We start from the raw sequence: 121,896 nt of genomic DNA on the forward strand, positions 1-121,896 counted from the left end.
GATCATCATATAGTATTGTTGTTGAAGTATATAATGATCTCCTGGTCCTGCTCATTTCACTCAGCATCAGTTTGTGTAAGTCTCTCCAGGATTTGAACCTTCTTTTAGAAATCACATTTTGCTACCTGCAAAGAAAGATATAGAAAATAACACAAGGAAATGTGGTATTCATTTTAGCCTCAGCATATCTGAATCTCAGTTTTCTTATCTCTAAAATGGAGACAATAATAGCAAAGTTGTTTTAAGGCTCAAATAGAATATTTATGCAAAACACTTTACAAATCTTATATTACTATACATATATTAGCTATTAATATGAACACAATAACTATTTAGTAGCAGGTCCATCTAGTGTCATAGATCTAAGAAGACTGGAAAATTTTAATGAAGTGCCTTGATAGTCAACAGCTAATTGAGGAGTAGTTCCTGTCCATGTTTTTACTGTTTTCATGAAGGAAGATCCAAGTTGCAGTTTTAATTTTGCAAAGCTCTGGGAAACCTCTAGGCTCTCTTTGCAAAATAACAGCAAGTCTGTCTTAACAGAAGTTTTGTGTTCTCAGACAATGAGGACTTGAAGTTTCTTGCTGACTTTTCAAAGATCTATTTATAAAATTCTTTCTGAAATGAACTAAGGCTACTAAGATGTGTGGTGTTAATCCATTCCACTTCAATTCTTTACAAATTGATCCCTAGTTAATTGAAAAGATTAAAGAAATTCAAATAATAATTAATGTAGCACTCATTACATTAACATAGCATTCTATTAGATAATCCTGGGTCAGTGGTACTAGAGGGGTGATTATCTAGATCAATCCACAACTCACAAGCCATTTCCATTCAATCTCCCTGACCAAATATGATATAGTCTTCTTCTCTATAATACCAATGATGTTATATTTGTAACATTTGCATAGAGTGGCTATTATGCACAGGCCTCCATCTTATATGGGCAAGTGAACACAGTTAAATCTAAGTTTTTAGAGACAGATCACCATCGCCTTTCCTTCAAGGTTCTGGGGATAATTCTGTTGTACCTATAATTACCACCTAATTTCTTTTTAAAAAATACCTTATATTGAAAAGAAAATTTAGGACAAATGACAAAAGATAAATTTTTCCTTTCATATGAGCACATTGCCTCATAGATTCCTTCACTATTAGTGATAGAAATAATTCTTATAAACCAGAAACATATTTCCCTGATTGTATCTCAACTGTAATTCAGTGAGATAGGACAGTGGATAGAGCACTGGGTCTATGAGTAATGAAGACCTGAAATCAAATTTTACACCAGACACTTTGTGATTCTAGACAAATTATTTAACCTCTATTTGCCAGTTGGTGAGAAAACATTCTCTCAACTGAAATATTTATTTTCTGACACACTTTTAGTGTTTATTTTGGATAGAGAAACTACTGATGTGGTGAGGACCAAAAAAAGCTATTATTGAGTACCTTCTTCTTAGAGAAATATTTATAACTCTTTTGTGAATCACCACAAGGTCTTAGAATTATTTCACCTACAGCAGGAGCAGAAACCCTTAATTCAAGTCGATTTATTTGTTTGTTTGAACTCACTCACTATTCCCCATCTACTCACCCAATGTAGTCTTCCTAGCCTCACTTGATACTGGGGTTGGACTCAATATATTCTTTCCAATTTCCATCATGTCTCTGACTGCTAACACAGTGGCCATGAAAATTGCCCTTGAATTTCACATAGTGAAGCAAAGGTGGGAGCAAGTGGCATTTGTCATTCCTACATTTGCATTCAATTCTCTGTTTTCCATGAATGTTGAAAACTTTGGGAATATATGGAGGCTAGAAAATATTAAAATGACAGTAGCTATTAATGAATATTTGATCTGCAACATCTAAAAGATAACTTTGATAACCTTGGATATGCTGTTCAGTCACATGCAGTGGCATGGTACATGCAGACACTTGGAATTTTTGTAAAGTAGATAAAATTTGTCTTTAATATTCTCTTACCTTTATTATTTTTGCCCCTTTCCTATTTCTTGGCTCTTATTTTCCTCTGATTTTCAGATGTTCACTGACCTTTGACTCTTTAAGCTCTTCTCATCTTTACTCCATCAAGATCTGCCCCCAAAATACAATTAATTACTCATCTCTTTTCCCCTCTCTACCAAAAAATATTCTTCCCTTAATTTTGAAAAGACAACTAGATGTCAATACTTTATGATTAATTAGCTCACCTGTAAGTACACAGAAGTGACAAGCTATCCTTCCCTAGTGATATCTGCATTTTAAAATCAATGTACAAGTATTTATTTAGAACCTATTATTTGCCAGTCTGAGCAGGTGGCATAGTGGATAGAGTACGTGGCCTGAAGTCAAGAAGACCTGAGTTCAAATTTGGACCCAGACCACTTACCAGGGATTAACTCTGAGCAAGTTTCAATCAACCCTGTTTTGCCTCAGTTTCCTCATCTGGAAAATGAAGCTGGAAAAGGAGATGGCAAACTATTGTAGTATCTTTGCCAAGAAAATTCCAAATGGGGTCATGAAAAGTCAGAATTAATTGAAATAACTAAATAACAAAATGTGCCAGTTGCTGAGAGATACTAAATATACAAAGTTGAAAATTTAAAAAATCTTGATTTATATTTTATTTGAAACTAGAGGTTTGATTATTCAAATCAGATTCAAGTCTTGGAGCAGGACTTTCTTGCTGCTACTCAATTTTCCCTTGTCTCCTCTCACCCCTCTCCCTTAATGCTCCGATAGTACAGTGGTCAGGGAGCAACTTGGCACCCCACTGCCAAATGCTACACTAAGCACTTCATATGAAGCTATTGACTGAGGTAATTTTTATGGCCACGATGTTAGCAGTCAGGGACAAGATAGAAATTGGAAGGAATGCATTAAGTCCAGCCCCTATGTCAAGTGAGGCTAGGAAGTCTACATTGGGTGAATAGGTGGGGAGTAGTGAGTGAGTTCATACAAACAAATAAACAAACTTGAATAAAGGGCTTCTACTGCTATTGTAGATGAAACAATTCTAATAATTCACAAAAGAACTATAACATTCCTCTGAAAAGAAGGTCCAAAGTATCTGAAAAGAAAGAGGGCTTGAATAGCTACAATAAAAGAAAATGAACCTAGATTTACTGAGTTAGCCATAAAATTCTTGAAAGATAATATATAGAATTCTGTGAGTACATCCTGTTCGCACCCCACGTTCTCCATTCTAAATTGACAAAGTCAAAATGAAATGAATATGCATAGGGATGCTCCTGGGCCCCAAATGGAAAATATTCATTGTCTTGATGAAAAGTATTAAATGCTAAATGCAGCTTTTTAAAGGCTTCTTAAAAATTATTTGCACTTAATTCTACAAGTGTTATTAAATCAAAGAAAAGAAAAATAGCTGTAATTTGGATCTATTAAATAAAGATATATAATTTTCTGATGTCATGCAACTCCCTGCTTCTCATTACTTTGCATCAATGTAGCATGCATAGAGTTTTCCCTATAATCAATTGCCTATAATCTTGATTCCACTTTTAGATTGGTTGCCCACCTATGTTACAACAATGACCACAGTGCCATAATACTTTTGGGATTATGCCAAAGCTATAGAAATCTTCCGAAAAGTAAAACATGTCTTTTAAATGTTTACCTTTGTGCAATTTTTTAAGTGATTAAATATGAACAAATCAACTTTTTAAAAGGATGTATGATGTGACTGCCATTGCTAACTTGAAAAAACCTTCATTTTTGCTTTTCCAGTTTCTCAATAGTAAAGCTGTTTATTTTCTCATTCCATACTTTTCTAGGAAATTCTGTGAAACTCTTTAGATTAACTCCAATCAACATAATTTAACTCTTCACTTTACTACTCTACAAATTTCTTACATGTAGTTTAAGTAATTTCATAATAGGTGCCATGATGTTTAATGTATTTTTTCAAAACTAATATAAAATGGGGAGAAATACTCTGATAAGGGAGATTTTAAAAATAACACCTCATTTCACTGATCATAGGAGATAGATTTAATTCACAGTTTATTTCCTCAAAAATGAGTAACTTAATTGACATTGGCACCTAAAATAAAAGGCATCTTTCAGTATATTTTCCATGAGACTAACAAAGAAGGATTTTTTTTTCCTGTTAGTTCACTTTCCTTTTCTTTTTTCTAAGGAATATATTTTCTTTTTCATTTAGTTGATGCCCTTCTATTAGTAGAGTTCATTCATTTTTCTTTCAACCTTTCCCTAGTACAACTGTTTCTTATCCTAGGAATTTAGGCCTAGAAGGGACCATAATGATAATCAGTAAAAGAATCTTAATGTCAGGTTGATAAGACTTCCATCAGTCCCCTCTCCAATATCTCTGGTAAAATGTTCAATAAGTGAGGGGGGGCTTCTTCCATGACAATTTCATTTTTTGACATTTCTAATGGCTAATTTTTCCTTCTATTGATCTAAAATGTGATTTCTTGTCTCCAGTGAAGAAAACTTTCTCCCCATTGTCATTGAATTCCCAAATTTCCTTTTTGTTATGAGCAGGATTTACACAATCACGTTTTCTAACTGGATGTTTTTTGTATATGCCCATAGTTGCCTATGTTCTACATAACTAGAAATTCAAAGAAGATGATTGAAGAGAAAAAGGGAGTTATTAAATCAATTAGTGAACTGAACTGGATAGGAATATGTGAATTTAATTTGAGTGATCATTTTGCTAAAGTGATACACTCAATATGCCAGCAAATTTGGAAAACTCAACAGTAGCTATTAGATTAGAAAAGAATAGTTTATATTCCTATGCTAAAAAGGGAAATGCCAAACAATGTTTAAATTACCAAACAATTGCACTCATTTCACATGGCAGCAACGTTATGCTTAACATTCTGTAAGCTATGGTTCAGCAATATGTAAAGCTAGAATTGCCAAATGAGCAGGTTGTTTTTTTTTTGGTTTTTTTTTTTTTTGAAGAGACAGAGGAACTAAAGACTTAATTGTCAATATCCATTGAATTATGGAGAAAACAACAGGGTACCAGAAAAAAAAATCTACTTCTGCTTCATTGACTACACTAAAACTTCTGGTTGTGAATCACAACAAAATGTGGTCCTTAAAATGTCCTCAAAAACATAGCAGTAGCAGATCATTTTGTCTCCTGATGAACCTGTATATGGTTCAAGAAGCAACAGTTAAAACTGAACATGAAACAACTGATTAGTTTAAGATTGGAAAAGCAATAAGACCAGGCTGTATACTTATTTAATTTATATGCAGAGTACATGATGTTGGATGAATCAAAAGTCAAAATTAATGTTTCTGGGAGAAATATTGATGATCTCAAAGAAGCAGATAATACATTCTGATGGAAGAAAGTAAAAAAGAATTAAAAAGTATAGTGAAAGAAAAGAGTGTAAAGCTAGCTTAAAGCTTAACAATAAAAAAGGTAAACTAAAACAAACTAAGATTATGGCACCTGGTCTCCTTACTTTCTGGAAATAGAAGAAGAAATGGAAGCAATGTCAGATTTTATATTCTTGGGCTCAAACATCATTGAAGACAATGACTACAGCCATGAAATTAAGGTATGTTTGCTTCTTTGAATGAAAGTTATGGCAAATTAGCAGACTAAAAAGCAGAGATATTACCTTGCTGATAAAGATCTGTATAGTCAAAGTCATGGTTTTTTAGTAGCAATGTAAGCTATGAGAGTTGGACTATATAGACACCTGAGCATCACAGAAGTGGTGCTTTTGAATCATAGTCATGGAAAAGACTGTTGAGAGTCCATTGTACATTAAGAGATCTTTACTTTATCAGAACATCAGCTGGAGATTTCCTTCTGCCAAAAATAGAATACCACATGTTAGAAAGGACATTAACAAGCTAAAGAGCATTCAGAGAAGGAGAATCTTATATTTAAAGCTTTTAAAAATTTCTTTTTTGAACTTCATGACATCCTTTTGCGATGTTATTGTTGTCCTCATTCTAAAGATCAGAAAACCTAGAGATCCTTAGAGGGTAAGGGGATTTATCCAGGGTCATTCATTTAATTAAAAAGCTGAAGTAAGATTCAGTTGCATTTCTTTCTGATTCTTAAATCAACATTCTATCCATTGCAGCACACTGCCTCATGACTAAGATGTCAACCAAGGCAAAGAGTCTTGAGTCCATATCTCATGAGGATCTATTGGAACTGGTGTGATCAGCCTAAAATTAGTAAGATTTAGGAAGAAGCAACAGGATAGTTATCATCAAGTCATTAAAGGAAGGGTACATGGAAGTGGGATTAAATATGTTCTGTTTGACTCCAGATGTGAGATCTAGAAACAATGAGTGGGAGTTACGCAGAGAAAAATTCATATTTAATGTAAAAAAAATCTTCTTAATATATAAACCACCCAAAAACTGATGGTCTACCTAAGATGATAACAATTTTTTTTGACTTGAATCTTCAAACTGAAGTTGAATGATGACTGTAAGATGTACAGGATATTCTTTTTTTCTTTCTCTCTCTCTTTTATTCCTTTATTTATTTATATATTTATTTATTTATTTTGGGTGCAGGTTGGACTAGAAAGCCATTGACATCCCAACTATTTCTGAAATTCTGGGACTGAAACTCTTTCTTACTGGATTCATAGAATACTTGATTTTTACTTTTATCTACTTTAATTATTTTCTATTACAACTATTTCAGCAGGTGATCCAAAGGGCAATAGAAAGATACTCTATGAATATTAGTAAGATGCAGCCTATTGTCGGCATCAGAAAATGTCAGATTTGGAAAGAATAAGTACAGAGCCACTAGTCATGAAATGTCAAAAAAAATTGGAGAAAGATCTTTTCTTCTTTTCTAACTTGCCTCTAGCATATACATATAATTAATTACTGAAATACACCTCTTGGCATATCCAATTGCCCCTCTTTCCTACCTAATCTCTCAATGATCAAGTAAGTAACAGAAAATGAAGGGAGAATAAAGTGTTGTTTCTTTGGATCATCCCCCCCAAAAAATAACAACTAAACGCATAATCCACCTGTGGATATTTCAATCATTTGTTGTAATTTTAGTGATTGCTAAATTTTTTTTTTCTTTTTCAGTTCATATCCTCATTTCAATTTTGGGAACCCAATATGTGTGTATTTAATGTCTGCTGTTGCACTGAATTATTCTTGAACTTCGTTAATTTAGCACACACAAATAAACACTTTCACGTACTACTTATTAGTGGCAGATGCTGTCTTTTAGTTTGGTGATGAAAGATGTACTGACTAAAAATTATACCAACAAAAGAAATGCAAATGTAATTATTCATTAACTGCTGAGCAGTCTAATCGGGATAGTAAAAGGTTAGAGATTATATAACCTTTGTTTGAGGATCTTTTGTTAAAAGGTGGAAAAAAACAAAAGTTAACTGGCAAAATTCTTTGGGAAAAAAAGAGGGAACTATTAAAATGGAGGAAAGGGTAATTAAAAAGGAGAATAAAATGGGGAATAATGATGGTGGTGGTGGTAGTGAGGGCTTGGGATCAATATAAGGATAATAAAATGATGATGAAGACTGGAAACCGTACAAATTTAATGAAAGTAATTTTAAATACTTCGCAAATAGAACAAAGAATATTCTGCAAAAGCCCTTTATTTGAGAACCCAGGTTTAGAAAAACAATGAAATTGTTTCCTCATTTTCCTGAATATAGTTCACAAACCTTAAGAACACCTAATTTAATTACTCCTTTTAATTCTGGTCCTTGATTTTTTCTTCCATATAAGCAACTTGGGACATTTTAGTGCCTTTTTTTTTTTTAAAAACAGAGGGCAGAAATTGAACTTCTAGCTCAATCTATTTTTCTATCTGCAATTCTTCTGGATTTCTGCTCCATGGAACAAGATGCCCCCTAGAAATCCCCTCCCCCCTTTCAGTTTTGTTTGTGTGCTCTCTTCCCCAATTATATTGTAAGATCATTAAAAGCATTAATTTTTTTTTCTTCTCAGGGCTCAGCACACAGTCCTTGATATAGAGAAGATTATTTTGCTTGACCCTAGATGTAGAACAAGAACCAATGAGTAAAATATACAGAGATGAGTTTCAGCTCAAAAAAAGAGAAAATTTCCAAACAATTATGTAATGAATTCTATCAAGAGGAATTCAATCTTCCTGCCTTAATTTTCCTTCTCCAATCCATCCTCTACATAGCTGCCAATGTAATATTCTTAAGGCACAAATCTGAATGTTACTCTCTACTTAATAAATTTTCCTATCTATTACCTCTGAGATCAAATAGATGAATAACAAGTTGAAAAAAAAAATTTTATTTTATCCTAGATGAAATAATAGGGAGCCAATGAAGATTTGTTTAAAGTCAAGTGAAATGATCAGACCTAGATTACTGATTATTTGGGGAATTATATAAAGAATGAATCAAAAAAAGGAGAGACTAAAAGAGGGCAATCAAATTAAATCCAATGACCACTATGCCACTTCCTGGACATTTGTACCCCATATCCCCTGGCACACACCTCTTTAACTTCCCCCTTTGTGTATTGTCTTTCTCCATTAAGATATATGTTTCTTGGGGACAGGATCTACCTGATTTGCTTATATTCAAATATCTAGCAGATATCTAGCACTTAACATGGGGCCTGATACATAGTAAGTGTTTAATTGATACTTTTTTTTCCTATTTATTACATTTCATTCAAAAACATAGAAAAAATCCTAAAAGAAAATATATTCAGTGCTTTTACATAAACATGTTCATGGAAAATTAAAAATAATTTAGGGCTTTAAAAATGTTTAAATGAATATTAGGAAACATTTATTTATAAAATATCATCTCTTAGTGTAATAGCCTAGTGATTCATTCTATAAAATTACGAATAGTTCCAAATGAGTTCAGAACAAAAGGGTAAACTAATTTATATGTTTTTATATATATATATGCATATATATATACACACGTGTGTGTATGCATATATCTGTGCATATACATATATGTAAATGTGCATGCATTTATGTATGTCTAATCATATATATGTGTGTATATATATATATACATATATACATATGTATATAAACATATCTATATAGCACAGTGTCAGGAAATCAGCAGGTGCTTAAGAAATATTATTGACTAATAGTCAACTAGAGCACTTCCCAACTCACAAGGTGTCCTTCAGACAAGGATATTCCAGGTTAAAGACCCTATATAAGTTTGAGTTTCCTACATTCAAACTAACAGCTAACTGGCCCTCCGACAACTTATTTATATTTACTGGTCAGCCAGAATACATAATTAGTTTAAAGCAAAAGTATTTCTTGAAATGGCATAGAAAACAAAGAAACAATAATGATTTCTACCATAAATATACCATCAGTGGAAAGAATGGATGTACTTTGTAAATACATCTGATGAAAGACACAGATAGGGAACACATGCACATATGAGGAAAAGTTCATCTCTTTGAAGCTACAGGAATTCTGATGTCTCTTGGTGATAGCTTCATTCTCCTATCACATCCTGCTCCTTGCTGATAGCTATGAAATATTTCTGCTAGATAGTGTCCCTTCTGATAACTGTTATTCTTGTCACATGTCTGCTACCTGATGTAGCTCCACTGAACATGAAATGTGGTGTTCTCTTTCTGCTTCCAGATTTTGCCAACCTTGCAACTAATGGGCTACCATTTTTCTTTTGGTATTGTCTTCCTTTTTTTGGAAGACAATGTTATGTCCTTGAAAGGTTCTGAATCCCCAGTGTTTAGAGATGTTGATTTCTTCATTACTTAAGAATTCAACTTTCTTTTGGTAATGTGTTTATTTTTAATATTGTGGTATTATTTTGCTGCATGAATTCATTTAAGTTTTCCCATTTTCTCAATACTGCTCATTTCATAATTTCTTTTGGCACAATAATATTTCATCAAAGTCACATAGTGTAGTGTTCTCTTCTTTTCTCAAAATATGAGGGTTCTCTGGGAGCAGGTTTCTCGGGGAGGTTTTGGATGTACCTTAGTTTCAGTTCAGATCAATAATCAACTCAAATGCAGTCAGGAGTTAAAATCCAATCTTTTATTGTCTTTTCCAAAATAGCCTGGTAAGCTTTCCTTGGTCCCAACAGCTCTTGTTGCTAGTCCTTTGCCTCTGCTCCTGTCAGCTTCAATCTCTCCTCTTCCAAATACCCAGTTCTGCCCAACTGCAGTCTCTAGCTTCTCAGTCTCCTTCACTGACTCCTCACTCACTCAATCTCTTCAAGTCTCTTGACTGAACCTCTAAGAGCTTCTCACATAGATCTCTTAAAGGTATGAACGCAAAGGTTGACTCCTCCTTTGAGAGAGTGGATTGTGGGAGGTGTGAATTTGGATATCTCATACTGAATCCTGAAATCTCTCAAACTTGTGAACCAATGTGTGAGCTAATGTGTGAACTCTCAAAGGTGTAAACATAAGCATTATTTCTATCCATTCTAGTGACTTAACACCTTGTAAGGATTCTAACAACACAGCATTTTTAAAGTCATTCTCCAGTAGAAGGCAACTGCTTTATTTCTAGATTTTTGATACTATAAATGATAAAAATATTGTTGTACATCAGATCTTTCTTTCTGTCTTTGTATTTGTAAGGCTATATGCCCAGTAGTGGGATTGTCAGGAAAAAGATGAGCAGCTTAGTCACTTTTCAAAATTTAAGCAATTTCCATTTTATATAGAGATATAGATGTATCATATCATTATATATTGTATCATTACACGCACACACATACACATATATTTCTTGTCTGACCTCTCCCTGCTCTGAAGTATTTGTCTTGCTTGTCTTTAGACTCTGACCATACTTAAATCCAAAGAGAGAATATTTGCAAATATTTGCAAAAAGATTTGCAGATGGCAGTCTTCTACTCTATTCCCTATTTCCATTGCCCTTAATGAATATCTAGTTTTACTCATATGAATCATCATTTAAAGGATATCCAAAACTCCATAAGCAGAATGGAAATTGCCAATGAAATTCCTACTGGAGAAATATCCATGTTGTACAAATCTGTCATTACTATTGTTGTCACAGTTGACAGACTTGGCAAACAGGTCAAAAGGCTCAATTGCTATTATGATCCATTCAAGGACTGCTTATGGCATATTAATGGGGGGTAGCATGGGAGACTTACTTTGCTTCTGTGTTAAACAAGATGTTTGGATAAACAAAGGAGAAGCTGTCTGGACAAAATTTTCCACAAGTTGAAAAGATATTGTTAAGCAAAAAGAAGTGCAGAAAGGAAGTAAATATTGGCCATAAGACTGAGAAAAGGAATACAGAAAAAATTTGCCTGAAGGAAGATGATTCAGGGATTACATTGTTGTTGGGCTATTTCAGTGGTGTCTGATTCTGCACCCATTTGGAGTTTTCTTGGCAGAGATACTGGAGTCGTTTGCCATTTTCTACTCCAACTCATTTTATAGATGAGGAAACTGAGACAAAGAGGATTAAGTGATTTGCTTAGGGTTACATAGCTAGCAAGTTACATATATATCTTTTTATTGACAGAACAAGCATGGGTAATTTTGCAACACTGACTCTTACAAACATTTCTGTTCCAAATTTTCCTATCCTTCCCTTCACCTTCTCCCCTGGATGGCAGGCAGTCTCCTACATGTTAAACATGTTAAAGTATATCTGTACATATTTATATAGTTCTCTTGTTGCACAAGAAAAATCAAATTTAAAAATAACCTGAGAAGAAAAACAAAGATGCAAGTAGTCCACACTCATTTCCCAGTGTTCTTTTGCTGGGCATAGCTGGTTCTGTTCATCATTGATAAACTGGAACTAAACTGGATCCTCTCATTGCTGAAGATAGCTGCTTCCATCAGAATTGATCCTCATATAGTATTGTTGTTGAAGTGTATAATGATCTCCTGGTTCTGCTCATTTCATTTAGCATCAGTTCAAGTCTCTCCAGGCCTCCTTGTATTCTTCCTGCTGACCATTTCTAACAGAACAATAATATTCCATAACATTCATATACCACAATTTATTCAGCCATTCTCCAATTATGGGTATCCATTAATTTTCCAGCAGCTAATAAGTTTTTGAGGTCGCACTTGAACTCAGGTCTTCCTGACTCTATACCTGGCACTCTATCCACTATGCCACTTAGCTTCTCCAGGGACTCCAGAAAAAATGTCAATTTTTCCTATTTTATTGAGTACTGTATCTCTTGATTATATGTAAAAGGATCATCAGACAGCAGAGTCCAATCACTCCAATTAATCCATTAAAAATATAAAGCTAAAGGTAATTTTAAAACAGTGCTACTTGGTAGTGGATTATGGTAATGCAATTGTGGTCACTCTAAGCTATAATACAAGGCTTTATTCCTATTACTCTGCACTATTCTTGCTATCCAAAGTTTCTATAATTAGTTTTATTTTTGGGGAGGAAGGATAAATAAAATTATTTTTAAAATTTACACAAAAAGCCCTATAAATTTTTTACATTTTTAATATACAACTTTTAATACATGTCCTGTTGTTAACGGCACATGTTTTATACAATTTGGCATGGAATTGCCAAGATTTTGACAGGTATTCTGTAATTCATCATGAAACTACACTTTTTCACATTAGCTATTAAGTGTGCCTTTGATAAGCAGTCTATTTCTCCAAGTCTAGCTTTGATTCTATCCCATAGGTTTTCAATGGGGTTACAATCAGGTGAGTTCCCACCCAGGTCCTTGAAGCATGTTTATCTCTTATCGCTTGAATAAATTTATTAACCCTTTGATGCTAAACAATATTGCAGAACTCTATCTCCACTTGGGATTTTCTATAATTTCTTTAATTCTGGAATAATTATGGCAGAGAGCCAAAGAGTGACTACATCTGAACAGTGATGGACCTGAGGAGGCCGGGTTTGAGGTGGAAGCAGGGAACCACAGACCCTTTGCATGCTAGATGGAAAGGTATCACGAAACAGATAGTGATGCATCCTCTTGAATGTTGTTTTCACTGATAAAAGTTTATCTGTTTCTGATTTTGAACCACTTGATACTTGAAGAGGCTAGCTTAGGGGACACTGCCTATTCTTGGGCCATCTGTGACAACTGGTCAGTGGTTGATGTGGGCCAGAAAATTGAGCCCCTTCTCTACAGAGATTCAAAATTGATTGAGGGCTAGATTAGGAACAAGATCGGTGGTCTCAGTACCAGTGCTACCTCCAAGGCTCTTGGTTTCTAGTTTCTTTGTTGTGTTTTCAGGGTCTGAAGAAAAGGTGGAGGGAGAACTGGTGGCAGTGGTTTGACTGGATTGATAAATGCTTCATCCTGGTGTCTATCTGATTGCCTGGAGCATTAAGAATTTAAATTACTAGTCTAAAGGCACATAGCCAGATGTGTTTAGAGATAGGGTCTTCTTTGAATACAAGTCTTCTCTGAGGCTGTCTCTCTATCCCCATCATTGCATGCCGACTCCATTCATTGATCAAAGACTACTTATATTTTTTTCCTCCTCTCTTTCATACCACCAGAGATGGCAATTATTAGACATGAATATATGTATTGTAAAATCATTCTATAATACTTGTATTTATCAGTTTTTTTTTTTTTCTGGATGCAGACAGCAACTTTCTTTAAATGTCTTTTGTAATTAATTTTGAGTATAATAGTCAGAATAATTTAATTGCTCAAAGTTGTTCTTAATACTACATTGTTATTACTATATACAATGTTCTCTTGGTTTTTTCATTTTGCTCATTATTTTGTGCAAAGCTATTTTTTAAAAGATTATCATATTCATTATTTCTTATAACACAATATTCCATCACAATCATATAGCACAACTTGTTCACTCATTTCCAAATTGAAAGGCATCCTTGTAAATACACAATAGTAATATTAATATATAATAAAGCTATCTTATAAAAGTTTTCATAATAACTTTTTTTTTTACCTTCTCCTTCTCCTTCACCCACTACCCCAGAGATGGCTACCTAATTAAACACAAATACATATGTTTGTATGTGTGTAGATTTATCAGTTCTTTTTCTGGAAGCATATAGTATTTCCCCCTCATAAGTCCTTTAAAGTTAATTTAAAATTTTTAAATAGTTAAAATTACTTGGCTGCTCAAAATTGTTCCTAAAACAATATTGCCATTACTGTATAAAATGTTCTCTTGGTTCTACTCATTTTACTCTTTATTATTTCATGGAAGTCTTTCCATGTTTTTTTTTTTTTTTCACCTAAAATCATAGAGTTCATTGTTTATTATAATATAGTAGTATTCCATCATGATCATATACCAGAACTTGTTTAGCTATTCTTTAAGAGATGAGCATCCCTGCAATTTTTAGTTCTTTGCCACTGCTGAGAGCTTCTATAAATATGTGTATATATTTGTATGTATTTTTTCAATAGTATTTTATTTTTAACATTCATTTTTGTGACTTTGTGTTCCAGATTTTTCTCTCTCTCTTCTGTAATGCCCTTCTCCCCAAGACAGTAAGCAATCTGATATAGGTTAAATATGTGCAATCATTTTAACATATTTCCATATTTTCCTTATTATGCAAGAAAAATCAGATCAAGAGGGGAAAAAACATAGGGGAAAAAAACAAAAAAGGAAAAAATATTCTGCTTTAATCCATATTCATTCTCCATAGTTCTCTCTCTAGAAATGAATGACATTTTTCATCCAGAGTCTATTGGAATTGCCTTGCATCAGCACACTGTTGAGAAGACCTACATCTATCACAGTTGATCATCACATAATCTTTTTGTTATTATGTACAAAGTTATCTTGTTTCTGCTTACTTCACTCAGCATCAGTTCATGCAAGTCTTTCCAGGCTTTTCTGAAATCAGCCTGCTCAATATTTCTTATAGGACAATAATATTTATTCCATTACATTCATATACCATAACTTATTTAGTCATTCCCCAACAAATGGGCATTTACTGAATTTCCAGTACAAAAAAGGGGTGCTACAAATATTTTTGACATGTGGGTCCTTTACCCTCTTCTATGATCTCCTTGGGATACAGATCAAGTTGTGAGACTGTTGTATCAAAGATTGTACACAGTTTGATAGCCCTTTGGGCATAGCTCCAAATTGCTCTCCAGAATGGTTGGATCACTTCACAACTCGACTAACAATGCATTCCCCAGATCCCCTCCAACATTTATCAATATCTTTTCACTTTCATCAATCTGAGAGATGTGAAGTGGTACCTCAGAATTGTCGTAATTTGCATTTCTCTAATCAATAGTGATTTAGAATATTTTTATGATTAAAATTGCCATAAATATTTTAGAAAATATAGATTTTCCTTTTTTCCCTAACCATTTTTGGAAGCAGACCTAGTATTGGTATTGTTGGGTCAAAGGGGATTGGTAGTTTAATAATTCTTTAAGCATAATTCCAGATTGCTTTCTAAAATAGTTGAATTAGTTCACAATTCCATCAACAATTAATATCCCAGTTTTTCCATATCCCCCCTCACATTTGTCATTTTCATTTTCTATCATTTTAGCCAATCTAAGAGATGTGAGATGATAGCTCAAGGTTATTTTAATCTGCATTTCTCTAATTAATAACGATTTGGGGCATTTTATCATGACTTCTTTTGATTTGTCCACAAACTGCCTTTGATCTTTATATAGTTGAGATAAGACCTTTATTTGAGAAACTATCTGTAAAACTTTCCTATCACTTTTTTTTCCTTTCCTTCTGATTTTGGCTACATTTGTTTTATTTTGTGTAACACTTTTTTAAATATAAATAATTAAAATTACTATTTTTACATCTCTTTCAGCTCTTTATCACATTTATTCACAAATTGTCACCTAGCCAAAAGTCTGATAATATGTACCATGTTCTTCCAAATATTTTGTAATATCTTTTTACATCTAGGTCATATATCCAATTTGATATTATCTTAGTAAATGGTTTAAGATATTGATCTATGCCCAATTCCTGCCATACTGCTTCCTAATTTCCTCAACAGTTTCATTAAATAATAAATTCTTTTCTCAAATTTTTAATCAAATACAAATTATATTTATTTGCAGCTATAAACTGTATGTATATTCTGTTCCACTGATCTAACTTTCTATTTTTTTAGTCAGCATATGAGATAACCACTGCCTTATAGATTTTATAATATGGTACTGCTAACAAAACCAAATTTTTCATTAGTTACTTTGAAAGTCTTGACTATTTTTTTTTCCAGGTGAATTATATTTTTTAATTCAGTAAAATAATTCTTGGTAATTTAATTGGAATGGCATTGAACATATAAATTAAATAAAATTCTTTTTGCCTATCCATGAAAAATTAATATTGTTCCAATTATTAAAATCTAATTACTTTGTAAAAAAAAGTCTCTATAATTACTTACAAATACTAACTTATCCAAGTTCTGTGTCTTCTAGGACATTAAAAAATATTTATAAACATAGTTATGACTACCCCAAAAATGAAGAGTTAGATTATTTCAGGACAAAAAGGTTGTCATCTACCTACCAGTTGCCTAAAATTTCATTTGGCTCAAAATGAATCCCCATAATGTAAACTGTTTTAAGAGAGCAAAGATTATTTTGTGTCTTTGTATCCTTGTCAGTGGTTAAAAAATTTAATAGCTAGCATTTATTTAGCACTTTAATGGTTCACAAAGCACTTTTTAAAAATTCTCTCATTTTATCCTAACAACAATCTTTTGAGGTAGGTGCTTATTACCAATATTTTGCAGATGAGAGAACTTAGACTTGCTCAAGGTTACACAGATAGAACGTGCTGAGAAATTATCTGAACTTAACTTTTTCCCAATTCCAATCCAGGGCTCCATCCACTATATCACGTGACTGCCTGACTTGTACAATGTAATCATGTTGCTGCTTCCTACTCCCACCCCCCAAGTCAGCAATCTGCAATGGCTTCCAATCATCTCCAAGATCAAATACAAAATCTTTTAGCATTCACAGCCATTTATTACTTACATCCCCTTCCTCCAAACATTCTAGTTTTCTTACACTTTAGGATATTCCACATGCTTTTTTAACCCAGTGATACCAACTTCCTGAGTAATCCATAAAGAAAAACACTTCATTTTCTTGACTCATAGCACTTTGACATACTAGTTTTATATATACACACACACACATATATATGTATGCATATATATATGTGTGTGTGTGTGTATATTTATATACACACACAGACACACATATATATTTAGTGTTGATGGCTTAAGTCCTAAGTCATCATGTCAATCATTTCCAGTGGAGAACAGCAATCTATGTCTTTTCTACTATAGATTAAACAATTTCTTGTGAAAAAGAAAAACATAGGGAAAAAAAAAGATATAATATCCATATCTAACAAGGTAAACATCATTCCACAGCAGAAACTCACTTGAGATGGTAGATAGATTTCATTATCTGTTTTCTGAGAGGTGATTTAATAGTTTCTCAATTACACAGCCTGGTTTCTTTTTAGTAGTCTTTTACATTACCTCTGTATTGATTGCTACAGAAATCTCCTTCCTATGAATTTTTCATATTCATGGTTATTTATTGCACAATAATATTCCATTACTCAGCATATACTGCTGGTCATGATGGAAATTGGTCTATTTTTCCTTTGAAAAGGCAACTGGCAACACAGTGAGTCACAAATCTTTTGATATTTTTGATATTTTTGACATTTTCAATATTGGGAATATGTATCAATGAAATAAATCAAGATAAAAAAAATTTTAACAAGCTAACATTCAATGTGTAGAATAGCTAAAAAAAAAAAGTGGAAACAAATTAAGCAGTCTTTAGTTGAGGAACCAAATAAACTGTATAATATCAAGGCAATGGAATCACTACATATCACAATAGAGAATAGAAAAGAAAAATGATAAAAATTATGCAAAATAATGCAAACAGAAGTGAAAATAAATGTATTATTTGAAATTCACATGCAAATATATATACACACACATATATATACATATATATATGTATATATATATATATATATATATAGAGAGAGAGAGAGAGAGAGAGAGAGAGACAGACACTAGAAAGGAGTGCTGTGACACTGATAAATATCCATCAATGTTTATATTTGTTCTTACTGTAAACAAGTTACAATTCATTTAGTATTTGATTTAACAGTGTACAAAGCAAACTGGTAAAGATAAGCTTTTCAAGGGGAAAAAAAAAAATGTGTTTCCTTGTTGCATGGGATTGGGAAGGATTGCCATGTTTTTACCTAAGTACTACAATTATATTTTGAAATTAAATAGTTCCTAAATGTAGAAGATTTAAAAAATAATTGAGAAAACAACAAAGGCAATATCTGAACCTGGTTTGTTCAGAAACTCTACTGATGAAAACTAATTTCTCTTATAGATATATTGTCACAAAAAGGATCAAGCCCAAGAGACTCATTACCTTGGAAACTATTAAAAACTGCATAAGACCATTACTCCTTTATGAATTGTATTTCCCTGAGAAGAGCCTTGTCATATATATTTTCAAAATGACACAACACAAGCCATGTCCACAGTGATGACTCGATTAACACATTCCTTAGGAATAATGTGTCTGAAAATTAACTATGTTAAAAAAAATCCTTTATAATCACAATCTTTCCTAAATCTGAAGTAGAACAGTTGATTTTTCAATAACAATATATAACAGCTATTGGATAAAAAATTTTCTCCAATATCTTTCTGGGTTTATCCATATGAAAGATAAATAGGAAATAAGGAAATTATGAAATCAAATGCTTGTCTTCAGTGTTTCCAAGCCTCATTTTTTGAAATCCTTTTTTTTAGGGATGGGGTTCTTTCTGGTATGTTAAAATGATTCACTTAGTAAGCCTATAAAGAATTTCATAGTTTTCCCTCCTTAGCATAACCAATCAAATCATGTATTGGAATATTTTATAGTCATTAATGTTTAAATACTACTGTGCCTATCTTGATCTTTATATTATGGAGATGGCCCTATTAACCCACCTTGTTTGGGATTTTTACTAAGATTGAATCCTGAAGTCCCCTCTGAAGTCCCAAGATATTTACTGATCAATTTACAAACTTTTATCTGATTTACCTGATACACTGACAACTTTCTGAGATTAGGACAGCACAGCAATTTATAACCAGAGAATTGAGAGGCAAATGACTAGGTCATATGGATATTAAATATATAATTCTGATCTCATGTATATAACGCCCTTATAAACTACTTCAGCTATATGTATTCATACCACTAAGAGCTCATATTTCTATAGGCACTTTGCTTACAAGTCTCTGAGTAGGCTGTATAATTATCATTACCTTTTATACATGAAGAAATTGAGGTGAATGTCAATTTCTTCATGATCACAAGTTTCAGAACCAATAATGAAAGTTGTGTGATTCTAACTTTAGCAGTTTATACTGCATTATCACACACACACACACACACACACACACACACACATGCACGCTACTGACCTTTAATTTTATCTCTATAAATAGGTGTGAATTAAAGAACCAACAAGGATAATATGAAATTCCTCCATAGCTAACAGCAAGACAATTTAGTACAGGATATAAAACAAAATAAACAAGACAAATTAATTATTTACAAAATAAAAAACAAAACAAAACAAAACAAAACAAAAGGACATTTGTATTTATTTTAATTCAATGATTAATAGTTAACAAAGTCAGCCTCACATAATTAAGAATGACTAGAAGTCTGGAACTACAGAATTTACATTGGTTCTTTCAGGATTTCTTCCCTCACATACACACATATATGTATATTATTATACACATGTATATGTAGAGAGAGCAAGAGCTCAAACAAATATGCAGTAAGGACCACAATCTATACACTGTCTTTAGTTTAATGTTAAAATGGATATTTAGGATTGGTAGAAATTGTAGCACACTAACCTCCATTTTTCGTGGCTTTACACACGTTTTTTCTTTCTTGTTCATCTCTTCTATATGAAAATTATTTCACCATAGGTATTTGTTTAATAAAACAATGCTTTACTTCCAGATATCCCATTAAAACCTTTGAAACCTCCTGACATCCACTTTATCTTCAATTTTTTTTATCCTGAAAGAAAAGTACTGATAACTTTCTACTTATATATTGTGGAGGCAAAGACCTCTTTACGTCCTTTATCTATATTTCTTTTCTTTCTTCATTGGTTAGCAGAGAAAGTGGCATGGATGGGAGATTAAGCATGCAGAGAATGGCCTCTTTAAAAACTCATGTCTTTTTCCAATCAAATATGACATTTTTAGATGCTTTATTAACTTGTCCCAAATTTTCTTCTATTATTCATTTGGAAAACTGTATAAATTGGTCCTATTATTAAAAGAGTTCTCACATACTTCTAGGTCATACAGAATTAGCCTGCTTGGAATATAAACTACCCTAATACACAATTCAAAGGGATAATTGCTTTTCACAAACTGTAATTTAAAAAAATTTTTTTTAAGTTGCTAGAAAAGGTTTTGAAATGGACATAAAATAAATTATATTTTAACAAGTTTTATCAGCAATACTTTGTGAAATTCTTCGAGTGTTTTGTGACAAATGTATATAATATAAAGAAAAAGTCATCTGATGTTTCCCTTTATCTGATGCTTCCCTTCTGTTATTTATTTGTTGGTTCATGGCACCAGGAAGCAAAGTGGGAGTAGCAAGTGATGGGCATAATTAGGAAGCTCGGATTTGATTTCTATTTCTATCCTTACTAGTCATGTGACTGAGCCTCAGGTTCCATATCTGGAAATGATCTACCAGTAGTATAGATATTAAGCTAATATATTCCTGTTGTAAAAGTTTTGGCACTTTTTGGTTATTTTTTAAAAATGCATTTTGAATCTTTGTCTTTGTTATACTTAACAATTTTGTCTTTGTAAGCTTACCCTGAGGGGTTTCTTGGCAAAGAAATTAAAGTGGTGTCCTTCTCCAGGGTCCCCATTTTACAGTTGAGAAAACAAAGGTAAATAGATTTAAGGGACTTGTCTAGGGTTACACAGCTTGTTAAGTAATTGAGATGAAATTTGAACTCAGGTCCTCCTAACTCCCAGCCCAGCACTTTATCTACTGTGCCATCTCCCTTTAAGTGTGAGTTATTATTACTTTATGAATACATGAATTTTCTTCAAAAAGTCTAAAATCCAGTTCTAATTTGCCTTAGTGTAGGAGACAAATTTTTACCTTATAAAGCAATATTAACTTCTAGCACTGAAAGAGGAAGAACGAAACAAAATGCTTATTCAGTAAATGAGTTTTCCATGGATTTGAAATATAGTAAAAGAAATATAGCTAGATATGCATCATACAATCACACATATTTCTCTTCACAATTTGATCATTGGTTAATGACCTATTAATTGTATGAGGCAGGTGTCAATACAGTGGATAACTGGATTAAGCAGACAAAACTACTAGCTTTTAATCGTGAATTGACAACTCTTTTTAGTTATTAAACACACATATACGCAAACTTTTTTTAAATCAAAAAAACAAAATGAGGAAGAACAGTTTAAGGTTGAGATGAATAATTTATTATATTATATTTAATTTTAATCATTCATTTAAGAAGCTTGACAATTCATTTTTTCAGGATATTATGCAGATACAAAATTAAGATCATAACTTTTTAATGATTTTTAAACAATTTAATATTTACTGATCTTTTGGTTTTATACCACCTTTCTTCTGATATCCCTTCTCCCTTCACCTCTTCAAAGCCATGCTTTATAATTAAGAATAAAAAAGAGAGGAGGAAAATAAAGCACTTCAAACCAATTAACACATCCACCAAGTCTGAGAGTATATTCATTATACCATGCCCATAAAGAAAGATAAGGAAGAAAGCACATTTCCACATTTCTTTTTTAAGGTGAAGTTTGTCACTATAAGTACATAGCATTTGGTTTCTTTTTCATTTATACTTTTAGTAGTTATTGTGTATACATTGTTTTCCTGGTTCTGTTCAATTCATTTTGAGTTCCTTTAAGTTTTGCCATGCTTCTTTGAATTCTTCATATTCATCACTTCTTATGGTGCAATAATATTCCATTATTTTAATATGCCACAAGTAGTATGGGCTTTATCATTATTTATTTCTTTATTATAGGCTTTCCCATTATTTCCTTATTTTTGCTTTAGCAAAATGAGCATCTACAAATACTTTGGTGTATATGAAAGCTTCTTTTGTGTCTGTGATTCTGCTTAGGGAATGTGAAAAACATAAACACAAAGAGTTGTGCATGTATCCATTTATAGAATCTGTCAAAGGGTATAAACATTTTAGTCACTTCTTTTTTAGCATAATTTTAAACTGCTTTCCAGAATGTTTGGACAAATGCACAGTTCACAATATTGCCTGTTTTTACAGTCTTTCCAACATTGAACTACTCCCATCTTTTGTCAACTCTGACAATTTTCAGGCCATGAGGTAAATTTGAAGTTGCTTGATGAGTATTTTTCTTATTAATGATTAATAGTAATCTTTTATATAATGGTTAATATTTTCAATTCTTTTGAGATGTTTGTTCTTATCCTTTGACCAAGTATCAACTGGAAACAGACTTTCATCTTATATGTTTATTAGTTCTCATATATTTCTTTAACATTAGGTCATCATTGAATTATAATACTATCAAGAAAAAAAGTCATATTAAGAGTCACTATGAATGGGAATAGATACAGGAAAAAGCAATGTGAAATGGAAGACAATTCCTTCTGTCACCACTACTCAATATATTCCAACTACCAGATCAATTAAAAATTTTTCTTGTATTTGCTAGTGTATTTAAAATGAAGTTAATTCTATGGTTTTATGATGGGGATTAAGAGTCAGTGATAGTAATTTTGAAAACACAATAAAGAGAAAGCAGCACTAAATCACTACAATATTTAAAATATCATCAGCAAAATGGGACTGGTTAGTATTCAAAGGGAAACATAGCTATCTTCAGATATTTGTAAAACCATCTAGGGAAAATTTTAGACTCTTCTGAATATTCTGAGGTCAGGAGTAGAAGCAAAAGAAAGGGAGATTTAGGCTGGAAGAACTGATTTCTTAAGCATGTAGTAGAAAAGATTCTTCTTTAGGTGTGTGATTTTAAATTATTCTAAAATATCTTAGATGTTCCTTAAATATTCTGTGGTTCTATATGTATAAGGAAAACAAACACTTCACAGTTGATAAGTTGTTTTTTCCTTAAAACATAATTGGTATGACTGGAAGCTTCAATTGCATTTCAATCAACTTGTTTAAAAAAAAAAAAGTTTCTGTTCTTTTGTAGAAGAAAGACAATTAGGATCTGAAAAAATTATAAATACATATGTACTTAATCCACAAATAAATATATGTGTGATTAATTCATTAAGTATTAAGCTAATATAGCATGTTTCTTACATCTCATAAATACCTATGTAACATGAAGGAAATTATTAACTTAAATGGTCAAAATAATCATTCTGAAAACATTTTTATTTGAATTTTAAAAGATATACAATCAAAATAGTTTAACAACACATATAATGATATTTTACCTGCCTAATATGTAATGTTATAGGTTTTTATGCACAATGAAACATATACTCAAACATATACTTTTCTAAAAATAAAAGGGATAAAAGTAATCTGGGGCAAAACAATTATAAAGGAAAAACCAAAAATTTGTCTTAAGTTCTTTTGTCAATAAGCTAATGATTACCCAGATCCAGTGTTTTCCTTCCCTCATCTTTGCAGATCTATTTATTTATATTTAAACCTTAAAAAAAAAAAAGTAAATGCTTCTATTTCATAACATAGAAAATTGTACCAATATACAAAGAGAATGTAATAAATGTTTTATTGGGTAAATGATGTGTGGTGCAACTGAATACAAAAGATCAGAAATTGGCCTCAAGTTATTTTTTAAAAATAAATCAAAATAATAAATATATCTATGTAGATGCATACATATATATATACACACACACATATATATACATACACATATACATACATATAGTTCACATTCTTGTATTTTCTATAAAGGTCATTTCCCTTAAGTCTGCAACTAACACTGGAACTGAAACAGTTCACACAATTTTCAGAGAATTAAAAACTTACTGAATATGTATAGTGAAAACAACCCTTTAAAAAATAAAACTTCATACAGTACAATTTTTTTTACATTAAAATCAATAGCACTCAGTCTAGCTTTTTTTTTTCTAGATATTCTCAACTTTTCTCAAGTATAGAGAAGCCATCATGTTGGCATTAATTTTCTGTATTTACCTTTATTAAAAAGAGGTTTTTTGTAGTAAGGACAAATAATCTCTCATTTGTAGCTTGAAACCCCAAAATAGGATCGTTGGTTTCCAGGCTGGCTACCTGCTGCTTAGCAACCTGTCCAACTTGCCTTCCTTCCTTTCTGTTATACAGCACAGTGGACATGGCTGTGGGCTGACGATAGATGAACACTCGACGCAGGCACTCACAAAGGGCAGCATAGGAGTAATTGGGAGCACAAGCAAAAAACTTCTTGTCTCTCTTTGATGCTTGGACATAGCCTGCCAAAACCAAATGTAGACAAATGAAAATAAATTCTATGTGTGTTTTGTAATTTTGTTCTCAAATTAAAAACAATGCTGAAATAATGGGCAAAAGGCATAAACACATGATAACTAAACTTTGCTTCACTCCAAAGTAACTGTAGCAAGCTCATCTCCCAAACTCACCCTAAAAACAAAGTTTCACTGCCTCAAACTGGAAGTTTTAACCTACTAAGGCCAGTCAAATACACATTTTAAAACTGAAAATTATTTTAAAACCAGTAGAGACAAAAGTAAAATTGATAGAGCATTACTACTAAACAAAAGTTGTGAGTTACACATACATGAATTATACATATTAAATGACAAGGACATTCTAATCCACTAGACATTAAAATGTATACCTAATATGTTTATATTTGATACAAATGGGTTGCTAATTTTAGTAAGAATCATAATCTTGCTCAAAATCTTACAATCTGTTCATTAATGTAAAATCACTAAGCTACTAGAGGTCCATGTAAATGTAAAATATGTGTAAAATAATAAAAAAAAAAAAGTAAAAGATTTGATGATATAGTAGAAAGAATGATGTATTTGGAGACAAAGAATCAACCTTCTACTTCCTAAATTTTGATGTGAAGTTGGTTCAAGTTATTTCATCTCTTCAGGTCCCAGTTTCTTCATCTACAAAATGTGGATGTAGACCTGGTTGAGTTATAAGATTCCTTCCAGTTCTAATATATGATCTATGATCCCATGTTATCTAAATCCTTTATCTGAAGATATAGATTTGAATGAACAGATTGAGTAATCATAAAATTATATCTCTCCCAAATTTACTCAAATACTTCATATCCCATAATTCCATAAGACCCCAATGAAAAAACAGTGCCAAGAATGTGTGTGTTTATGTGCAAAATACGATTCCCATGTATATAGAAATATGCAGCATACTTTTTTATATGCCTAAAATGATGTTCTGCTTATAACTAAAACCAACATCATTATATAATTTACTGCAAAGCAAAATAATACTAACAAAGTGCTGAGAGCTAATACGTTAATATTTACATTGAACTTTCTAAGGTTTGGAAAATATATTAGCTCATAAAAAAGCCTAATTTAGAGAGAGTGAAATACAATGGAATTATACATATGCAAGAGTTAAAATTAGAAGGTTTCAACCTGAAGCTAAATGTAACACAAAATTCAAAATGTATACATGCTGTGTACCAATTTCCAAATATTCCATATGCTTTCACATCTGAACAAGCTAATTAGATTATAGTCAGAGGATCATATCATATAGGATGACTAAGGCCAAAGAGGTAATAGTTCCACTGCATTATGACCTGGTCGTAGTATATTGTTTAGTTCGAGGTAAATTTTAGGAAAGGCATTGATAATTTAGAGTTCTAAGAGAAGGAGAACCAGAGTGATAAGAGTTTTGAATTATGCCATATGAGGATCAGCTGAAAGAAATGAGGATTTTTCAGCCTATCATTCTTTTTAAGGGGGCTGGAGTTTGGGGGAAAGAGCAAAAGATCTTTTCTTAAGTACCTAAAATGTTAATAGATGGAAGAAGGATCAGACATTCTGGTTATTCTCAGACAAAAGAACTGGGACCATAGATAGAAGTGAGAAAGCTACAGATTTCCACTTGATTTAAGGGAAAATTTCCTAAATAATATATGCTATAGAAAGATGGAATGGGTTGGTTGCCTTTATATAGTGGATTCTCTTTCACTAAGTCTTCAGACCAAGGCTGAATGACCACTTGTTGGGTCTCTTGTAAAGGAGATTCTTTTTCAAGTATGTCTTATAAAGTCTGTGATTCTGTGATAAAACTCTTAAGTGATTTCAACAAAGAAATGTAGGTAATTAACGATAAATTTTCTTTCCCCAAAATGGGGATAGGAAAATGGGATACAGATATTGCAACAAAAAGTTAATTCTCTACCCAAGTTCCTAAAACAATATATTTCATGGTATTTCTAAGTTGTAATTTAAATCCTTAAACTCTAAATTATAGATGAGTTGCTGATCTACAATACTGGAGGAAAATTCTCTTAGGGTCAGCTAGGTGGCACAGTGGATAGAACACCAGCCCGTAAGTCAAAAGGACCTGGGTTCAAATGTGACCTCAGACACTTAACACTTCCTAGCTGTGTGACACTGTGCAAGTCACTTGACTCCAAATGCCTCAGGAGAAAAAAAAAAAAAAAAGAATTCTCCTCAATGAAAACATGACCTTAGAAGTCATGTTAATTATATAATTTCATTGGAATGACTGGAATGATTCATGTGATTAACTAAAATTTCTATTTAAATTTGTCTTCAATATAAGCACAGAGATTATTCCTACTGTTATAACATTAAGAATCACATACCATTTTATAATAAACCACATTATAGTACAAATCAATTGAAATATAATTAGTAGTCCAAGAAAGGTTTAAAAAAAAGAGAAATGATATAAAATAATGTTGATAATTATAATTTCTGATATAATGGAAAATATTAATAAACAGCTCGTTTTATACCTAAAGCATTGAAAGTTGCAATGTGCTCCCACATTTCATCTTGCTGGCTAGAGTGCGGTTGCCAAAGTAGGGCATCTACATCATGACGCAAACAGAAACAAGGCATTTCTTTGGGGTCCACTAAGACTGAAAAAAGGTATTGATTGCTTCCAAGATTCACCTAAAAAAGCAAACAAAGACAAAGGCAATTATTTGCTGTGAAAGCAAACAGTCTAAGAAAGACAACAGTAGCAACATAACTTTCATCAGTACATGATAATCTCTAAAAGAATTTGATGTTTTGTAATCATAACATATATTCTTGAAGTATAACGAATACATATTCTGTGTACTTGGAATACGATCAAGTTTATTTGCCAAAATAATAATTTAATATATGTATATGATTAATATATGATATGTGGTGTCATTAAATTTTAGAGGAATCTAACTACATTAATACTTCTATTTAAAAAATGATTGGCTGTGATTATATACTTTATGAAAAACTTCATTACCAGAAGCAGGACTAAACAGATGGCAGTGATATACACTTGAAAAGAGACAAAATCAGATGTGCTAAGAAATAAAAAAGTTCTATCTAGGTAGAGTTGGAGACACTTTAAAAAAAAGATTGTTCTCTTTGTTAGGGAAATTGAAGGGTGAGTGGGATAAGAAAAGGATCTGAATTAAGAAAGTTTATTTCTAAACCTTTGGGTTCCAAGGATTGGAAAATGTTATTGATCAAAGAAAACATGTAGCTCCTGTGAATAGAACACAAGCAAGATAAGGTGTTGTTTAATTTCTAAGGGTGAGGAAAGTGAGATACAGAAATATAGAACTTGCCTGTTTTGTTCTCTCCCTCCACTTACTATAAAGAGGATGTTCTTAGCCTTTGTATAAGGGATCCTTTTGGCAGTCTGGTAAAAACTATAGAAAACTTAGGTAGAATAATGTTTTAAACACAAAAAGTTATGAAAGAAACCAACCAGTTAGATGGCACAGTGGATAGAGCGCTAGACCTATAGTCAGAAAGAGCTAAGGTCAAATTTAGTCTCTTAAGTTTCCTCAATTATAAAATGCAGGTGCTAAAATCTCTCAAGATTATTTAGAAGATCAAATGAAATAACATTTGCAAAACACTTAGCATAGTGCCTGGTACATAGTAGATACAATCTAAATGCTTGTCCTTCTCTTCCTCTATATTAATTATTTTAAAAAATTTTGTTTTTAAATTCACAGATCCTAATTTAAAAATTCCTGCAACTTCAAGTATTAAGCACTTAAACTTGGAAATGGATGAAAAAAAGTCAATGCTGAAGAGGAGAGAAAGGCACAGAAAAAGAAGCTATGGATCAAGATAGAAAAGTATAAAAACTTCACCATTTTGTTTTGAGCTGTATCTTTTTGCTTCTAAATGGGTGGAGTCAAAATGAAGCCATGCGGCTGGGTGCCAAAGATTACAAAAATGGAGAGACAGCCTGAGGCAAATTGAAGCTGATCTCTGAATGACTCCAGAGAAGTTACCTTATTATGGACTACTCAGTAGTCCAGGCAAGTTTCTGCAAAAGCTTCATTGTTAGAGTATCTTCTATAGGACTACTCTTAATCAATGAAATCACAGGGTCAAAGACAATTCCAATAGACTGAGGTTGGAAAATGCTATATGCATCCAAAAAGAGAACTATGTAGATTGAATGTGGATTTATGCATACTATTTTCCTCTTTAAAAAAATGTTTGCTTTTTTTCTTGTGGTTTTCCCTTTTCCTCTGATTTTTCTTTCATAACACTACTAATGTGGAAATATGTTTAAAATGATTGTATATGTATAACTTATATCAGACTGATTATTGTCTTGTAAGGGGGAAAGATAGAGGAAGGAGGGAGAAAAGAACATATGGAACTCAAAATCTTAGAAAAATGAATGTTGAAAGCTATCTTTACATGTAATTGGAAAAACAAAATTCTACTAAATAAAAAAAAAAAATCACAGTCAGGCCCTATTCCTATCCAATCATTATAAAACCTGTATACTGCATGATTTATGAAATAAAACAAAATAAAAACAAAAACATGTCACAATATCACTGAGTGCTAATGCTATGAAAAGAGGTGATACAACAAATTTAGATAAAATACTTATTTAAAAAGAGATTTAATGAGGAAGATGACATCTAAGACTAAAGACTTTCTTACTAGACATTAAATGTATGTGAACTATTTGGTATTAAAAAGGAAAAATTTGTTATATAGACTGTTAACATTTTTATGCTAATCTCTAGGGCTATTTAACTATTCCTAAGAAGCTGGGGGATTGGTAGAATGACTTCAATTAGCTAGATTTTTTAAGACATGCTAGAATCTGGGTAGAACTTGCTTTTTGTACAGAGATTCATTTTCCTTATCAGGTTTACACATATTTACAGAACAGATATGCAAAATAAATGTATTTGAGTATTAATATTTCACTTACATTTTATCAAAAGGGGGGGAAGCCACAATTTTATTTTATTTATTTTTTTTTCAGTTATTATTCATTCACTCTTTATTTATGTTTGTTTTAATGCAGAGCCAAGTATAATCTCTGGTGTATTCCACTTTTTTTTTTAATTTTTATTTAATAATAACTATATTGACAAAATCCATGCCAGGGTAATTTTTTTACAACATTATCCCTTGCACTCGTTTCTGTTCCGATTTTTCCCCTCCCTCCCTCCAACCCCTTCCCTAGATGGCAAGCAGTCCTATATATGTTGGATATGTTGCAGTATATCCTAGATACAATATATGTTTGCAGAACCAAACAGTTCTCTTGTTGCACAGGGAGAATTGGATTCAGAAGCTTTAATAACCCGGGAAGAAAAACAAAAATGCAGATAGTTCACATTCGTTTCCCAGTGTTCTTTCTTTGGGTGTAGCTGCTTCTGTCCGTCATTTATCAACTGAAACTCAGTTAGGTCTCTTTGTCAAAGAAATCCACTTCCATCAAAATATGTCCTCATACAATATCGTTGTCGAAGTGTATAATGATCTCCTGGTTCTGCTCATTTCACTTAACATCAGTTCATGTAAGTCTCGCCAGTCCTCTCTGTATTCATCCTGATGGTCATTTCTTACAGAACAATAATATTCCATAACATCCATATACCACAATTTACCCAGCCATTCTCCAATTGATGGGCATCCATTCATTTTCCAGTTTCTAGCCACTACAAATAGGGCTGCTACAAACATTTTGGCACATACAGGTCCCTTTCCCTTCTTTAGTATTTCTTTGGGATATAAGCCCAATAGAAACACTGCTGGATCAAAGGGTATGCACAATTTGATAATTTTTTGGGCATAATTCCAGATTGCTCTCCAGAATGGTTGGATTCGTTCACAACTCCACCAACAATGCATTAGTGTCCCAGTTTTCCCGCATCTCCTCCAACATTCATCATTATTTTTTCCCTGTCATCTTAGCCAATCTGACAGGTATGTAGTGGTATCTCAGAGTTGTCTTAATTTGCATTTCTCTGATCAATAATGATTTGGAACACTTTCATATGAGTGGTAATAGTTTCAATTTCATCCTCTGAAAATTGTCTGTTCATATCCTTTGACCATTTATCAATTGGAGAATGGCTTGAATTCTTATAAATTTGAGTCAGTTCTCTAAATATTTTGGAAATGAGGCCTTTATCAGAACCTTTAACTGTGAAGATGTTTTCCCAGTTTGTTGCTTCCCTTCTAATCTTGTTTGCATTCGTTTTATTTGTACAAGGGCTTTTTAATTTGATGTAATCAAAATTTTCTATTTTGTGATCAGTAATGGTCTCTAGTTCATCTTTGGTCACAAATTTCTTTCTCCTCCACAAGTCTGAGAGATAAACTATCCTATGTTCCTCTAATTTATTTATAATCTCGTTCTTTATGCCTAGGTCATGGACCCATTTTGATCTTATCTTGGTATATGGTGTTAAGTGTGGGTCCATGCCCCCAATTTTATTTTTAATGTTAAATTACTATCCTAGAGAGATATTTAAAGAAGATGCTTGTCTTTAAACTTGCTTCAAATATAAATTTGACAAATGTGGTTTTGTTTGCAGTACAATGATTATGCTTCTAAATCACTGATTTATTATTGTCTTTACATATTTGGGGTCAAGACGACTTTATTCTAGATTAAAATAATGACACTTTATCTGACTTGGTTTTTCAAAATCTTAGAGCTACTCTCTAAGATTTTAAATTTGTGAAAAGGCCCCAGGCTGCTTCTGTATACATAGTTTTTTAGTGACAACTACTGATGAAACTATAGGTCCAATCAAAAAAAAAAAAAAAAATAAAAAAAATAAAAAAAAATAGAGAAAAATATTCATAAGAGAGTCCCTTCAGGTCCTTTTCAAACCAAAAAATCTGTATTCTCCATTTTAGACAATTCGGGTGATTTGTCTTTGTTATTTCGCAGCTGACTATAGATAAAAGATAACCAATTAGAAAGGGGACAAATGTTGCATGGAGAAATGGACACTTGTTCTAGCAAGGAAGTAACAAGCTTGGCAAGTAAGGAATAAAGGAAAGGAGAAGGGAAAGGGAGTGTAAGAGGAAAAAGCCTCATGTTTCTAAAAAGGACCTAAGAAAATATTGTTAATGTGCATAAAACTAAACTTTAGTATCAAGAAAAGGTTAAATTTCATTTTGAATATTTGATATAAGAAGAGTAAGATTTCCATCAAAAATAGTTGAAATAGTTTTTGGATTTCAAGGATTAAATTTAAGCAAAGTTCATTTATATTTAATAATAATATCCACTATCAGGTAAACATCTCTGTCTCTGTCCCTCTCTCTTTTAAAACTAAATCTATATTAGTGTTAAAAAAAAAAAAATCTTCCAGTAAAGGACTTCCTTTACAGATGAAAATAGATTCTGTTTCTGTATTTTACAGCCTTGGTTATCTATACCCTGAGAAGTTCACTAACTTGTCTAGAATTGTGGGGAAAGGGAGTTGGATGATGACCTACAGAGATTCCCAATCCCTAAAATGTGTAAGGTATGAGCAAGTATGAATATATTAATCATGCAGAGAAAGATGCTTCTTCCCCCTTCCTAGAAAAGGCTGGAGAGATCACACAGGGAGCATGTGGAACACAAGACAAAAGACTCAAAGTCTAATGGAAGGGCACAGTTTCTCCTTTTCTTTTTTCTCTACACACTAAAGATCAGGCAGGAGACACACCACAGGATAGTAGGTGTAAGGCAGAGAGTAAGGTGTATCTCACCATACCTTTTCACACAAACGTTGGAAATCAGCCAGGTGCAACTGCTGGTAGAAAAGTCACCCAACTGTACTCTGCCTATGCTGTATTCCCTGTACTAATACATTTGATAATAATAATTTTATCAGGGAATTATAAGTAATATAAAAGTTAATCGTCTGAATAAACAGAAGTAGATGAAAGATGCATGTGGCAATGTGGTCTGTGCTAAATGGGAAGCCCACTGTGTTAGTCCATCAGTAATTTTGATTTTAACAAGAAATGGTGGTCTTCAATTTTTAGCTATATTGTATGCTGAGGAAAATATTTTTAAAGATTAAATCTAGCACAAGATAGTCTACTAATTTAGCAAAAGAGACCAGTCTACTCTCAAAAAGGGCTTTAATCTGAGTAAGAGGGGTTTAATTTGGGAAACTACCTAGTCTTTTCAATGATCTTAAATATGGTCTAAATTAAATCTCTAAAACTATTTTATTCATGATACAAAATACCAAAAAACCCAAAACAACAAAAACAAAACACCCCTCTCAAAACAAATCACCATTTTTTGTTAGAATCTCATCTCTTAAAGGAAAAGAGACAAAAGATGAATAGCCTGCTCTATTAATATGTATATGTAGAATGTAACTAGATGTTTTATTTCTTAATTAAGTGCCTTTTAGGTAGAAGGCATTCAATACATACTAAATTGGTTTAATATTAAAAAGGAAGAGAGAAAAGATTCAAGTATGGATATTTATGGAAGGCATGGGTAAGTCACATGGGATGGAGAAAGCAAAGTGGAGTTTATGGCTATCTACAGAACTGGAAGGAGTAATTACACTGATAAAATTATATATCCAAAATATTTAGCAGCTTCAATATTAATAGTGATGCCATTAAAACCAAGCTGGTTTATTTTATGTAGCAACATAGATGAGTTCTAATTCTAGTTAATGATTTTCAAAATTTTCTTCTAAAAAGGTTTAGCTAATTGGTGACTTCCTACCTTTCCTTTAAATACAACATAATTAAATAGGCAAAAATCCTGTCTTTTCCAATTCCAGGAACAATACTGATTTTTAATGATGAACTATAGCTCTTAAGAGTTATATTTTCTTATTTCTATCACTGTTTAGTACTCTCAGGTGAAAACCTGTTTCTGGCAATTTTCTCCCCAGTTGTTCCATCACCTCTATTTCTAATACTGTTTTCTTTGACAGTATATTTAATAAAGCACTTCATATTTTAATGATGCAAATAAATCATTAATTATTCTGTTATTTGCCTTCTCTTTCTTTGGTTGAGCTTTCCACTCCAGTGCTTTGCTAGAAATGACTTTTTAAATTTATTCTATGTTGGAAAAGTCTCTAAGTACTTACTTTTCTACTACATTTTATTTTTCCTTTAATGCTTATCACCCTAAGAGTTCCACTTTTAAAAAGATTATTGACTTTTGGGAATCCTACCATTAGACAAGAATTCCAACCTGATTTCTCTTCTCTTTCTTAGGAAGTATAGCCACTGAAATTTGTTATTATCTAAGTGATGCAAAGTCACTCTCAGTGAATCAAGAAGCTTATATCATGTCAGGAACTATGCTAAGCAATAAAAATACAAAGAAAAGCAAAAACATGATGCCTATTCTTAAGGACTTTATATGCTAAAGATGAAGACAACATGCAAACAACTATGTACACACAGGAAAAATACAACATAAGTTAAAAGCAATCTTAGAAACAAAGTGTTAACAATTGGAGGGGCGAAGGAGGACAGGAAAAACTTTCATTCAGAAAGCAGGATTTGAGCTAAGATTTTAAGTAAGGGGAGCAAGGAATTGGGTCGTAAGCAGGTAAAAATTAAAAGTACGGGAAACAACTAGTACAAAAGCACTGTTAGGACACGAGAGATCATTTATATAAGGAGCAGCAAATAAACTATCCTTACAGATATGAATTTCCTAAGAATTTTTATTCCCTCCATCCCTATCATTTTTAAGTAACTGAGCTTAAGATCATTATATTACTTCAACAACAATACTATATGATGATCAATTCTGATGGATGTGGCCCTCTTCAATAATGAGATGAACCAAATTAGTTCCAATAGAGAAGTAATGAATTGAACCAGCTACCCCCAGTGAAAGAACTCTGGGAGATGACTATGAACCACTACATAGAATTCCCAATCCTTCTATTTTTGCCCACCTGCATTTTTGATTTCCTGCACAGGCTAATTGTACACTATTTCAAAGTCCGATTCTTTTTGCACAGCAAAATAACTGTTTGGACATGTGTACATCTATTGTATTTAACTTATACTTTAACATATTTAACATGTATTGGTCAACCTGTCATCTGGGGGAAGGAGGGGAAAAGTTGGAACAAAAGGTTTTGCAATTGTCAATGCTGAAAAATCATCCATGTATATATCTTGTAAATAAAAGGCTGTAATTAAAAAAAAAAAAAAAAGAAGAAGCTGAGTTTAAAATTTCCTTCATTTCCAATCTCCTCCCCTTTAAAACTTAAGCATAAGAATTTATTCATCCTGCTAATAACAAAATGTCAAGACTATCAATGAATTAAGGGAGAAAAAAAACAAAGGAAGGCCGCCTAGCAATACCAGATCTAAAACTATATTATAGAGCAATAATCATCAAAACTATCTGATACTGGCTAAATGCCAGAAAGGTGGATCAGTGGAACAGATTAGATAAATAAGATACACTAGTTAATGGCAAAAGTGACCTAGTGTTTGACAAATCCTGACAAATCCAAGATGACTCCAACTTTTGAAATTAGATCTCAAAAAAAACTTTGACAAAAACCGCTGGAAAAACTGGAAAATAAGAGGACACAAGCTAGGTATAGACCAGCATCTCACACCGTATATAAAGATAATGTCTAAATGGGTACATGATTTAGACCATAAGCAAATTAGAAGAACAAGGAATAGACTACCTGTCAGATCTATGAGAAGAGGAAAAATTTGTGATCAAACAAGATATACAGAGCATTATAAAATATAAAATAAATACTTTTGAATATATTAAAAATATTTTGTACAAACAAAACCAATATAACCATTAAAAGAAAAGTAGAAAACTGAGAAACAATGTTCATAGCATGTGTCTAGTAAAGCTCCATTTCTCTAACATAGAGAACTAAGCCAAATTTATAAGAAAACAGGCCATTCCCCAATAGATAAATGGTCAGAGGCAGCCAGACAACCCAGTGGAGATATGGCATCAGCCCTGAAGTCTGAAGGACCTGAGTTCAAATGTGGCCTTAGACACAACATCCACTAGCTGTGTGATCCTGGGCAAGTTATTTAATCCCAAATCCAAGACAAGTACAAAGGGTCACACAATAGTAAGTATATAAGGCCAGATTTTAACTAGTTCTTCCTGACTCTAGACGCAGTGCTTTATCTACTGGGCCATCTAGTTGCTTCAAACTCTTTATAGGGAGCACCAAAACTTGTGAACAAATAATATTAATAATGATAATATCATATTTGTATAATTCTTTAAGATTTATAAGATTCAAGAAAATCAGTGAGATAGGTAGTAATATCACTATGGCCATTCCAGAGTTGAGGAAATAAGCTCAGCTCAAAGACATTAAATGTCTCACCCAGGTTCACACAGCTAATCCACCATATGTCTAAAACACAGGTACAAACATGTAACTTTAAGAAATGAATGCTTCAAGTATGAAATAAAAATTTCTCTCTTTGGTAGATAAAGCCTTTCATAATTTAGCTTTAGCCTATCATTCTAATTATACCTTACTCCTCCTCATAAACTTTTCCAAGCAAATGCCTTTTCTCACACATGACATCATATAACTTATTTCTGTGCTTTCACACAACTTCTCTTACATGGCTAGCATGCTTTTCATCTTTGTGTCTTAAGCTAAAATACCAACCTCCTACATGAGGTCTTCTCTGATCTTTTCAAATGCTAACACTGCCCACTAAAAAATTTTATAATTTCTAATTGTTTTCTACAGATACATATTTAATTTGTTAATCTGTATATGTATCTATGTCACTCAAAAGAATGGAAGGTTCCTGAAGGCAAAGAACACTATTTTTGCCTCCTAATCTCCAACATCAACAATGTGTGGCACATAGTAGATGCTTTAATAAATGTTTATTGATTAGTTGATAGGTAGATTGCTAAGCTGCAATCAGACAACACACTAAAATAAGGCATTGTTAAAACATAGCAAGTTCAAAGGTATCCAGAAAATCTAACTTTTTGGTTTAGCAAATATCTCTTAGGCCATCAGACAAAAGTTTGATCAAAATTTGGAAACCACAAAACAAAAACAATCTTTTTACAAATAACACTATAGTTTTTTAAATGAATAAAGCCTGTTTCATATTTGATGAAGTTTTAATAAAAACATTTATTTTAAAATCCAGAGCATCAAGTTAACATATATTTTAAAATAAATTTTATGTTTTGAATTTTTTAAATTTTATCTTTCATGTTTTCAAATCTAATTTCCAATTTTTCTTTACAATTCTAAATGTCCTTATTTTCAGGTGTCAAGGGTACTTAAGAAGTCTTCTGAATTTGTCTTTTTGAGTTGGCATATTTTCCACAAATACTGGACCCAGAGCACATAGGAGGCCCTTAACTTGTCAAGGACAAAGTTCCCCATGAGCTTATGTTGAGGTTGGAAAAGGGACTCCAAAAGTTTGGGATCACAACTGGTGTCGCAAAGTGTCTCAAAAGAGTTTGCAGGCTTGAACCCATTTCCTACTCAAGGAGCAAAGTTTTATTGTAATTGTAACATCAATTGTTATTTGGTGGCCCAGTACAGAGAGAGTCTGGCCTCCCCTAGCTTGATACCTCTTGGTCAAGGTAAGCCTTTCCCATTTTTTCTCCCACAATCCTATAGCAGGACATCCCAAGCCACATAGAGAAGGCTTGTCCGTGCCATCATGAGCTCCATGCTCAGCAAGTTTTCCTTAACCAGGGAATTCTTGCAATTTTTGACCTTGCCACCCTTTCACCTTTTCTGGGATCCCAGAGAAGAAAGAAGTACTATAGGATGGTTTTTGGCAAAATTGTATGGCTTTTGACAAAGATGGGACAGTCCTCTTTCATGTTATTTTATTTGTGAATGCATCTCTGTGCAGAATATCTGTGTCATATTTGTTCTGTGAGCTAGATTTTGTTTGACCTGGAAAGATTTAAAACGCACCCAGAAAAAAAACAAAACAAAACAAAACAAAAAACTGTATGTATGTTATAATTGCCGTAATTGAGAATTTGCTAAGATGTTTTGCTCTCAAAACTTTAAGAATATGTAAAAATGTTATTTTAATTTTAATTAGCTAACTTTCTGTAGTCCCCAGCTTGACCAGAGATGAAGTCTACAGAAAAAGTTAGGCTTTTTAAGAAATCTTTTGGCTTTGGAGTCTGCCTCAGGGACTTCCCACACTCCCAATTTAAAAACAATAATTTGTCTGATTCTGAATAGACCACTCCTCAATTCATTGCTGACTTCTGGCCTAAGGACGGTCCCACAAACCAAACTTTTGAGATAATAGTGATAATCTGTTGGTCAGTGAGAATCAAATGATAGAAGTGATCACTTCTAGGTCCTCCTACCTCTGGGCCACAGAATTAGCATATCAATGGTAGAAAACTAGATAAATGTGTCTCTCTGTTCTTGTTTCTTTGCTAATTTCTTTTGGAACTTAGCCATCTGCAATTGGCATTACAATTACCAAAAAACTTTGCTCCTTAACTAGGAAATGGGTTCAAACCTGCAAATTCTTTTTAGACATCTCATGACATCAATCTATGATCCCAAACTTTTAGGGTCTCCTTCCCAACCTCAATATTTACCATAATTTGTTGTTTGTACCCCAAAATGGATTCCCTGTGTGTCTCTGGGAGGCAAGGCAGGCACCAGTCTGTGAAAAATATTTTTGCCATGGGGGTCCCTTGCAGATAAGCGAACCCACTATCTTCATAATTTATAAATTCCCAAAAGAAAACATTGTAGCTTTTGCTATTTCCCCCTAACTCCTCCCCTGAGGAGGATTTACTGTACCTTTCTCTTCCCATGTTACACCCCTTGCTATTTTCTCCTCTTTCTTTTGTTGTACAGTTTTTAAACCAATTCTTTGAGCTCCTTAGGCACATTCTTATCTTTTGTAATAAATCTAGTTTTCACAAAAGTCTCAGGATGCTTGGATTGCCTCTTGACTTTTAAACTTGCTATAAGGTCTTATTTTAATGTGTTGTGGGACTGAATCATATAAATTTACTTTTGAGAAAAAAATAACAGATTTCTCTCAAACAGGGAAGTGATTTTTATGTGGAAACTCTTTTTCAGCATATATTTATATACTTTTTTTCCCTTTTAAAGAAATGTGATTTTAGCAATATATCAGAGCACAAATCAGATATTATCTTTAGGCTAGAGTCTCTTCAATTGTACATGTGAATTAATAAAATTTATATATCAAGTAAGTAAAGTATTAAAATTTTCCTATATCTTTATTTTAAAACACTTAATAATTAGTCATTTCATACAAATATCCATTTGTCCTTGGTTCATTGTTCTAAAGTGATATCATAATTTAGTAATCAACAAAGTACTGAATCTTTAGCCTTGGCCCAATTAACCATGTGATTATATAGCTTTTTTATGCCTAATCATTTTTATTTTCTGGAAACACAAATAAATATAAATCACTTACCACATGAGTGGTCTTCAAGGTATTGCCATCAAATCTGCATAAACTAGAGCTCTCTTCAAAGAAAATATCACACTCTTCTAATTCTTGAGCATTACATGGTGGTTTTTCCTTATCTGGATCTGGATTCTTAAACCAGAAAAAAATTAAAACTACCATCAGATACCTAATTAATACCATCATATTATAAAGGTATAGCTGAAAAATAATCATTGATTAAATATTAAATTCAATCTATAGTTGTGCTAAAATAGGATTCCTATAAAGACTGCAATTAGTTATTTATTAGATATGTAATTCTATATGAAGATAGATAAAACAAAAACATACTAGAAACAAAAATCTTGGCAAAAAGTGAAATAAAATCTAAACATATACTCCAAAATCAGAAGGATATTTGACATAGATTTTACTATGGATGACCCTGCACTATTTCATACATTAATCAGCAAGCTGGGTAATGGCCATGCTGATATACTTGTTAAACTGGAGTCAAAATACTGCACTGTGAAAGGGTTCACAATCTTGACAGGTTAGACTATTGGGTAGAATCAAATAAGATGAAATATTGTTTTTCAATTGTTTCAATCATGTCCAATTCTTTATCAACTTCATTTGGGGTTTTGTTTGGCAAAGATACCGCAGCAGTTTGCCATTTCTATGGCAGATGAAGATGAAGAAACTGAGGCAAATAGAACTAAGTAATTCCCCCAGGGTCAAACAGTAAGTGAGGCCAAATCTGAATTCAAAAAGATGAATTGGGGAATGGTTGAATGAGCTATAGTATATATTCTGATGAGATACTATTGTACTATAAAAAATGATGAGCGGAACAATTTTAGAAAAACATGTAAAAACTCATGAAATAATGAGCAAAATGAGCAGAACCAAGAGAACACTGGATATATTAAGAAAGTTTTTAAATGAGTAAGTTATTTTAACTATTATAAACATCCAAATTAACTATAATGACATATGAAAAGGCACTATTTGTATCCAAAGAACTCATATAATTATATATATAGAACAATTTTACACACACACACACACACACACACACACACACACACACACACACACAAATCCTATTTGTGTCTAATGGCAGCCATCTCTGCTAGGAGTGGATAGTGTTAAAAAAGAAATTTACATGATAATTTTGTTATACATTTGAAAGGAATACCAAGCTTTGCACAGCAGATTTGGAGTTTCAAGTGCAATCATGTTTTTTATTGCACTATTACAGAAAAACTTGTTTTATTCCATAAATTAAAAATAAAATCTAATACTAAAAAATTAAAAACGCCAATAGTCTTACTTTTAAAAATGTCAATAATATAATAAAGTAGGGGCAAGGGACTGAAAAAAAGGAGGGCAGATTGAAGGAAGTGATAGAAGCACACCACCAGTGAGAAGGAAAGGGGACAAAAAGAAAGAGAAAAATACAACTTGGGAAAAATAGGATGACAAGAAACACAGAGTTAGTCATTTTAACTGTGAATGTGAATGAGATGAACTCTCCCATGAAATGGGGATTAAAAGCCAGAATATATTATTTACATGAAACACAAAACAAAGAGTTGGTTTCATGGGAAAAAAACAAAAAGGGAGAAAGAGAAACCTTTAGTTAATTTGACTAGAAAAAGCAAAGAAAACCAAATTATCAATATCAAAAATGAAAAGGGTGAATTTACCACCAATGAAGAGGAAATTAAAGTAATAATTAGGAGACATTCTGCTCAACTGTATGCCCCAAAATCTGATAATCTAAGTGAAATGGAGGAAGATTTACAAAAATATAGATTGCCCAGATTTACAGAAGGAAAAAATTACTCAAATAGCCCCATTTATTTTTTTTATTAAAGCTTTTTGTTTTCAAAACATATGCATAGATAATTTTCAACATTCACCTTTGCAAAACCTTATACTTCAAATATTTTCCCTCCTTTCCCCTATCACCATCCTAGATGTCAAATAATCCAATATATGTTAAATATGTGCAATTCTTCTATACATATTTCCATAATTATCATGCTGCATAAGAAAATCAAAAAAGGGGAAAAAAAGAAAAACAAAAAGCAATCAAACAAGAATAAAAAGAATGAAAATGCTGTTGTGATCCACCCTCAGTTTCTGTACTCCTCTCTTTGGGTAGATGGCTCTCTTCATCACAAGATCATTGAACTGGCATCAATCATCTCATCTCATTGATGGAAAGAGCCACACCCATTAGAATTGATAATCACATAAACCTTGTTATTGTCATGTACAATGATCTCCTGGTTGTACTCACTCTATTTAGTATCAGTTCATGTAAGTCTTTCCAGGCCTTTCTAAAATCATCCTGCTGGTTGTTTCTTACAGAACAATAATACTCCATAACATCCATATACCATAACTTATTCTGCCACTCTCCAAATTATGGGCATACATTCAGTTTCCAGTTTCTTGCCACTACAAAAAGTTCTTCCACAAACATTTTTGCATATGTGGGTCCCTTTCCCTCCTTTAAGATCTCTTTGGGATATAAGTCCAGGAGAAACACTGCTGGATCAAAGGATTTGCAGGGTTTGATAGCCCGTTGGGGATAGTTTCAAATTGCTTGCCAGAATGGTTAAATCGATTCACAATTCCACCAACAATGTATTAGTGTCCTAATAATTTCCCACATGACCTCCAATAGTTGTCATTTTCCTTTTATCTTATCCAACTTCATCCAAAATGGCCTTATTTCTAAAATATAGAGAACTGACTCAAATATATAGGAATATCAGTCATTCTCCAATTAATAAATGGTCGAAGGATATGAACAATTTTTAGATGAAGAAATGGCTTTTCTAGTCATGAAAAAATGCTCTAAATCACTATTGATTAGAGAAATGCATATTAAGATAACTCTAAGATATCACTTCACACCTCCAAGATTGGCTAAGGTAACAGGAAAAGATAAAGATACGTGTTAAAGGGGATGTGAGAAAAATCAGACACTGATAAATTGTTGATAAAGTTGTTAACTGATCCAATTGGAGATTGATTTGGATATGCCAAATACCCACTCTCTCCTTCTTTCCTGTCATTTTTGACAATGAATGTCCTTCTATATTGTCCCTGTAATCAGAGAAGTGATTACAGTCTCTTATTGTTTTCTCCAAAAGACTACAATCTCAATCATAGCCACTCTATTTCTAATGTTCAAACTATTATCTACAAACATTTGCATGTCTTCGACTTCCTTGTTTATTTCATTATTAAATTTATCTACATCTGTGAAGAATAAATAGAAATCTCCCAAAATTATAGATTTACTATTTCCTCTACTAGTGTACTTTCCGTGGCCTAGCTGTACCAGATCTAAAATTATATTTTAAAGCAGCAGTTACCAAAACCATTTGGTATTGGCTAAGGAATAGATTAGTTGATCAGTGAAATAGGTTAGGTTCAAAGGACAAAACAGTCAATAACTATAGCAATTTAGTGTTTGACAAACCCAAAGACCCCCAGCTTTTGGGATAAGAACTTATTGTTTAACAAAAATTGCTGGGAAAATTGATAACTAGTATGGCAGAAACTAGGCATTGACCCATACTTAACACTGTACACCAAGATAAGGTCAAAATGGGTTCATGACCCAGGCATAAAGAATGAGAATATAAATAAATTAGAGGAACACAGAATAGTTTACCTCTCAGACCTGTGGAAGAGGAAGGAATTTATGACCAAAGAAGAACTAGAGATCACTATTGACCACAACATAGAAAATTTTGATTATATCAAATTGAAAAGTTTTTGTACAAACAAAACCAATGCAGACAAGATTAAAAGGGAAGTAATAAACTGGGAAAATATTTTTATAGTCAAAGGTTCTGATAAAGGACTCATTTCCAAAATATATAGAGAATTGACTCTAATTTATAAGAAATCAAGCCATTTTCCAACTGATAAATGGTCAAAGGATATGACCAGACAATTCTCAGATAAAGAAATTGAAACTATTTCTAGCCATATGAAAAGATGCTCCAAGTCATTATTAATCAGAGAAATGCAAATTAAGACAACTCTGAGATACCACTACACACCTGTCAGACTGGCTAGAATGACAGGGCAAGATAATGCGGAATGTTGGAGGGGATGTGGGAAAACTGGGACACTGATACATTGTTGGTGGGATTGTGAATACATCCAACCATTCAGGAGTACAATATGGAACTATGCTCAAAAAGTTATCAAACTGTGCATACCCTTTGATCCAGCAGTGTTACTACTGGGCTTATATCCCAAAGAGATCATAAAGAAGGGAAAGGGACCTGTATGTACCAAAATGTTTGTGGCAGCCCTGTTTGTAGTGGCTAGAAGCTGGAAACTGAGTAGATGCCCATCAATTGGAGAATAGCTGAATAAATTGTGGTATATGAATATCATGGAATATTATTGTTCGGTAAGAAATGACCAGCAGGATGATTTCAGAAAGGCCTGGAGAGACTTACACAAACTGATACTGAGTGAACCGAGCAGGGCCAGGAGATCATTATATATTTCAACAAAAATACTATATGATGATCAATTCTGATGGACCTGGCCATCTTCAGCAATGAGATGAACCAAATCAGTTCCAATGGAACAGTAATGAACTGAACCAGCTACGCCCAGCAAAAGAACTCTGGGAGATGACTAAGAACCATTACAGTGAATTCCCAATCCTTATATTTTTGCCTGCCAGCATTTTGGATTTCCTTCACAGGCTAATTGTACAATATTTCAGAGTCCGATTCTTTTTGTACAGCAAAATAACGGTTTGGTCATGTATACTTATTGTATATTTAATTTATACTTTAATATATTTAACATCTACTGGTCATCCTGCCATTAGAGGAGGGGGTGGGGGGAAGGAAGGGAAAAATTGGAACAAAAGGTTAGGCAATTGTCAATGCTGTAAAATTACCTATGCATATAACTTGTAAATAAAAAGCTATAAAAAAAGTATCACCTTCCATATACCATGTTTCCCCGATAGTAAGATCTATCCCAAAAATAAGCCCTCCTCTTACTGTGTAAGATTCCTCTAAAATAAGCCCTATTGAGATTGCTACTGTAGTGAAGGTGATCCCCTGCGCTACACGCTACATTATGGTACCCTCTGTACGCACCGTCTTCCTCACTCCCACTCCCCGGGTGAAATGCACGCCGCGCTCTGCATCCAATCAGAGCTGCAGCAGTGAGCACATCATCCTGTTCTTCCCCAGTGATTTGCTTGCTGGTGCCATTGAGAGCAGTGCCGCAGAGGAGAGCTGAGGCAGGACAACATAAAAACCCGGTATGTAAGTGGGAGTGAGGGGGCATGATGGAGGATAAAAGAAGAATTCAAGGGCATGATGGAGGATAAAAGAAGAACTCAGCCAGCACCCATCGCGCTAAAGAATTGAAGAACTTCCTTGCAGAGAGAAGAATAGATCAAATAATGATTCCTGCAGGAATGATTGATGTTGCAATAAACAAGCCATTCAAGGACCATTTGTGCATGGAAGTCAATGACTAAATTGAAAATAGAATGGAAAGAAATCAGCGTGGAAACTTTGTGAAGCCCTGTCTGCAAGAAATCGTGACTTGGGTGAAGAAGTCATAGGATAAAATTACTGACAACTGTGTCGCCAAGGCACTGCAAGCAGGTTATCTGGAGAAGACATGTTCATTTAAAGAGAGCTATATTGCTGGACATGACAGATTGGGTCCACTTCTTCTGAAGGATATATCTGTGCAAGACATCTAGGACGGAATTCAGGGTATGGACACTTATGACGATGTTGTTGAAGAAGATGACATGATCGTTATTGAATAAAGGTACTTTTTTTTGTTCACATTTACCTGTTTATTAAAATTGCTGTCAATGTTCATTAAAATAAGCCCTCCCCTGAAAATAAGCCCTCTGGTGGTTTTCTGTCCAAAAAAAAAAATAATAAGGCAGTGTCTTATTATTGGGGAAACACGGTATGAATGTCAACAATTTAACCTTTTTAAGTTCCTTATGATTTCCTTTTCCTATTTATTATTTTATGTTACTCTTGGATCTTATATTTGAAAAATGTTTTTTCATCAAGAATGCTTAAAAAGTCCTCAATTTCATTGTTTATTTTTTTTCCCTTGAAAGATCACACACACTTTTGCTGGGTATGTGGATTCTTGGTTGTATTCCTAACTCTATTGCTCTTTGAAATATAATCCAAACCCTCTTATTTTTTAATATAGAAGCTGCTAAAGTTTGTGTTATCCTGACTGTGGCTCCACTATATTTGAATTGTTTCTTTCTGGCCACTTGCAATATTTTCTCATTGACTGGGAAGTTAGTTATAATATTCTTGAAGTTTTCATTTGGGGTTGTCTTTCAGGATGTGATAGGTGGATTCTTTCAACTTTTATTTTACTCTCTGGTTCTGGAATACAAGACAGTTTTTTCCTGGATAATTTCTTGAACTATGTCTTTTGATCATAGTTTTCAGGCAATTCTCAAATTATTTCTCAATCTATTTTTCAGCTCAGTTGTTTTTCACTCAATTGTCTTCGATTTTTTTCATTCTTTTTTTTTTTTTTTAACTGTTTATTGTTTTCTCTTAAAGTCACTAGCTTCCATTTGGTCAAATCTAATTTTTTTTTAAACAATTTTCTTCAGGGAGATTTTGTACTAGCCTGTCCATTTGATTCTATTTTTAAAGTTTTTTTTTCTCCCCTTCATCTTTTACCATTTGGCTGAATCTGTGTTTTTTTTTTTTTTAATATTGTATTGTATTTTTATTTATTTTGTTAAACATTTCCAAATTGCATTTTTTTAGATTGTTGTTGTTTGTCCTTTATTCTCTCTCTTTTTAAATTAAAGCTTTTCATTTTTTAAAACGTGCGGACAATTCTTCAACATTAAATGCCCTTGTAAAAGCTTGCGTTCCAATTTTTCCTTCCTTTCCCCATACCCTCCCTTAGATGACAAATAATACAATATATGTTAAACATGGTAGAAATATATGTTAAATCTAATGTATGCATACATAGTTATTGTACTGCACAAGAAAAATCAAACCAGTGGAAAAAAAAAAAGCTAAATAAAATGCAAGCAACAAAAGAGTGAAAATGCTATATTGTAAACCACATTCAGTTCCCACAGTCCTCTCTCTGGGTGTAGATGGCTCTCTTCATCACCGAACAATTGCAACTGACCTGAATCATCTCATTGTTGAAGAGAGCCACATCCATCAGAAATGATCATTATATAATCTTGTTCTTGCCATGTATAATGCTCTCCTGATTCTGCTCATTTCACTTAGCATCAGTTCATGTAGGTCTCTCCAGGTCTCTCTGAAATCATCTTGCAGATCATTTCTTACAGAGCAATAATATTCCATAACATTCATATATCAAAATTTATTCAGCCATTCTCCAATTGATGGGCATCCATTCAGTTTCCACTTTCTTACCACTACAAAAAGGGCTGCCACAAACATTTTTGCATATGTGGGTCCCTTTCCCTGCTTTAAGAACACTTTGGGATATAAACCCAGTAGAAACACTGCTGGATCAAAGGGTATGCACAATTTGATAACTTTTTGAGCATAGTTCCAAATTGCTCTCCAGAATGGTTGGATCTGTTCTCAGTTCCACCAACAATGTATCACACATCCCCTCCAACATTCGTCATTATCTTTTCCTGCCATCTTTGCCAATCTCAGATGTGTGTATCTCAGCACTGTATTAAATTGCATTTCTCTGATCAATAATGATTTAGAGCACCTTTTTATATGACTAGAAATGTTTCAATTTTTTCATCTGAAAATTGTCTGTTCATATCCTTTGACCATTTACCAATTGGAGAATGGCTTGAACTCTTATAAATTTGAGTTAATTCTCTATATATTTTAGAAATGAGGTTTTTCCCAGAACCTTTGAATGTAAACATGTTTTTCCAGTTTACTGCTTCCCTTCTAATCTTGTCTGCATTAGTTTTGTTGTACAAAACCTTTTTAATTTATATAATCAAAATTATTTATTTTGTGTTTAATAATGATCTCTAGTTCTTCTTTGGTCACAAATTACTTCTTCCTCCACAGATCTGAGTGGTAAACTATCCTATGTTCTTCTAATTTGTTTATAATATCATTATGTCTAGCTTATGAACCCATTTTGACCTTATTTTCATATACAGTGTTAGGTGTGGGTTAATGCCTACTTTCTGCCATACTAGTTTCCAATCTTCCCAGCAGTTTTTGTTTAATAGTAAATTCTTATCCCAAAAGCTGGAGAATTTGGGTTTGTCAAACACTAGATTATTATAGTCATTGACTATTTTGTCCTGTGAACCTAACCTATTCAACTGATCAACTACTCTATTTCTTAGCCAGTACCAAATAGTTTTGATGACCGTTGCTTTATAATATAGTTTTAGATCTGGTACAGCTAGACCACCTTCATTTGCTTTTTTTTTTTTCATTAATTCCCTTGAAATTCTTGTTCTTTTAGATGAATTTTGTTATTAATTTTTCTAGGTCAGTAAAATAGTTTCTTGGGAGTTTGATGTAGTACTAAATAAATAGTCTAGGTAATATTGTCATCTTTATTACTGAATCTTATTTTTTAAGATGAAATTTTCATCCACATTTTTATATTATCTGTTCTGATCCTGGCATTTTTCCTGGAGTTGTCAGGCAAAAAAACACCAAGTCAAACTATTCCTTGCACCCTTATGAAGCCATACTGGCTCTTAAGTAGATGGCCATCTTCTAGGGGAAGAATCAGCTTATTAAGGAGGACTCCGGGCAAGAATCTCACCAGTAATGACTGAGAGAGAGAGATGCCTCCTCTTCCAAGACTTCAAACTGAGATAAACAGTCAATAGCTTCAGCATTGATTAATGATGATCTATTGAGAAAAACATGTTAGTGTTCAGTCTACTGTCATGATTATGTCTTTGGCACTAATCAATGTGGCTCCATCAGCACTGAATAGCTGAGATGCACTGTAAGTCTTTGGCCCATAAATTGCCTTCAGGAGCTACTATCTGCACAACACTGAATTTTGTCTTCTTTGTTTGTTCATCATCCAGATAATACTCCCTAAATGCAGATATTTACTAAAGTTCTGTTCTAAGTCTCTTAGTCTTTTCAGTTTATAATCTCTCTCACTATCTTCAGTAGCTCTCATGGTTTTAATAATTACTCTTATCTTGATGATTCTAGTACTAAATCTAGCCCCACTCTCTCCTGAGATTCAAAACCACATTATAAATAGTCTACAGTAAAATTCAAATTGGATACTCTAGTGGCATCTTTTGAAGGCACCATTATTTTTCCAGTCACCAAGGTTTGTAGCCTTGGCATTATCCTGTACTCTTTAATTTATTTTCCCTCATATATCTAATCACTTATCTGTGTACTATTGCTCACATCTGATTCCTCTCTCCTCACAGAGCTACTACCTTAGTTCTAATTATCTTTTGCCTAAATTACTGTACAAGTCTCCTAATTAATCTCCCAACTTAAGATTCTTACCACTTTAGACTGCTGCCCAATGATTTTTCTTAACTAAAAATCTGGCTGTTTCATTTCTTCAAGACCTCCTATGACTTCTAGGATCAAAAGAACTCTTCTACTTCATATCTTTCTAACCTCATTATGGAATACTCTTTGTTTTGTGATCCAATCAAATTCTGTTTCTCACAAAACAAAATTATCACGATTTTTATGACTTTGTACTGTTTGATCACTTTTCTGTGGAATGCATTTCTTCCTCACCTTCTCTTCTTTCAAGATGTAGCTTATAGACCACCTTCCTGATCCTCTCAACTGCTAGTATCTTTCTACTCAAAATGCCTTTTATTTAGTTGCTTTGAATTTATTTCTCTATGTCCTTATCTCTAATTGAATGAAAATTTCTCTGGAAATTGAGTGGATGCTCATCAGTTGGGGAATGGCTGAATAAGTTATGTTATATGAATGTGATGGAATATTATTGACCTATAAGAAATAATGAGCAGGCTAATGTCAGAAAAGCCTGGAAAAATTGATGCTGAATTGATGCCGAGTGAAGTGAGCAAAACTAGGAAAATACTGTAGACAGTAACAAAAAGATTACGTGATAATCAACTGTGATGGACATAGCTCTTTTCAACTGGTTCAAGGCAATCCCAATGGACTTGGGATGGAAAATGTCATCTGCATCCAAAGAGAGAATGATGAAGACTGAATGTGGATCAAAGCATAGTATTTTCACCTTTTTTGTTGATTGTTTTTTTTCTCTCATTTTTTTCATTTTTGATCTGATTTTTCTTCCTCAGCATGACGAATATAGAAAAATGTTTAAAAGAATTGTACATGCTTAACCTATACTAGATTGCTTGCTGTCTTGAGGAAGGGGAAAAGGTGAGAGAGAGAGAAAAATTTTGAACACAACATTTTGCAAAAATGAAATGTTAAGAATTATCTTTGTATGTAGTTGGGAAAATAAAATACTTTTAAAAAATAGAAAAAAAAATAAAAGAATTCAAGTCTTATAGACAAAGATTTTAATCATTGTATTTGTATTCCCAGGACCTAGCACATGGTTTACTGTGTTCTTCAGTTGGTTTAGTTGTATTCATCTCTTTGCGACCCTATTTGAGATTTTCTGGTGTGGTTTGCCATTTCCTTCTCCAATTCATTTTACAGGTAAGAAAACTGAAGCAGGCAGGGTTAAATGATTTGTCCAAATGTCACAAAGTTAGTAAGTCTCTGAAGCCAGAGTTCAGCTCAAAAAATGAGTCTTCCTGACTTCAAGCCTAGTACTATACCCACTGTGGCATTTACTTTTTTCCTTTCCATGAAAGGCTTTCTTAAGTATCAAAGCAACTTCCATAAACTTTTGGAAATATGATTTACAGATCTGTAAGCTAAGTATAATATTTCTATTTTAGCAGTGAAAAATATTTAAGTTTCTGTCTCAATTTGGGAAAAATATGTTTATGGATATCAAATACATATTTGAAGAACAAGTAAAACATAGAGGGTCAACAGTATTTGTATTACTTTACTAAATAATTTGTACTTTAAGAAAAAAAATAAGTTGTTTAATTTGTAAAAATGATGCAACTTTAGAAGTATACCAATACAAGAAAAGCTAGACTTAAAAATTGGATTCCATTAGATACTATTAGACACAATGAATAGATTATAGTAGAAAAAGTATGGGAAGTAGAAATTGAGAAACTAATTTCTAGAAATTGTTCTGTCATTATATATGCGTATGACTTTGAGCTTAAGGCTATATACATGCCTTAAGTATCTTTCCTTTTAACATAATCCCAAACTATTTTCCTCAGAGAGCTTTTGCACCTCTTTTCCCATGTGGCCAATTTTGGTTTTTTAAGGCATTTTTCTCCTCATAAGCTCTTTATATTTCCTTTTGCACCACTCTCAATTTTCTTCCTATTCCCCTCCCCCCACCCCCGCCTCTCTTTTCAAAAATCCTTTCTGAGCTCTTCTAAGGCCTGAGATCAATTGCTATTTTTTTGTGGAGGCTTTGGATGTAGGAGTTTTGACTTTGTTATCTTCTTCTGAGTATGTTTTTTGATCTTATCACCATAGTAACTTTCTATGTTGGGAATCTTTTTCTGTTCTCTGCTCATTTTCCTAGCCTATTACTCTGCTTTTAACTATTTGTCAAAGTAGGGCTCTGTTTCCAAGGTGGAAGGTACACTGTCCCAAGCTTCGGGGATTTTGTGCAGCTGTTTTCAGAGATCTTTCTAGGGACCTAACCACAAGCATTCTTCTGTCCTTGAACTATAAGGAGTATCCCCATCCTATTGTAAATTCTAGTGTGCTAAAGCAACAGAGATTTTTCTCAGTAAGTAAAGTTGTAAGCTGAGATTGTCCACATCCATTCTTGGTATGTTGACTTCCCAAGGCCCTCTCACCCTATTGACAAATCTTTCCTGCTGATCTTTTAAATCATCTTTGGTGTGTCTGAGCTGAAAGGTCTGGAAATCCCCATACTGCTACTGATTCAGAGGTCCCTAAGCCAGTTTCTGCATTGCTGGCACTGGGGCCTGGACTGGGCTGGGACTGAATGCTGGACTCCGACCCTGTTGCCCCAGATCTTTCTTGCTGACTTTCTAAGTTGTCTTTGGCTGGAAAATGGTTCTACTCCATCTTTTTTGTGTATGTTCTGACACTCTAAAATTAGTTTAATGGTCATTATTTAAAAGAATTTGAAGAGGTTTGGGGAAGACCTCAGCAAGTTGCTACCTTTCTTGGCTCTGCCTCTTCTTTCTATTATTTTTCTAAGCAATTTTCTGATTTATCTAGTTTTAAAAGTTGAAGTCCCCCACTGTATGATTTTACTGTTTACTTTCTCCTATAACTTATTAAACTTTTCCTTTAAGAATTTAGATGCTATGATAAATGTGGAAATATGTATAAAAGATTTGCACAAGTTTAATATATATTGGAATACTTGCTGTATAGGGAAGGAGATGGGGAGAAGGGAGGTAGAAAACTATTCAACACAAGGTTTTCCAAGGATGAATGTTGAAGACTATCTTTGTATGTATTTTGAAAATAAAAAGCTATTATTAAAAAAATTTTTTTGGATGCTATTACACTTGATGCATGTATGTTTAGTATTGCTATGACTTCATTGCCTATGGTATCTTCTAACAAAATAGTTTCCCTACTAAATCTATGTGAATTAGATTTGTTTTTGCTTTTGCTTTGTCTGAGATCATTGGTATGCAGAATTTTTTTTTAAACTTCAGTTAAATAGATTCATCTCCAGCCCTTTACTTTTACTTGATGTAATATGTCTCTACTTCAAGTGTATTTCATATAAACAACATATTGTAGAGTTCTGGATTTTAATCTACTCTGTTAACCCCTTTCATTTTATGGGTGAATTCACAGTTATGATTATTGTTTATTTCCCTCTATTTTGCCTTTTGTCCCCTATTTAAATCCTTCTTTCTCTACTTCCACTCTGTCCTTCTCTACTTCCATTTGAGCTGGGACTGTCCTTTTCTCTTACCATGTAACCTCCCATGTTTGCTGTAACCCATAAATTTATTGCCCAAGGCTTTATCTGCCCTGTTTGGGCTCCTTTACGCTTTATAAAGAGTACTTAATGTGCAGTGTCTCTTGTAATAAAATAAACTGCTACTCAAAATCTTTTGGAGTGGTGAACATAAGATGATATTTTGCTTCTCATAATATGTGATCATGTGCTAAGAATGTAAAATGTAATCTATTAAGATTTAATTACTTTTCAAATGCAGAATCATTTTTTTCTTTAATTTAAATTCATTTTTATAGTAATAACTATAATTTTACATGGAAAAAACATTTAATACATGGTAGTTCTTTTTAGAAGTCTATTAAAAATGGTATCTGTGAAATTTATAACAGAGGGCAAACTATTAAAATGTCCACAAAAAGATACAAAAGAATACTAAGGTTAATAACTTGCTCTTCTCTCTTACTGTATACTCTTCAATTACTTGGCTAATTCATCTTCAATTACTTTAAATGAGGTTTCTAAAATACTTTAGTAAAAATATCATTGTTAGAAAAATTTCTCTCCTCTTCCCAACATCTTTATTTCTCCACTACACACATTATTTATTCCACATCTATTAAGTTTTCAAAATCCTCTTTCCCTCTAATCTCAATAATGGTAATACTGGGGAGAAAAAAAGAAAAACAAAGTTTAAAAGTAACAATACCACCACCAACAAAAACATCATTAGTTACAATTATGGAAAGGCTATCCTTATGAAGTTCAGACATCAATCAAGGCCAAAGAACTGGTAGAAGCGGTGTCATATTATTACTGCAGGTTAACGAAAATTGGTTGATTGTTGTCCTTCACTCTTGAAGATGACCAAAATGATATCATTATGTTGGAGTCATGATATAGTATATTCAACTATGACTGAGCAGACAAATACAAGCACAGGTCAAGCACAAATAGCCTATATAAACACTGAGAGTGGAAAAGTCTCAAAATTTGAAAATCTCATATCTTCCCTCAGAGCAGTGAATTCTTTGAGGTGGGTTTGCCATGTTGATCAGTCCTTTGTCAGCATCACACAATTAATTCCAAAGTTTTTCAAAGAGACCTTAATAGTACCTTTGTGTTGCTTCTTTTGACCACTATATAAGGAACTTCATTCTATGAGTTGTTTATAATCTTTTCAATATGTTTGTCATTCAAACATGATCAGCCCATTGGAGCGGCACTCTCTATGGCAGAGTTTGAGTACTTGGTGATTTATTTCAAGAAAGGACCTTAGTGTTTGATACCTTATCTTCTGAAGACAATTCAGATGGAATTCAATTTCCTAGAATGGCACTGGCTTACCGTTCAAGTTTCACAAATACATTACAGTTAAGTCAGCACAATGATCTGTAGATCTTTGATTTGCTAGACAATCTACTACCTCTTCTTTTCCAGATTGTCTTTTGGAATATCCCAAACACTGAGTCAGCTATGATAATGCAAGCAACAACTTTATTATATCTGTGTCCATCCCTAGAAAGTATACTGCTAAGGTAAGTCAAGTTGTGAAAGAATATTGTGGTGCTGGCTGATGTCTGTGTTTTCTTGATGTTAAATTAGCCAAAGAAACAAAAAACTGATCCACACTTTGTTCTATTTAAGTTTCAGAGGTTACATTGTACAATAATCTTTAAACAAAAAAAATCATGCACCAACTATCCCATCTTAATCTTGGCTTGTAGCCTTTTCAAATTAAATAATTTAGCATCAGAGTAATAGCTGATCTTGATACTGTGTCTTCCTCATTGGACAACATTGCTAAAAACATCATGCTAAAAAGCATGGGATCAAGCACACAATCTTGCTTTACTTCACTGATGACTGGGAAAGTGTACGAGCACTGTTCATTATCCAGAATACAAGCAAGCAAGTCATCACGAAATTGTACAATATGTACAATACAATATCTGAACTTCTCCAGGCAACAATATTTTAACAAAAGTAGTATATTTTGGATAATTAAAGAGCCATGATGATCAATTGGCAAGAATCACACAGGATTTTGTCATCTTCTAGACATATACACTGTACTATATTTTTTATAATTCAACAAATAAACAGAACCAAAACATCATCACAGCAACCTGTGTCTACAATTGACCAGGCATAATACTAACATGTTAAAAATTCAAGAGCAACATTATTTTTAAAAGTTGTCATACTGAAAATTCATCATTTCCTGTCTATAAAAAATGGAAGATAACATATAAGAGACCTTGCAAAAGAAACTAAAGCCACAGGTAGTCAGGATGAAATACATATCACTCCTATTATCCTGTCTGCTATCTGAGTTGTTTCAGCCACACTTTCAGTGATTCTACAGATGAATTTACAACTTAATATTTTTACTCAGTTACAAAGAGCAATCATTTAATCTATCTGCACAATAGTACATCAAAATGAAACATAAAAGAATAATGTTAAGATAACAACTTGTCCCTGGATTATTTATAGTTGAATTTCAAAAAAAAAATAAAAGAAGACAATAACAGTAAGATTTCACACGTATCAATTATCTAAAAAGACATGATCAAGTGATGAGAATAACAAAAAAGCCATAATAATATATTAGATTTTTGCTATTCATCCTAAATTTAATGGATGATAAATCCCTATAATACAAATACAAACCTCTGATATTGTCAAAAATTCAGCAGAAATTTTACTGGAATTGAAGCATCATCTTCAAGGAAAAAGCAATTGCCCAGAATCACTCAGGTATTACAGTACTTCATACAAATTTAACAATTTTTATATTTGTTAAATTTAAAATTTAAATAAATTAAATTGATTTAATTTAAATTAAAATTTAACAAATTTTAACAATGTTTTCAACAGATTTTCTATATGGAAAATTTATAGACTCCAACTTATGTGTGATGAAAAGATTTTATAGGTAGACATAGCAGAATAAGCCAAAAGCTTTTTGCAAGGAGATTACCTTTATTTATTTTTTTCACTTCTTTAATGCATTCCTCAGCTCCTAGCAAACACAATGGCTGCCACAGAGTCTGAGCTTAATAAGGACTGGTGCTACGTTGATTGATTGATTGATTCATTTAGGGAACAGAAAATTGGGATGGGGGGAGGGAACTTATTACCACACCTGTCATCCTGTCTGCTTCAGAGTTCTGTCCTTAAAAATCACTACAGAGAATCTTTCAATTCCAGTACTGAATTACATTTCATCCACCTACTCTAGTTTACCAAACTAAGAAAAACCGAATTGCAACTTGTCCTAGGACCATTCTATCTGAGCTCCATGGAGCATTAAATGAGAAGAATAAAATCAACCAGCTGTTCATATACTACTTTAAAGTTTGCAGTGTCAATTCTTCCTTACTCCATCTTACAAATGAGGAAATTGAGGCTTATGAGGGCTAAGGAATTTGCTCATGGTCACACAACTGTCCAGGTTCAAGTACAGATCTCTCTAGATTTCCAGGGCCTGAGTCCAATTCTTATTTTTCTTGGAAGCTTTTGATGTAGGAGCTTTGACTTTGTTTTCTTCTGAGTGTGTGTTTTGATCCTCTTTGTCACCATAATAACTTTCAATGGTCAGAAACTTGTTTTCTAATCGTTTTCCTAGCCTATTACTCAGTTTTTTACTCTGTTAAAATAGGAGTCTGTTTCCAGGGTGGAGGATGCATTGTCCCAAATTTCAGGGATTTTGTGTAGCTGTTTTCAAAAATCCTTCTAGGAATCTTACCATAAGCACTCTTTCCTGTCCTGGAGCATTTAGGTGTGTCCCTCCCCCACTTTAACTGTAAGATCCAGTATGCTGGCCCAGCTGGGACTGCACACCAAACTCTCACCCTCTTGTCACAGACCTCTCCAATGACCTTGCAAGTTCTCTCTGGTATTCCCAAGCTAATAGGTTCAGAATCCTTTAGCACTGCTGCTGATTTAGAAGTCCTGCCTCGCTGATGCTGGGTTCAGGGCCAGAGCTGATTTTGTGCTGGAATTACACACTCAGCTCCACTCTGGTTCCACAGATCTTTTCTGCTGACCTTCCAGGTCCTCTTTAGTGTCTCTGAGCTGAGAGGTCTGGAAACCATCAGCACTGCCACTGATTTCAGATTGGGACTAGTAAGGCCCAACTAAAGAAGGCCAGTAAATGCATTGGACTTCCACCCCAGTAACACAGATTTTTTTCTGCTGAGCTTCCAAGTTGTCTTTGGCTGGAAAATGGTCTACTCCTGTTTTGTGTGTGTGTGTGTGGGGGGGGGGGGGGGGGGAGGGGAGGAGGGGAAGGGTTCTGATGCTCTAAAATTTGTTTAGAGTCATTATTTAAAGGAATTTGGAGCAGTTTGGGGGAGAGTTTGGTCAAGTTTCTGTCTTTACTCTGCCATTGTAGCTCTGTCTCCTCTAGAGTTCCAAGTGAGTGTTCCATATTCCATTCAGACTTTTCATTGAACTATTCTGTAAGAACTGTATCAATCACATTAAAATGAAAATGTAATTTTATTATTAAAATTCTAGAGACTAAAGATTTTTTATATTTCACTTAAACTAATTTTTTGCTACCTCGCCTTTTGTGCCAGTCCTCATTCATCTTCACTTGTCAAGCTTTTTCTTTGGGTTTTCTTGTTTATTGCTAATTTCTTCGATAAGTATAGCTTATTTCTTCCCAATGTCTTCTGCTGGATCATCATTCAGATCCTGGCCCTCTATATGTGAATGTTCCTTAGGGCACTTTCTGAACCCTCTTCTTTTCTTTCTACATTTTTTTTCCTCTCTTGATGAGAGAAAAGGTCAACTCTTCCATGCATACTCTTGATCTCATTCCCTCCTATCCTCATCAAAAGAAACCCAGTATCATCCCAATTTTTTATTTTCCACCAGCTTTTTTACTTAATTGTATTGAAATGGATGAAAGTTCAAAATGCATTTCAGCAAGAAGGGAGACAAGACAGCTAAGGGAAACTAAAGTACAGAATATAAGAGCATTTTTACACACACACACACACACACACACACACACACACACACCCCGCTACAGAGAAAGCAAGGATAAGAATAGACAAAATTACGTTAACTCTCTTAAGTGCCAAATCATTTGCAAATTTGAAAAGAGAAATTTCAGTTGAATAATGAGGATTTAGAAAAGATGAGAAAGTTGAGGCAATGAGTCCAGATAGTTTTTTTTTTATGGATTTTGGCTAAGAAATGGAGGCAAAACAATAGGGGAAAGGATCAGGAAAAATCTCAAGGAAGGAACCACTAGAAAGAGATTGAAGGTTAGAGAGAAGGAAATAATTGATGGGGAACCTTCTATAAAAGATGAAAAAGAATCATTATATGAAGGGTTAGCCTTCGCAAAAAGAAGGTCACTGCATCATCAGAGACTGTGGTAAAGAATGAAATAGTAGGTGATGTCAAGAGATTCTGAGATAAGGAAGAGAAAGCTCATAGCAAAGTAAGAACTTTTAATAATTGATTTTGTTGTCAGAAAAAAATAACATTAAAACTTATTACAACAAAATAACTTTTAAGAAGTTCTTCCAACATTTCTTCTATGCATAAGTTAAAAATTTAATAAGATTCCATAATAGCTATAATAGCAAAAAATTTTGGTTAAATGAGGCGTTAAAATAATATGCTCATCTGAAGTGCTTACTACTGTCAAACAGGATAACTCATAAAAAAGGTCAAAATAAGTAATTCTCTAGAAGGAAGAATTTTGAAAAACAGAGGATTAGTTTGAATCAAATGTGCGAGGGAGGTATATGAAAATTCTGGAAAAAATAAGCTGAAGTCAGAAGCTTGAAAGAGCTTTCAGTGCCCAGTTGAGAACTTTATACTTCATGCTAGAGGCAATAAGGCATTACTGAAGTTGCTTAAACAGGACAGTAAAATGGTCATTCAAAAACTGGGCAGAGGAGGGATCCTGTGGAAGGGAACACAGAAAGAGAGTAAACAACCAGTATAATAATGTGAAATGGCAGTCAAAAAAGCTAAAGCAACCTTATGGCATTAAGGAAGGAACAAGAGGCAGCTCTAGGTAGTTCAGTACATAAGAGCACTGGTCATGGAGTCCAGAAAACCCGAGTTCAAATTTCGATTTCAAAACAACTAGCTGTTTAACCATGAGCAAGTCAGTTAACCTGTGTTTGCCTTATTACACTGGAAAACGCAATGGCAAACCACTGTAACATCTTTGCCATGAAAACCTCAGAGAGAGTTCAGTTCACGGGGGTCAGAAAGAGCTGGAAAGGAATGAATGACTCAATAACATTAACAAGGAAACAATGGTGTCCAGGATAAGGAAGGAGATATACTATGTTGGATCAAACCATATTTGAAATATGTGTTCAATTCTGGGAGATACATTTTAATATAGATCTCAAATGTTGAACAGCATCCAAAAAAAAGGACAAGCAGGATGTTTGTAAAAGGCTTCAAAAGACCAAACCTCAAAAGAATAGTGGTTAGAAATAGAAATTTCAAGAGAAATAAGTGAAAGGAGAGTAAAATAACAGATGTAAAACCTAAGTATTACACTGATATCCAAGGAATATTGGGAGGATGTCTCCCAAACTATTGAAGAGATCTGCATAGAGTTTATAAAAGCACATAGATGTGAATCACAAAGGATATGAATAAAAAGATGGACTGCAAACTGTACCAATGGAAGGAATACCCACATAAATGAGATCAAAGATTCATCAAAATACAGAATTTAACCCAAATTATTCTTTTCAATGTGCAAAATCATTTAATAGCACTGAACTGTCTTTGAATAGTTTACTTTGATAATTGAATATTTAATTATAGATTTGATGTTTCATTTGTCCTATATGTTACAGATGTTAGTTTTGACAGATTGATTATTAAAGTGAATAAATTTGTAAACAAAATGATGAAATCATATTGCTAAATTTCATCTTTATTTTCTTCTCTACTATCAATCAACTTGTTTCTTTCTCTCTTAGAGGTTATCTCACCATAAACATTCTATGTATCTAGAAAGCATTCTGCTCCCTAGGACATCTATCACCATTCAGTGTAATTAAAGAAGTCATTACAGCAATTGACATTACTGGGTTACTGGCATATTTGTAATCACTGTAATTTTGTGGCTATTTGAAAAAAATTAAAATATAATTTTACAAGACACCACTATCAGAATATATAATACAATATTTTAAACTCTATTTTTATAAGGCAAGTATTAAATAAGCTAATACTGTGAACTTTAAACCTAAAAAATCCTGTTTATTCAACACAAATTGTACTATAATCTAGGATTATGTAATTTCCAAATCTGATAGTAGTTTATTAGTAATTTGAACTATGTAAAAAATAAGATATTAGCAATAACCACAAATCATGTCAGCAATCTACTTAATAACAAAAGAAAGCTCAATATGTTTGTATCAGGATTAAAGATAGATTAACACACTCAATTGGGTATAGTAAGCTATTTTACCCTTCATAGAGGGACCAGGAGTATCATACTGAAATTACAAATCACATTCATAATTCAATTAATGACCTAATCAGAAATATTTTCAAAGAAAGAACATTATACCATCAGCAGAAAGCATATAATAGCCCACAGATAAAATTCAGAAGAGCTGTTAAAATTGCTTACCAGTTCTTCAGAAGTCAGATGCATCAAACGTTCAGCTATGGCAGCACACTGGGCTGAATCTCTTAAGAATTCTCCTCGGTCATCACCTAATACTAGCTCTGGCCATGTTAGTCCTTCATCCTTCTTAATCAAAGACACCTCCAGACTAAAATATTAATGGACAAAAAAGTTTTTTACTTGGTCTAGAAATGAATTGTTCATAAAATATGAATATCACAGGAGAAAATCATCTAAAATATCTATTAGAGAAAGAGGATTTTTATTGCTAAAGAATTAGATAAAGAAACTGGTCTAAGTAAAACAGGCAATAAGCAAATACCTATTCTTGAGAAGAATGACTGACTGCCTCCTTCATTCAAGACATTAAGTACTTACCATGTATAAAATACCATGTTTGGTATAAAATATTTTTTCTTTAAGGTACTAACAAATTAGCAAATAGTGTTTGAAAAATATTGTAGCAGCTTTGAGGATGAACTACATATATAAAAAAAAGTAACAAATAAAATAGTTAGAAGATTATCATCAAAGGCCAAGTACAATGTGATATGCAGCAGAACTAGTGATTTGAGTAGGGAAGGAAGAAATCTGTGAAAGGTTACTGAAAAACATCAGTTGCCTCCAATAAAAATTATGCTCATATACCTTACATTTTAAAAGAGGGAAACAAAATATAATATAATGACTGAAATCCTGAAATACAGACCAAAAAGACAATGATACAAACTGTTGTGGTTATTCATCCTTCATTTTTGAAGATCCTCTTCAATGACATCATGAGTATGATAAATTGATTTGTGCATGAAGTGGATCTATGAATGCTTTAAGTGAGACAGAACTGAGCAAAGTTATCAGCCATATTTTCTCCTCCAGAATCACTAAAGTCTAATGACACGATATGGGTCAAGATGACTAGCCCCTCCATGAAGGCTAAGATAGCTTATTATACCCAACTGAATGGTTAATTCCATCTTTGAGCCAAATCTAATGAGAGGTTTAAGCATTGCCTGCTACCTCTGATCTTCCCCTCCAATAAAAGCTCTTCCTTTTGTGCCACACACACACACACACACACACACACACACTCACACACACACACACACACACACACACACACACATTTTAATGATCCCATTATAGTCAACTCATACCTGTGCCTTCTGTCTATGTATATACCTTCTAAATGCCCTAATAATAATAAAGTTTTTAGGAGTATTGGAAATATATCTTCCCTGGTATGAGTCAGAGGCAAGATTAACTCCACAACTTCCTGACTACAAGGCTAGCTCTCCATCAATCACACAATCTATGAGAGCTGGATCTACACTAAGGATAAATAGTACTCTTGCAAATGATCTGAAAAAGTCAAATCCCTTGTCCCTAACTCTTTCAATTAAATAAGTATGGTATTTTAGTATTCATAATACTTGCTAGGAAAAAACCCCTCTTTAGTTATATCTACAAAATCTCACTCATCTGGTCAGGAGATAGCATTCTTAAGCAACTAAAATATTCATGATACTGGAAATAAGAGAAAAAAAAAGTCATTGGGTTCCAGCAGCAGAAAATAAAATGAATGCATAGGCCACAGATGCAGCCATACAACAAAGAAATTATTTAAAGTAGAGACCACACAGAACAAGTTACTCCTCTAAAGGGACTAAGGTGAAAGAATAGAAAAAATATCAATTAAACTATGCAGCAGTGTATGATAATTCTCTTACTTAATGAAAATACTAGACCTATAGACAGAAAATCTTAAAAAGCCCTTTAGATGCCTTTAAGAACAAGTAACTGGTTGTTATGAGACAAACCTTTTGAAAGCAGTAAATTGTTACAAAAATGTGAATTCATTACTACTCATTTTAAGACACCTATTTCACAACAATGTAATGCATTCAATGAAGGAGTAATGCACTTCAATAGCATTCTAATTCAGATTCAGACAATGCCACAATGAAGGTATAATATAGCAATCAATAGTGGAAAATTAAATCATATATATATAGCATATATACAGTACACAAGAACTGAGCCAGAACTGAGCCATACAAATAAAACCAACCTATGACTCATATTCTAAATGTTGTTTAGTGAAACACAAGATGGGAAATGAAGATCTGGACATGACTTGAAAAATAGAGAAATTTTGAGGTGCTACTATATAGTATGAGATTATCTTAAGAGTCATGCAGACCCAACTTAAAACCTTCTGATAAAGAGAATCATAAAAATCCCAAGGCAACCTCCTTGGAACATTTTAACAGGTGGTCATCCAAGTATCAAACTAAAGACCTTCATCAAAGGGGAAGTTAATATTCTTAAGGTTGTTTTTTAGGACACTATAACTATTAGGATGTTTTTCCCCTTACATCAAGCCCAAAATGTGTCTCTACAACTTACATTCTTCACTCTCAATTCTATTCTTGGAGTTTAAGCAACACAATTTGAATCACTTTTCCAAGAGGCAGTGTTAAATACTTTAAGACAGAGAACATGTGTTCTAAGTTCTCTGTTCTCAAAGCCAAACATATCCATTCCTTAAATAATGTTCAACATGGTCTCCATTCTCCTCATTACCCTGATCACACTTCTCTACCTTTATTGATATTCTTCCTAAAATGTAGAGTTCCAAATTGGCCATGATAACTTATATTCAGTTTGACAAGCTATCATTTCCAGAGTTCTGGACACTTTTTTTTTTAAATGTAGTTTTAAGATTACAATGGGTTGGGGGGGGGGGGGAGGAGGTGGTTGTTATATTACTTTACCATAATATAGTTTTCAGTTCATTAAATCCCTCGTCTTTTTCCCATCATTCAATCATTTATTAAATACTTATGATAGGTATCGTGCTAAATATTGGCGATAAAAGACTAAACTGAAACTGTTTTGTAAGGTTCCTAAAGAAACCCATCTGAATATATATAAAAATATAAATTTCAAGTGGACCTGGGGAAGATAGGCATTAGTAGTTGTGAAATTAAGAAAGGTTTCATATAGAAGTAGCACTTGAGCTGAGTTTTGAAGGAAATAAAGGATTCTAAGAGAAGGTGGTAAGGAAGTAAATCCAGGCATGAAGGCAGCCAGTGAAAGGGAAAAGAGATGGGAGATGAAGCAATGTGTGTGAAGAATAGTAATGTGGGGGATAAGATTAGGAAATCCTTCACTCAGAAATTGTCCTTTGACCTGTACTTTGAAAGAAATAAGTAGCAAGGATTTCTACTTAGGTCCATGGAGACTGATCCCCATGTTGTCACTTAGGAGAAAGTCACTGCAGAGCAGAAGTGATATAAGGGAGGGATAGGACTTCTAATGATATAGAGCAGGAAAAGTCAGAATGAATGACTCAAGCCAAAGTTCTGGGGGCTATAATTTCAGGGCTGATAGTTGTTCTCTATGCCTTCATCCACAGGATGGAAGAGGGATGCCTTACTGTGTACTACAGACAGGAACTTTACTTATTAGCGCCAGTAGACCAGACTATGCCATTATGCAACTTTTTTATTACCCTCCATTTCTGTGCAGACAACATTACGAAAACTGATGAAGTTTAAAATGGTCTTATGAAACAAGGTAGGATCATGTCTATATTGACTGAAGAGAAGTTTTAATATGTTCTTTTGTAGTATTTGGTATTGTGAGGCAGTACAGTACAGATTATAAGACTTTAGCCTTCAATAAAATAAACTATGTTTTGCACACATTCTTCAAGAAGTTTGCAATGAACTATTTTATCAGACAGTAAAAAATCTGAAGCAGGCCCTAAAGAAAAATCTGAACATCATTGCCTTGAGTATCACTATACATGTAATATGTTTCAAAACCCAAAATCAAAATTAAGAAATTTTGTAGTAATGGAAGCTGAGAAAATGGAAACGCCTTACAGGTGCACAGAAACAAAAGGTGGTAGAAAAAGAAGCAGAAACAGAGAGAGAAAAGACTATTCTAGAGGCAGAGAAAATAAAGTTTCAGCAGAAGGTGATAAAGAAACTGAGAAATGCATTTCTGAAATTAAAGATGCTATGTTCCTGGCCAAAGAGAAGGCAAGAGCAGATGCAGAATTCTACACTATACATAAACATGCAGTTTCAAACAAACTCAAACTAACCCAGAATATCTGAAATTTAAAAAGTATCAGGTCATTACTGCAAGCTACATCTACTTTGGCAGTAGCACCCTCATCATATTCATGGACTCCTCTTATGCTTTCAAATATCCAGATGCTAGAACTGGGAGAGAAATCTTTCTCCTCTATAAAGAGGCCCCAGAGCCCTTTAAGAATACTAGACTCACTAGACATAAAGCAAGCATAAGCTGATGTGGGGATTGGGGGAGGTGTGGAAGGAAGGAAAGAGAAAGAGTGATAATTAAGACTAGAGTTACAATGATTTTGCAAATTAATTCACAGAAATACTGCTCAGTCTACTCTGCTCTCCTGGGATGGGCCTGGTTTATCCACTGACTGCAGGACACAGCTCCTTAGCAGTCAGGTAATTTTTTTCAAGTTCCCTCTGTGTGTTGCTTTATAAGCTAGGTGTCTGTGAATAAGGAAAAGATTAATGCTAAGGCACTGTCTGCACTAGACTCTTAAGCACAAAATATGTAATGATTTATTGATTTTCTAAGTAGAAATCTGCCAAATCAGACCATGGAAAATGGCTTTACAGGCCAAGAGATCCAGGATTATGTTTAATACAATATAATATGACAGAGTCCCACGGCTCATGATTTTCCCCTTTGAAGTCCAATGTCAGAAATCAGAGAACTGACATCTCCTTTATATAATCCACTAAAGTTCTTCAAGACAGGACCCTCTAATTGAGTGGATTCTGTTGTTTATCAGCCAACTTCATTTCCAGTTGGCCCACAGATATCACCATCCAACTAGGACTCCTGAAAATTTCTTGCTGCTATACCTTAGGTATTTGGAGATTCCATGTACACAGAGAGATTTCATGAGGACAGGGTGCTCCTGCTTCTCAGGTAATGAAATTAATCCTCTACTCTGAACCAAAGTACTAATGTTCCTGATTGACCCTCATTTGGGTAACTGTTGTGCTTTATCTCTGTTCACAGAGTTTATAGCAAGCTGTCTCAAGACAGGTGCTGCTTGTTCTCAGCTTAGCAGCTGCATGATAATGAGGTAGGCTTTGCCACTGACAACATACTGTTATCGTAAAGGAAAGAATCTTTGTTCTGGATTTGGAATACATCTATATGATCCAGGACCTCTACCTAATTGTGAGGCCCAGTCTTACGGCTACTATTTATCAAAAACCCAAATGTAGTTAAGAAGTATTAAAGCATTGTGGATATCCATTATTTCTGTGTCCTTCTCCCTAGCTAGTTGGACTAACAAAATCAAACTCAAACTAACTAAACTGCTAGTTGATAACTTTGATCTTAGGAGGCTAAAGTGGTCAGCTTGTTTCTCCTTTCCAAACTGTCACTGGGAGGACATCATCATCCTGCCAACAGTGCCTGAAAAGGTACCACCTTTTGGGCAGTACCACAGAGAGAAAGATTCTGAAGTAACATGTCCTATTGGTCTGGGAAACATTCCCCAGACCTCTCAAGTTCCTGATATTGACTCTCTCAAAAACAATAGGAACAGAAGCAGGCGGCTTTTGAAGATGTCTCTAGTTGGACAAGGAAACCAGACAAGCTTATTTGTCTACTCATATAGGTAGTGGAAAAAGATGTTCCAAGTAAGAATCCATTGTTTCGAGAGGATAAGGTCCCAATGTGAAATAGAACATTTGTTCTTAAAGATTTCTTTCCTGAGCTGTATACTGTGAAGGTATTGTAATTGTAATTGTATTTTACAAATTCAATTTTGGCCTCCTATATTCATAGATTTTCTTGCTAAACTGATGAAAATAAACTGGGAAGTCCATATGGCAGAAAAGAAGACGAAGAGGAGAATGAGAAAAAAGAGGAGAAAGAGGAGGAAGAACAGAACAACAATGAAGTAGATGACAAAAGAAAGGAAAAAAAATGAATCATTCTGAGGTGGAGATGAAGAAAGAATACATTCTAGATCTTTGGTGCAAAGGCACAGAAAGGGGAGCAGGGATGCCATGTATGTGGGACAGTAACAGGCTAATTTGACACTGGAAACATTGATGCCTAAATGGCAGCTTTATTTTTTAAAGGGGTCATAGTTGTTCAAATATTTTCTATCCTTACAAATTTATATAATTTACCAATTTAAGCAGAAATTAAAGTTTGCTCTGAAGTCTTGTTCTTTCTCTCAAGCAATGCCTTCCTTCTCAAAAAATCTTAAATTTAAGCATTTAGAACCTATTTATTCCCTTTATGTTTATTTTTTATATATTTATACATGGCCTTGTTTTCTCCTCCTTGCTTCACTTATTTTATTTGTATAGCCAATACTGTGTGCTTAGAACATAGAAGGCACTTAATATTTACTGACTGATGTCTAATTAGCATGTTCTAGTATTGATCTATATGACATCAAAACTATGCTTCTTTTGTAAATAAAAAATAAAACACTTCAAATAGTCTATCAGAATGACTAATTTATTAGCCATGTTATTTTGGAGATCCTATCATTCAACCATTCTAAAATTTGTTTTCTAACTTCACAAAAAACATTTTAAAGAAAGCATTTTGAAAACTGTAAAGGACTATAAAGGACTAATACATGTAAAATGATTATAATCGTCAAATCCAAGTATCTACAAATATGATACTTTGCTAAATTTCTCAAAAACAACCATAGCATATCACTACATTTTCCTAATTTACTAGTCTAGTATCCTTGTTAACAAAAACAAACTAAAAAATCCTAAAAAACAAAATTAGTCTATTAGTGAAGCTCATGCCATAGTATAGTGAACATTACTTCCTTTTTTATATATTTATAAACCATTCCTCTATTTTGTAATTTACCTAAATGAATATGAAAATTCAAAGAATAAACAAATATTAAAAAGCATAAAGTTAACTTAAAGGATTTATGTTTCTAGATGACTAGTGACTACTGACAGCAGCTCTTTGAAATACTGATTTGCTTTTTTCTGAACACATTTCTTCTCATCCTGGTGGTTCACTCCACTCTAGATCCTTTCTCAGGCTGATCAATTCCTCCTTGGACCTCCACTTTAGGGAAAGTGTACAAGACAGTCACATTACTCCTTCAATTCCTTCCAGGCCCCTTTCCTGACTCTGATTTCTTTCTCCAACAGGTTCCCACAAGGGTACTTTTTCCCCTTCCCTTCCTCCTTCCTACCTTTCAACTCTCCTTTTATATGTTGTTTCTCTCCCATTAAAATGTAAAACTCCTTGAAGATAAGAATTGTCTTTCTTTTTTTTTGCTTGCATTTGCCCAGTGCTAAGCCAGGGCATAGCACAAAGTAAACACAAAAAAAGCTTGTTGATTTGACTTGATGAGAGAATATAATACCTTGTAAAACATAAAAATGAATACAAAATTTCATATTTTTCCTCAAAGCTATTTCATATATTCATATACCTATTATTAATTTTAGTTCTGTCAATGAAAAACTTCTACAATTCTGGAACTACCTACTATGGACAACAACATGAGCTGGACCCAACCAAAGAAGTATCACTTTAACTACAAAGAAAAGACATATTTTCTTTAAAGGCTTTTTGCCTTTTTGCAACACATCCTTTTATTTTATTTATTTTTGTTATTCTATTTTCTTTACTGAGTAACTTGATTTTGGTAAATCAATCAATCTGAAGATTCATACACTAATTCATATAGGAGATTTACATTACCCTTTAATTCTGTCCACAATACAACAATTCTTTTCATTTCTCCACCAATATACTTTATTTTTTCCACCATAAGTTTATAAATGTAGAGAGAGATGGACGATTTTAGAACTACGACTAACAGGAGGAATATATTCAAAAATGCTGCCTAATCTCTCTACTGTTTGGAAGACCATCTATACCAAGTTGTAAAACTGTGTAGGGATTGTCACAAACTCTGCAACAAAAAATAAAAGGCAAAGTTTATCTAGGTATTTCTCAGAATATATTCTTTTTTTTTTTTGCATTAGTAGTAGTTTTCTAGCTTAAATCATTTTTTCTGTATCTTTTGTATTAATTTTCCTGTATTTTTTTTCTAGCTTTAATCTTTTTTTTTTTTTTCAGGACTACAGAATAAGAATTAGAAGAGACTTCAGTAATCATCCAATCCAACTCCCCTCATTTTTCGGATAAGGAAACTGACTCAGAGTGATGAAATCACTTGTCTGTGATCACAAAACTAGTGTCAGAAGGACATGAATCCAGGTATTCCTAACACCAAGTCCTGAAAACATAGATAGAAACACTAAATTTGAATTCCCACAAAGTACTATGAATTCAACTGACAATTGAATGGATTAATCCACTTTACTAGAGAAAAATATTAACTCACCTCTTCCCCCCAAAAGGTACAAAGTATTCCATGTCACAATAAGAATAACTGACAAGACTGACTTTTTGATAAAACTCTTTCATGGCATAAGATAGTAAGTTAATAAATGGATTTGATTAAATTATCAAGAGAATGCAAAGTAATAACATAAAAATCTGAAATGGCATTGTCCCTTACAATCAAGTAGGAAACAGTAGCAACAATGGACAATAAAAGAAAAAAATTTGTTCTATAAAAATACCTTTTATTCTCTTTAATTATCCAAGTACTACTTTCATGATCAACAGAAGAATAGAGTTTTCCTTCCAAAAATGGTTGCTTTTTTAAGGCAATACTGATATGATCAGGGGAAAACCGTACTTCAATGTCCTCTTTAGAAATGTCTTCTGAAAGCTGTATTATTATTGTCAAATCTTCTTCAGTCTGCTGCCAGTAATACAAAGGTTCTGCTGTAGGAAGAAAACACCCCAAATAAGTAAAATAATATACTCAAATACTGGGGTGGGGGAAAACATGTTCTATAATCATTGCATATTATAATCTCAATCAAGTTTGAATATCACATCATTCCAAATTTGTGAGGGCCTTCAGTAATAGAACTCTGATGAAAGCATTAAACATTTTTCTTTTGCTTAATATTCTGCAGAAGACATTCCCATCTCAGAGAAATGTGAATTCTATCAATTTCCTTTCTTTTTCTTAGTTTCTGTGTGACCAAAGGCAAATTAGTAATCTGTGCCCCTCAAGCTTTCTAAGGCCATAAATTACCATGAGTTGCTAATCTATATCAATGGAGGTAGACTCAATAGCAGATGTTCACGTCAACAAAATCACAGATCCAGAATCTCCCCCTCCCCTTCCCATATCATTTCTCTCTGTTCCTACCGCTCCCAAATTCATCTCAAAGAACTTAAAAGTAAATAAAATAACAAATCATTTATACCAATAATTTGATGTGGCCTCCAGCTAGATAACCTCTATGACTTAAAGGCAAAAAAATAATGGTTACAATTAGGTTGACAGTAGGCTGACAATTCACTCATGCAACCAAATACATGCAACCAAATATTTTTTTTTCCCCTATTCTATAGTTTGTACAAGTTCTTTAGAAAGTTGGACTATTATCAAACCCACCATAATTTAATCCCAGCAACAAAGGAAATATCCACAAAGTCTTACCCTGAGCATTTATAACAGCATAGAGATGTCTAAATACTCAATAACAATGTCAGTAAAAGGCAAAATTTCATCAGATTCTTTCCTGCTGAAAAGGTTTCAAGTACAGTCCAATCTCAGAAAAGGAACCCTCAAAGTCATGGCCTTACTACCACCTCTACCTTTTCCCTTCTCTTTTCCAAGCTAACAAATTTGATTCCTTCAACCAATCTTCATCTAGCTTCATCTTCATTTCTGGATCCTTCCCAATTCTAGGTATCCCACCTCTAGATATTTTTCATCATGTGAATGTTCTTATTAAATGTGGTTCCCATAATTGAAAATAATCCTCCAAATAAGATCTGACCGGGGTGGAGTACAACGGGTCTCATAGTCTGTTTCTAAGGCAGATGAGACAGTTGAAAGAACACTGGGATTGGAAGTGAGAAGAACTATGTTCAAATGCTGGTTCTACCACTTGTATGATCTTGAATAAGTCACTTACTTTCTCTGGGCCATATTCACCTATGATCCTTGTGAAGTGAATGTGAACTAAGTTTCGGTTAATTTTTCTTTTTTTGTAGGGGGATGTTATATTATACTTCAATCATGGTAAATTTGTAGCAAGTCAGTAAAACTCAAATATCCTTTTTAAGTAATAAATCAATCAACAAATATTTATTACATAACTGCTATGTGCCAGTCCCTGGACTGGACAAACTACTCTCTAGCTGGGACCAACTTAGTTAATTAAGGAAAAGCTCCATACCACTATGATGGCCATTAGGGTCATAAACTTTATGTCAATGACAATATATGAAAAACAGACAGAATGAAAAAAAAAATTATCTTGGCTAGTCAATGAAAAAACATAGTTAAGGAAATAAAGTAAATCCCATCAAGCTCAACATTTTCACTGTAAATGAAACAACAAAACAAAAGGAAATTAAAATTAAATAGACAAATGACCTCTAAGTTCTTACTAAAAACTAAAATAGCAAATTCGACTTACTTAATTTTATCATTCACCAAAAAGCAGGTGGAAATACAATTTCATGAATCAGACAAAAAGGGGTTGCAAGTAGAAAAAGTTTAAGAAGCCCTAGTTTGTGAAGTTCTCATCCCTTTATTCAATGATACTATATTCAAAAAGGGAATAGGATGCACAAGACATTTAAAATTTCTTTCATTGGTCATATTTTAACATATAGGAAATGAATGATAATCAACACAAATCATTTCTAGATCAGACAACTGTATATAGTCAGATCTGCAATATATTTTAATAGATAAAATTCAATATTACATTAGAAAAAATAAGGTAAATATATGTAATAAAAAACTCCATGTTTATTTAAACAAACTATGCAAGTAAACAAATAGAAAGCAGATAAAAGAATTGCCAACAATGCCAATTGATCTCTTTTTAAAACATGATAAGTTAGACATATAGCACTGGTGTCTATATAATGTCAAGAGATCTAACAAATGGAAATCTCAACAGTAGATTTCTGGGAAGATTTAATCTAAGACATAAAGAACAATAATGTCATATATGAAGAAATGAAAGGGATAAAATTTGTGCCACTATGGAAAGTACACTGGAAATCTATATATCGAATTAATAAAACATCCAGTTTGCAATAAATATTGAATAAAATGGCAAAAAAGGGGAATTTTAATTCAGAGTACTAAAGCTCAAAGGAATTTATAATCTTGCTAATATGGCAACCAAAAAATTAACATATTAGCAGAACCAAAATGATGAAAGGACTCTGGCAAAATAAAATGAGCAGAAGAAACTAAGATGTTTAGCCTGGAAAAGGAACAATTTAAGAAAAATATGATAAGAGTTATTTAAAAAGGAATAATGGCTTTCATGAGAAATAATGAATTGTAAGATGATCATTTTTGGATGTGCTGTAATGTACAAGCTAAAATGGATAACTTCTATTTCCCTTCTCAACTCTGATATTCTGTGACTGATTATAAAGTACTTTAAAGGTTGCATACAGAAATACAATTAAATTTGTTTTGTGTGGCCTGACAGGATAGGGGTAAGAATGAGAAACACAACCTAAGAGAGAAAATATGACTGTAAAGAAAAATTTCCTCCCAGTTATAGTTATCCAGAACATATTACTTTCATAAGCTGTCAATTTCCTACTACTAGGAAACTAGAAGCGTAGATTATGTTGCCAGAAAAGTTGTACTGGTTGTCCAGGTATTCTTGCTCAGGCCTTTGACACCTGTTTACCTTTGAAGCTATAACTGCATATAGAGCTTATCACTAATGGTTTTTTGACAAAAATAATTGAGATTTTAAAAAGACTAGAGGAATAAATAATCTCCTTTCTTCAATCTGTGGCTATATAGATTCAAATAGGATAAAGAAAAGCTTGAGGTTGAAATCACATATTCTATTTTGGTATTTTATGGTATCTAATCAGAGGCAGAAGCAACTAAGGGTACTGATAAAGTAAGTGAAAGAAAGCAATCTCCAAAATAAAGAGTTTCCTGGTGATGAGTTTAAACTAGGAAGGAGTATACCCCCAATTCCCCAAGAGACAGATGAAGATGATGAGGATGGAATTGAAACTAAGCAGAGCAGCTGGTAGCAAATAAAGAAAAGAGCTGGCAAATGCAGGGTATTTTGATAGAAACAGAGAGGATGTTTTAAATTCTTAATGATACTAGATAGCATAAAGCAGCCCTAGTAATCCTGATGCACTTGGATCTTTCCTCTTCTCTCTCCTTTAAATTTCCTTTAATTCCTTGTATATTCAGCAAAAGATAGCTTTTTTTGTTTAACTATACCAATATGCTTTAATGATTTTGATGGATATATTAAAAATATTTATGTTTCTTTGAATAAGTAAAACAATGTTTACCATATATTGTCTATGTGGACCACTATTCTAGGCATTCAATATAAAGAGTATAGGAATGTAAAAGATGAAAAGACCTTTGTCCTCAAAGAACTAATGCTGAGTTATGGGACTCTGCCGAAAGAGAGTACCGAGGCCACCTCGACCTTTGGTGCATAATAAGTTTTCTGCCATGTTGCAGAAACATCTTTGTTGAGTAAGGAGCACTGATTTGTGATCACAGGAACAGTAAGCTGGAGGGTCATAGCCAATGGCTAATCCCAGAGGTGACAAGCCAAATGATAAATGGATGTTACACATATGGGAAAAACAAGATTCATGCTACAATTGACACCTATTCAGGCTTTGTATCTACATCCATTCAATGAGGGGAAGCTGCTTCACATGTAATAAATCACCTATTTCATTGTTTTGACTCTATGGGTATCCCTCACACCATTAAAACCGATAATGGACCTTCATATACCTCAAAAAGATTAAAACAGTTCTTACAGGCATTTTCCATACATCATATTTTTGGGATTCCTTACAACTCTACAGGATAGGCCATTGTAGAAAGGACTAATCAGACCCTCAAGAAATTTATCAAAAAACAAAAAGAGGAAGATAGTGGTAGGGTCCTTCAGAAAGATAGAGATAAAGCAGTGTATACAATAAATTACTTAAAATTTGATCCAAATGATTTAAGTGCAGCTATGAAATATTCTTTGGTGAACACAGATAGAGAATACTAAAAGATAACACCCCATCTCCATTAAGAAGGCTTCCAAAGAACAAGACCATGGTAATGAAAAAGGGTCCTGAGGGATGGGAGGGGATCCTATAAGGTTCTAATGTGGGGGCCAGGATATGCTTGTATCTCCACAGGAGAAAACTTTCAGCAATGCATTCCCACCAGACATCTCAGAGTTGTCCCCCCTCATAAGGGGACTGAAGAGGAAAAGAAGGAAGAAGAGGCCATTGTACAAAAGGAGAGGACAGCCCCAAGACCACTAGCAAGATGCTTTCTATATATATATGGCTTTGTGTTACATACAAACAGGACTGGCAACAGAGGCCAAAAGGTGGATTATCATGATGGACCCATGGCCTAGGATTGTGTCATAGGGGGAATGCATACCAGATGTAGTGCGAACAGGAAATACATCCCAAATAATTGGGGACGAATTTCACCTTAAGAAATACAATGGAACTATGGCAAAAGTAAAGTACAACTTTGCTGGACTTACGAATTAGGCTTCCTTTGTGCTGGTCATGAAGGAATAGTACCTACTGCACACAAGTAAAGAATGTGACTTTACAAATGCCAATTTCAGGTATGGGGTATCATGTGACCCACATTCTGAGCATGAAGGGGACACCCTGTCATAGTGACACCCTCATCCATGTGGGAGGGTTGCAGCAGTGTATCTACATGAATGGGTCATCAGATTGACTCTTCATATCTGCATGCCATGCCCATACTTGTTCTTGTTATATGATTGCAAACTGAACATTACAATCATGGCATGAGGCTAAAAAGATGACATAAACGACATATGACAGTCTCCCAGTACCTATTTGGGTACTGTAAAAAGGCAACGACTGGAAAGGTTTATGGAAATCACAAACCTCCACAGTACACATTCTTGTCACTCAAGAATTGGGCCGACAGTTTGGCACATCAAAAAACATCTGTTGACAGACATATTAGGATGCTTTTATAGATCTTTCTCCACCATCCTTTCAGAGGTTGCAGCTCAAGAAAGGACTTTTTATCTAAAAGATAAAAAGGGGGAATTGCTGAGTTATGGGACCCTGCTGAGAGGGAGGACTGAGGCTACCTCAAACCTTTGGTGCACAAAAAGTTTTTTGCCACATTGAAAAAACGCCCTCGTTGAGCAAGGAGCAATGATTTGTGATCATGGAAACAGTAAACCAGGGGGTCACAGCCAATGGCTACGTGAACAGGGATGCCTGAACAGAGCCTCTCACCTGTGAGCAAGTTGTTGAATTGCTGGATTGGCTCTCCTCCCAGTAGCAGATACCATGCATACACAAAGCATGCATACACATGAACTGCTTCTCTGAATGGTGAATGGGGATTGCCTACTGTTCAAAGGCTGATCACGCTTGCAAAAATGTACATCAATAAGGCTGGGCAAAATAAAATGGAACTCTTTTCACGCTCTATGCGTCTCCTGACTCATTCATCTCTCCTCTCAGATCAAAGGGCTCATATGCTTTGAGCTCTTAAAGAGGGCCACAACAAACTAATAACCTAATTAATAAGCAGGAAAAGCAAATACAAACAGAATGACACTATTTCCAAAGATATATATAAACAAATACAAAATAGTTCTGCCAAAAATAGTTTAAAAATAACATTACCTTTATTGTTATCTTTCAGATTATCTTCTTTATTTTCTTCACTTTGCTTTTCATCATGAACAAATCTGAAGGATTTGCAGGAGGCAATCATTAGACCATTGCCATCAGGCTCAATAGCAGCATAATGTGGAACTGATTTACCATGAAGTACTTTACGTTCAGTAATTTCATACTTTTGGATCTCTATAGAAAAGGAAAAAAAGTAATTTAAAAATAAATATTAAAAAAAAACTTCCAAAAAAAATTTAAATTTTTTAAAAAATTATTAAATTATGAAATATTTCTAAAACTAGGTTTTAATTGAATGTATGAAAAGAATGAGTTGTTAATTATGATTGTTCACACAACAACAACAAAAGTTTGCTTTGTTTATGTCGATATGCATTTCTTTATAGATATTTGTAAATCAATTTAGGTAGGCTAAATATTTTAACTTTCCTGAAGAAGGAAATGGCAAATCATTCCAGTATCTTTACTAAGAAATGAGGATAATACAGTCCATAGGGTCACAAATAGACATGACTTAACAAAAAACATCTTAAAGGTTTTAAGGCAGAGAAATTCCTAGAGAAATTCTAAAATGAAAATAGCCCTTATCACCCTTCCTAGTCAATTATAATCAAAACTTCGATGTCATCTTCTACTCCTCACTCTCTCACCTCTCCTCCCATATGCAAATAAAGGGATTCTACCTTCACATGCCCCTTTCTCTTTTCTTAAACCGCCACCACCCTGGTATAGACCCTTATCGCCTCACATAAGAGACTACTCCAATAGCCTGCTGACTGGTCTTCCTGCCTCTTCTCTTCCCATTCCATTCCATATTTCACTCAGCTACCACACTGATTTTTCTAAAGTACAGATATGATCATGTCACCACCACAAATTCAATAAACTACAGTGGGTGGCTCTCTACATATTACCTCCAAGAGCAAATATAAAATTTTCCATTTAGTTTTTAAAGATTTTTACAATCTATTCTCCCCAATCTTCTAACACTTTACTCTTCTTCACATATTCCAAATAGTCCATCTTTTTTTTAAAAGAAAACAAAAGCTAAACCTTTAGACTTAAAGATCTTTTCACATTTTACCTTTATTTATCTTACTGATAGTAACCCATTCTAAAGAAACATAGAAGCCACTTCCTTTACGATCTAATTCTTCTTTCTCAACTCGAAGAAGTATGGTAGTTATTGAATGGTCTCCAGATTTAATAATGGAAATACTGTGAAGTATAACAAATGGTTCTCCAAGATCTTCATTAAACACAATCTATAATAAAAATAAAACAAGAAATTAATATGTGTAAGTGATAAATTCTGATATATGGGAAATTTAAACTGTTAAGTTTTGAATAAAATAACTTTTAAAAATAAAGATATAATAATAAGACATAACAATAAAGATAATTCAAAAGAAATAACAAGTATCCTTGAAAAATAAAATAAAATGAAAGCTATGCAACATCTAAATTTTTCCTTGAAAATGGATCATGTTCAAATGACATAGAAATTGAAATCATATTCCTCAATTCAGAGGAATTCTGAATTCCAAAATTCAGAGAAGAAAGTAAGTTGATACCAGGCTCTAGGTATAAATTACCAAATGAAAAGAACTCTGAACTCAGTATGGAAAGTAGAGAGAAATAATATTTCTTAAGGACCCACCCCCTCTTTCTCATTTCTTCCATCTCTCAAACCATTCTTCCTCCTAGGTCCTAAGTTTTTTTTTTTTTTTTTCCCCCTTTGTGCTGTTTTGGTGACTGGTTTTAGAATTATAGAGCTGGTGTATTTACCCATTACTGACATTCTATAACATTTGAAGGCTTGAAAAGCACTTTTTGCATTAGCTCACTGGAATCCCACAATTCTGTGACTTAAATGCCACATCTATTATCATCTCCAATTTAACGAAGAACAAGCTAAAGCTAAGGGTCCTAAAGTGATCTAAAGCAGGATTTAAAGTCAGGCCTTCTTGACTCCAAATCCAAAATTCTCTGACTTACCAGATCCCATTGCTTATTCCAAATAAAGGGCTCAGGTAAAAGAAAACCTCATTAGCTTTCTTCTTTTTATCCACAATAGAAAAAGCAAATGATCAAGTTGTTCTTTGTTCACTGGTAGGCTCTCATTTGAATAATTATTATTACATAAATAGGATACAAAGAATTTATTTTAAAGATTTATTTTGTATACAATTTATTTTATTTTCATGAGACAAAGTAAATTTCCAACGGGTATTTTTGTTCATAGTATCATCACCTATCCAGATATGCAAGTTTGTATCTACAAAGTGATTTCAAACTTTTCCCTCTTTATTATAGTTCATATATATTTAAGATCGAAATATGACAATTCTTCCTCCAATTCAGCACTAGTAGTTGTCCCCTTTTTTCCATTCACATGGCTATAGCACTAACTCAGATATTTATCACTTCTAGTCTGGACTATAGTAATAGTTTCCTAACAGGTTTCCTATCTCCAGTCTTTCCCCCAAATATTGTTCCCCAATGAAATGTCTACTCACATCACCCCTCTACTCACAAATCCACCAATGATACCCAAATACCTCTTAGATAAATTATAAACCCTTCAGTTTATAAAAGGCCTCTAAAATCCCATCTAGTTTAATATACTCCTCTTTTTGGTCCCAGAGCCCAGAATTCCATTTCTTGTCTCTGTACCTAGAATTTATCCTACAAGCCTGAAATATCCATGACCTTCAAGTCTACCTCTCTACATCCTTATATTCCAGGTGCATGCCACCTTCACTATTTTCCCAGTTGTTACAGCTCCCCTTCTCTTCAATTTATTCTTTATTTACTAAATTGTATACATTATTGCCTCTGAGTCTGCTAGAGTGCAACTTTTTGGAAATCAACAACTCTCAATTTTCAAACCTAGCCAATCAAAAGATGTAGATTACTTTAACCTGAACTCTTTCCTCTATTCTTATTTATATACAACTAAATGAATAGAGGAAATCATACAACTGTGTTGAGTGAGTGAATGAGAAATTTTTCTAGCTTTAACTAGAATCTCAGAGTAAGGAAGTTTGTTTCTTCTTCCCTGATTGATTCTTTGTCTTACTTCTTCAACAAAAGCTATGCCAAAGATTCTTTTCTTTCTTAGTCTTCTATAATTCCCATTTATGTTCCCTCTCTCAAATTGATATCTTTTTTATTGAAAAAATTAAGATCTCCTCTCTCTTTATTTGAAAAGATTCTGACATCAGAATTTCCTCCAGACTTAGATAATAAGATGGCCCTTCTTACCAAGGCCATCTACTCTATATGTGTTCTCAATACCAATTCTTTTCGGGTTTTATTCACTCCAACACAAGCATTCTTTTCCCTATCTGATCTTCAACCCCTAGCTAATTACTGGTTCCTTCTTTATTGCCAGAAAAAAAAAAAAAGGAAAAAAGCTCAAGTTGCACCATCTTTAAAAAATCCTCACTATATGATGATCTTTCTTCTTAAGTTATTATATTATACCACTTCACTTTGTCAGTAAAAAAAAAAAAGAAGCCTCCTCTTCTCCTTTCACTCATTCCTAAATCCTTTGCATTCTGATTATGCTCACCTTCCTCACCTCCCTACTATGCCTCAATATATCCCACCAAACTTTCTAGAATATCTTTACCATCTGACCGATTCTCTTTACTCACACAACCTAGGTTCAGGTTCTTAGCACCTCTCACCATTAAAACTGTTGGGATACCCTCCTAAATGGTCTCTCTATCCTAAACAGACTTCCCCAGACTCCAGTCCATCTTCCACATATCTGCCAAAGTGATTTTCTTTAAGTGAGCATATGACTATGTCATTTCTATCCTCAAACTCCAATCATTCCCTATTGCCAGGAAAACAAAATAGAAACAAACACCTACTTTCAAAACCCTGCACAACCTGGGCCCATACTGTCTTTCCAGACATATTTCTTCCCTTTCCATACTCTACAATTTAGGAAAAATGGACTTCTCTCCGAAACTCAATGCATAATAGGCTATCTCCAATCTCTATCCCTTTGTATTAGTTACCACATATCTCTGGAATTTACTCCTTTTCTACCTCAACCTTTTTGAGAGACAATTCAAGCACTCTCTAGTACAGAAAACCTTTACTGATTCCTCCGAATCAAGCCAAGTCAAAAAAGCATTTATTAAAAAATTACCATGTGCTAGCCAGTGAGCTAAACACTGGAGATAAAAAGAAAGACAATCCCTGATTTCAAGAAATCAATCTAATGGGGGAGACAACATGCAAACAACTATGCACAGATAATATATACAAGGTAAATTGGAATTAATCAGAAGGAAGACACTAAAATAAAGGATGGCTGAGAATAACCTCTTATCAAAGGTAAGACTTTATTTGAGATCTGAAGGAAGTCAGAAGATGGGAGACAAGCAAACAAGACTTTCAGGCATGGGAAACAATGAAAAGATATGGATTTGGATGGTGGAGTATCTTGTATAAGGAACAGCAAGGAGGCCAGTGTTACTGGGTCACAGAGTATAAGAGGGATAGGAGAGAGCAAAATATGATTTAAGAAAACTGGGAAAAGACTGCTTTTTTTATTCCTTTAAAGTAAAAAATTAAATAAAAACTTAACTCCTGAACTTAGGTTGAGTGAGTAAAGAGAAAGTCTGGTGAAATATGTGAGACATATTAGGGAATTGAGGATAATCAAATTGCAAAGAATTTAGGAGTGAGTGAAAGGAGAAGAAGAGGGGACAATGAGTTAGAGACAAATTTTTTCTCAGTTTTTTTTTTTTTTTTTTGGATTGACAAAGAATGGAGTGGTATAAGAGGATAATTTCAGATAGCCAAAATAAAAAGGGGCCAGATTATGAAGGATGTTAAAAGACAAAGAGATAATTTTATATTTGATCTTAGAGATGATAGGCAGGCAGTAGCACATATACAGTAAGGAAGTGACATGGTTAGTCCTGCATTTATTATAATTAATATGACAGCTAAGTGTAAGATGTACTGGAGTGTAAAAACATGTAAGACAGAGAAATCAATCAAAAGGCTGCTGGAGAAGTCTAGGCATGAGATGGTTTATTGTAGTATCAAGAAAGAAGTAGACATACTCAAGAGATATTATAAAGGTAAAAATGCCAAACTGATAAATAACAAGAAATGGGGAATGAGAAAGCAAGGAGTCAAGGACGCCATGTAAGTATTGGGCCAGATTAACTGGGGCAACAGAAGTCACTCTGAAGTAGGACAGGAAGAAGGCAGTTTCAGGGGAAAAAATGCTAAGTTCAGTTTTGGACGTTTTTAGATGTCTAAGATGTCTCTAGAGCATCCAATTAATGATATGTAATAAGCAATTGGAGATGTGAGAGAAGTAGTTTGTGGATAAAGTTGTTCAATCATTCCAGACTGAAATGAGGAAGGTAGTTTTATGCTTCCAAAATATTACAAATATTCTTAGAATATTACAAAGTGATTATTCTCAAACTATTAATGGGGCAGGAGGAGGGAAAGAAATACATCAATGAAAAAAATCAATCAACTAATATTTACTAAAAACTATTATGTGCTAGGTACTGTGCTAGGTGAAATAACATGTACTAATGATACCAAATAACCAATCAAATATGTAATAGGTAGCATTTACGCTCAACTTTAAGGTTTTCAAAGTGCTTTTTGCAAAGATTACCTCACTTTATCCTTACAATAACACTAGGAGATAGGTGCTGTTATTATCCCCATTTTATAGTTGAGGAAAATTACCAAATGATTGAACAACTAGCCTAGGGTCATATAGCTAAGTTTTCTGAAGTCAATTTTGAACTCAGGTCTTCTGGCTTCCATTTCCAGTATTCAGTCTAATGCGATAACCTAGCTGCCTCTAGATAAGAGTATATAAAGTCATATAAGAGTAGAGAAAGGAAAAACTTAAGAAATGATTCATTATTTTATGAATGCACTTTGAAAACTTAGTTAACACATTTTGTACACCATTCTTATTAAATTTTAGCTAGATAATTTGTAAACTATAAAAACTTGAAAAGAAATTGTAATAATATATGTATTTCAGTTATGAAGGCAAGAGAATTCTTTCCAGTAAACAAATACAAATAATTGAGAGTAAAAATATAGTTTAGTTCCTTAAACCAAAAAACAAGTTAAAAAAATCCCTCAAGAGAAAAATAAAAACATTTGTGGTATATACAACATAGGAACTCCCAATACACAATGGATAGATGGTTAAGGGATATGAAGAAAATAATTATCAAAGATTACACAATAATAATAATTTAAGTACATGAAAAAATGGTCAATTTAACAAATAATCAGAGATACAATCTGAAACAACTTTTTAAGGTAGCACTTAACATCCATCAAGTAGTAATAAATAAAATAAGTATTGGGATTATAAAAAAAACATATGAATGAATAAATGAGAAAGTATTTAATAAGTATTTATTATGAATCTTAGCAGGGGGCTAAGAGTTGGCCCATCAAGATAGTCTCTGCTCAAAAGGTTACAGAAAATCATCCCCAGGATAATACACCACGACCAAGTAGGATTTATACCAGGAATGCAGGGCTGGTTCAATATTAGGAAAACTATTAGCATAATTGAATATATCAATAACCAAACTAACAAAAACCATATGATCATCTCAATAGATGCAGAAAAAGCATTTGATAAAATTCAACATCCATTCCTAATAAAAACACTTGAGAATATAGGAATAAATGGACTTTTCCTTAAAATAGTCAGGAGCATATATTGAAAACCATCAGTAAGCATCATATGCAATGGGGAAAAACTGGAACGTTTCCCAGTAAGATCTGGAGTGAAGCAAGGTTGCCCACTATCACCGTTATTATTCAATATTGTATTAAAAATGCTAGCCTCTGCAATAAGAGTCAAGAAAGAGATTAAAGGAATTAGAGTAGGCAATGAGGAAACCAAACTATCACTCTTTGCTGATGATATGATGGCATACTCAGAGAACCCCAGAGATTCTACTAAAAAGCTATTAGAAATAATTCATAACTTTAGCTGTTGGAATCCTAGTGTTAACTCAACTTGAAACAAGGTACTAAGTAGAACGAATTGATAACAATGCTTGTGTTCACACCTTTACTCATTGGAGTTCACACGTTTGGGAGATTTCAGGGTTTAGTATGAGATATCTGAATTCACACCTCCCTTGAAGCTCTTAGGGCCAGAGAGCACTCTGGGAAGAAACCCATAATCCCTCTCTCTCGTATCCCACAATTCCTCTCTCTCATATATAAGAAACAGACAGAGGCTCTTAGACAAAATTCAGCTGAATTACATGGAGAGAGGAGCATCAAGTCAGAAGAAGCTACGAGTAGAGAGTTTAGCTGAATTACATTGGAGAGGAGCTCTCTGGGCCAGACACAGAGCACTCTGGAAGAGCCAGAAGCCCTCTCTCGGAGGCAAGAAAGATTTATTACAATTTTTACCTTGGTGCTGGCTGGAGGCAGAGGCAGAAGCAAAGGACAAAGCTGCAAGAGTTCTTGGAACCAAGTAGAGAGATAGGACTCTAAGCTAACCGGGCTATACTGGAGGCAATAAAAGATCTGAACTTTTATCACCTGGCTGCATTTGGGGTAATTATTGATCTGAACTGATACGAAGGCTGCCTCCAGAAAACCTCCCCGAGAAACCTGCTCTCCCCCAGAGAGAACCTTTATATTATTATAAAGAAGAACAAGATCATCACGTTTAGCAAAGTTACAGGATACAAAATAAATCCCCATAAATTCTCAGCATTTTTATACATCACCAAAAAAATCCAATAACTGTAGACAGCATAAAATATTTGGGAATCTATCTACCCAAGGAAAGTCAGGAATTATATGAGCAAAATTACAAAAAACTTTCTGTTGGAATCCTTACAAACTGCTAACTAATTAGAGTTGATCTAATCTTACAAGAAGATGCTTTGGGCAGAACCTGAAACTAAGTAGAACTAATTAATACAAGGCTTGTGTTCACACCTTTACTCATTGGAGTTCACAAGTATGCCAGCTTCGCAAAGTAAACTTTCTAACTTCAAGGGAGTTCACACCTCCCTTAAAGCTCTTTGGGCCAGAGAGCACTATGGGAGAAAACCCATAATCCCATTCTCTCAGAAGATTCACATATTAAGCGAGAGAGCTATTCCAGAATACACTTTTTCCACTTGGCTGGCTGGTCGCAGAAGAGAGTTCAGCTGGACTGGAGAGGAGCGACTAGCTACGAGTGAGAGTTCAGTGGACAACCAGATTCATCTTCATCTCACACCACTGTGGTAGGTAGCTGGGCTCCTGCACGCCCCCCACTGAGACCAAGCTGGTCTGAAAAGACTCACCAGAAAGCTAGCCGAGCCCCAAGAGAAGGAAACAAGAGATTCATTCCATCTCTGTGCTGGTTGGAGGCTGAAGAAAGCAGAGGCAGAGGAAAACGGACAGAACCTTTGGATTTGGAGATATTCGGAGGGCTCTAAGCTAAACCGGCTGTGTTTTGAGAAGAACAAGAACTCCAAAATTTGAACTCACTACAACTTTCCACACAAATAAAGTCAGACTTAAATAATTGGAAAAATATTAAGTGCTCTTGGATAGGCCGAGCAAATATAATAAAGATGACAATACTCCCTAAACTAATCTATTTATTTAGCGCTATTCCAATCAGACTTCCAAGAAAATATTTTAATGATCTAGAAAAAATAACAACAAAATTCATATGGAAGAACAAAAGATAGAGAATCTCAAGGGAATTAATGAAAAAAAAATCAAATGAAGGTGGCCTAGCTGTACCTGATCTAAAACTATATTATAAAGCAGCAGTCACTAAAACCATTTGGTATTGGCTAAGAAATAGATTAGTTGATCAGTGGAATAGGTTAGGTTCACAAGACAAAATAGTCAACGATAGCAAACTAGTGTTTGACAAACCCAAAGATACTAACTTTTGGGATAAGAATTCATTATTTGACAAAAACTGCTGGGATAACTGGAAATTAGTATGGCAGAAATTAGGCATGGATCCACACTTAACACTGTATACCAAGATAAGATCAAAATGGGTCCATGATTTAGGCATAAAGAACAAGATTATAAATAAATTAGAGGAATATAGGATAGTTTATCTCTCAGATTTGTGAAGGAGGAAGAAATTTGTGACCAAAGATGAACTAGAGACCATTATGGATCACAAAATAGAAAATTTTGATTACATCAAATTAAAAAGCCTTTGTACAAATAAAACTAATGCAAACAAGATTAGAAGGGAAGCAACAAACTGGGAAAACATCTTCACAGTTAAAGGTTCTGATAAAGGCTTCATTTCCAAAATATATACAGAATTGACTCTAATTTATAAGAAATCAAGCCATTCTCCAATTGATAAATGGTCAAAGGATATGAACAGACAATTTTCAGATGATGAAATTGAAACTATTACCACTCATATGAAAGAGTGTTCCAAATCACTATTAATCAGAGAAATGCAAATTAAGACAACTCTGAGATACCATTACACACCTGTCAGATTGGCTAAGATGACAGGAAAAAATAATGACGAATGTTGGAGGGGATGCGGGAAAACTGGGACACTGATGCATTGTTGGTGGAGTTATGAATGAATCCAAGCATTCTGGAGAGCAATCTGGAATTATGCCCCAAAAGTTATCAAACTGTGCATACCCTTTGATCCAGCAGTGCTAATACTGGACTTATACTACAAAGAGATACTAAAGGAGGGAAAGGGACCTGTATGTGCCAAAATGTTTGTGGCAGCCCTGTTTGTAGTGGCTAAAAACAGGCAAATGAATGGATGCATCAATTGGAGAATGGTTGGATAAATTGTGGAATGTTATGGAATATTATTGTTCTGTAAGAAATGACCAGCAGGATGAATACAGAGAGGCTTGGAGAGACTTGCATGAACTGATGTTAAGTGAAATGAGCAGAATCAGGAGATCATTATATACTTCAACAACGATACTGTATGAGGATGTATTCTGATGGAAGTGGATTTCTTTGACAAAGAGACCTAACTCAGTTTCAATTGATCAATGATGGACAGAAGCAGCTACACCCAAAGAAAGAACACTGTGAAATGAATGTAAACTGTTTGCATTTTGGTTTTTCTTCCCAGGTTATTTCTGCCTTCTGTACCTAAGATATACTGTGACATATTTAAAAAAAAAAAAAAAAAAAAAGAGTCTCTGCTCTCAAAGAGTTCATCCTTCAACTGAGAGAGACAAATGAAGTAGAAATTTCAGCAGCAGGGTAACTGGTGACTCCTACTTCATACAAGTCATGTGAGCAGTCAAGCAACCCAATGGGGAAATCAAGGTAAATGAATGGTATTGGGATAGAAAAAGAGAAAAAGCTACCTTAAGTGTTGAAGAATTTTCCCATTGTCTTGCCATCTCAGATGAATTCTGCTAAAATGGCATACTAGGATCTTTTGCTGAATGATTAAGTAATAGTGAAAATTAACAAAAATAATGACTTATACTCAGTAATTTCAATATTTAGAATTTACTGTGGAAATGTTATTTTAAAAAATTAAGATATCATTTGTAAATGCCAAAACAAACAAAAAAATACCCACCAAAAAACCCCCCAACCCTTAAATGTTGACAAAAAGAGAATGGTTAAAATGTATCATGTTAATATTTTTCACAGATCTGACACTCGACAGTCCTATATCTTTCATTTTGGTCTCCTTATTCTTGCCTTCATGCATCCTTACAGAGTCCTTCAGGCATCAGATAGAGTCTGATTAGGCATCAAGTCTCTGGAACGGTTCTGAGATACCAAATGCCCCTCAGCCTCTGCCTTCCTCCACCCACAAACAATCACAACATCATTCACTAATGTTACACAGGCACAGGATCACAAAAGTTGAAGAACTGGAAGAGACCTTACAAGGTCACATAGCTCAACATTCTTATTTTGCAGTTGAGAAAACTAAGGCCGAGAGAAGTCAACTGAGAGATAAATACTGTCTCACTGGCTCAGAACAATTAACATTTAGGTATCAAAGAGTGACAAATTTAATTTTTCAACACCAGCATCCCGAAACTAGAATTTATTATATTCAATTTCAAATGAACACTTTATAGAGCCTACATACTAAAGAAGGTGGAGAACACAACATGAAATAACTAAAAATCACACACCAGTGAATGAAAATTGCATAATAATAATAAAAGTAAGCTGGAAAGGTTCAAGGGTTTTTTGAATTGGAAAAGGAATTTTACTCATCATTTAGTTTGCCTTCCTCATTTACAGATGAAAAAAATAACTTCATGTCATACAAATAAGCAACAATTGAATTCAGACCTTCCCTAACTCCACATACAATGATCTTTCTATTATACCATAATAACCACAATGGGAATATGGGAAAAGGAATGCAAAGTTGCAAAAACCTAAGCTAAATACAATAAACATTTCTTAAACCCCATTATGGGCCAGAACTCTGAACTTGAAACAAAGGATTTTTACAACGTACTAATTCAGTGGAACTGATAGAGACAATATCTCTAATTTAGCATGGTTCAGTATGATTGATTTCATCCTACAAGGAGATGTTATGGGCCAGAACTTGAAACAAGGTACTAAGTGGAATTGAGGAGACAATGGTTAAATCTAGTTTAGCATTGATTTAATCCTACAACAAATAATGGTTTCCTAGTGATATAATTATTGGTTTGTACTCAGTGTGTAGCATATAAACTAGAAGCCTCAGCCAGGGAGATTCAGAGATTCAGAGACAAGTGGACAGAAGACTGGAACATAAGCCCAAGCCTTTGGACTCAGACAGATTCATCCCATCTTACACCACCTTAGTGGCAGGCTCTCCTCCTTTACTTCTCCACTGAAACCAAGACTCTAGAAGGCCTCCAGAAAATTAGCCAAGCCCCAAGTCAAAGAGATAGGACTTTGAAAGAGATCATAAAGGATTTGGACTTTAACATCTGGCTGTCCTTGTGATGATTACTGAACTGAAATGAAGGCTGACTCCAGAGATCCCAAGAAAACCTCAACAGAGAACATTACATTTTAGAGAGAATATTACAAAAACCAAACCTGCAAAAGATTCTATTTAAATAAGTAAAGAAGACAAAGATGAACAAAAGGGGATAGCATCAGAGAAGACTGTTATAGATATGCAGGGTATGAACTGAAAGTTAAAAACAATGTTAGAAGTCAGGAAAGTACTTTAAAAGAAAAGGAACATGGGCTGGACTCTTTGAGATGATAGTCTCATCCAGCCCTGGAACCAAGATCTATCTGGTCCCAGTATCTCTCTCCATTTAATAAACTATCAAATTGGTCTCTGAAAAAAAAAAAAAAAAAAAAAAAAAAAAAAAAAAAAAAAAAAAAAAAAAAAAGAAGAGAAACATGGACTCTCACAAGAGAAAAAGCATTAACCTTAAGTGTTAATGTCTTTCCCTCTTTTGTATACCCATTGTATATATATTGTCTACACTTTCCTTCCACAGGCAGGATTCAATAATATCAATCCAATACCTGCAAAGCAGTATGTCAAGACTACAGATAATTTCTTGATCAAGTTATACATGATAAAAAATATTCTACAGACTCCCCTTCTGTGAAAAAAAAAATAAAAATAAAAGATAAAATCTTGGTTTATAAGCTTAATTTGAACAATGATTTAATAAAACCTTACCTCCCATTTTTCAGAAGTACCACTGCCACGTTCTCCAGTTCCAATAAGATATAATCTTCCTGTTCCATCTGACAGTGTAACCCAGGTAGAAGATGTAAAGTGAAGAGATGCACAAAGGCGGTTGTCATAAGCTGTTAAATTTGTGGGAAGTCTGAAAACCTCTCTTGGTTTTCCTAAGGCAGTGTCCTAGGAAGGAAAATAAATAAATGAATGAATGAATAAATAAATGTTGTACACCAACATCTTTCATAGATATATACAGATAATTGTGCTTTGATTTTTCATTTTATGGCTAAGAATTTGTATAATATATAGTCCTGGCCTAAATAAAATAGGCTTGGGCCAATTTAACTGATAATATAATCAAGTCTCATCCTAAGTGCCTAGGCTGTTTTTTAGGCTATCCCAAGAGACTATTTCAGCTATGTCTAAAAATACCCTGTTTTAATTTATTTTAAAGGAATTGCTTATCTATAATCTAAAATATAATGCTGAATAAGAGGTGGAACCAAGAAGGCAGAGCAAAGGTAGGGACTCGCTGAAGTTCTCGCCCAAACCCCAGCAAATTTAATGATTCTAAACAATTTTTGGAGCATCAGAACCCACAAAACGACGTAGTGGAATAATAGGCTTGGAAGGTTGGCAAAAGGGGTTTAGAGCACAATCATAGCATTTACTGGGTCAGTACAGCCTGGGCCCCACAAAACCAATAACAGACATGGGACCTCTAAGTTGACAGCACTGGCAGTAATCTTCAGACTTCTCAGCTCACCAAGGCCAAAGACAACTCAGCAGGAAAGGTTTGATTACTAGGAACGATTTTTGTGAGGGGAATCACAGCCAAGAATGTGGCTTTGAGAGACAATCAAGAACAGTAGCAGCAGCAGTGCTGAGGCAGTAGCAGTGAATGAGGCAGTGACAGCAACAGCAACTATAGCATCAACCATTGCTTCAGTAGATCTTAACATACAAATGAGAGACCAGAACAGCTGGTCATGGGAGATTGCAGGGGTCTCTTTACTGGCACTGTGGCAGGACTTTGTTGCTTTGTCCATACACAGATGGATAACAGTGCTGGATCATAGTAAAAGTCTTTAAAAGGAATTCTGAAAACAGCTACACAAAACTGAAGCTTGGGAAATTACATCCTCCATCCAGGAAACAGAGTCCTACTTAAATAAGGAGTTAATAGTTAAATTATAGGTTAGGAAAATGAGCAAACAGAAAAAGATTCTCACCATAGAAAGCTACACTAGGGACAAGGGAAGATCAAAATACATTCTCAGAAGACAAAAGTCAACTCCTACATCCAAAACCTCCAAGAAAAATAAGAATTGGTCTCAGGCCATGGAAGAGCTCAAAAGGGATTTTGAAAATAAAAAGAGAGGTAGAATAAAAAATGGGAAGAGAAATGAGTGGTGCAAAAGGAAATACAAAAAGCTATTAAGAATGCCTCAAAAAGCAAAATTGCCCAAATGGGAAAGGAGGTACAACATAGTCAATTCAGTTTCTAATTCTTATTGTTTCTACCTCCACAACACACACAAATCTTTTCCTTTCTCACTACATATATGACCAATACTTGATTCAGATACAAAGCATGGCTTCTGTAGTTAGGAAAAGAAAAACAAGTTGTTGTTGCCAACCAGGACAGATGCAGGGGACTTGCATTGTGATAAGCATGATATGGTTAGGACCAAGCGAAAGGCAAAAGGCAAAACATAATTTTGCATTTGATCTTAGGGCAATAGGGAGCCATTGGACTTTATTTAGTAGTGACATGGTGAGACCATAAGAAAAATTTTGTTAGATATGTTGAGTATATATTAAAGTGGGAAGAGACTTGAATCAGGGAAACCAATTACAAATTCATTTAATGAGCCAAGTGAGAGATGTTGGTGCAGTGGGAGAATTGGATCTTTAAGTAAGAATTGCCTGGACACCAGACTTGTTTTTCAAAAGAAAAGATTTTATTAGCACATAAAGCAAGACAGGACCAAGCTGTATTCCATGAGTGGTTTGTCCAAAGGAATATGCCAGAATGGGTATTTTATAGAAAAAGGTGGGTCATTTACTCTTTGCTCATTGGTTAGAACCTCCCTAAGGAGGTGTTTACTTCTTAGCCATTAGCCAAATTTTGAGAAAAACAAAGAATAGAAAACTGTAGCAGAGAACTCAAGGTCCTTGCACTTGAATGTGTGGTTTGTTTTAGGATTTGGGGTTTTCTTTAGGTATCTTTAATCTTATAATGTGTTGTGTGAATATTAATTAATATGTCATAATTCAAATGCTTCAATGATCTAGTGTCTCTAGCCTGGAAATAAACAAGAAAACTATCCTATCATTGAAGCATTTGAATTATGACTAATTAATTAATATTCATACAAACCCTAAAACAAATTAAAGCTATCTCAATTTTGAAAAGGTTCCTACTTTTATCTATTAATCTTTAGTGACTTTTTATAAATAAAAAAATAAAGCTCTGAAACATTTAGCAATTTGCTCAGTCACAAAGTTCTCAGTATACACTAAGTCATGTAGTTTCATATTAACAATAGAATCTTTCCAGTCATTCCTAAGTAGAACACAACTGAAGAATTAAAGGAAATATCTATCATTTCATTCTCCTATAGACATTTGATTAAACTAGAAACAAAACTATCTGATCCTTTAATTATAGAGGAACAAACTAGATAAGTAATCTGTGATTGTTAGCTAAATTACTGAAATCTCTGCCTAAATTACATGATACAGATAAAGGAGATCTTTAAACACAAGACAAGAATCTTTTCTTTATATTCTACAAAATATAGTTACTCATTCTCTTTCATTTCTACTCACGAAACACAGTTTGATTATCCAAAATAGATTAACACACCAGTATTAAAATCAGTTTACTGTATTAAGAATCACTTTCTATAGATAATTTGCAAGGAATTGATTCGCCTATCTTTCCTCTAATAAACAGAATTAGTGGGTGACTTTTTTGTTTCTAGACTATTGAAAACATATCAAGTTTTTCTATGCAAGGCTAGTGGAATACATAAGCAAGAATCAACAATATCAAAAGACTTAAGAACTGCAAGCTGTATCCATTTTCATAAAATGAATACTTATAGTCATAAAATTAAAGATCCAAAATATCAAAGACAACTTTCTAAGATATAAAGCTGTGCTAGTCAATGTGCACCAATGTTTTTCTCTCCAAGAAGATCAATTACATACACTATAAAATAAAGAAGTATATTTTAGCAATTTTTAACTATATGAAAGCTTTTAATTGTACAGTAAAACACTAACTACTATAAAGGTAACTAACACAATAACAGCAATATATGGTAAATTAATATTTATACACAAATATATTTTTAAATATATCAATTATAAATGTTTTTGAATAAATGATCTACTGAGCAGCTAGGAGAAGATTTCAATGTTGAACAAAATAGTCTACTAAATCTTAAAGTTTATAACTATTTGCAGAGGCTTGAGCAGAGCCATTCACCTTGAATCTGTTAATTTAATTCAAAAAAAAAAAAAAAAAAAGGCCATAGTTAGAATGGGGAAAAAAAAAAAACCCATATACAATCAACAACAAATGGAAATCAAAGTATACATTTTTGCCCTTTTAAAATAAGCAATTTGCTCTGAGGAAAGGTTTTCAGCAGTGATATTCACTGCTTTTTTTTTTTCTTTTTTCTTTTTGGCTGTATAACTATTCTTTTCTTTTTTAAAAAATAAACCTCAAGCTTAAGAAAATGTATTTTTATCTTGTGTACAATTTTATTTAATTATCTCTTTATGAAACATAAAAACATTAACAAAAAATTAAAACACACAATCCCTAGAATTTTTATGGTCTTTCCTTTTTTTCCCCTACATATCAAACATTAGTTTCCTCCTCTTTTTCATACCACTTCACAAACCTTGGTTTTCCCTCATTATCTCCAGCATTCCAAAGACAGAAAGAATGGAAATATATGGTAACGAATTGCTAGAATATAGATTAGATGTTATAATTCAAAGTAAATTTAATTGCCTAATTATATAATAATGAAACAATTCTCTCAATTTTAAAAGTGGTAAATTACATTAAGCTTGTAGTTTACTGGAGATCATAAGAACATATATGCAAGCCACTAAAGGGAATTAAGTTCAATTACCTGATTTTAAAGATGGAGAAACAAAGGCATGGAGGGTTAAATAATTTGTTCAAGATCACAAAGCTAATCTATGAAGCAGCATTTGAACCTAGTTCTTACTAACAAACTTTAGGATCTTATCCTCTAGGCCTTAAAACTAAATTACATTAAGGAAAGTACATAATCTCTGATTAATGCTAAGCTTCAAAATTAGAAAAGACAACCTCTTAAAAACTAAGATTCTTCCAGTTATATCATATGACAGCAAATCATACAATAGCACAATCTCAAAAAAACACTAAAAATAACCCAAATTCAGCACATTATTAAGTTTATATATAAGAAGCTCAATGAAAATCATCAGGCATGTAGAAAATTGGGTGGATCAGTTAGCTACCTAGTAAGACCATGGAAATATGAAAATTCAAATATGCTTCACTAGGATGCTCAAGATATTAAAAGAATCAAAAATTCATTCTGTGCACTGGGCAAATAGGATAATTTATTGAAGTATAAAGATAAAAATCATACCATGAGGAAGTTTGATGAGCTGTGCTGAAGAAAGCATTTACACTAATGATATCAACAACTATTAAAGTATCAGAGATGAAAGGACAGTCATAGATAAGTAGGTAATGCAATGGATAGAGGAGTAGGTAGGGAGAGGAAGACCTGAATTCAAATGCAGTCTCAGATACTTACTGGCTCTATGACCCAGGGTAAGTTGTTTAACTTATCTCAGTTTCTTCAACTATACAATGGGGATAATAATAGCACTACCTCATAGAACTGTTGTGAGGACTAAGATAATATTTGTAAAGTATTTAGCATTGTGTCTGGCATCTAGTAGGTGCTTTATAAATGCTAATTCTTTTCCCTAGTACAGACACTTTTCTCTCACTAAGAACATTAACATTTTTATTTAATAATATAGTGTCTATATCAGGAAATTGACCTACCTGGCTATGATGAAATGTTATGCAGATTCCCCTTCTAAGATTTCAAACTGTATTTATACATCCTACAAAGAGGTATAAAAATCTTATCAGTTTAAATACTAACTATTACACTATTTATGAATATAAACTATGAAGTCCAGGAAAAAGAATACAAATAGAATATGGTCTTTCAAATGCATTGGGCATCTTAATAAGAAAACAGCAGTCTCTAATTCCTAGTCCTCATCAAGTAGACCTCTTCAACTTTCAATTACCTATTAATACTCTAGATCTAGGGCTTATGATATGCTATGTTAAATGGGGAGGACAAACAAGATTTAAGCCTTGTACCTATCTATTTAGAAGTAAAGAAATATAAAACTGCAGATTGTCAGATTGATAATACATGAAAGACAAACTCCAGCCTGTCTTTAAGAATTGACTAGATCTAAATTAAAAAGCACAAATTAACTGTAATTTCAAACATAGATAGATTCTGAAGCTTTCTAGTTATTGTCCACAGACTAGTAGTCACTTAATCTCTTTGCGCTTTCTTAGCTATAAAAAGGGAAAAGGTATTAATCTACTACTGCACTCACACTATCTTATATAAAACCACATGAAAAATGTTTTACTAACTTTAAAGCTTGACATACAAATACCAATTGTTAGAAGTATCATAAATTGAACACTTGTATGCAAGATGTCAATAGTACCAGCAATCATCTATTCACTAAAGGTTATATTCCAAAAAATACATTTGCAAACTTGTTTGAAACTGAAAATGAGTAAATCCACAGAAACAATGTTATACATGGTGGTTATGTTTTCATAATACACCACAAAAGCTATTTAACTCATGAGCTGCATTAAGTTTAGTACTATACTAATAATATTAAGGGACCCAACCACAATGTTTCTAAAGGAAAATATATTCAGTGTTCCAACTTGGGAAGCTGGGAATTTATCTTTCTTCTGATGTAATCCCAGTATAAAATACTCATTCCCATCAGTGTTGGTTCTTATATCCTGAGATAAGAGTTTTATTTGGGTAAGGAGAGAGTGAAAAAGCCTCCTACCAATATAAAATTGGGACTTGAACTAAACACATTTGTTTTATTTTAAATATCCCTCTAGTCTACTGTTGCCACCAAGGTTCTGCAAACTAGCCTTCTTTCCTTAGTCCATTTTTTAAAAGAACTAATTTCTCCCTTAGCCTTTTACTCTTAAAATAGGGGATAATGAAAATGCCCTTCCCTTATTATTTGTGAAAATAGTATCATGGCATCTGTTTCTTTTACAACCAAACTCCTTCAGAGTACAGCTAGCTTGTTTTCTATTTTTTTAAAACCTCACTACTAAGCATAACACAAACACACAAGAAGCATTTAATAAATGCATTTATTTACTGAAAAGATTTATTGACATATAAAGATAGATAGACAGATAGAAGCTCTAGTGGTTCCTAATTATCTCTAGTATCAAACACAAATTTTTATGTTTGGCACTTATAGCCTCTCACAACTTGGCTCCAACTAATTTTTCCAGATTATTATACCCTCAACCCTTTACAAACTCAGTAATCCAGTCAAACTGGCTTTCTTGTTATTCTTCATCTACACTTGGAAATATTTAGCTTCTTTTAATGCTTAACTCAAGCCCTACTTTCTATTTGAGGCTTTTTTCCCTCATCTCATAAAAGTCTCCCTCCCCCAAATTACCTTGTACATATTTTGTATATGCTTCTCTTCACTGTGAGGATGGGTAAGCACTAATATCCTCAAACATGTCAAGAAAAGACAAGGAAATTCTCCAGAATCTTGGGTAGACCCCACGGTGGCAAAGTTACGTGTTGCTGCTGTTATGTTATGTCTAACTCCTCATGCCCCAATTTGGGGTTTTTTTTTGACAAAGATACTGGAGTGGACACACCTCTCAGATTGGGTAAGATGACAGGAAAAGATAATGACGAATGTTGGAGGGAATGTGGGAAAAATGGAACACTGATACATTGCTGGTGGAACTGTGAATGATGCAACCATTCTGAAGAGCAGTTTGGAACTATGCTCAAAAAGTTATCAAACTATGCGTACCTTTGATCCAGCAGTGTTACTACTGGGCTTATATCCCAAAGTGATCTTAAAGGAGAGAAAGGCACCTACATGTGCAAAACTGTTTGTGGCAGTCCTTTTTGTAGTGGCAAGAAACTGGAAACTGAATGGATGCCCATCAACTGGAGAATGGCTTTATAAATTATGGTATATGAATGTTATGGAATATTATTGTTCTGTAAGACACGACCAGCAGGATGATTTCAGAAACTTGGAGAGACCTACATGAACTGGTGCAAAATGAAATGAGCAGAATCAGGAGATCATTATACATGGCAACAAGAAGATTATAGGATGATCAATTCTGATGGATGTGGCTCTCTTCAACAATGAGATAATTCAAGCTAGTTCCAATTTCAGTGATGAAGAGAGCCATCTACACCCAGAGAGAGTACTGTGGGAACAGTGTGAAAGAAACCCCTACATAGCATTTTCACTCTTTAAAAAAAAAAAAAAAAAATGAACTCCTTGAGGATAGGGAGTGTTTTTCCTCCTTTGTATTTCCAATGCTGAACACACTTTCATATTAAATACTTAATAAATGCTTATTTGTTGTTTTAAAAAAAAAAAAAAAAAGATACCGGAGGGGTTTGCTAAAATGAGCATCATGAGGATGAAGAAACTGAGATAAACAGGGTTAAATAATTCACCCAGGGTCACAAAGCTAACAAGTGTCTGAGGCCAGATTTTAACTCACAAAAGTAAATATCCAAGCCCAGGACTCCATTCACTATAGCTGCCTCCAAATTTTTATGGAGATATAGACAAATTGCACAGGATGAATAGGCATTAAAGAATAGTATCATTGGAAAGATCTAAAGCAACAGAATGTAGATCTTTTGGGGTATCTACAAAGATCAAATATATGCAGACAGCATGGGCTAGGTCCATAGGCAAACACTGGGGGAGTATTGTTCCACTTTCTCCATATGTGTGCTTATGTGGTTAGTTCCAAATAGGCTACCTGACAGTTTCATTTTTTAATTTGTATCTCCAGCACAATGCACTTAATACATATTCATTTATAACTCTTCTCCACAAAATCTGTTAAGTTTTTTTAAAAACAGAAAGATTTCTAAATGATATTTAAACTAATTTTAGGAGTCAATCAATATAAAGAAAACAAAACAGTATTATCTATTTGGATGACATATACATAACATCTGGTCAACTCATCACTCGAAACGATGAATGAATTTTGTATCATCTCTCATAACCTTACACTAAAAGAATAAATACTATTTGTCAAAGTTAATATTTTTAAGTAATGTTAAACATATTTGGGGATGAATCAAGGATCATGAAAACAAGTACAAAAATTATTACATATTAGACCTTGAGGTTTATAATGTTGTTTTAATAAAGATATGAATTTTGTCCCATGGCAGTTTGACTAGTGTCACTCATTTAGCCTATACAAAACAAAGAGAATCAAAATATAACAATTTTTTAAAAAATAAACCCCAATGAAATACAAGAGACTCATCTGAGTCCTCTGTCATGAATGAAGAGAATAATTATCAAAGTAAGTGGGACAAATTTTGATCCTGAATATTGTACTAAGTGACACAAAAATTTCTACAGCAAATGCAAGGGCTAAACTGTTTTCACATCAAGAGTCATCACCAATAAAAGTGATCAGTGGCTTGATATATTATTTGAAGTAAGCTATCTACCTTTTTTTTTCCTCATATCATATTCCCAATTCTCCTATCTTTTCAATATCTCACCTGATTTTCACTCTTTATCTCTCTACTGAGTATCAATGGAAAGTAAAGTTTGACTTTTTTCCCTTTAATTACTCCTTAAGGACTAAATATTTCCAAACTAAGATTATGCTTAGTTATAATGCCCATTTACCCTTTATTTGCCAAGCCATTTATGTGATAAGGTAATTAATACTATATGAAATAAATATTTTCCAATATTGATGAGCCATTAGGGAAAACATCCATAAATGGAGAAACAAAATGGAAAAAAGAGATTCATATATATTGTCATCTATAAGATTAAAAAGAAGCAAACATCAATTTATCCTTTGTTCTCAGAAGATTGTATGCAAATGAGTGAAGCTCCAAAATAATAACAAAAATGCCAACTGTGCCTCAGTAACCAATGTGTCATATACCACCACAGTTTTCTGAAGCTGTCTAATAACATCATACTAAAGGTCATTCCATGTCATCTTCAAGACCTCCAGAACTCAGGGACTGAGTTTAAAACAAGTAGGTAATGGAATACTTAAAATCTATGCACAGAGAGAAGGAATAAACACCAGGATCAAGACTTCAACTTACCTAAGAGCCAGGTACCAAGTGATTGGAAGAAATGACATTCACATACCAAGAGGTAGAACCCTTTAGAAATAAATTTATATGGTATCTCTTATCATAACAGTTAACCAACGACTCTGTACAGTAGAAGAGCTTGCAAATCCCTACATTTTAACTCTCGACCACATTCAAGACAAGAGAGAGGGTACTAAGTACCCTACATGCAGCAGCTTTCTTGACAAAATGTCTTTAATTCTTTTCTAGTTTATTTGTTATATGTAATGTTGTTTTAGGGATAACCTCTCAAATGCTGTATAAAAAGAAAGCAGTTTTAAAATTCTGTTTTTCTGTATATCAAAAGGGTATGTCAAGAGAAGAAAGTTTTTTCAAAATATTATAATGAAATAGTTCTACCTCATAGGAAAATCAATTGAAAATCCTTGGATTATAAGGCTCCTTGAGGGTCTCTTTTTGTAGCCCCAGTACCTAAAACAGTGCCAGAGACATAGTAGGCACTTAATTGTTCACTGAATGATTACTAAATAAATGTATTTAATTTTTCTTTAATAAATTTTATTCTTACCAATGTGACTGATAAGTTCATAATTCTTCCAAGCTGATCAACGAAGTAGATATTATCTTGATTCCATGCATCACAATGCAAGTAATTAAACATGCCAAAGGCACGCATGTGGTCCAATGTATACTGATCATCTCTGAGTTTAACTTCTGCCACAGCTAGAAAAAAAAAAATTCTTTTGTAATTAGGCTCCTTTCAAGATCAAGAAATCACCAAATGAACATACCATTAACAGAACAGTCAACAAAGGCAGAGAAATTCTCAAAAGTATATTCAGATTAGTACTTATAAAATACATTAGGGAGATGTAAATTTTCAAAAATGACTGTGATGTGAAAACAAAAGAAAATTCTCAAACATTTCTTAAAAGATTAATTTATGGGCTCCTATATTAAACCAAATCATGTGTACATTTTATACAATCACAGAATGTCAAAGCTGAAAGGGAACATTAGTGATTTTCAAACTCTTCATTTTATAGATGATAAAACTAAAAAAAAGGTAAAGTAACCGGTCCAAAATCACTAAAAATCACATCAGCACATATTTCCCCAAATTTCCCAAGGGGTATATAACACAAAAAAGATTAAGAAGCCATGGATTAGCTGATTTAAGTCTTAATATCTGAACTACTAGTTCTGAAATTTTGAGACCAAGTCTTCTGATACTAAGTCCATCTCTGTTTCAGATTTCTTGACATCCAGGATTTCACAAGTCAAACAATTTGGCTTAAGTGGGCTTCAGTAATTGATTTTAAGAACTTACATTCACCAGAACAGAATTTATGAGACAGCATTGAATTTATACATTATAATCTCTGGCAATTTCAATTATCTTTTACTCCAAGTAAAAGGTTCAATCATGTTAATTCTTATCAAAAACACTAAAGTAATTTTCCTAAAGTGCAGGTCTAATTATGTGTGCCACCCACCCAATCAACAAACTCTCAATGATTCCCTATTACCTCTAAGATGAAATACAAAATGCTTTTTGGCAAAGTCCTTCATAAACTAGCTACTTCCTACCTTTCAAGTCTTTTTACACCTTACTCCCTGCCACTATTATTCTTTATGGCAGTAACACTGACCTCCTGGTTGTTCCACAAACAAAACATTACTTCTTTCAGCTCTGCATATTTCCTATACCTGGAATGCTCCCTCTCCTTCCTCATTAAGTACCAGCTAAAATCTTATCTTCATGAGAAGGCTTTCCCAATTCCTCTTAATTCTCATGCCTCCCTCTATTAATTAGTTTCAATTTATCCTTAACTAGTTTGTATTTTATTTGCTTGTTGTGTCCTCCATTACACTATGGGATCACTGAAGACAGGGACTACAGTTTGTCTCTTTTTGAATTCTAACCACTTATTAGTACAGTGCCTGGAACAAACAGGTATTATAAGTATCACAGTATCAGGACTTGCTGTTTAGTAGTCATCATTACCTTCATTACTTCTACTAGGAGACTCCTACACTTGATATTCCCTCAGTCTACACGGTGACTTTGACCATTAGTCCTTCATTCCACCTAGCTCATTTTACACATAAACAATCAGAAGTCATAATTCTATATCCCAAGAAGAAATGTGATATACTCTTTATCACAGAATCACACAAAATAACAGTATCAAAATACAATAGTAGCATTACACACCATTACAAAAGATCCTTATATAATAGATATCGAGGTATTTTTTTTCTTTTATTTATTCTACTAAATAGTATTTATTTCATGTTTTCAACAAAAATAAATAAAAATCAAATTGCCATTTAAAGACGTTAACAATAGTGCCAGGTCTCCCTCTCCTGACCACTGTTGTCACTACAAGTTGCTATATTACATAAATGGAGCAGGAAAAAAGAGAGAAGAACTAATTTTAATTTTCTGGCTGCTGAGGGTTGATTATACTTAATTTCATAATTTAAATCCTAAATCTGTTTATCTTTAGAAATTTTCACACATGACATTCATTATTTTGAAACTGACAGTGTATCCATTAATATCAATATTGTGCATAGATCTGAATGGATTCGTGATTGAGCCAAACTTTTCCTTATTCAAATGTCCAGATTCCCAGCATCAGGAAAGTATAATCAACTACTTAGTCTAAAAAGTGTCTAAAAAGTCTTACTGTATCTTTAAACTATTAAAACCTAATACTGTACTAAGATTTTGGGGATACCTTATATAGTGAAATTTGATAATCCTATTTTGTATAAATAATTTTAGTCAGTTTTGACTTGGCACACTCTAAGTTGAAAAGAAATAGTTTTAAATAGCCTGGAAAAAAACAATCTTTTAGAATAGGGGGAAGAAAATAATCACATTTAGTAAATAGATATCATTCAATGACGTGATTCTTTGTTCTCTAGCACTACTGCATGGATGAAACTTATAAATACATATATAAAGCAATGAAAATAATAAAGTAGTGAAGTAGTGACACATCATTACAACAAAAAATATATATCATTAAGCAAATATGGATCAAAAGAGGTAAGCTATCATGTAATTTAAGTGAAATATAGATGAAGGGCAGAAGTGCTATATTATTAATCAAAACTCTGTTTATTGTTTTTGTTAAAAGACCCAAATAAGAGTCTCTCTAGCTTATTAGGCTGGCACTTTTTGGAGGACGTGTGTGTGTGTGTGTGTGTGTGTGTGTGTGTGTGTGTGTGTATGGGCATAAGCAAAAATCAAAGCTTGACCAACTCACAATCTGCACCAGTGGTAGAGATCCTATAAGAATAGGATCGTGGATAGATTCAAATAATTTCTATCACTCTCTTCAATTTAACAATCATATTAAAAACCTAATAGCTGAAAGTCCTCCATGTTAGACAACAAGAAAACAAAGGAAAAAGTTGAAATTAAATGCCTTTGAGAAGCTTCTATTTTACTTGGAGAATTTAACTCTTCAATCACATGTCAAACAGGTACCATGGCTCAAGACAAATATTATTTAAACTTCCACAAAATATACAATAGGCATGTGGTTCTCCTTATCAATAAAAACTACAGACTGCTCCACGGCAACATTAACTCTGTGTGAAACTATGAAGCTATGAAGGGTGAGTGTTTGATGGCAAATGTATATAATAGTTGCAAATGTGAAGTAGAAAAAAGTGAAGGATCGAAATTATCAAATGTTTGAGAATCATAACTGTTAGAAGTAGACCTTAGAAACTGATAGCCTATATTCTCTGTGAGGATCAGTTGAAGGAACTGGGATAATAAGCAAGATAGAGAAGAGAGTTAAAGAATAATTTTATTCAAGTATTTAACAGAATCTAACTGGATCTCATGGCTGGAAAGAACCTCAGAGGCCATCTAGTTACAACTGTACTTGGGGGCCGGGGGCGGGGGGAGGGGGGAGGTGGAGAAACAAAACCCTTCACACATATAAAGTCTTATCTAAACAACTGGAAAAATACCAATTGCTCACAGGTTGGCTGAGTTCATATAATAAAAATGACAAATCTGCTAAAATTGATTTACTTGTTCAGTAAATCAATTGTCCAAAAAGTGATTTTATAGAACTAGAAAAAAAATAATAAAATTCACCTCGAAGAATAAAAGATCAAGAATTATCAGGAGAATTAATGAAACAAAAATACAAAGGATGGTAGCTTAGCAGTACCAAACCTAAAATCACATTATAAAACAGCAGTCATCAAAACCATTTGGTACTGGCTATGAAAGAGTGGTGAAAGAGTGGAATAGATTAGATATATAGGACAAGATAGAGAGCCAAAACTCTGGAGAATATACTTGAAAGAAGTATACTTGAAACAAGGTGTTAACTCAGAAGAATTGATGAGACAATGGTTATCTAGTTTACATATACTTAGTACTTAGCATGGCAATGTAATAGTTCTCTAGTTCACACATATTCAGTATGCTGTAATGATGTAATTATAATAGGGTATATAAGAACTGGGGACAGGAAGTCAAACAGAAGTCAGACTGTCAGACTGCTAGAGGAGACTGGGTCAGACTATGACAGACACAGACTGTATAAGAGACAATAAAGACTTTGGACTCTATTCTTGTCCATTTTCCTGGTTTCTATCATGCTAAGACTAAGGTCCTTCAGGAGGACCTCCAGAAAGCTTACAACATTATAAGACATAATAATCAAGATCTACAGTAAACACCCAAACTCCAGCTTCTAGAATAAGAATTATTTGACAAAAATTGCTAGGAAAAGTGGAAAACAATATGGCAGTCGGCACAGACCTATATCTCACACCTCATACCAAATAATATCAAAATGGATACATATTTTGTGTATAAATGATGATACTATAAACAAATTAGGAGAAAAAGGGATAATTTACCTATCAGATCTTTGGAGAAAGGAGGAATTCATGAGAAAAGAACTAGAAAACATGAAAAGCAAAATGGACAACTTGATTACGTTAAATTAAAACTTTTTTGCACAAACAAAACCAATAGAAACAAAATCAAAAGGGAAGTACAAAGCTAGGAAAAAATGTTTACAGCAGTGTTTCTAATAAAAGTCTCATTTCTAAAATAAAGAACTGTGTCAAAATTATAAGAATATACATCATTCCCCACTTGATAAATGCTCAAAGGATTCAATTTTCAGATAATGAAATTAAAGCCATCTATAGTCATATGAAAAAATGCTCTAAATTACTATTGATTAGAGAAATGCAAATTAAAATAACTCTGAGATACTTCCTCACTTCTCTCAAATTGGCTAAGATGACAAGAAAAGATAATGATAAATGTTGGAGGGGATGTGAGAAAACAAGGACACTAATTCATTATTAGTGGAGTTGTGAACTGATCTAACTATTCCTAAGAACAATCCGAAACTATGCCCAAAGGGCCATCAAACTGTGCATCCCTTTGACCCAGCAGTACCAAACAGGTCTGTATTCCAAGGAATTCATAAAGGAGGGAAAAAGACCCACATGTACAAAAATGTTTGTAGCAGCTCTTTTTGTGGTAGCAAAGAACTGGAAAAGAAGTGGATGCCCGTCATTAGGGAATGGCTGAATAAACTGTGGTATGTGAAAGTAATGGATTATTATTGTTCTACAGAAAATGATGAAAAAGCTGATCATAGAAAGGCCGGGAAAGATTTACATGAACAGATACTGAGAGAAACAAGCAGAACCAGGAATACACTATACACAATAATAGCAAGAATTTGAGATGACCAACTATGAAAGATTTGGTTCTTCTCAGTGGATCAGTGTATCTAAGGCAATCTCAATAAACTTTTGACAGAAAATGACATCTGAATCCAGAAAAGAATCCAGAAAAAGAAAGAGATTGAATGTAAATCATCAACACTTGCTATGTTAACTTCTTTTTTCTGTTTTTCTCTCAAATGGTCTTTCCCTTTTGTGCTGATTTTTCTCTCCCAACATGATTCATAAAAAGCAATGTTTATTAAAAGAAATAAATAATTAAAAAAAAAAAACCCAGACCCTTACATCATCACCAGTAAGTAGTCATCTAGCTTTTGCTTGCACCCTAGTGAATTCCACTGTACTTATCTCCCAAAACAATCCAATTCAATCTGGGATAGCTCTAATTATTAAGAAGTATTTACTTGGCTCAAAACAATATTTGTGTTTTATCAAGTGCAAACCAATTGCTCCTAGTTCTGCCCTCATAGCTAAAAAATACAAGCCTAATGAGTCTTCAAAAATGTGAAGAACTGACACCTTCCCTTTAAGCCTAAGTCACCTCTTCTCCAGGTTGAAAATTCCCATTTCCACAAACAGATCCTCCAATAGCATGAAATCAAAGCCGTTGTCCATCCAAATCATTTTTTTTCCCAGCTATTCTCAAGCTTATGAATGGCCTTCCTAAAGTGTCATCTAGGAGTTTCCCCATTATATACTAATAAATTTAACAATTTAATTAAATGGAAAAAATACTTACACTAATATAAACTGCCTAGATTAACAGAAGAGGAAAAGAGGAATATCGAAATAAACTTATTTTAGAAAAAAGAAACTGGCAACCCATAAATGAGCTTCCTAAGAAAAAAGCATCAGAACCAAATGGATTTATGAGTTCTACCAAATATTTAAAGTTCAACTAATTATAATATTAAATAAATTACATGAAATAATATGCAAAAAAGAGTCCTATTAAACTCCTTTTATGAAACAAAAATGGTGCTGCTACCTAAACCAGGAAGAAGAAAAACAGAAAATTACAAACCAAATTCAATAATGAATGCAAATATTCTAAATAAAATACAAATTAAGAGACTCCAATAATATATCACCCATGATTAAACACTGTGACCAAATAAGATTTATACCCAGAATACAGGAATGGTTTAAGAAAAATTATTAACATAACTGATTATATTAATAATAAAAATAATAAAAATTCACATAATCATATCCATCGATACAGAAAATCTTCAGACAAAATACAATGCTAACTGCTACTCAAAACACCTGAAAGCATAGGCATAAATGGATTTTTCCTTAAGTTAACTTAAAATCCTCAGCAATGAATAAGAAGTAGAAATAAGGTAAGAAGCCTTCCTAATAAGATCAGGAATGAAATAAGGATGCCTATTATCACCAATATTAATCAATATTGTATTGGAAATGCTAGAAATAGCTACAAGAGGAGAAAAAAATTGAATAAGTTAGAATGGGCAGCAAGGTAAAAGGGAAAAAAAAATCTTTCTTTTATAGATGATATGATATACTTGGAAAAGATTTAAGTTCAACAAAAAGGTTAGTTGAAAAAAATTTTAGCCAAGTAACAGGATATAAAATAAATTCACATAAATTCATTAGCTTTTCTACACATCACCAACAAAATCCTGCTGGAAGAGAGAGTACAAAAGCCTCCATTTATTGTAGCTATAGACAGTATAAAAGATACCCACCAAGACAAACCCAGGAACAACATGAATATAATCATAAAACACTTAATACAAATAAAGTCAGATGTAAATAACTTGGAGGCATATTGCTGATGGGTGGGCAGAACCAATATAATAAAAGTAATAATTCTACCTAAACTATTCTTTTTATTCAATGCCATCCCCCCAAATTTTTATTGCTAGAAAAAATATTAACAAATTAATTTGGGAGAAAAAAAGGTCAAGAATGTCAAAAGAATTAATGCAAAAAGGTAAAGGAAAGAGATTTAGGATAGCAGGTCTTTACCTGTAATGTTAAGGCAGCAATTATCTAAATTATTTGGTATTGGCTGTGAGACGGAAAAGTAAATCAGTTGAAAAGAATAGACATTAAAATAGTATTTAAAAGAGTGGTAAAAAAAATTATTATAATTAACTTTGTGTTTGACAAATGTAAAGATTTAAGCTTTGACAAGAATTCATAAAAAATTGTTGGGAAAACTGGAAAGTAGTCTGGCAGAAAGTGGATCTAGACCAATATTCTATACCTTTTACCAAGAAAAGGTCAAAATGGATATATGACCTAGATATAAAAAGAGATATCTTAAGTAAATTAGAAGAACATGACCTATGGATAGAATTTATGAATAAACAAGAGACAGAGAATATTTTAAAATGTAAAATAGGTAAGTTTTGACATTCAAATGTAAATGTTTTGTACAAATCAAACCAAAGTGGCCAAGAAAGCAGAAAATTGTGGGGAAAGGGGAGAATTTGTAGAGGGTTTCTCAGATGAAGGTCTCTTTTCTCAAATTTATTTGTCTGCTTGTTGATTTATCTACTTATTGATTGATTGATTGCTAAGGCAATTGGGGTTAAGTGACTTGCCCAGGGCCACAAAGCTAGGAAGTGTTAAGTGCCTGAAGTCACATTTGAACTCAGGTCCTCCTGACTTCAAGGCTGGTGCTCTATGCACTGGGCTACCTAGCTGCCCTTTTTCTCAAATTTGTAAGTATATGAATCATCCTCCAATTGATAAAGTCAAAGGATATGAACAAACAATATTTGGATGAAGAAATCAAAAAATATATAGTTACATAAAAAAATATTCTAAATCATCCTGAATAGGGAAATAAAATTAAAATAATTTGAGATAACATTTCATATCTATCACATTGAATAAAATGAGACACGAAAACAACAAATGTTAGAGAGGATGTGGGAAAATTGGGATATTAACATGCTACTGGTGGAACTGTGATCTATTTTGGAGAATAATCTGGAATTATACCCAAAGAGTTAAAAAAACTATATTATCTTTCACCCAGCAAAGCACTATTCAGTCTGTTTCCTGCAATGGTCAGAGAAAAAAGAAATAAACTTGAAAGTTTCATATATATATATATAAATAAAATGTCAAGGGATTTATGATTTTCATATTAATCAATATGAAATGTGTAATGATCGTGTCAATTATCTAGATTTGTTGGAGCTCTTTTTTTCCCAAGAAAATCCTGGCCTGAGAGCTGCCAATGTACTGCAGCACAAAGTGTAGATTGATAGATCTATCCTGACATTCTAACAATTCCTGTACTTGTGTAACTGGAATAGGATCCAATAAGGTCTCTTTTTGTAGTTAGGAGCAAGGAGGAAAAAAAAAAATAAAACAAGTTGTTGTTGTTTCCCAGGACATGTGCAGGGGACTTGGGTGGTGATAAAACAGAATATGGTTAACCACACACCTCCAGGTGCAAGGAGCTTGGATCCTGGTAGAAAAGATACCAAGAAGCTTAGGTTCTGTTATTTTTTTTTTTTCCCCCAAAATATTTGGCCAATGGATTAGAAGTAACTATCTCCCTAATAAGCGTCTAACCATTGAACAAAGAGCAAACATCTCCCCAATTCCTACCTTTCCCTACAAAAAAACCTAGCCTGGAGTACCCTCTTAGCAAATTAGTCCCAAAGCTGCTTGATCTCTTCTTGCATAAATACAAGAATAAAGCCTTTTCCTTTGAGAAATTAGTCTGGTATCCAGGTTAATTCGTACTTATTGAATCTACTCTCTCACCAACTGAACAAAAAACTGTATTTCTATTTTTGTCCCGCTAACTCTTGTTCTATACCCCACTGAACGATCATAAGGCTCAATGCAACCTACAACAATCACAAGGTTAAACTATTCTAATGACAAAGCCATTTTCACAGGACTCAAGAACACCTGTACTATCCCAAAAATGCCTACATGTGTGGGCCTGCCAAGTGAACTGTTTAATCAAGACCTAAGGATGAACGAGTAGGATTCTTTTTGCAATTTGGAGGAAGCTTAGCCCTACCCCTGACCCATCAAGTCAAGCCCTCCTCAATCTGCACATCTGTCTTTAATTTCCTCACTTTGAAATTAATTAAACTGCTATCTGATTCTTGACTTTTCTGCTTCTGGCCTGCTTTGTTTGGCTCTGACCACTCACAGGTTAGAGACCATTCTAGTCCAGACTACATTTAAAATTCTTTTGACAATGGCAACTCTTTGTGGTAGTAAACTGAATTTTGTTGACAAGAGCAACTCTCTTTGTGGTGGTAAACTGAGAGGATGCTCATCAATTGGGGAATGACTAAACAAGATATAGTATGTGATTGTGATGGAATACAACTGTACTACAAGAAATGACAAACCATCATTTCAGAAAAAACATAGAAAAACTTGCAAGAAATAATGAAGAGTGAAATGAACAAAGAGAAAGCTATGTACAGTAACACTAATATTGTTCAAAGAATAACTTTGAATGACTAATTTATTCTGAATAGTATACTCAAATCAACTACAAAGGATTTTTGAAGGAAGATGTTAGCTAAACCTCCAGAGAAATAACTGATAGAAGTATACATAGAAAAGATTTGCATAGAGATATATAGGTACATACAGATACATTTAGGCACACACATTCACATATACTCAAATGTATGTATGTGAAATGGTGACCATTTGAATGATTAGTGAATACTAGTGCAGGGTGGGGAGAAGAGACAGTTTGTAACTTAAAATGTAAAAAAATAATTAAATGTAATTTAAAAAAACTAAAATTAAAGAGGGAAAAATGATATCCAAAACTGAACACAATATTTCAAATATGATCTATGCCAAGCAGAACGCTAAGACTACTGTCTCCCTAGACAAGGACATTATTTCCTGAGAATGTAGGATAAATGATTTGTTCAGTGAAAAACAATTCTTCCACCTTCCTTTATCCTTATTTGGATGTTTTAACAAAGTTCCTAAATACTGGATTTGCCAAGAGCTCAGCCTATGCTGGGATTACTGGGGAAGACATTGAGAACTTCCTTAGATTTCCTCAGGATATAAAGGATGAATCACTTGAAGGGTTTTCATGTGAAAAGAAGATCAGATTTTTCATGCTGCACCTATAAAAATTAAATTAATGGACATAAGCTCTGTAGAAAGGGAGAAAGAGGATCAAATTAAAATGATCCAAATGTTGCCCTACAAGGGATTGCCCTACAAGATAGTGGGGTCTCCCTTCTTTGGGTCGCCAAGCAGAATGGGGATGGCCACTTGGGAGGTCTATGTTAGAGATCATTCAGTTGTGGGCTGAATTTGACCTCTGAGGACTCTTCCAATTCTGATATTCTACAATTTCTTCACCACATAAATCAGAAATCTAGAGTCAAGTCACTTGCCTAAACGCACCTGGTTAGTAATGAGTTGATACAAAAACAAAACTATTAACCAAAAAGACATTTTTCTATAGTTTCACACTTTATGTAAGTGTCTTCTTTAATCATTCTTCGCTATTTAGTTTTTTCCCTCTCCATCAAGCAAGGACTCTTGACATGTACTTACTAACTACACCTCTGAATGGCTATGCATAATGTAAAAGTTAATTGTAGAGGGCCACAAATAGGAAACTTAAGAGTGAGGTATAAGACCCTTCAACCCATCTTTGACAAAGAGAAGATCTAACTCAGTTTCAATTGATCAATGATGGACAGAAGCAGCTATATTCAAAGAAAGAACACTGGGAAATGAATGTAAACTGTTTGCATTTTTGTTTTTCTTCCCAGGTTATTTTTACCTTCTGAATCCAATTCTTCCTGTGCAACAAGAGAACTGTTTGGTTCTGTACACATATATTGTATCTAGGATATACTGTGACATAATTAACATGTTTAGGACTGCTTGTCATCTGGGGGAGGGGGTAGAGGGAGGGAGGGGAAAAATCGGAATAGAAGTGAGTGCAAGGAATAATGTTGTAAAAAAATTACCCTGGCATGGGTTCTGTCAATAAAAAGTTATAATTATTAAAAAAAAAAAAAAAAAAAAAAACCCTTCAACCCAGAGGAAATGTGCTAAAAATATCTGGTTTGGCTCCCCATTTTTCCTATGGAATTTCTCACTTCCCTCCCTGAAACATCAGGGAGGGCATGACCACATGTGTTCTACTTGAAGCAAGGATACTTACAGCAAGGTGCTTACTCAGTGATTGATGCGATAATGGTTCTCTAGTTCCCATATACTTAGTGTGATATAATGACGTAATCACTCTAGTATGATATAATAATGTAATCATTCTACCTGGCATATACTTAGTATGATGTAATCATTGTAGTTGGCATATACTTAGTGTGATGTAATGATGTAATCATACTGAGTTATTTAAGGGCTGAGAGGACTGGAGAAGAGAGCTCAATCTCAGACTCAGATTCAGACACAGAAGACCGAGAAAGAAACAGAGATCTTCCTGGTGGCTCTCTGCCTTCATCACTCTCCATCTAAGACCAAAGCTCATCTAGAGATCCTCCAGAGAGCTAGTCCGGACATTGCATTTTGGCGCCTGAACAAGACCCCCAGAAAGACATTATAGTTAATGAGTTAAGTTTTATAGTTATAGTTATAGTTAAGTTTATAATCATCCTTCACAGGTGTGGCAGTGTACACACCTAGCAATAATATGTATATCTATTAAAACCAACTCCCTCATTTTAAAGACTGAGAAATTAACTGCTTCATGGCAGAGGTGGAATATGCAACCAGGTTTTTCTAACCCTGAGGCTAATACTATATTAACAATGCAACAAAGTATTATTTAGGAGAGGTCTTTAAGGCTATCCACAAACATTTTGAATTTCCAATTAAGAAAGATTAGTGCTCCAGATATTTCTAAAATACTAGAAAAAAATTGTCTCTGAACAATTTAAACATTCTCCTTATTATATACATATCACTAGACTGAGCAATTGCTGCTGGGTTATGGTGCAAGGAGTTTCTACACTGGAAGGTTCCTATGCTAATTGCTGATAGTAGGCCAGCTGGAAGCATCAAACAAGGCTGATGTGGGAGTTTATTTGAGTAGTCTATACTACTATGTATTGATGACCAGGTTTTTCTATTCATTCGATGGAGAGAGAAAGAGAAGACAGATTTTTAAAATGTTTTCAGTTTAAAAATAAAGCTTAATCATTTTTCAAAAGAAAATGGTATCATATGGAGAAAACAACTTTACTAAAATCAAAAATAGCCCAGACATCATCTATTATAAATGTCTGAAATAATAATAATAATGATAATTAACATTTATATAGGACTTTAGTGTTTAGAAAGACTCATTCTCAGAGCAATCTTGTGAGGTGAGTTTTATCTCATGGGGCTAATTATTATCCTTATTTTACAAATCAAGTAAATAAGTGAAGTTGAGAAAAGTTAAGTGAACTGTTCAAGATCACATAGCTATGAAAATGCATCTAGATTCAGGTCTTCCTGCCTTGAAGGCCAGTGTTCTGTCCACTATGAAACCAGCAAGGAACTCTTGATGAAGATAAGCACTTGAGCCTGCACTGTGGGAATGGAAAGACAGCCTTCAATTCCAGGAAAAAGCATTTTAGATGGAGATACAATGCCATAGTTTGCTAGATGTTATCAATTTTGTTATTAAACAGAAAACATCTACAAAATTTGCCTAAAATATGACACTTCATAATCTGATAGGTTCGATCAGTACTACCAGCATGATTTCTCTAAGAATAGCATGATATAGAGGAATGAATATAGAGAACCTGATTTCGGTTAATTACAGCTATATCTCAAATGAATAAAATGTTTCATCATCAGTAAAATGAGAGTAAATTACAAAAAAACTGTGAGAAAATAATGTATATATATATATATATATATATATGTTATTATCTTTATACTTCATAATTAGGTCCATTACTACTACAATCTTCTTATACTTATTTCCCTCTACATGATTTTGGGATCTAGTAAAACTGGCACAGCAAACTACAACTCCCCACTCAACCATTTACACTAACTGATCCTTCCTCAATGTCTGGAACTTCTCTCTCCTCATTCCTGATTTCCTTCAAGTCTAATCTTCTGTAGAGTGCCTTTCTCCCATTTCCCTTAATGTTACAGTTTTCCTTTGAGATTATCGCTGATTATATTTTGTTCCTATACAACTCTGCGTATTGTCCCCCAATTAGATGTGAACTTCTTTAGAAGGACTTTTTTTGGGGGGGAGAGAAGGGGGGGGGGCTTTCTTTGTTTCTCCAGTGCTTGGCCTAGTATAGAAGAACATGTCTGATGACTGATAATATTACTGGAAAAATGTCTAGTGCTCACTAGCAAGTGCTTCAATGCCCTGTTAACAACATGGGTATTTCTTAGTAAATTCAAATGAAAAAACTTAGGAAAACAATTGACCTTAGTGATAAGAAATGGAAGTATATATAACTATTTGAGAGGCATGAGTGTGTAAGAAAAATCGGCAGAATTAGCAAGTGGGTTAGAAGATGCAAGGAAGTAGTTTTGAAATCATATAAAGAAAAAGTTGGGCTGCCCCTTTTCAAGCAATTAGGGGATGACTACATTGGGGCACAGAGAAATGAAGTAAGCAGTAAGGCTTAAAGGGCATTGGGAATTTCCAAACTATCTCATCATGGCAGAGACTTATTGATAAACTACCCAAGTAGATCATCAGCCCTTTATAGTCCAGTGAGCTGCCTACCTGAAATTTGGTCTTGCCTACTCTAAGACCATCTCTATCTAATTCTTGAACAATCCTGTCCCTGAATTAGACGCTGAAGATTCAAAGGCTAAAAAGGAAAAACGGCCACTACCCACTGAGAACTTAGGCCTTTAATCAAATCTATGCAAAGTACATACAAAGAGTACTGAAAAAGATAATTCAAGGTAATGTTACAAAGCAAGGAGAGCAGGAAAGAGGTGCTAGTGTGGAAGAAACGCTTGAGCTGTCCCTGAACGGACGGATTCTAAGGGGAATTAGTGAGAAGATCGTGTGTGCTTGTGCAAAAGCACAGAGAAGGAAAACTGAATGTGGAGGGCGAATATAGCTGGAATAGGCCAGTCTGTAATACAACAAAGACTTCTTATAGAACCTCATTAATGGTGGGTTTCCTCGGCCGGGGTCTTGGGGCTCACTTGTAGGACTGGGATGTGAAGGCCAAAGACAGACTCGCAGAGGGAAGAAATGCCCTCAACAGAGGCCAGCGTCCGGGGAAACCCGGGGGTAACTCTAGGCCAGATGCCACGAGCCCCGGCACCTGCCCGACATTCGAGGGCAGGAGCAACACCGTGGGACAACAACCCCGAGGCCCGCACGTTTCCTCCCAGCTCGAATTTCCGGGAAGGGCGGGCAGCCAAGGCTGCGGCCCCGAGGAGGCTGAGCCTGAGGAACGCGGGAAGGCAGCGATGGAGGAGGGTTCGGGGTCCTAACCCTCTCACCTGAGTCCAGCTCCAGCTGGTAACAGGGCAGAGGCTCCAGGGAGAGTTTGTAGCCCTCGAAGCGTGGGTCCAACAGAGGCCGCTTCACGCGCAAAGAGCAATTGGCCGCTACTTCCATCTCTCCAGGTCAGATGGAGCGCGAGTTTCAACTTTAAAAGTGCAGTTAAAAGGTCCGCGTTTCTTTCTTGCTTTAGTAGGGTTGGAGAGGGTCCCAGAGAGCTCCGCCGAGTCTGTGGGCTTCTGGGAAATGTAGTTTTCAAAGAAAGCAAAAGCCGGCGGCGAAGGCGGAGCTGAATCTGTAATGAATGTTAGGAGTAGTTTTTTGGTCCTTTGGCTTTTGAGCTTTGAACGTAACTTCTCCTTTAGTTCATAGACTCATTCTCCCAAAAGGCTAAGCGAATGGAAAGCCTGCCATGTGTATGGTGGGCGGCTATTTAGGGCCCGCTACGCTCCGGAAACACTTCCCATTGCTTCCTGTGGCAGCTGATATAAATCGTTGTTTACTGGAGTAAAATTTGAAGGGGCCAGAATACGGTGGTTAGCGGTCTGTATTTGTTGTTGCCCCTTTCGCTTCGCGGAAATAGCCAAGAGTATTGCGCTTTCTTCTTCTCCCCCCGAGGCCTGGAGTCAGCGCAAAGAGATCCCCGAGGTAAGATTGTCCCCCAACAGGGCGGCCATACCCTCCCTATCCCAGTGCGTTACCCCTGGAGCTTCAGAAAGGGAGATGGGCCCGGAGCCCGTCCTTGTTTTTCTTTTTCATGCCAGCCCCTATACTCCACATCTTCTGAAGCCCCAAATGTCTTTTTCCTCCACCAGCGTTTCGTAGCTAAGCTTTTAGGGTAAAGGGAGTAGTGTAGACTAGCCGCGCGGGGTGATTTGAAACTGTCATCAGTTAACTGGACTAACTGATCGTTTAATGAAAAAGGAACCTTTGTAGTGATAGTGATGTCATTTTAATCCTTTTCGAGAACAACCAAAAGAGAATGAGTAATTGGGCTCAGTTAAAATTATTTTAATAAAAGAAAGGGTGACTACTTGGTGATTTCTAAAGTAGTTTCTAGCGCTTAAATCGGTGCATGGTACATAGTTTAGGCGCTTAATAAATGTATCCTGACTTGACTAAAGGTCATTTTATACCCTTGTATTCAGTAACTTTACAAAAATTTCTCCCATGTTGGACCCGTGCTAGGGAAACATATATTTCTTTTCTTGTTCTGCCCAGCTCCTCAAAAGATAGAGGTATTGTGTTGAAAATCTATACCGTTTTTATCTCGGAGAATTTGGGTGCTGGAAGGTGCCTACAAATCAGAGTTCATCCTTTTTTCCAGATATAGAAACTGAAATGTAGATACATGAAATTGTTTGCCAGGGACACCGAGGCTATAAGTGGCAGTGCTAAATTTGAAACTAGTGCGTTTCCCGTTTCACTTTGGCTATTTCATGCTAAAGAAAAATGCAAAGAACAAATAGGGGCAGCAAAGTGGCACAGTGGATAGAGCAGCAGCCCTGACGTCAGAAGGACCTGAAGTCAAATCTGGTCACAGCTGTGTGACCCTGGGCAAGTCAATTAACCCCAGTTACCTCAGCAAAAAAAAAAAAAAAGATATGTTTTATACATTTTTACTAGATTGTCCAAGGAATTCATAACTCAAAAAAAAAAAAAAAAAGACTTAAGAATGGTTTATTGGCTTCATTTTTAAAAATTATTTTAGATACATTTTATTGGAAAAATTTCCAAAAACATGACAACTATAATCTGAAATAGGGCCTTTATTTTGTTAGTTAGCAAAGGTTATTTTAAAAAAGTGCATCTATTGCCATCATGTGGGTACTAATTTTTTTAATGCCATCCTCCAGACCAACTAAGTCATTTTAAAAGTTAAATCTAAATATATCCTCTCATTTCCCAAACAGTCATGCAACCTTTTAAAAAGGAACAAATAAATTGTGTGGCATTTTTGTTTGCTTTCTCCTTCAGGAAACTGACACAACTGTATAACCACTTGATAAAACAAAAATGCATTCTTTAGTGGAAGTTCCATTTAAGTGCCACAGAAATTTTATCTAAAACAAACAAGAATCATAAGATAGAAGGGATTGAGAAATAGTATAATTTAGATCAAAAGAACTTTTAAAAATATAATTCGCCTTCCTTGATATCTTTAAATGTTAATACTTATCAAATTATCTTGTATTGGTTCGGGTGTTGTGCTATTTTAAGTAGATTATAAGGTCCTTGAAGAATGGGACTTAACTATGTTTGTCTTTATATTCCTAATACCTATTATGAGGATATCATGGATTTAGGTATAGAAGAGAGCTCAAAGGTCATTGAACCCAACCCTTAAATTTTACAGATGTATAGACAAATAACTGACTTGTACTGTATAAAGGGCAGAAACTCTGTATGATTGATTTAGTTTTACACAGCAAGGTGTTAACTCAGTGGAATTGATAAGACAATGGTTATCTAGTTTTACATGTACTTAGTATATGATATAGTTCTACAAGATTGACACCTATTCCACAAGATTGACACCTACGATAATGTAATTATAATAGAATATATAAGACCCAACAAGGATTGGACAAGAGACATTCTATCTTTGATCAGGCTCCCAGTGGCTCTCCTATTTCCTGCACTTTGGGAGAGACTGGTACAAACTTGGAGACAGACTTGGAGAAGACAGAGGACTGGAAGCTGAAGCTCAAGCTCTGGGACTCAGACTTCAAGACAGACCGGGGTGGTAGCTCTCCTGCTTTCTCCACTGAAACTAAGAACCATTCCGGAGGGCTTAGCTAGTGGAGCTCCAGGTGAAGGAGACAGACTGTGAAGGAGATAAAGAATTTGGACTTATCTCTGACTATTCTTGCGATTACTCTGCTGAATAAGATAGAAAGATCTCCCGAAAGCTAAACCAGAACATTACAGTATTGCCCTTTAGGGTTAAGTAGCAAAACTGAATTTTAAATGCACTTCCTTTATAATCTAATTGTCCTTCTACTAAATAGTCTTATATCCTGGTAGAATTGAACAACTGTGATAATTGTTAAAAATGATTTATAGGTAGCAAAAAATGATTCAAAAATGTGGATTCACTTTAAAGTGCATTTTTTGATACACTTCACGGTTGTCAATACTAGTCAATGTAGGTTACAGATTTTCTCAGAAGTGATTAGCTGATATTGACAGGATTCATTGGCCCACAAGCATATGGGCCTTGTGTGTAAACTGTGTAAAACTTGTGTTTAAACTATGTGTAAACTTGTGTGTGAACTGATTGGTTAGTATTTTCTTTGTCTTTATGATGTCAACATACTATGAGAATATAAAAACTGAAGTTGTTAACTAAAATTTAAAAGTAGAGGGTGTATAGCTAGGATTAAAAAGTTTATCCATGTGTTGCATCCTGGGATTATGTAAGTAAATGCTTTTGAAAATCATCTTTAAAATAGCACTGCAAACAGAGGGTAAAATATGGAATTGATGTGATATCCTGTCTATTAGATTTGGAAAATAATGCTTTAAAAACATACTTTGTTTTTAAACATAGATTAACAAAATGAACAAAGATGCACAGATGAGAGCAACTATTAACCAGAAACTGATAGAAACTGGTGAACGAGAACGGTGAGTAATGTTTTGCTTGACTGGCCAGGTACTTTTATATTTCTGTAATACAGAAATCTTTAGAACTGTTTATATCATCAATGAAAGTAGTAGGCCACATGTGAAAGTTTTAAAGAAAATTGAATATCCAAACTTCATTCTTAATTTTTGTAAGGGAAATTTAATTTAGGATATCTTCAATACTTGGCAATCTTATCAAACTTAATACTCCTTATAGATAAAACCCATTCACACCTTATCCTATACTATCTTACCCTCCTTCTCCCATAAAAATCTCCATAAGAAGTTCCAGTCAATATGCTGAGAGTCTTCTCTTACTATTACATGGATACCAGTAGTGCATAAAGGATGTCCATTAGTTATCATTTTTGAAATTTATCTGATTTAAATACCTTTTCAGCACTTAACTATACAAAGCACAAGGGATTCAAAACAGTCCCTGCTCTCAACAATATGTACAGAAATGAATCAACATAAAATATGTCCAGGAGTCCTCTTTGAAAGAGTGTTTGTATAAATGTATAAAAGTGCACCTTGAAAGCAGTTAAGGATTCTGGAGTCAGAGAGAAAGAGAGCACCTGTGCCCACATCTTTTAGTCATAGGGCTTAAACAAAAGACTGAATATGAGAAAACAGGGACAATTCTGCCTCAAATTGGCAGCGTCATTTAACATGAGTGAGACTTGGGATTTGTCATAATGTAATAAAAACTAAATTATTTCAATAACTCAGAAAGCATTTATTAAGTATTTACTACTTTCCAGGCATTGTGCTAAGTGCAAGAGAAAAATCAAACATTCTTAGATCTCCGTGAGCTTACATTATATTGGGGGAAACTACAAATCTATTAAAAGTACATACAAAATAAATATAAGGTGGATTGGGGAGATCAAGAAAGGCTTCCTGTGCAAAGTAGTGCTTGAATTGAGTCTTACAGGAAGCAATGAATTCTAAGAGGTAAAGGTGAATGTGGAGAGCCTAGCAAGAGCAGAGACATGGAGATAGGAAATGAACAGTTGGATGTGAGGAATATCAAGGAGCTCAGTTTGTTTGCATGATAGAATAAAGGTAATCAATAAATAGAAGCTGGAAAAGGTAGGCATATAGATTGTAAAGAACTTTAGGGTCCCATTTGAAGGTTGTAGTAAGAAATAAAAAGTTAACAATTTTAATGAATTAGACTCCAGCTATAATTAAGGTAGCTATTCTGCCTTCATTAAAATCATTAGTAACTATGAAAAATTAATATTTTTAATTTCCAAAAGAACCTCTGAATTTAGTAATAGATCAAGGTTTCAGCCAATATTTTGAAAGCATAGATTTAGAGTATGTTATAACCTGAGTTCAAATCTCACCTCTGAACCTCATAACATTTCATGTAATACCTATGTCAGAGTGATTATGAGGTCAAATTTAAAGCCGTCTTGTTGATTTCAGGCTTAGCATATTATCCACCGCCCTACCTAACATCCTTAAAAGGGAACATTTAATTCAATAGACTTTCTTTGACTAATGTGAAGTGGATTGTAACTTACTCCATGTACCATATCACAATGTGAACCATACAAGTTATAAATCTTTGGTTTAGGAAAAGTCAGTGGAATTAATAGAATTAATTAGTAAAATAGAACTTACACTCATGAAAGATAAGGAAAGTTTTTAAGATTTAAATGAAATGTATACTAAATAAATGATTAACATTTTTTTTTCCCCCCAGACTTAAAGAGTTGCTAAGAGCTAAATTAATTGAATGTGGTTGGAAAGATCAATTGAAAGCTCATTGTAAAGGTAATCACTATTTAATTTGGTCATAAATTTAAGCTAATCTTGTTGTACCCAAGGTCTGTTGATTTTTGTATGAGAGAAGGTAGCTATATTCAATAATTTGTCCTTAACAAATTTTTATTTTAAACAGACTGGAACTTGATGATGCTAAGATCTTTATCAATCCTTCCATACTAAGACTATAAGACTATTTCTAGTGAGATTTGTAATTACTAGATAGTTCTTATTTTCTAAGAGATTCAGAAAAAAGTTACTATCAAAGTTGGATATTAAAAGTAACCTTAGGGACAGCTAGGTGGTGCAGTGGATAGACCTACCAGCCCTGAAGTCAGGAGGGGCTAGGTTCAAATCTGGCCTCACTTCCTAGTTGTGTGACCCTGGGCAAGTCACTTAACCCCAATTGCCAGGGGGGTGGGGGGGAGAGAGTAACCTTATAAGACACTTAATATGGTATAAAAGATAAACAGATGTCATATTCAAACTTAATATCTTCCCTTACATAAAAAATGGGTTTCCATATATATAAAGGATTCTTAAATGTTTTTTGAAAGATTGCTCACTATTAGACTAGGGATATCTAATGGATAAATTCCTTCATTTGTGTCTGCAAAGTGTTTCATAGGTTCTTGAAACATTATATACCTAACAAGAATTTTGATATGCATTAGTAGCTTGTAAAAAGAACAGTTCTGTATGAAATATATAAATTGGTCATTTATTACAATTCAAGTTTTATCCTTTACATTAGCTCCTATATTCATTAAGTACCTGCTCTGTGTAAGTCATCCTGTTTGGGACTAGAAATACCTAAATACTAAAAGCAGACAGAGCTATACCTTATAAGTGTGTTCACAAAGATAAAAATATCTGCCCTTAACTTGATCTATCCCTTATTGGAGGCAATGCAGTATGTACAGAAATGGGTAAGAAATAAAGTAATCTAAGGAGTTAAGAGAAACTTAACAGCAGAAGGATCAGAGAGATATTTATAGAGAGCCAGCACCCCAGCTTTGAAGGACAACAGAGATTTAAGCAGGAAATTCATACTTTGTGTTCTTGGATTCCTTTGAGCAAAATCAAATGGATAAAGCATTCATTTAAGATCCTATACTGTACCAGGCATTATGCTAAACCCTAGGAAGTTCACACTCTCTGGGGAAAATGGCATATAAACAACTATGTACAAGTCAGATAAAGACAGGGTAAAATAGTATTGAACTCAGAGGAAAGGCAGAGTAAGAGTAAAGAAGCCTGAGAGAGTTTTCTTGTAGAAGGTGGGACTTTGATACTTGAAAGAAGCTCAGGACGAGAAGGCAAAGATGAAAAGAAAGATTGTTCTGAGCATGAAATTTTAAATGAAATTTGTTTACCACCAATAAAAACTCCAATCAAACCCCAAAACCCCATAATATAGGATAACATGAAGAACTATACCTATGATTTCATTGATAGAATGCCTGGAGAAGGAAACTCCCTTTTCCAGCTAGCTGCAGATTAGCACCTTCTCTGCAACTGAGTCTAGAATAGAGGCGTGAAATTCAGGGCTAATAGAAGCAAAATTCCTCAGGAGGCCCATATCAGATTAAAATGGAATTTTGCAGTGTTTAATAAAATATCATCTCTATTGTATAGTATTTTTAATTTGCAACTTTCTAAGTCAACACGTGGCCTTCAAGGAACCATTTTTGAGTTTTGACTCAACTGTTCCAGAACACTAGTAATTTGCACAGAATCACCAAGCCACTGTGTGTTAAGGATGACACTTGAAACCCAAGTTTTCCTGCACACACCATGGCAGCCTCATTAAACAGTCTCATCTAGTAATAAAGGCCATTTGGTATATCTCCTACGTACACTGTAATCACATTAATAGTCAGGATATACTATGTCGTTCACTTTATTTTCTTTCCTTGAAGGTAGTGGCACTGAAGCCTTTAAAAGTGCATATATAACGAAGTGTGTTCATTTTTAGGGGTATTATTATATAGTATATCAGAAATTGTATAGGCTTTAACATATCTAGGTACATATTAATGTGTTCTAGAAATGTATATGATACGTATCTGGATATTAAGTAGATCTAAGAATTATTTATAGCATTTCTTTAGTAGAATAGTCTATAGCCAAGTATATTTACATTTAATCCTCATACACTCTACTCATCCATCTTTGAGAAGTTTAGGTAAGTGCCTGGCATAAAGCAGGCATTATATAAATATCTTTATGCCCTTTTCTTCCCTTCCTTTGTACATTCCTTCTCCTAAAAGGAGAAATCAGCAAACAGCATTTGAAGGTAAGTTGAGTTGGCTTCTTTGGCCATGAGCAAATGCTGCTGTTTAAGCCAAAAAGCATGGTAAAGGGAATAACAACAGCGTAATTATATACCACATGAAAATTTTGGCCAAACCAAGTAAATTTGGTTTCCTTGTATTTGGGAACCTACTGTAAGATGATGCTAAAACAAACTTGCTGTACAGAAGATTACAGGTCCTTACAAATGGTGGGTTTAGGCATCATATTAAAATGGTAATTTTATTTGGGTTTATGAATATTTATGAAACAAGTTATATTTTACAGGAGAGATAGCCCTTTTTTAATGAACTAGTAAACATTTAAAACTTATTTGCAAGGTTATATTATATCCACTCTTTTCGCCTGAAGTGAATCTCATGAATATCTGGTTTACAAAAATATCTACTCTTATAACTAGTTATATGGCTTTTAAGAAATAGAATATTTATATTTTGTTTTGGACTTTTGAAGATGTGATTAAAGAAAAAGGATTAGAACACGTTACTGTTGATGACTTGGTAGCAGAGATAACTCCGAAAGGCAGAGGTAAGAATTGTTTTAAAAGTCTCTTTTTAGGAATCTAAATTCTATAGAACTAAATATTCTGGATTAACTTAAGTCTATATACTTGATTATGTGACTCTAAATAATTGTTTGTTTACTCAGAAGTAGCAAAGGAAAGAAATTTTAATTCATCTGAAACCATGAAGAGTACAAATCTTGCAAACAAAAATCTCAGAGAATCTCCTCATTTTACACAGGTTAATAAATGTCACAGGAGGAATTTTAGCCTTACATATCTTCTGGCTTCAGAACCATTACACTTTCCTGTACATGATGTATTGATTGGTTTTATTACCTTTTTTCTATTTGTTGTCAAATAAGACCTTATTTGAATGTGATAAAAAAAAAAATATATCAGTAGAATTTTTCAAGTCCTGAATTTGTTCTTGCCATCAAAAAGTTTTGAATATAAAGTAGAAAATATACCACATACACAAATAATTATGACCCAAAGTAGAATGTGACAAGGGCAAAGAAGACAGTGACAGAATTATAAGAAAATTTGATGAATAACAACTTGAGTTTAGCCAAGGAACTAAGGGAAGTTTTATAAAGGAAGTTATCACAGTTACTAGTTTTAACAGGTCCTAGGTCATTAGGTCCTAGGCATTAGAAATTGCTTCTAGAAATACATACAAGAAAAAACTAGATTTGGAAAACAGCAAGTTGTCTAATTTAGCTGAAACATGAACCTAGTAATAAAGAAGTGGTTTCTTGGGAAGCCCTTAGTGTTAAGGGGGTTACATTTCAATATCCAGGCTTTAGGGGAATAAATCACTAAAAGTTTTTGAATTACCAATTGTCAGGTACCATTTATGGGCCCACCTAAAAGGCAGAGAAAGTGAATTGTTAGTACGGGTCTTTCCAGGAATACTCAGCAACCTTGAAATAAAAGAACAAGAACAGGGTGGCCTAGTTTAGCTGGCACAAAATAACATCAGCAGGAAGGTTGGGCACAAAAAAAGATGGTTTTTACTAGCTCATTCAGATCTTCTACTAATAGATGGTTAGTACCTATGCTGAAGAAATCTCAGCTCTCTAGCAAATTTATTTTAATGTCTTTCATACTTTTAACTTGTGTTTTTTAAGCTCCTTGTCTAATGTTAACATCTGGCTTCTTTATAGAATCCTATTTCATAGGCATGAGTCATAGCAAAATTTATTGTATATGAATTGAAAGTGATCCATATGCCATTTTACTTCTGATTGTTTTATTTCATTCTTTTTAGCACTTGTACCAGACAGTGTGAAGAAGGAACTTTTACAGAGAATAAGAACTTTCCTTGCTCAGCATGCTAGCCTTTAAGATAGGCTAAACATCACCGCCATGTACTTTGATTTCTTTGATCCATTAAAAAAAGACATGCCATACATTTGGAGTGCATTTTCTAAAGTAGTCCTTTTTTTGTACGATGAATTTTACATGTTTTGGTAATAACCTGTGTGTTGTATTGATTTTTTTTTTCTTGAAGATTATTTTAATAATAAAAACAATGTAAATGTTTGAAAATTACATATTTCTACTGTGTTATTCTATGTTCTCTATTTTCAACTTTTTAACATTGACTATAAATGTTATCATCTTTCTCCAAGTATTCTTTTATCATAAAAATTTTTTTTAATAAATGTTTATTAAGCACTGTACTAAAAATTAATGTTTTTACTCCAGAAGAATTTATAGACCAAGATTCCCATCTTTCTCCCGTGGTCTCATTGCTGGC

At 33.8% G+C, this 121,896-nt stretch overlaps 2 protein-coding genes and 1 pseudogene across 5 annotated transcripts; 2 read left to right on the plus strand and 1 right to left on the minus strand.

Annotated features, from left to right (window-relative positions):
• Nucleotides 1-21,539: 21,539 nt before the first annotated feature.
• Nucleotides 21,540-112,028, minus strand: NUDCD1 (NudC domain containing 1). 2 transcript variants are annotated; one of them, XM_051970990.1, is made up of 10 exons: nucleotides 111,904-112,028; nucleotides 97,274-97,428; nucleotides 87,227-87,412; nucleotides 75,626-75,806; nucleotides 74,533-74,715; nucleotides 68,361-68,565; nucleotides 59,698-59,842; nucleotides 39,048-39,173; nucleotides 27,098-27,257; nucleotides 21,540-24,569 (listed from the first exon to the last, which is right to left on the minus strand). In XM_051970990.1, exons 1-10 carry the CDS (start codon nucleotides 112,019-112,021, stop codon nucleotides 24,277-24,279), a joined length of 1,752 nt encoding a protein of 583 aa, XP_051826950.1. In that variant the 5' UTR covers nucleotides 112,022-112,028; the 3' UTR covers nucleotides 21,540-24,276. The 2 variants fall into 2 exon arrangements, with proteins under 2 accessions (XP_051826950.1, XP_051826949.1); XM_051970989.1 differs by having other exon boundaries at nucleotides 68,361-68,568.
• Nucleotides 62,753-64,018, plus strand: LOC127545964 (erlin-1-like; annotated as a pseudogene).
• Nucleotides 112,029-112,365: 337 nt separating the features above from the next.
• Nucleotides 112,366-121,688, plus strand: ENY2 (ENY2 transcription and export complex 2 subunit). 3 transcript variants are annotated; one of them, XM_051970991.1, is made up of 5 exons: nucleotides 112,366-112,552; nucleotides 115,458-115,534; nucleotides 117,252-117,322; nucleotides 120,083-120,157; nucleotides 121,405-121,688. In XM_051970991.1, the coding sequence occupies exons 2-5, from the start codon at nucleotides 115,467-115,469 to the stop codon at nucleotides 121,479-121,481; spliced, it is 291 nt and encodes a 96-aa protein (XP_051826951.1). In that variant the 5' UTR covers nucleotides 112,366-112,552; nucleotides 115,458-115,466; the 3' UTR covers nucleotides 121,482-121,688. The 3 variants fall into 3 exon arrangements, with proteins under 3 accessions (XP_051826951.1, XP_051826953.1, XP_051826952.1); XM_051970993.1 differs by lacking the exon at nucleotides 112,366-112,552 and adding an exon at nucleotides 114,585-114,717; XM_051970992.1 differs by lacking the exon at nucleotides 112,366-112,552 and adding an exon at nucleotides 115,284-115,323.
• Nucleotides 121,689-121,896: the final 208 nt, after the last annotated feature.

This window comes from Antechinus flavipes, chromosome 1 (genome assembly GCF_016432865.1).
Source record: "Antechinus flavipes isolate AdamAnt ecotype Samford, QLD, Australia chromosome 1, AdamAnt_v2, whole genome shotgun sequence".
NCBI lineage: Eukaryota > Metazoa > Chordata > Mammalia > Dasyuromorphia > Dasyuridae > Antechinus > Antechinus flavipes.

Coding starts and splice junctions, on each gene's coding strand:
- NUDCD1 (XM_051970989.1), bottom strand. CDS start 112,021: ATGGAAGTAGCGGCCAATTGCTCTTTGCGCGTGAAGCGGCCTCTGTTG. Junction 75,807..87,226: donor GTACTTCTGAAAAATGGGAG/GTAAGGTTTTAT, acceptor TTTTTATTATAG/ATTGTGTTTAATGAAGATCT. Junction 68,569..74,532: donor TCTGAAAGATAACAATAAAG/GTAATGTTATTT, acceptor TTCTTCCTACAG/CAGAACCTTTGTATTACTGG.
- ENY2 (XM_051970991.1), top strand. CDS start 115,467: ATGAACAAAGATGCACAGATGAGAGCAACTATTAACCAGAAACTGATA. Junction 117,323..120,082: donor ATTGAAAGCTCATTGTAAAG/GTAATCACTATT, acceptor GGACTTTTGAAG/ATGTGATTAAAGAAAAAGGA. Junction 120,158..121,404: donor GATAACTCCGAAAGGCAGAG/GTAAGAATTGTT, acceptor CATTCTTTTTAG/CACTTGTACCAGACAGTGTG.